Here is a 143,026-nt window from a genome sequence, read left to right as displayed (position 1 = left end):
GGCAGGCCGGGGGGCAGGAGGCACCATAAGAGCCATCCCACACAGAGCACGTACCACTTTCACCCCAACTTCTTGCAGCTGGAATGTCGTTGGCTCCCCTTAACAACCCTATACGGTTATAGCCCCATTTTACAGATTAGCAAACTGAGACTCACAAAGGCTGCGGGGCCTATGTAAAATCTCACCCAGAGGAAACGCCACAGCCTTCAGAGCCCACACTGTCAGCTCCGCTTCCCAGCACAGCCTTGCTCCTGGCACAGAGAATTTTCAGACGTGGGGTGAACCTCACCCCACTCCCGCCAGCAGGCAGATGCTCCGTTCCCTTTCAGCATCTCCAAGCCCAGCAGACCGAGTCATCTCGCACACCTGGCCCAGAGGTGAGAGGCTCCCGGTCCCGTCACCATGCAGAGGAAAGCGACTCTTCCTCGCCCCCTTGTGGCCAGGTGAGGCATACACTCAGAAAAATTGGTGGTGGTCCTCAGGGACCGAGGAAAGAGGGGGTGCTGCATTGCAGGGAGCTCTCCCTTCTCCTACCGGCATCGGGGTTGGGGGTGGTGAATGGTTTTGTCCAAGCGACCCTGTTTCCAGAACCCTGGGGCTCCTTACCTAAGTGTGCACTTCCAACCAAAGGAAAATTACCTGTCCTTCAAGAACTCCCATCTGGAAGTTCTCAGGGCCTTTCCTCGCCTAAGAGCTCTTTACTCGCTTATTTACTTATTGCCCATATTTGATTAAAACGTATTATGTTCTCAGGAGCCTCCCTTCCCCCGGAGGTCACTTCCCACAGGCTCGATTTAATTAGCGCGCGCGGACGGGAGGAGGACAGGTGGGAGACAAGAGGTCTCCTTTATCCCGTCTGAGCCCAAATAAAATCGTATTAACATTTCACCTTCTGTTCTCGTGTAAGAAGACGCTGCGGTGCATTGTATCAAAAGTTATTGAAATCACGAGGAGAGAAAGAAAGGAAAGCAGGAGGTGGCTGTGGCAGTGAATTTGGATCCCTGCCCCCCCTCTTCCTAACAGGAGAGAGAGAGAAAGAAGAGGAGGAGGAGAGAAGAGAGGAGGGAGGGAGAGAGAGGGAAGGGGGGGTGCTGTTCCCTAGCCTTGTTGTAAAGTCAAATCAAGGGAAGACAACCATTTTGTACAAAAGCATGTGAGTATCTTAAAACCACCTCTTGTTCCAGAAGGATCCCGGAAAGGTAAGCTCCATGAGAGCACAGACCTAAGCTGCTTTTAATCAGCCTCTCCCCGGCCCCCGGACAAAAGCCTGGCGCACGGCAGCAACCGCCGATATTTGTCACACACCCTCGTGAATAACGTGCCTGCCGGACGGCTGGACCCCCCCCCAGAGTCTGGTGTGAACCTCGCTCTGGACCCCGAGTCAGTCCCCGCTCCTCCCAAGCCTGGCCAGCTCCGCCGCAGGTAGAAGGAGAATTCTCGTCCGGCGTCCCCGGCAGGGAAGCCGTGAGGATAACACGGAGGCGAGGAGGCCCAGTGGCAAGTCCAAGCGGCACACGGCATCTGCCACCACATTATCACCACTGCCTCCCACGCCTCCCGAGTCAAAACCCTCCTGCCATCATGGATGGAAAATCCAAAGAGGGAGAGAAATGAGGTGAGAATCACAACTGCAGAGCAACGGAGCGGGACAAGCCGAACACTGAACAGGAGCCAGAGGGTCTGGTGTCCGGAGGGGAGGCGGCGGCCGGGCCACGAGCTGGCCCATCGCCAACGCTCCGACAGGGCCACGCGCGGCCATAAACAGAGTGCGGGCCGCGTGGAGGCCCGCACAGAGGGTAAAGGTCACCAGCTGTGCGCGGCTGCGGGGGAGGCCTGATTAAAGACCTGTCACATAACCCTTCCCGCAGACCGAGGGCTCGTCTGCAAAGAGCTGGTCAGCCAGCAGGGCCCACCCACCCCCAGCCCCGTGCCCACTCCCTTTGCTCACGCGGGTGCTCTCCCGACAGTGGAACTTGTCATGAGGTGCCTTCTGCCCGGAAGACAGAGGGAGGTGTCCTCCTCGGGTGGCGTGTGACAGAACCCACTGGCTGAGGGGGCTGAGTGCACCCAGCCTCCCAGGCTGGCCCTTCCCCAGCCTCGCAGGCAAACCCAGGCGGCTTCCCCAGCCTCTACGAATGAGGACAATTTGCTCTTGCGCAGCAGCCTCAGCCATTACCGTTCAGGGAAAATGAGGAAGAGCGGCCCCGCCCCCCGCCCCCCCCACGGGCACTGGGGGTGGGGTGCGGCGCCCGCCCCCCAGACGCCCCACCTCAGCAGACCCGCCTGTCCCATAGCTCACTCACGCTGCGGCAGCTCCCACATGCCGGCCCCTTCCCCGCTCTGGGCCTCAGTTTGTCATCTTCATCACTCACATCCTAACAGTCAGAGAAGCTGGCCAAGAGCTGCCTCGCTTTGGGGGGCTTTTCCTAAAGGGGACCTGATAATCCAGTGGGAGGGAGGCCTCCGGGCCCTGGACCGTGAACATGGTGGGGGGGGGGGTCATAGGGGAGTCTGAGGCCGCACCGGACACTCCCACGCAAGACTCATCCGACCTTGAGTGGGCACTTGCTGCGTGCCAGGCCCCACTCTGGACATCGGGGGCTCGTCAGGGAGAAGGCAGCAAGACCCCCGCCCGGTGGCACCAGAGGCTGGGCGCGGAGGGAGGGGAGGCAGGAGACCAACAATGGCCGTGAGAAACAGATAGATTATGTACTTTGTCACAAGGTGACAATGCTCCGGGGGAGGCGTGTGGGGCTAAGGACACACAGGAGGGCTGGCGGCCGGCCACTGAGTGGCTGGGACGACGAGAAGCGGCCGCCCGGCCGTGGGTGGAGAGGGGAAGGTCCGGGCAGGGCCCGTTTTCCCGAGTGCATCCCCTGGAGGAGCGGCGTGCGAGCCCACAGCGGTGCTATGTTACCGCTCTCCCCCTCCCTGTCCTTCCCCTTATAACGCCCGTCGCTGATGAGCCCAACCTTGGACAGAGTCCCTTCCTGAGCTGTGCCCCTGACAGGGTCCTCGGCTGTTTCTCTCATCCTAGAGTTTTAAGCTCCGTGAGCCACACTCAATATTTGTAGACGGAATGAAGAAACTGTCCAAAGCTGTACAAACGGAGGGATTGCTTTGTCTGTCTACATCGAATGGAAATTCCACCTTCCACCGTTTAGGAGGATTTCACAGAGCCTCTCACCTGGATCGCATGTTAAATAAAAAGACCAGTCCCCAGGCACGGCAGGCAGCCTCACGCAGCGCTTCCCGAGTAATGAACTTCCCCGGCATTATTGCCGCATTAAATCGTGTTAATCAAATGGGAAGTGGTAAGTGGGCCCTCCACCCCCTGTAATCCTTCCTGAGCTGTACACGCTCCGTGGGAAAATGAAGAGGCCGACGCAAATCAGGGTCCGGGATGGCTGGAAGAATAGCAGCGGTTTAGATCTGTGTTAATTTTGCATGTACAACACAGCCTCCTTGTTCTCTTTATTTAAAAGAGACGGAAGCATGACAATACCATGCTGTCTGAGGAGCGACAGTCAGACGCTGGACATGGTGCTCAGGCTCTCGGAGGCAGGGGCACGGAAAGGCCGCGCCACAGCGGTGCTGCGCCCTCCACCTGCGGCACAAAGCCCGTTGGCCAAACCTCCCACCATGGATGGATGCGTCGTTCTGGGCGTGAGTGGTGGCTGGGGGCATGGCCTTCCCCTGCACAGAGTAGCTGTCGGCTCAGGTGAAGAGAGAGACACACTGACTGAGACCCCAGCTCTGAGGATGCCCTGAGGCTGGCAGGAGAGTGGAAATCAACCAGCTGGACCCTGGCAGGGCAGCTCAGTTGGTTAGAGCGTCATCCAGATGCACCAAGGTTGCGGGTTTGATCCCCAGTCAGGGCACAGACAAGAATCAACCAATGAGTGGAACAACAAATCGATCTTTCTCTCTCTCTCTCTAAAAAAAAAAAAAAAAAAAATCAGTATATGAAGGAAATGAACCAGATGCACCTTCTACAAAGAAGAGACCGCTGCTGGCACGAAGGGAGGCCCGAGACACTGTGGGGGTGGGGGGTGCATGAGGGCATGAGTGGGTGTTATGCAAGGGGGTTGAGCCCCAGGGTCCACACTGTCCTTCCACACTGAGCCTTGGCCTGTGGTGGACGTGGACAGCCAGCTTCTGAAACCAATTTCTGGGCTCCAGAGAAGCATCCCCAAACATAAGTGTCCTCCAAGGACATCCAATGTCAACTTCCATGGTCAGTTCCAAGTGGACAGACGTCCTTCAGCACAAATCTAGAGAAGGTAAAAATTCCATGTGTCTCTCCCTACCCCCTTAACCCAAAAGGGGGCCGGGGAAGCTGCCAGGCCTCCCCCATCAGCAGGGACCACCGATTTGGGGGTGGGAAGAAGAGGCAGGAAGGAAGCAAGCCGAACAGGTGAGGCAGGTCCGCATCAGGTAGAGCTCACCTTGATTCCGGCGGCATGCGCGTCCCTCGAAAGCGGAATGCTTGGAATGGAGAGAGAGCACAGTTGTCAGCCAGGACAGACCCACAACAGATCCTCCCACTGAGCTGTCACTGCCTGCCAGGCTGGGGGTGCATGGCACCTTCAAGGCCCACATAGTGTATTTCACAGGGAGGTGACACCTGGAGAGGCGGGAACTTGCCTGAGTTCACACTGTGCCAGACCCAGATCACTGGTTCCCCCCAAACCCATTCCATTCCACCCACGCCTGCTGAGAGTTTCTGGGTGCATCGTACAGTATTTGTGTTGTTTGATATAAAGCTAGAGAGAGGCAAAGCACAAGCGGCCCAGTTGTCCAATGTTTTTTAAAATGCAGTGACATTTTTCAGACTGTTAGTTGCTATGGCAGACTGCGCCCTTTTGGTATTTGGGGAATGTAAGAACCAGCCAGAATGCAAGGCCACGGTGGCATTTCACGCCGCGCTGAAAAGCTAGATACTCTGATCAGGGGCCCGGATGCTCCAGAGTCATTATCTCTGGTCAGCAGGGCAGTCGGGGGAAGGGCTCTGGGCTGGGAGCAAGACACCCTGTCCCCAGACACACCTCAGCCATCAACTCACTGTGGGCCCTTAGGAGTCACATTTGCCTTTTGGAAAAGTAAGGTGACTTGTACTCTTGTATGCAGGGATCAGAAATGACAGAAAACACCCCTCAAATAAGACTCGCTCCACAGATGTGGGGGAGAATCAGGGTATCGGCTGAAAAAGATCTGGAGTGAGTCACGAGGAAGGAAGGGGGTGGGGAATGCTCATCCCCTGAAGGCAGTGAGGAGAGCAAGAAGGTACCTCCCCTGAGAAGAGAGGGGCCAGTCCTGGCCAGGCGGCTCCGCATGTTGGACCATCATCCTGTAGGCCAAATGTTGCAGGTTCAATCCCCAGTCAGGGCACAAACCTAGGCTGTGGATTCGGTCCCTAGCAGGGGCACATATGGAAGGTATCCAACCGATGTCTCTCTCTCTCTCCTTCCCTCTCTCCCCTCTCTGCCTTCCTCTCTCTCAAGCCCTTGGGTGAGGATTAAAAAATAAATACACAGAGAGAACCCAGGTTTTGCATCTGCCTGTATGTCCATATGCATATATATTACATGTGCATTATACATGGTACGTGAATTACAGTAATGAGGTCGGCAAATATTCTTTCTCCTAGTTATTTATTTATTTACATATTTCCGAGCTTTTGTGACGCATGCAGTACTGCTGCAGGCCCTGAAGAAACAGCATAAACAAGAGAGGCCAAGTTCATCACGCCGCTGAGGTTACGTTGCCCGGGCGGGGGCGGGGCAGGGGGTGGGGGGTGAACAGACAACAAGGGGCTCCGTTATGTATCATTAGCTCCGCTGCAGGACACTCCACATGCTTCCTCACGACGAGGTACTGCGTTTTCAATAGTATTTATTTTAGGGGGAGAGAGAAGCCCCGCCCTGCGGTCCCGCTTGTCCACGCACCATTGCCTGTGACTGGTACGTGCCCTGACCGGGGACCAAACCTGCAGCCCTGCCGGATCAGGACGGCGCTCTGACCGGCTGAGCGACTCCGCCAGGGCTCTCAGGACAGGTTTGGATGGCTGGATGGCACTGTGGTGTGGGTTACCATAATGTAGCCAGCTCGTCTGGTGTTTAGGTCTTTTCAAATGTGGAGGATTGCAGAACTTACGAGTGCCTGCATGAACATGTCCTTAGAGCCTAAGCAGAGAAGGGGGAGTGTTGCCTCTAGGTCTGTGAGCACAGCTAAGGCTTTTGTTTGCAGTTATCAGGATACCCCCCCCCAAAAAAAACAGCCCCAGTTCCTGCCTCCAGCTGTAGGGCGTGAAGCTCAAAACCTAAACATCTTGGGATTAAACCAGAAATCAACAAAGATATTCTGAAAAAGATCCTCCAACACTTGGAAATTAAACAACACACTCCTAAATAATCTGTGGGCAAAAGGAAGTCTCAGGGTAACTGGAAAGTGTTTTGAATGAACAAGTGAACAAAAAATAAAATACAACACATCCAATTTATGGGATGTGGCTAAAGAAGTGCTTGGAGAGACATTTACTCCATTAAATGCTTTTGTTTTTAAAAAGAAAGGTCTCATTTTAATAAGCTAGTTTTCTGCCTTTAAAAACCTGAAGAAGAGGAAAATAAACCCAAAGCAAGTAGAAGAAAAAGGGACGGTAATCACAAGAGTGGGGATCGATGAAATTAAAAACAGAAAAATAGAGAAATCAATGAAAACAGAAGTTGGTTCTTTGAAAAATCAATAAAATTGACAAACCTATAACCAGACTCTCAAAGGAATAGAAAAGACACAAATTGCCATCATTAAGAATAAAAGAGAGAATATCAATACAGACTACACAGACATTAAAAGTTTAATGGGGGAAAATGTTTAATGAGGGAATTATGTCCATGAACCGTTCTTATATGCATCGATTTGACAGCTCAGAGGAAATGGCTTAATTCCTTGAAAGCCACACACTACTAAACTCACCCAAGAAAAAATAGATACCCTAAATAGTCCTATCTATAAGAAATTGAATTTATAGTTTAAAACCTTCTGGAAAGATAATTATACGTCCAGATAGTTTCCCAGTGAACTCTACCAAACATTTAAAGAAGATTCTACACAAATTCTTCCAGAGAATAGAAGGGGAGAAAGCACTTTCCAACTTATTTTATCAGGCCAAAGCTACCTTGGTACCAAAATCTGGAAAGGCAAACACAAGAAAATTACTAATCAATTTCCTTCATGAATACAGACACAAAACTGCTCATCAGATATTAACAACTTGAGTTCAGCAACACGTAAAAAAGAATAATTCCTCACAACCAGTGCCACGTATCCCAGGAGCACCAAGCTAGTTCAACAATTGAAAATCAGTCATTGCCATCTGCCATATTAACACATTAAAGAAGAAAGAATCACGTGGCTATATCAATTGATGCAAAAAAAGGCATTTGTAGGAGCCCAATACCCACCTAGGATAAAAACTCTCAGCAGACTAGGACGAGAAGTAATCTTCCCTAGCCTGATGAGGGCATCACCAAGTGAAAAGAAAAAAGAAAAAGTGTACACCTAACATAAGTTTAGTGAAGAGAAATGCATGCTTTCTTCCTAAGACTGAGAACAAGGGGACGATGCTCATTCACCCACCTAACTCCTGCTCCACGTCACACGGGAGCTTCTGTCCCACGCAATAAGACCAGAAACAAAAAAGGCACAGAGATTGGAGAGGAAGAAATCCAGCCGTCGCTATTTCCAGATAGCCTGACTGTCTGCGTAGAAAATCCCAGAGGAGTCTACGAAAAACAAAAACCAGAACTAACAAAATCGTGAGCATCAAGGACAACACATTTAAAAAATCCACTGTAAATCTGTACTCCAGAAAGGAGTCATTGGAAACTACAATATTTTTTTAAATAACACACAATAGCTCCAAAAACAGGAAGGAGCGGTGGCTCTAACGCTAACAAAGATGCGAGCAGGCTGTGCATTTTTGCTGAAAGGACGCAACCCTGGTGAACAAGATCGAAGAGGAGCTAAATGATTAGAGGGAAACACGGTGCTTGTGGAACGGAAAACTCAGCATAGTTAACAAGCGGCTCATTCTCTCCCAGGCTGATCTGGACGGTTACTGCAATTCCACTCTAAATCCCAGGAGGGGTTTTTGTAGCTACAGACATGTTACTTCTAAACTTTGCACAGGAAAGCAAAGGCGCTGGAGGAGCCCAAACCATTTTTTAAAAAGGACAGCGTGGGAGAAGTTACACGACCCAAGTTAAGACTTATTATAGAGCGACAGTCCTCAGAATGGCCCTGGTTGGCCAGAGCACGGGCGCAGGGCAGGGGGGCGGGGGGGGGGGGGAGCCCAGAGGCAGGCCCACGCAAACGGCCCGTTGGTTTTGACAAAGAGGCAAAGGCGGGTCAATGGAGAAAGGGTGCCCCTCGCAACACACGGCGTGGGGCCGTTTATGTCCGCGCCCAGGAAGGGCGGAAGGGGCCTGGGCACAGACCTCACGCCTCAGGCAACGATGATCTCACAACGGGCCACAGAGACAGCGTGAAATATGAAACTTTGAAAAGGACACACAGGAGAAGAAGGAATCCATGGTGGGCAGAACCCCACCGCCGCACCCCATAAAGCGGGGATCAAACAGGTCATTGTCCATGACGAGTCAGTAACATAACAGAGGGTAGGCTGCATGAGGGCACACGTTTTATAAAACTAATTCTTTTATTGTATGTTACTTTTTCCACCACCATTTATCCCCCCGATACGCTCTTCTGCCTCCCCCCAGCCCCTCCCCCCTGCAATCACCACACCGCTGCCTGTGTTCATGATAATGAATCCACTCTTAAATGACAGCTGACATACTCTAGTATATTCATTTCAGGCGTCCCACATAGTGACTGGACGCTTATGTACTTGAAGGGGTCCCCCCACTCAGTCTGTAGCCCCCGGCCCCCAGTGCTATGCCAAGGTGACCGACAGCGTTCTCTGGGCTGCACGTCACGCCCCTGAGGTTCGGTCTGTGACTGGCAGTCTGTCCTCCCGGGGCCCCTTCACCGCGTCCACACTTCTGCTGCTCACTGCTGAGGTCCCAGCACTCATGCCAGCACGCGGCAGGCAAGCAATCAGCGTTTGTTGAAGAAGCGTCCACAGTGGGCCTGCACTCGGGCCTGAGGGTAGAGCTGTAACGAGACAGACGAACAAGCGCCCACTGCCCAGAGGCCTCTGGGACCCACAAACAATCAGCCTCAGGAGCTTCCTCCTTACGGCCACCCTCAGGAGCAGCAGGCGGGGCTCTGAGACCCCAAAGGCAAACCAGCGCTGGTCTGCCCTTTCTCACGGCCATCTGCTCCCGGCAGGATGTTCCTCGGGAAAATATGAAGTTAAATCAAAGATGTTGCCAGATGCTCACAGCAGAAGCAGTATCTTGGGAGAAGATTCCCCAGGCCCTTCGCTGCGTGAACTGGGACTGGGAGGTTGAGGACGTCAGGAAAAGACCAGTACAAAACCTGGGTGTCCTAGACGCGGTCTCACAGAGGGATTGAGGACCCGAGGGAGAGGCCACAACGTCACAACTGGGAGCACTGACCCCGTGCAGCGCCTCTGTTTCCTTCTCCTCGCCGTGAGGGGCCCCCAGTGCCGGCCTCAGGGCTGTGGTGAGGACCGAACCACTTGACACATATGAAATTAAGTTCCCAGTGGGTAGGACATGCCTGGCACATGGCTTCTGTGCTGGCATCATCACCACCATCAGCATCCATCGCTATGACCGTCACCATCACCAATAACATCCGTGGGGACTTTGGAATAAACCAGAAAGGAGGTTGAAGATCTATGGGGATAAAGAGGAGAGAGCTTAAATGGGGAAATCCAGAGAGGCTTTCTGGAAGAGGTGGCATTTGAGCTGGACCTGGAGAATCTGTAGGCGTGGTGGGCAGGATGTTCTCAGAGCTTCAAGACCTAGAGCTGGAGTCATTCCTGCTGCTCTAACTCTCAGGTTTAGCAACAACCACCCTGTCAAAGGAGGTGACCAGCCACCCAAAAACATGGGGTGCCTTCTGCAACAGCACCCGGGGGTGGCCTGGAATCTATGCAGAGAATCTACTCACTCTACATCTGCCAAGAAGATGCCCTTGTTCTGATTCTGCCCAGCCTGAGAACCACGGGGACTATTCAGGACTCTGGAGGCAGAAACACTATCAAGACAGTTGCTTCTCTCTGAAACAATTGGTATTTTCATATCTTTGATACGCACTCTAATACTCAGATCAATAGGCCGACGGAGATTCACCCGCTGCAAGTTTAATAAGAAGAGTTTAAAGAAAGGGTTTGGGAAGCCAGCGCCATCACCTGCGGGTGTCTCAGGCTGGGGGGGTGTGGGTGACGTCAGCTGGCTCTTTCTCCCCTCTTGTAATGAAATCGAGAAGCTGACCATGGCATTGATTATAATCACAGAGAAACGGGAGCTTCGGGCTGTTTGCGGCTCCCCCTCGCCCCTCCTGCCCTTCCCCCAATCAATACAACAAGTTTGATCTCCTCTGATGAAAACCCAACTTTCTGGCTGTTTTTGCAATTTAGGCTTCCTCACGCCTGGCCTGGCTTTGCAGGCACGTGGGCGTCCTGGTCAGAGGCAGGACTTCCCGAAGAGCAAAGCCAAGGCCTGTTCCAGAAGGTGGGTAGGGGACTGATGCCAACCAAATCCGTGAAAGAGAGAATCCTGACAAGGTCAGGAAGGCCAGGGAGGTCGGGAAGCTCTTGTCAAGCCCTTCCCTTGCCCGTTGGCCATGTCTTCTCCTTCACGGGGCTGTGATTCCCCTGGGAACAAGGTCAAGCTCAGTTTGCCCAAGCAAGAGCCCCTGGCTCCTTTAGGATTAGGAAGGGCGGCCCCAAGTCCCCACAGCCGTGTTTTGACCAGAGCAAGCACCTTGTAGACTCGATCTATTCAGTAAGCGTCCCAAGCACTGTTCTCGGCCCTGGGGCATGGAGCAGCGAGCAAACCGACCAGTGCCACAGGCAGCCCTCACTCCACGGTGCTTCAGGGGTTCCCCTGCACAGATGCGGACGTTTTCTACGCAAGGAACGCAAGACCCTCCGCCACCGGCAGAAAAATTACAACGCGCTTCATAGCAACGCTCACGGCACTGCGGTTCTGGAGCAGAACGCGCCGTATCGCTGGGGTGTGCGCCGTATTCTAGTGGAGGGAATCGCAAACACACATAAGCGCACAAGTAAATAAGATCATGTTGCTAGTGAAAGTGCTACAAGGAACATCTTGAAAGGGCTGCTAGAGGCGGGAATAGCATTCCTGGGGGGGAGTGGGTGTCATTTGCGCTGAGGTCTGAGTGAACAGAAGGAGCCAGCCACGTCATGGGGAGACCTGGGGAGAAAGCTTTTCCGGGGGAGGAAATGGGAGGTGCAAAGGCCCTGGGGTGGAAGCAAGCTTGGTTGGAAAACAGAGAAGAATTTCTGAGCGTGGTGAGGAAGGGGAGCGTCGTATGGAATAAGGAATTAGTCCCGATAAAGCTCGTACAGAAACTCGTGGGCTTTCGCAGTAAGAAGGGGCGATTTATGTTTAGGAGGGACCAGCCACATGGCTAAGGGGCTTTGCGGGGCGGGCGGCATGGGGGCGAGGAAGCAGAGAAAGCCATCAGGGGACCACGGCTGGGGTCTAGGCGAGGGGTGGCCCAGGCCTGAGCCAGGCTGGCGGCAGGCGGAGAGCGAGAAGACAGAGGAAGCGGGATGTGTCGTGGCGTCAGCGGGGACTGGCGGATGGATTCCATGCGGGCGCGGCGGCAGGGAGGGGTCCACGACGACTCCGGCCTCCACGTGAGCAGCTGGTTGGCTGGATGCGTGAGACCCAATCAAGACAGGAGAGGAAGCAGGAGCCCGCAGTGTCCCGCGTCCGAGTGGGGGGGGGGGGGTCGGGGGGCAGTTGGACAGAGGCGCTAAGAGCTTCGGTGCAGGGAGGTGAAGGCCCCGGCCCCGCCTTCCCACCGTCCACCTCTGAGCTCCGCTCCTCCAGGTGGTCCTCGCTCACCTACTCAGCGTCACTCCCTGACGTCTGCTGTGCTCCGGCCCATGTGCTCGGGGCGACAGTCACAGCGACATGAGTGATGGGCGAGGCATGACTGCCATCCAGCACAGCACGGTCAGCCCGGATCCTCGGTGGAGAACGGGACCTTCTAGATTTGGGGTTTCCCGCTGAGTGGCCTCCGGGGAACACCAATGCCCTACTCATATATCCCAGGAATTCCGCAACGGGTATCCCGAGAGCTCATTTAGGAAGGAGTCTTAGTGTAGCTTTACTGAAATCTGCTCCGAGTGTTTGCCTGGACCAGACTTGACTACCTCCAGTGACCCAGAGCTCACCCTCTGTGCTCCTGGAAGAGCCCTGGTGAGGCTTGGGACCTGGGCGTCTCAGGGGTGACAGGCGTGGGGTCAGGTTGCCCAGATTGTCAGTGCAGTGCCAATCTTGGGACCGTGAGTAGCCGGAGGGCCTTCTGGGTGCTGTGGAGGGGCTGCAGAGGGGATCAGAGTGCCTCAGGGACACATGCATGGCATCCCTTTTCACTGTGCCCAGCCCCCATTAGACCCTGGGGCCTAGGGCCCCAGCTGCAGTGTTTCTGGAAGAAGAAACAGGATGCGCAGCTTTACAGCCGAGATCGGTTCGCTCGTGTGCCCGGGTGCCTGCAGAGACGGGTCTGACTTAAGACTTATTACCCTCCTGAGACCCACAGCCACACACAACACCGCCACGCCTCCTCCACGGACGTTCTTCCCTGGTCAGAAAGAGAACGCCCCCCCCCCCTCCCCCCCCGATGCAGAGCAGAAAGCCAGTCCTCAGGACCTCGGAGGGGTGCCCACGGCACCTCCACCGCCCACAGACGCTGCTCCCCAGCCTCTACACCCCCGATCCCCCCTGCTGTCACGACTCAGCCCCCCCTGTGTGGCCAAGCTTTAATGTGGGCTAATCTCCGCTCCTGGCTCAGGTGCATGTGGAGGTGATAAATCAAAACCATGACACAAGCTGTCGGTAATGGAACAGGAGAGACTGTCTGTCTAATCAAGTTTATTAGCAGCGAGTCACAGGGAGTCTCTGGCAGCTTCCCCTCCTCTTTTCCTGGGCGCTCCCTCTAGTCTCCATGAAGTTGCCAGCGAAGCAGATGAGGTGGGAGCGGGGGCAGCTCCGCGTGGCACCCAGTGGACACCCACAGACCCTGCCGGGGTGGGGCCGACAAGGCTGGAGACCAAGGCCTGGCTTTCTCAGGTCTTCTCCCCTGTGGTTGGGGAAACAGTGTTGTTGAGAGACTGGTCTCTGACCTTGAGAATCCTGGAGCTGGACGGCAGGGAAAGACCCCTGCGAAGCCCTTTGCTTTGGGGCGGGGAAGACCTTTGACCTTTGACAAAGCCTCCCCGGACCGGATGGGGAGCACCTGTGAGAGAGGATGGTGGCCTTGCTACCTGGTGGCTTTGCAGCTCCTGGGTGTGGTGGAGGTCAGGCTCCTTGCCCTGGGGACTCAGACGTGTGTCCTCAGGATCATCTTCCCCTTTTGCCTCAGTAGCGTGAGTAGGTCTCTTTCCTGCAACTACAGCAGGCCGTCTGTCTGTCTGTCTCGCTCTCTTTTTTACAGTTTACGAAATTTTTTATTCAGCTTACAAAGGCCTTTGTCTCATTTATTCCTTCCAACGACTCAAAGAAGCAGGCCAGACAAATTGTGCCAATGCCCACTTTATGGAGAAGGAATTGACTCAGGAGAGGTTGACTTGCCCGAGATGCCATTGGCGGTTGAGCGGGGCTGATCCCGGGACGTGGCTTTCCCACTGCACCACGGGTCTCCCGCCATTAGTTTAACAAACAGCTCCGTGAACGCCCAGCACGTCCGCCCGTGCCAGGTACTCCTACCCACCCGCCTGCTCTCCTGAGAGAAGCCTGCTCTCAGCCACAGCCAACATGATAAAGAGAGTGTATTAAAGCGCAATATTTTGCAACAAGTACATCCTGAGCAAATCTCCAGTCTGGGTTTCCTCGGAGCCACGGAGCCATGCATACAGCCGCCTGGTGGGCTCACCATGTGGGGTCCTGCAGGCCCCTCAGCTCCACAGCAATCCCACTGTGAACATTCAAACAGGGACGTAAAGCCAAAGCCCCCAATCCCATTCCCATCCCCAGCCCTCTCCTTAGAGGTCAATGCCATTATCAGCTGGTTGGCATGCTGCCAGGCTTTTCAGGTGCATCTGCACACACACAGACACACAAACACACGAAGACCTAGGCTGATACAGATATACAGGGGTGTGTATGTGTTTTCTTAAATGTTATCTACATAGAATATGACAACTCCCTTCCGTTCCCATGCAGATTGCCTTGGTCATCTCTCCAAGAGCAGAATATTAGCCTCAGCTTTTTTTTTTTTTTTAACTCTTAAGTAGTTTTATTTAAGGGTTCTTCTTTTTTTCTTTCAGATTTTCTGCAAAATAAAATATTTTTTAAAAAGAGAAGAGATTTTCTGTTGTTTGTTCTACTAAGGTGCACATGTGGACCAGACTGCTTGCATTTGCGGCGCACGCTAAATGTGACTGACTGTGTGCTTTTTCCCACAGACACTCTGCAAGGCAGGGGTCACCCAAGTCTGGTCAAAGGACTGGACCGGTGCTTCAGTGCAAATTCCAGCCCCAGAGCCACAGTCTTTTTGACGGCCGTGTAGTATTCCACAGACTGGCCATTCCTTGTTGCAGAACATCTGGACTGTATCCCCCTTTTATTCTTTCAATGACAAACAGCGCGGCAGGCTCTTTGGGACAGGTGCCAGGGTGCCTCGGGGCAGGCGCAGGGCCAGACTCGCTCCCACCCCTCTCGCCCGTCACCCAGCCAGAGAAACCCACGCGTCCTCCTGCTCCCTTCCGGCCAGCTCCGCCGTGGGAATGTCTGCCTGGCCAAGAGCAGCTGCAGTCCCTCCCCCAACACTGAAATCCTCATCCCTCCAGCCCTGGTCTTGGGCTGAAGGCCAAGCGACCTCCTGTGCTTCCTCTGTTTACCGGCTCTCTATCATCATGATGCTGAGAGCCACCCACTCAGGCACACAGAGCAAACAAACACAGAAGCCGCAGCCGCTCTGAGCCACAGGCCCGATTTTACTTCCTAATTAACAGTCATTCACAGCCCCTCAGAGGACGGGCTTGTCATCGCCTCTGGATTTGTGGGCAAACAAGTCAGCCTGGGCCTCAGGGGCTAGGTCTTGGGGGTAGGCGGTGGGGGGGACTTGGGAAGGGCCCCCTCTCTGCCGAACTCTGTCTGTTGCACAGTTAATGGACAGCCAAGGCCAAGGCCAAGGCCAGTGGACCAGGCCTGGAAGCCCCTCCCTCTGCAGCTTCACAGCTCCATCTTTGCGCTCACCGGGGATGTGGCCCCACAATGACTCTGTCAATGCAGAGCCCATGACTGTCACCTCTTCGCGGCAGTTAGACCAGGACCAGGGCCTGCCCCCTCCAGAGCCTCCTTCTGTCAGGCTGGGTAAAGAGCGCGGGGTCCCCTGTGTCACGGTGCTGGCTGCTTTCCTCCCCGTCCCAGCGCCGCTGGTCACCAGCTCGGCATTCACAAGTCCCTCCCCCTGCGGGGCCTTTGTCTCTTCAGCTGTGAGAGGACATGGGCGAGCCCCTGGCTGGCTGCCAGGACACTGCAGGCCAGCTGCTGTCTCCACGGGCACACAGGGTGTCCCCCTCCCTGGCCGAGGGTACGCGTCCCCTGGGACGTCAGTGACAGGCTGGTGGGGGCTTCCTTCCGCCTGGGCCTGAAGAGGACACGTGAATCCAGCAAGGTCCGCAGTGGAAGGAATACAGACCCCCTGACAGACCCCCGTAGGGACCCGAAGTTGCTCAGCTGGTATATCCGCTGGTTTGGACACAGAACTAGGTCCTCAGACTCCAAGTCAGGTGTCATTTTCCTCCCCCACACGGTCTCATTCTTCACGTCTGTCTGCAGGTCCCCTACCTGCACTCAGGCACCCGGGGCCCCACGTCATTACCTTTTGCCACCCCCCAAATGTGCTGCTTTCAGCTGCCCCCCACACCAGATCCTCCCCTCCCCACCCCTCCCGCAAACTCATCTGCCCCGCTAAGGGGCTCATGCGGGTGCACTCCTGCGTGCTGATGGCTAAAGTGTGCCCCAGCCCCCTTACCCACACAGGGAGTCACATTTTTCCAAACCCTTTCTCATCCTGCCCAGAAATGGCCAGGCTTGGGCACCCGTCAAAGAGATGGGCTGAGGTAAGTTGAGGCAGGAGGCTGCGCCGAGCCTGGGGCCAGAAGGGACCACGAGAATGCTGTGGTCCAAGGGGGCACAAGCCGGAGCTCCCGCCCAGTGCCTGAGCCCAAATCCGTGCTCTTTGGGGTGAGGGAGCCATGAAGGGAGACCTGCCATGGAAACACCAGAGGGGCGCCAGGAAGACCCTCAGAGCCGGTGGACGGCACAGCGGAGTGGGATGGATAGAACAGACAGACCTTCAGAGCCGCCCGTGGCGCGGAGCTGCGGCTGGGCTGCGCGGCCTCTTCCTCCGCTCCTGCCCCGGGGGACTGCCCATCACCGTGATCCTGGCCACGCCAATTAGTCCCTCTCTCTCCTGAGAACCACCGTGATCAGAGCGAACAGGACAGGCAGAGCTGGCTGCGGGCTCCTCCCGCCCACGATGAACGTGCCCTGTCGCCGTGTCCGCCGGGACTGACCTAGTTCCGTCTCCTCCATGCTTGGTGGTCAGCTCTTCCTAGGAGCCACCCCCACCCGGGGATAGACTTCTTTTTTTAAAAAATGTAGATTAGCCAGCATGATTTCTGCCCCTGGCAACCCGATGGCCCCAAATAATACAACGTCAAAGGCCAGAGGGTTGACCGCTGTGGCTTGCTGTGTGGCCAGCGGGGGCCTAGTGTGTAGGAGAACTGGGTTTGTGGGCCAGGGGTGGTGACACCCGTGTCTCGCCCCAGGCGTTGCTCATCCACTTGAGTCTGGGGGGAGGGGGCGGGGGACGGCGCTGAGAGCTCCCTCCTGGACACGCGTCTCTGGTCTCAAAGCCTCACACGCATCCCAGGCCCGCGGGGCCCTGGCCCCCTTCAAAGGGGCTGGGGGTGCTCCGGGGCAGCACTGGGGAAACGCCAGCACTTGTACCACAGCGAGACCATTAGAGGCCTTCCGTCTGCCTCCCCCCAAGACTGACAGCGGGAGCAGGACACACCGGCTGGGGTAAGAAGCTCCTTGACAGGTTCCTCGGGGAAATTCTCTCGCTGGCTCCTGCTTCGTCAAGTAAAATTCTCCCACACCTTTGTCAGACAGCCATTTTAAAGAGCACCGCCGCTCCATTTCCCACTCCGAACAGCTCTGAAGTCCCACTGGAGAGGGAGACCAAGACAGACAGACAGATGGACAGGGAGGGACATGCAGGCGGCGGGGGAAGAGAATGGGGGTTGGAGTCACATTGGGTTGCCTGTGATGATGGGCTGGACAGGAATGGACAGAGAAGTGACTCCGCTGGACACGGAGCAGCTGCCAGTTCAACTGATGAACTGAGTCATTAGAAGCTCCCTAACTCCCCGAGATGCGCTCCCTTGGGATTTTTGGCCTCCAGGGCCACAAACGTGGGCTGGCCCCTCCCGGAGGTGATACAGGATTCATGCTAGGACACAGGACAGGGCAGGGAAAGCCGGCCAGCCCCACTCCAGGACTTAAGACAGACAGTGTGGGTAGAGGCAACTCAGGACCTGGACCTCACGTCCCGCCTCGCCGGGCTGCCGCTGTTCCCATGGCCGTCGCCTCTTGTCTCCCCTTTGCTTTCTGTCCCTTCCACCTTCCACTCCTTTCTCTCCGTGGCCCTTTGCCTCAGACCCAACCTCCTGGCCCTGGCTCCTCAGTCCCGCTAGCTCAAGTTCAAAGTTCTCAGAAGGGAGGGTGCGATGGATGTAGCCCACAGCCACGCGGCATAGGGGGCCCTGGTGGGAAGACCTGGCATCCCAAACTTTGCTCTGGGGACCGGCCTGCCCGGGGAGCAGTGGCCCAGCGGGTCCCCACAGCTGCAGCTGGGGCAGCAGTGTCACGTGGCACAGAGCAGGCGGGCTCCCTGGAATGGCCCTCGGGAGGGGCCGAGGTGGGCTGCTGGGACTCCACCTGCCTGTCACTGAGGCAGAGGCTTCCAAAGGTCCAGCCAGGGGGCATCTCTCAGGGACACCAGGGGCCAGAGGGCCGGGTGCGCAGCAGCAACTAGTGAGCATTTAACAAAAGAGGTCTCAAGACACAAAAGAGCAGTGATCTTAGAGGTGAGACCGAGAGCACCCATCAGGCAAACTCTCTCCCTGTAATCCGTGCGCACGTGAACCCTGCGGATAGGACGAGGGGAGCTCAGGCAGGGGTCCCTGTTCTGCGCAGGGACACAGTGAGGAGAGTCTGTGCCCAGGCCTCGGGTCCTCAGACTCTGGGTCCTTGTCTCTGTGAAGGGAGAATGCAAGGACAGACCCCAGAGGGTGGCAGGAAGAGCAGGGAGGTCACCCTTGGGGGGGGTCCTGCTCGGCTCCTGGCCCATGACGACGGCTCCATGTGATTTGCGTTTATAGTTTTTTTACTGAGTTTATCGGGGTGACATTGGCCAATAACAATCATATAGGTTTCAGGGGTGCAGTTCTACGATCCGTCGTCTGTATGTTGTACTGTGTGCCCCCCACTCCGGTGCTTTGCCTTTTTAAAGTAAGTGTGACCTGCAATAAAATGACTTTTACCTAAGCCTTAGATTTTATCGGTGGTGGTTATTACTGTCACAGCCCGGCCCAGCAGCAGTGGTCTGGGCAGAGTGCAGGGTGGCTCAGAAAGTGACAGCTGAGAACACAAGCCTCCGTTCTCTGGCCCCTCTCCCCATCTGTTTGCCCCGGCAAAACACCCCCGGCGGCCCCCACTTCCGTTCGGGGCGTATGGAAGAGTTTATAACCAGAGTCACTCCAAGAATTATTAATCCTGTTTCAACTGTTGCCGCCTGACGCTCTCCCTCCCAAGTAGCCTCAAGCCAAGTTGGCTGACCTCCGGGCTGGGACTTTTCCACTGCGGTGACAGCAGCAAGCTCCTCGGAGGAGCGGCCTCCAGCTCTGGGGGCAGGGGGGGCACCATGTGGGGAACCGGGGCCCCTCCTCGCTTGTGCCCCGACTTGGTGACCGGCACCGATGGGCGCTGGGCGGTAGGGACAGTGGGGGGCGGGGGGCAGGAATACTGTCACAAAGCTATCTGCTCCTGGTGGTGAAGGAGCTTTGCAGGAGGCACATTGGCATGGCAGACATGACCTTCCTGGTGGCGTCTGGGTCCCTCCTTTAGTGAAGGCAACCTCAGACTCTTGCTGAGCACCCTAGCCCTCTGCAGAGACAGACACCTTCCTCAAGACGCTCTCTCTCTCTGAAGCCTGGTCCCTTTCTCTTCTCTCTCTTTTTCCTTGAGTCAGTCTCTCCCCCTCTTTCCCTGGCCCTTCACGTCCTCTGGTTCTAAGTGAGTTGACTGGTCTGCAGCCCTCACAGAGTCCTTGAATCCCAGAGCAGGACCCCTTCCTTGTGCGCAAGGGAAGTCCGGAGGCCAGAGTGAGGGAGGAACGTGCCAGGGTCACGCAGGAGACAGGGAAGGAGAGTGGGGTCTCCAGGGAGGGCCTCGATCCCAGGCCTGTTCCCTGCAGGAGAGGGCCCGGCTGAATCCCACCCAGCCCTACCGCTGCCCAGGAAAGAGGTCTGTGGTCAGTTCTGACGGGGAGCAAGGACCGAGCACGGATGAGCACGTCTGCCCGGTGCAGCACTTCTCAGAGCCTTTGCTGTGTTATCACGCGTAACCCGACTCCGGGTCTGGGGTGGGGAGCGCGCTAAGATATACAGGATTTTCCAGGCTTATTTGACCTTTCATTTTCGTGACCATCTTGCAGACTAACATGCAGCCGAACATATTGGCACACACCGCCCCCCATGACGCTGCCCCATGCCCCGGCCCAAGAACGACCCTCCTTCCCAACCATCTGCCCAGGAGAGAAGCCGCACCTCCCACATCAAGGGACCGGCCTGTGTTTCTGGAATCGTGGGCCTTTAAAGACAGAGCTGCAGCATTAAATAAACTCAGACTAACAAAGTGCTTTTCTCGCCCTTATGTGGGTTCTGGAACTCGGCTTTGAATGAAAAATTTCAGGTTGGAAGGGGCGAGGAAAGCAAGGTTTGCCCTGCTCCCCAGACTCTCTTCCACACTTCAGCTCAGAGCCAATTAAACAGGTGGCCCTTAGACGGAGGAGTCCTGGGATGAGAAGCGGGGAGCAACTAACAGGTCCAGGGCTGAGCCGGCCGAGCGCGGTAACCAAACGCAGTGAGGACGTGGCCGCTTCGGAACAAAGCTTCCTTGCGGCGATTACTTTCATGAAGTCTCTGCCCAGCCACCCCCTCCCTTCTTTTAATCTGGAGCTACTGAGAATCAGTATTTTTCTCACCTTTATATTATGAGACACAAGTTAATTAAAATCAATCCCGCGCCAGTCTCAGCGCGGCCCGGCTTCGGCTGCAACTCTATCAACAGTGTGTTTCAAGAGCCGTGCACGAAGGTGGTCACTCAGAGACCCTGACAATCGCATTCATTTGGGGAGGGTTAGCTGAGCCCCGTGCTCAACGACACGGGGCCGGCAGAGCGGCGGGGCAGCAGGTAGCCAGATGCGTGGGGCGGGAACGCCCAGAACTCGCACAAGCCCAGAACGGCTGTCCCCGCAGCAGGTGTCTGCAACGGCAACCCTGGGAGGCACAGACACCTGGAAGGTCTTTCTAAATCCTGAAGGAGGGCGGAGGGGCTGTGTGCATAGCAGTCATTTGAGAGGAATTTTGCAGGACTCCGATTCGTGGGTGGGGGACGGCTGGGATGTAGCTCATGGAATTAGAACGCCTAGTTCATTAGTTGTGATGCCCTCTCTCCATTCACTGAGCAGTCTGGGAGGAGCAGACATCCTCATTCCCTCTCCCTCTCTCTCCCCAGTCCCTTCCCCCGTCTCTCACAACAACACGCAAACACACACACACACGGTTCATGGATATGCACGTATCTTTCCTAGGACTATAGAGATTAGGCGCACGCATATACGTAGGTAAATCTTTTTTGAAAAATGGGAAAATAGATGAAGACTTCGCCTAAGGATGAAATTTTACTTCATATAGAAAAAAATAGAAGGATGTGTGCGGATTGAGGAAGGGCGGTATGTCTGCTTCTCTGGTCAGAGCCTCACAGCCCCTCTGTTCCCCGACTCACTCAGACCCATTTCTCAAAGCGCCTTGCTTTTTCGCGCCGAGCTCACAGATGCCTGATTGGGAGGCCAGAGGTCAGGGTGCAGGCCAAAAGTGCGTGAGGCCCATCTTAGACGTGTCATCTGGCCCATGGTAGACGCCGGAGCTAATACTAACATGGGCTTCTGGCCAGAGCACGCTCTCAGTTGGGGTTGCCAGGGAGGTGCTACCCCAGCCGTGCCGACAGGAACCCCGCTCAGAGACCTGGAAGCGGCGTGCCGCTCAGGACTGCCCCACCCCAAAGCCCAGGCTCTTGGTCGCTGTGCGCCCCAGCACCCCTCTGGGCAGAGGCTCTGGCGCCCACTGGCAAAGAATGAGCCTGCCCCGCCCAGGCTCTAGGAGCCTCAGAGACACCCTGGGGACCGTCCGATTGAAGAACTGCAATCTGTGGGTCTGGCGCCCAGCCCGGCAGGACGAGATCCTCAGTCACTGTGACGTGGGCTTCAGCACCTTGGCAGGGACGCTTCTAAGCCCACACAGCGGAGCCCTCGCTGGGCCCTACCGCCTCCTCCCAAAGGAGGAAGACTGACCAGCCTTCCAGCAGGCGAGCGCGGTGGGCCCTCGGCCGGTGACAGCGGCCACACCGGCCATCCCTCAGAAAGCCTGGCTCTTCTTCCCACCAGACAGACCTTCGGTTTTCTCAGCAAATTCCACGTCTTTCTACGACGGCCTGTGCTTTTCAGGGAGAGGGGAGAACCGTCTTCACCAAGGCTGCCCAGCTCCCCAGGGACAGAGGCGCACGGACGTCCCGTCTGGCTGAGAGCAAGTGAGAAGTCGTTCTATAGCACCTGTCCTCCCGGTCACTTACTGCGTCAGATGATTTAATGTTGCGTTTCAGCCGACATTCGATTTTGCTCGAAGATTTATAGTAGAGCTACAAAAGGATGAGTCACAGTGCCTCCCTTGCCCCAGTGAGATGGCACCCGGATGCCACACAGAGCCCTGCCCCCGCCCGTGTCACTGGCAGACATTGCTCTACAATCCCGATGCTCGGTCCCAGCGGTCCCAGATATGGATTTCAGAGCCTCTGGGTAGCGCCCCAGGCCCCGGGAGCTGGCCCAAGCTGTTTCTGCCAAAGAAGGACAAGAAGCTGAGGAGACAGACATGGCATCAGGTGACTGGCAGGAAAAAAATGCAGACAGAGCGAGAGGAGGGCGCTTAGGCGAGTGGGCGGATCCGGGAGACCGGGGCGGGGAACGGGCGTGAGACCAGCGAGGGCGGGTGATGCGCCCCGACGCTGGGATCCGAGCAGCACCGATGGGGCGGCGTCGGGGCGGTCCAGGAGCCCGAGACAGCCCGGGGCGCTCGGAGGCCGCACACAGCCCCTGCTTCGCCCTGAACTTCACGGCTGTTAAGTGACGACAGGGATCGTTACGGACAGATGTCCACACACACAGCGGCTGCGCAGGGGACCGTTGTTAACCCACCTGGCAGACACAGAAGCGGCGGCGGTGAGGCCCAAACAACGTGCAGGCGAAGTGGTTACGATGGGGGTGCGTCGGGATCCCACGCTCAGCAGCGTTCCCCCAGCACCCCTACCTCCGCGAGGTCCTGTGGGCGTCGGGGCCCGGGACGGTAGGGCGCCCCCGGGGGCGAGGCGAGGAGTTGCTATCTGAGGACGTGTCGCCCGCTCGTTCATCCGCTCGGTCCCTCAGTCACTCCCCCACGAACGCTTCTCGTGTCCCTCTGTGGCAGGCACTGTGCAGGCACCGGAGGGGCAGGCAGTTGAGGGCCCTGCACGCACCTAGATGTACGTCCCTTTCCCTGAAATTGAAGGACTGCGCGGGAGCGGGGATGCCTTAGACCCAGCCCTCCCGCTGCAGCTGGGAAGTGGGGTCGGGATGCGGGACGAGGCGGACAGCGGCCAGCCCAGGCTCGCCCTGCACAGCTCTGAGCTGCGGGGACTCGGCTCCGCCCACCGACGCCCAGCTCTTCCCTGGCAGCTGAGCTGCCCTAGGTTGGGGGCGGCAATCCCGTCATCACCTCTCCGGCCAGATGGGTTCCTCTGCTCCCCAGCGATTCTGATGTGCAGCCGAGACTGACAACCACTGGGATACGGGAGGGCCCAACAGGTGCATTGATCTGAGGTCCAAAGACAGGACGGCCCTGCCGCTCTGCACCTCGGTCCCCAGCTCTAACACGGGGAGTGGGGTCTGTGGTGTCCCTGGTGGGGCCCCGCTGAGGGCCGGGGCTACGGCGGTTCTGCACCCCACCCCGCCTTAGAAGGCCTTGCTAAGCGCTGGGACGCTGCCCAGGCTCCACCCCTTGGTGCCAAGCAAGGACCCAGGAGCAGAAGTGGCACCAGCAGACCGCCCGAGGAGCCGGGGGCAGGAGTCCTTGGGTTTATTTCAGAAACTATTTTCAGGACCTGGTTCAAAAGCTTCAGACAGTTGTTAAATTCATGAGCAGTTCACACTGGCTCGGTGGGCATTAGGGTCTTCTGCTGATGTTAGAAAAGATGGAATTGCTTCGGCTCGGTTCATAAATCCATGAGGAGAAAATAAGCTCTGATTTGGTTTGGATGCCGCTTGGACTTTTCCAGGTGAATGGACTGAGTTCAAGGCTTCCCAGGTTCAAACTCCTAAGTCCAGCCTTAATGAGAAACATCACCTGGATGGTCTCCAGTGTGGTGCGGGGCGGGGTTGGGGGAGGGGGGCCGCAGCAGCCGGGAACCCGGACTCGTTGGGGGTGGGGGCACACGTTGTGGAAGGGGAGGAAGATTCCGTGAAGGAAAACTCACGTTCCCTGGGGGTCTCCCCTTTACTCCGCACACAGAGCACTCTACCCCTGACACTTCTGGTCACCAGATGTTGGGGGGGGTCCCACAAAGCGATTCATGGTGACACCCACTGAATGCCCTGCAATTAACTCAATTCTGGCATAAGCAGAGTTCATACAGATCCCAGAGGTTAAGGGTTCAGTTCCACAAGACTGCCCCCCACTTCAGATGCCACTGGTGAGTAGCAGGTCCCCAGATCACTCACGACTTCTGTCTGGCTTGGCTACACTTGGGGGTGCCCTTGACCTCCTCCCCATGGGATTCAATGATTTGCTAGCACCACTCAGAGGATTCAGGGCAGCCCTTCCATTCCCCAGTTTATTATGTAATAAAGGACAGAAGAATGGCCAGGTGACAAGGTACACAGGGAGAGGTCTGGGGGCACCCCGTGGAACTGGGGGGCACCACCCTCCCACATGTAGATGGCTCACCAATCCCAAAGCTCCCCGAATCCCATCCTAGTGGGATTTTGTTTGAGGCTCCGTCACGTGGCCGTGACTGACCATCAGTTTCATTTCCGGCCCGGCCCTCTCTTCTCTCTGGAGACTTGGGGTGCCAGGGGGCAGGGATGAGAGTGCCAAGCTTCTAATCACGGCTTGGCTCTTCTGGTGACCAGTTCCCACCCAGGAGCCACCAAGAGTCACCTCATTAGAGGAAAAGACTTTGCTGTCAGGAAATTATAAGGGTTTCAGGAACTCTGTGTCGGGGACTGGAGGCAGCGACCCGTGGATCTATTTCTCGTTATTTCACAGGTTTGCTGAGAAGAGCCACCCCAAATCCTGCTCACGTGTGCTTGCTCACAGACACACCCAAGCGGCAGGTCAGTGGAGACGGTCACAAACCAGGGCCTAGCAGCACCCAGGTGCCAACCAGGGGAAGGGGCGGCCTGAGGCTGATTTGGACAGGTGACAAAGGGTGGGAGGCTGACCTTCAGTGCAGGAAGGTGACTTCCGACTTCTCCTGGAGGGGAGACGAGGGTACCAGGGAAGGGGAGGATGAGCCGGCACTCCCTCCCGGGCAGGAATAAGCTGGAGTAAAATTAATAGCCTTTGCTCACTCACTGCCTTTGTGAGGATTCCTGAGGGCCTCGTGGAAGGCGGCACGCCTGCAGGGGGTGCAGCCCCTGGAAAACGCACGCCCTGCTTGGGCCCCATCCTCACTGCCATGGGCGTCCATTCGGGCCCCTGGATCTGACCTGGTCACAGAAAGATGCTGCCCAGTCACATCCCCTGGAGTTGCCCCTTCCCCGAGCTCCTGCATCTCATCATGCTGGGTCTGTCCTTCAAGACACCTGCTTAGTTATCTTCTTCAATTATTTGTAGTTTTAGCCACAGTTGGTCATCTAGATGTGGACGTAAGAAAACAGGGACCTTGCTGGCTTATTTGCTGCGTGCCAAAGACAAAACAGGGCCCTATCCATCAGAGGTGCCCATGTGACCCTGGACACGTTATCCCTCAGGTGCCATCTCTGTCAAAGTGAAATAGCCATTGTTTCTACCTCGCCAAGATGGTGTGGCTATTAAGTGAGGTGATGAATGAAAACTGCTCAGAACAGTGCCTGGCAGTGGAATGTTTAAAAAACGTTACCCACTGTACACCCCACGGAGGGTAAAAACTCAAGTGCCCACCCAGCCACGGAGATTCCTGAGGTCACCTGCAAGGCTGAACTGCCCGTGATTCACAAACGAAGGGAGGGATAGGACTGAGAAATAAAAATAGCAATCCTCCACGCCAGGAAGGTCATTCTTTCTAAAGCACAGTGCTAGAGAGCTCTGTCTGTTTACAGAAGCACAAACGTTCTCCCTGGTGGCTAGCCACGCTCTGCCTGGGTTTGCTCCCCATCCCAGCCACCCCTCTTTAAGTCTGTCCTTGGAGAGTCCAGAAGAAAGGTCTGCTATCAGCACGGGCTTGCGCGTCCGCGAGGCTGGGGTGTGGACGGCGCTGGCCTCTCCCAACCGGACTTCCTGCAAACGACTCGATTTCTCTGTTTCTCAGTCTCCTCATCAATGAGATGGGGATGATAATTCCTACCTGACATCGTCGTAAGGAATGAGAAAAATAATGCAAATAAGAGCCCTTCAAGAATTTAAAGCTGTGCCCCAATACCAGGCCTTCCTGGTTTCGTTCCTTGGCCAGCCTGGCATCCAGATCCCTCCCAAGTTTAGAGGACTTGTGTTGATCTTTGGTTGCCTGCCTAGCATGCGTTCCCCCTTCCTTGTACAATGGCACCTGCTTTGCTGGAGGGGGGGACCACCTTTACATTGGACTCTCTCATGGGACTATCAATCACAGTGCCCTGGTCTCTGCCTACCAGGCTGAGCCAATCAGATGCTCTCCCCTCAAGCTTCCATCCAGAGGCGGACAATGATTGGTGCTCACTGACCTTGACTGGAGAAAGATGGTCCAGCTTTCCAGCCACCTGCATCCCTCCATCCTCTCTTCTTGCAGCTGGAGCTCAGCCTTCCAAAGAAAATGTGAGCCACTAATAAATTCCTCTTCTGCTTGGTAGACAGTCTTTCCCCATTGCCCGTAACCAGGGAATACTAACAGCACCGTGCAGATGAAAAGTTGGGGTTCGGGGAGGTGTTGTGGGTGTTCCTCGGGCAAGCTTAGGATGGATTCTTGGGGTCTGGTGAGACGGGACGTCTTGGAAGCAAAGCCTGGAGGAGAGCAACTCGGGCGAAGTCCTCGGGAAGGGGAGGACCGCGTGCTGGCCTGTGTCCTTGGAAGCCTCTGGAGGTGGCGGGATTTTAGGCAGATCTGTCCAGGCTGGTTGCGGGGACCCGCCTGCCCGCTACAGCTCCACACCTAGAACGGAGGGCACCCGGAAAGGTTTCTCCGACTGGCACCGCTCCCAGACTTGGAGGGGAAAGGGAGGAGTGCTAAAATTTGTTTCTTCAGAATGTTCTGGAACGCATCCAGGGGCACCCATAAAAGAAAGTTGGCAGGCCCCTCAGCCGTGAGGCGATCCGTTTCTCTGAACGGCAGTTGTAATTCCTAACCGGACGTCTCTCTGCAAAACCCATGACACCAAAGACTGAATTATTAAGTAAGTAAAACCATAAATGAGGGCCATCGCGGCGCTAACGACTTCACTGAACAGCTTTCTGTTGTGTGGGAGCTCTCCCGCAGCTCCCCAGCGGTCCTGGATCCCTGCGGAAACTTCCAGAACGGTCTCTTCACCCAACGAAGAAAGGGGGCCCCCTGCTCTTCAGATCTTGCTCTTGGCGGGCTGGGTTCTCTACCACATGGGACGGCTCAATCACACACCTTTCTGTCCCCCAGGATGGGCTCCACGTGACGGCAGCCCCGCCCCCTCCTGTCCTTGAGCTGTCACTCAGTGTCCCTGCGTCAGCGGCCACGTCCCTGATCTCCTTTGACAGCAGCGTGTCCCTGTGCTGCTTACATCGCCCCCAAATCTGATTTTGATTTCTAGCTGGTTTGATTGATTTTTTGTTTTTGGAAAGTTCAGCAGTTTTCTTCTATTGCCTTTATATTTAAGCCTGAACTCTAGACACCGGTGGGAGGGATGGAGACTTTAAAACAACTCGCGTGTGGCCCGTTCTGACTGCGTGTCGTTTATTTAGCAAATAGCCCCTGAGCGAGGCTCTGTGCCCGGTGCTCTGCCGGTTGGAGGGCTTTCTGTTTTGGGTGAAATTGCCACCGTCCTGCCCTCGGTGACCTCACGCACCCCCTTGAGAAGGTGACAGGTGGCACACACGTCCTTCAGCCGTCCCTCCCCTTCTGCTTCTTGGCCAGAATGTGGCTGGGACACGGGGAGAACCAGAGGTCCTTCAAGACCAAGGGCAACCTTGGCGATAAAAGCCACGCAGCCAAGGGTGGCGGGCAGGGGCGAAAGGGTGAAGAAGCCCGGGCCCCGACGAAGGAGCCGCTGCCACACCAGCCCGGGACTGCCACGTGCAGGCTCCTTCCGCCTGAGTGAGACCCTGGCGCCTGCCCTGTTTATGACTGTCCCTTCTGGCCCCCCTGTTCCTCCGAGCGCTTCTGCACGCCTCAGAAAGCCCCACTTCGGATGCCAAGCCGGCTGCAACGGGAATGACCCAGCGCCTTGCAGTCTGCCTGTGTGCCGGGGGCGCAGCCCCTGGCGCAGGGACCCCACGGAGCCCCGGGGCCCGCAGGCCGTCGGCACCTACAGAGCGCAGCGGCGGAGCCAGGGCCCTGCTCCCCGGGAGAAAGGAAACGAGGCGCCAGCCCGGACGGGGAGACAGAGGCGCATCCCAACCCGCACGTTCTTTCGCGGGGCTGGCTGCTGTTTCATAATATTTTCAAATGCTAATTAGGTGTAAGTCTTGCTGCCTCCCGCATAAAAATAGGCTTGTCCGGCTCACAGCTACCGACCAATTAATCCAGACAGACAGGAGGCTGAGGATGTAGGAGGAGATGTGTCAGACCCTAGGAACGCGGTGCCATGGCAACCAGGACGCACCAAGGGGCCCCTCCCTCGCCGGCCCGCCCAGCCCCACACGACCAACGGCGCAGCAATTAGCCGCTGGTGGCCTTTATCAAGCTCTGGAGCTCTGAAGGCAGCTGGGAGGGCGGTTTCCGGGCGACGGCAGGGCCCCGACGTCTCGCCATGGAAACGCCAAATGCGAAGGCTGGGAGCTCCCTGTCTTTCTGAGAGCCCCTGCCTTGTGTGCCCCGCCCCACATCAAACGTCCCCGCAGTCCTTCCCACCCAACTCTGGGGCAAGGACACACAGAACCCTGGAACCCCAGGCTTGGGGGAAGGACATCCCATTTCTATGAGTGTCCCAGAGCTGCCGTGACCAAGGACCACAGGCTGGACGGCTTACACAGCAGAAACACATGGTCTCCGGTTCTGGAGGCTGGAAGTCCAAGGTCAAGGAGTAAACAGGGCCGATTCCTTCTGAGGCTTCCAGACAGGACCTGCCCCAGGCCCCTGTCCTCAGAGTGCAGACGGCCGCCTTCTCCTCGCGTCTGCGTGGGGTCTTCCTTCTGAGTCTGTCTGTCTGCACATTTCCCCTCTGTATAGACCCCAGTTCCGTTGCATTAGGACCCACCCTAGTGACCTCATTTTAACTGCATAAGGACCCTATCTTCAAATCGGGTGACATTCTGAGGTGCTAGCGGTTAGGACTTGAACTTATAAATTGGGGGTGGGCACAGTTACCCCCCTGACAAGACTAAGCAGGACCCTCCTGTCATCTGGCCCAGAAGGATGTCCCTCACAACGGCCTGGCAGGATCCTCACTCTCCCTCTACCTGCACGCCTCCCCTCCCCTCGCCCTCTTCGCTCTGCTTAGCCCAGCCCTGGCCACCCTTTAGAGCCAGCGCAGGTCTCTCCTCCTCCAGGAAGCCTTCCTTAACTGCTCCAGCCCATGGACTGCTGGTTGGAAAGTAACTTCAGACCAACACGTTCACATTATCATGGGGAAGCTATGGTCCCCAAAAGGAACATGGCTTATTGGTGGTCACACGGCAGGTCCCTTGTCAGCCAAGGACAGAAATCAAGTCAACGGGCTCCGGAGTGCCGTCTGGGGTCTGAGGGAATGAAGCTGTGAGCACGTGACGTTTGCGTGCTGTGCCATCCTTCCTGTCTCTTACTGACCCCTGAACGCACCGCCCCGCCGTCCCCACCGTTCACCCGCGCTGATCCTCCCGACGCTGGCGAGCGCGTGGGGACGCGGAGCCTTGCGGGTTTCCTGGCGCGTCTGAGTCCCGTTCCTCCCTCATGCTCACAAACAACAGGCATGCTCAGTGCCTGTCCATTTCAGGTGCTCCTCCCGCTTGGCTTCTCTTTCATCCTGATGGACCCGGACCAAGTGCAGGGGGGGACATTTATCGCAAATGTTCCCTTTAAAAACTTGGGGGCCCACCAGACCCCATCTTTGGGGAGCACGCATCTACCCAGGCCTCTGGGAATCACAACTGCAGCAAACTCATGGGGTGCCCTTCCGGGCAAAGAACTGCCTCACCCAGGGTTAGGCCCTGTCCCACGGCCAGTGGCTGGCTGGTGAAGGGACACGAAGGCCACCCCTCTGGCCCTGCAGGACCACCCCCACTCCAGAGCTCCCTATCAGATCAGCCTCCCTCCCTGCCCACTCCTGCTCCCCTCAATCCCCAGTCAGGGCGTGTTCAGGAGACACCAATGGATGTTTCTCTCACATCAATGTCCTCTCTCCCTCCCTCCCTCCCCACCTCCCTTCCTCTCTCTAAAAAATCAACGAATATGTCCTCAGGTGAGGATAAAAAACAAAAGAACTAAACTTGCTGAGTGCACCTGCACTGCTTCGTTACATCACCCTAAAAGAAAGACGTGTTTATTTATTCTGCTTATTTTTTCGATGGAGAGGTGCGGCCCCTTGCCGTGGTTTCCCTCACTCATAAGTAAGCAGCGGGGGACGGGATTCTGCCCCGGGGCTTCCTGATCGGCAGCCCAGCTCTTAACCACCCCACTTGTCACCGGGTGACTGTCCCGTGTGCCCCTCATCTTTCCTAGGTGGTTATAAGCTCCCTGAAGACACACATTAGACCTGAGTCACCAGGCAGACAGCAGATGCTCAATAAATGCTGGCCAGACGACTGATTGGTTGGTTGCTTTGGAGAAAGGCTTTCTGAACATTCAGTGCCAAGGTCAGGTGTCATGCAACCTGAGGGCCAGTCTCAGGACAGAGAGTCTCACTGAGCATTCCCGCTCCCCCACCTGATATGTGCCTGCCCACCTGGGAAGGTGAGGGTGGTGACATGCAGCTCCTGCCAGGATCACAGGTGTGACAGAGGCGTGTGTGTGTATGTGTGTGTGTGTGTGTGCCCACGCGCGCAGGGTGAGACCCAGCCCCCCATGAAGTAGCTTCTGTCCCTCTCCCGAGCCTCCCGAGTTTGCTCTCCAGTGTCTGTTTTCTCCCGGCAGGTCTGGCCAGACCAGATGTTTGCGGAATGTTCTAGCAAGGGAGCCGGCTGCGGCGGGCTCTGCGGGAACTCTGAGGCCCACGTCAGCTCCACTGCCAGAGCTGACTCCCGCGGCCCTCAGCTGCGTAGGAGCCATCTGATCTAACAGTGAGTTTTAATCTCCCCTTAAGCCACTTACTGACTATTTCAGGCAAGCCTCAACTCTGTAACTAGACCAAGTCCCTCTGGGAGGTGAGCAGAGACCTCAGTCTTCTCTCCTGGGTGGCCAGCACCCCACACCGCACGGGACACAGACAGGAGGCTCACCAACAGCTGATGACTGAGGACAGGGTCTGATTCCTGCATCCCTGGGGCAGCTCCGGGGACACAGCCCTGGCCACACCCCCTGGTCCCGCCTCTGGGACGGGCACGGGGTGGAGAGGGGAAAGGAAGGAGTCCTGGAGAAAGGCTGCTCCCCAGAAGCATTTGCCTTTAGTGGTGCATTTTTAACGATTTTTGAGGTACTGAGCTGGCGTGGCTGTTGGAAAGAATGCAACACAAACATATCAGAGGAAGCAGCTACGTCACTTTGCCACCTAACATCCCTCCGAGCGTCCCCTGACAGCAGCGGACGGCGTGAGTTCCTCTCTCCAGCCTTTGGCAGGTGGTATTTCTCCCTGCTCTCCCTCCCCCACGGCACACCGCTCCTCCCTGCTCCTGCATCACCCCAGGACCTTTGCACGTGCTTTGCTGGCACACAGCTCTGTCTCCACAGCTTGCATAGCTTGGTGAAGCTTCATTTACATGCAGTAACACATCATTTACATGCAGTAACACATAGCCATGGGCCCTGTGAGTGTCAGTAAATGAGACGCCCCCCTCCATTCCAGATGCAGAGCATTCCCATCACTGGAAAACTCCTTGAATAAGAAATTTGCAGGACTAATACTTTCTGATTTCAAACTTACTATAAACCGATAGTAATCTGAACAGTGTGGTATGGGCACACAGAGAGACACACAGACCAACAGAATACACTAAAGAGCCCGGGAATTAAAGCCTTGCAAAGGATAAAATGAGGCTTCCGTGCAGCTGAACTTTCCGTATTCCTGATGCTCTAAACAAGGTCTCTCTTGACATGAAGAATTGTTATCCATTCATTCATTAGATAAACCTTCTCTGCCCACCCACAATGTGCTGGCTTTGCCCAAGGCACTTTGGGAATCCAGGGTGAATAAGAAAAGAGGTAGATTGATACAGCAGAATGCTGTGTTGCAATTTTTATTGCATATTTATAGATGAGAGAGTACTATATACACATACATGAAAAGATCTGCAGTTTTGAGAAATGTAAAAGCAGAACAGCATGGCTTGCACCGTATCATCTGTGTTAGAGAGGAAGCCAGAAGGTGAAGGAGGAGGAAGGAGGGAGACAAATATACTCATTTTTGCACCAACTTTCTCTAGAATTCCTGAGAGGTTGAAATGATGGTCTCCTCTGAGCCGGGGGTCAGGGTGGGGAATGAAAATCTCCTGATTCAGGAGGCTTTTCATCATAGACCCCGCGGATACCATTTTTTAACTGTCTTTATGTGTTCCCTACCTCTCCTTCCAAAGATAAAACCATCTGGAAAGAAACACAAACGAGGAACCTCAAGATCAGGTAGGAGAAACAGATGGGTCCTCATGCCGTTAGGGAACAATATAGTCACAGCAAAGATAAAATCGCCACTTAGCTCTTTGGTTCTTGAAGAGGGGCACGGCCTTGGGTTTGGAAGTTGAGACAAACCTATTGGAGGGAGAGGAATTTTGCTTGGCATTATGAGCTGTCAAACACCACCATCCCTGCCTCCCCCCACCCCCCGGAGACTCCAGAGAGGTTCCCCAGGGCTAGTGTGGCCTTGTTGGGGCCGTGGGAGGCTAACGCCAGCCACTCCCAGCAGAAGGGGTGTACCCCCTATTCCCCAAGGGAGCTTGGTTAGCAGCGCAAATATCAGGCTGGTGGCTGAGCCAGCCCGCTGGGCACCGTGAAAGTGAACGTTGGCAGAAATGGCTTCTTATTCAGCATCACGCCCTCCTGCCGGTCCCCGGTCTCCCGCGACGGACAAAGCTGGGTAAGACCTCCTGGCTCTGGTTCTCGGGGTTGTTTTTCAGTGTTTTGTTTCTGTCTGGTGAGATGAAATTTCTAAATCCCGACCTGGCAGGAACCCCTCCTCCCCTCCCCACCCCCTTCCTGAGCAACCTCTCAGAACAGAATGAGTGTTCTTTTAAAAGAAACAAGGTGCTTGCTGACATCTCTTTAGAGAGCTCCATCAAAATCCTGCACTTGCCCAGTGTCCTTTCCTTGGCCACCGGTAACCAAGGAAACGAGATACTATGGTAACACGGGAGGAGAGGAAGAAGCGTCCGGAGCTGTCCTCGCGGGCGCGCTCACCCGCTCTCCCCTCTCCTGGAATCGAGGCAGCTACCAGGGCCGAGAGACCACCGGTTCTTAGCTTCCAGGCCCCGCATGGGCGGTGCCGACCCCAGAGCGCCCGGTCCCTGGCGGGAGAGGAGTGGCCCAGGGCGCTGCCCTCTCTCCTGCCCAGGAGCCCAGCGGCTCCTCTGCCAGACGCAGAGGACACAGAGATGTGTGTTCACACGACCGACAGGACACGCAGAGCCTGAACATGCTGCGGCGGTGACGCGTGACAGTGCTGGCGCGAGTCTGCACGGCCTTCCGCGTGCTGAGTCCACGTCGGGTCCTGCCCTGCCTTCCTGCCTTCCTGCCCCCGACCTCCTGCCGCCGGCTCAGCCCCTAGCCCCACGTCTGTGCCTCTGCTCCCCGGCGCCCTCCTCCTGGGTGTCTCCGTCACCGCCCCTGCCCCGGAGGCCTGCCTCCCTGCCTGCCTCTCTGCATCTCTCCCCCACTGTCCCGACTGACGGTCGGAGGGGCTCAAACACAGAGTCCCGGGTTCCGGTGCCCCTCAGGCTCTGGCCCCTGCCCGCTCTGCGGGTCACTGTCATTCACTCAAGGTGACCTCTCTGGGGACAGGCGTGACATCAGCACAGGCGACCTCGGGGCGAGAGGACAGAGGCCGCTGCTCAGAGGAGGTCACAGTGGTGAAACCATAGTGTTGTAACAACCCCAGGGTGGCACCCGGGGGCCGTGGGAACCCTGCCTTTGTCCCCAGTCTTTTGTTTGTGGAATCTCCTCCTACAACCTTAAGCATTCTCGTGAGAGATTTAGAGTATGTCTTTTTTTTACACTTTTCCTTGAGTTTATTGGGGTGACATTGGTTAATACAATCACATAGATTTCAGGTGTACAAGTCTACAGTCCGTCACGTGTATGCTGTGCTGTGTGATCCCCACCCCAAGCCAGGTCTCCGTCCATCACCATTTATCCCCCTTCACCCCCTCCCCCTCCCCCGCCCCCTTCCGGCTGGTCATCACCACACTGCCGTCCGGTCTGTGAGGGGTCTTCGACGGGATGAAGCAGAATACATGCTTCTGACTCTTACCGGAAATCCTCATCAGCAGAAGCCCCCGCTCTCATTTTTCAGCGCTGATTTCCTCCGAGCGATCACACGTTCAAAATAGTTTGAATGTGGACCCCCTCCCCATATAAGAGCCTATGTTACCTGTAAATCACAGGCATGTGCTGCTACATTAATCGTTTGTGCATGATGAAATGGACACAAAAACTAGAATTTAAACGGAAGCGACGGTGTAACTTCTCTCTCCCATCACCCCGGTGCACCTCAGCTTACCCTCTGCTCCATCCCTGGGAATGACCGAGGGCCTTGCTTTGCCCCTGGCCGGCTTGCAGGGGCGTCGCCCTGAGCTGTGCTTCACCTTTCCAGGGTCCTCTCTGTGTACATGGCTGTCCCTGAGTCCAGATTCCCATTTTTATAAGGACGCAGTCATACTAAGGCCCGTCCTCATGACCCCGATGAACTGGATGATCTTAACCGGATCATCCTATTTCCAAATAAGGTCGGTGTCGCGGACTGAGCTGTGCACCCTCCACCCCAGGAGGTTCTGATGTCACCGCACTTATCCCTGCGGGACGCTATTTGGATGGGGGGCCTTTACAGAGGTGATCAAGGTTCAGTGAGGTCACAAGGGCAGGGCCTTCATCCGAGAGGACCAGGGTCCTTGGAAGGACAGGAGGAGACACCAGGAGTATGCGCGCACAGAGAAAAGGTCACATGCAGACCCCGGGAGAAGGCGGCCCCTGCAAGCCGAGGAGAGAGGCTGTAGGAGGAACCTGCCCTGCCAACACCTTGATCTTGGACGTCCAGCCCCCAGAGTCGTGAGGAGAAATTTCTGTTGTTCAACCATCCCAGTCTGCTGTGTTTTGTGATATCAGCCCTGGCGGACTAATACAGTCACATTTGCAGGTACCGAGAATTAAAACATCCACATCTTTGCGTGGGGTGGGGGGGTCACAATTCACCCATGACAGGGGGTCTAACAAGCCAGGCTGTTAGACCGAGGTGTGGTCAGGAGGCTTGTCCAGGGTGGGCAGGCTGGGGCAACCGGGAGCCGCAGGAAGAAGCCCCCCTGAGCAGGCTGCCTCCTGCCCATGCGCACAGGTCGCCCCTCCGTGGGGATGACCTCGCCAGACCACGGGTCTCCTCCTGGGCGCAGGCTCTGGGCGGCCGCTCCTTCTGGAAGTGTCTCCACTCACCGAAGCAGTTTCACTTTGTCTTCTATCCTGAGGCTCCCAAGACACTTCGTAGCTGCTCTTTCGAGAAGAAACGGCTGCCCTGGAACTTCTGCCGGGCCTGCGATGGAGGCAGCGACGCGGCCAGGCTGCTCCTGGAAACGCAAGGACAGACCCTGCCGATGCCTGATTGAAAGGAAGCCAGATCGGGGTGTCTGTTTTCTAAACAAGAATTGAATGTTTGTCACTTTTGCTATTTAATTATGACCCAAGAGGTTTGCTAACATTGCGCATTCTGTCTGCGGCGCCTGTTTAATTCTGATATTAAAGAGACATGGTCGCCATGCAGTTACCAAGTAACAAGTGTTTAAACCTCCATAAATAACATTTTTTAATAATAAGGTTCTGCAATGCATAGATCTCATCTCCTGGTTCATCCTCGAAGAAAAACATTTTAATTATCTATTGACATGTCCTGCGCACAGAGCAGACGTCTTTCTAAAAGATAAATGGGTTTATAGGCAGGGCGGGTTAATTAAAAGGCAGTGGAGTATTGCAAGCGTATTTACCGGGGATACTCACTGGCGGAGGGGGTGGTCCTCACCCAGTTGTCAGAACTCTGTGAACGTATTATTGTTTAATAAGCACTTGGCACGTCATTAGAGCGAGAGGTGAGAGCCTAACCCTACACCAAGTGCCCATTTCAGGTGTCTCTCTCTCTCCTAGACGGCTTGTGCCCCTTGACGTGGGTTTTCCAGGTCAGACCACACCAGGGACCCGATGGGCACCGGCTGGCCAGAAGCTTCCCAGGGCCACATGCCTGCTGTGACTTCAGGCACAGAGAGGGAATGTTCAGGTCCAGCTCCGGAGGGAAGGCCAAGTCTGAGAAAGGTCTGTAAGGTGAGGATTCATCGTGGCCTTCAAGGGTCTTCACTTACCTGCTTCTCTAGGTGGATCGCTCCCCACCCCACTTGCCTCTAAAACCTAGTGTGTGCCCTGCCCCGCCCCCAGCCTTATTTCCCCGCCAGAGGCATGCATGTTCCAGAGAACAGCTCTTCTATCCACTCAATCCCACCAGAAGGGGGAACAATAGCCCCCAGCCAACAGAACCAGCAAGAAATAAGCCCTTGTTGATTCAGTGACAAGCGTTGGGGGCGTGTTTGTCACTCCAGCTGAACTTAGCCTCTCCTGAGGGAGGGAGACAGAGCTAGATGAAGAAATCCAGAAAACCGCCAGGATCCCAGGAGCCCCGCAGAAGTTCATCCGGCCAGAATTCAGCCCAGAGGCCAGAGAGCCCAGCCAGAGACCACCAATCACCTCTCGCCTTGGCTTAGAGTCCACGAGGTGTTTTCCCCACCCCCGTTTCCTTGGGTGCCTACAACAGAGGGATTGCAACTGCTCCCATTTTTATTGACGAGAAAACTGAGGTTTGCAGGGACTTGCCCAAGGCAGCAGCTGGAAAGGTGGGGGTGGAAGCCTGGCTTGGCTGCTTTGGTATTTCCCGCCGTCACGGGTTGGCGCCGTCCATAGCCCAAGTCCCCGAGCCTAGTGTCACATGACACGTCCAGAGTGTCTTGTGAGCTGAGCACAAAGACTCTTTGGAGAGCGGCCGTGAGCGTTTGGGATCGCACTTCTTCTCCAAAGCAGCCAGACAGAGGGCGGGGGGCCAGGGAAGCATCTTGCTCTTCCGTCCTGGCTTCCTGCCCGGCCCGGAAAACAGAATAACTAAGGCCTCCCAGGTGGTGCTTTGGCTTCAGTGAAAACAGCAATTCAAAGCCTCTCTGGCAAACAATGTGGACAGCGTGTCACTGCTCTGATGTGTCCTCCAGACCTTGATCCGTTCAGCCGAGGGGGGACTCTGCCGCCCGCCTTCGTCGGGATGGATTAGATAGTGCCCTGCTGGCGGCAAGATGGGAGCCCATGCTTCAGCTCCACGGACTCACGGACTCCGGGGGTCACGACGTGAGCAGCATCCAGGGCCGGCCCAGCTGCGTGTCCCCCGTCACTGACAGCCACCCGCGCGACCTGCGTGGGCTGGGGGCACTTCACAGCACGCGCGTGTCCATTTTCACCCCATTGTTTAGCCAAATAAAGCCGAGATGTTGCTGCTCCCCACTGGAGAAGTCAGTCGGCTCCAGTCATTTCTTAGTGCTGACAGATAATTCAGAGATATTGGGTATTGCACCACCTGGGGACTGGCCTTCGCCACCACAGCCATGCGTTACTGCTCAGCAACCAGGGGCCGTGCGGAGGCCCCGGGCCCCCTCACGCCTTTACGATCAGGCTCCAGCGTCTCGGAAAATATTGCTTGAATTTATTTATATAATCACGTTAGGAAGGCGGTGAGCAATGGTGAAGGCAGCGTCCTTCAATTCCCCCCCCCCCCACCCCCGCTAACCCTTTGTCTGAGGTCCTGCTCGAAGGACTGGCTACTAACGCAACGACATGCTCCCTGGTAAAGGGGGATCCAGGCAGAATCCGACCCCTTCACTCTCCGCGCTTTTCCCTCGGATCTGCCTCGTCCTGAAACTGAGCGCGGACGCACACCAATGAGCCGCCGATCTTAGGGTGACCCACGCGGAGGAACAGGCGGCCTCCCGCCGCCCTGAAGGAAGGCGCTGCCTCCCATTCGGAGGGTCCCACCAGCCCTGCAGAAACCTCTGGGTGAAAGCCAACGCTCTGGACGAGGCTGGTTCGAATACCAACGGGACACAAGCCAGCCCCGCATCTGGACAGCGTGTCTGTGCTTCACCTTGGCATCGCCCCCACCAAAGGCTCCCGCAGACACCCCGACATTCGTGGGCCCCCAGTATCATGGCCTCTCTCTCCCGTTCTCCACGGAGCGAGTGTGAAAATAAGTAAAACGGCGCTGCACACACGGGGGCTATTCTTCTTGGGGTGAGTCAGGAGACACGGCATTGAACTCGGAGAGAAGGGCTACAATCCTAGCCCGCTGACCGGTTCGGAAACAAACGAGATTATTAAAATCACCTGGACACAATTGATTAGATTTAAAATTTTACGTCCACCTACAGGCTAACAGCACAGCCTTAACTATGGTTACGGAGCACCACAGAAGTGTTACTCAATTCACAATATAAAAGTAACGACACGGGGCACCTGAATGGGTGGAGCGGGTCGTGAGGGAGTGGAGAGGCCAATAACATGGCCTATGATGAATGAGATAAGAAACGGGGGTCTCAGAATGTGGCCACCGTCACAGAGATGAGCGGTGAGTCGGGGGGAGACGTAATCTAGTTACACCCGGAGAAGAGAGGGTGGGAAGCGAGAGCCGGGGAAGGAACCAAATCTGTTACCACGGGAGGAAGTCGGAAGACAGTGCGTACAGCTGCTCAGTTGAAAAACAGCTGTGTCGTTCCATCATAGAGGCAGATGGGAGAAACGGCCAGAAGCACTAACAGAAACGATTTACGTGGTCGCTTCTATGTGTTCTATGGTGTCAGAGATCCAGGGAGTGACTAACTTTGGGGTGCAGATAGCGGCTTCTGGGGTGCTGGTCAGGCTCCATTTCTTGATCTGGATGCTGGTTATAAAAAGTTCCGCAGCCCCTAAAGGTGAAACTCTGGGTGATACATGTAATATCCTGGGCGATGGCTATTAGTGGATTTGGGGACATGCTTTATAAACGGCAATGCTCCCCACAATTTGGGTAGTGAGCTCACCATCACTGGAGTCACTCAAGGCAAGGGGATCGAGAAGAAACTCTGTGCAGGTGACCATGGGGACAGTGTGGTCACTGCTGAGAGAGCCGCTCTGGGACACTTTCTGGAGGCCGCACACAGTTTGGTGTGAGACACCTGCATTATAAAAAATTCCTTTCTTACCTTTCAAAAACCTCTGTGGTACAGAAAGAACATTCAAAAGGCCAAGCATTGCAATGACAATGCTTAGAGAGTGGGACAAGAGCAGAACTTGAAGGAGGAGGGTCAAAGGAAGGAAGCCCCTGTTCTCCACGTCGATGTTGAAGATGAGCAGCCGGTGGAATGACCCTGGGGGGGAGGGTGTGCCCAGTGGACCGAGCCACATGCAGATGCCCCCACCCCTGAGGGCCTCCCTTTGCTACCGCAATAATCCACCACTGCCCGCCAAGCAGGGGCCGTGTGACATTCCCAGGGCTGGGAGCTTGGGATCTCTTCTGCACCGGCAAACGGTGGCCCCTGGGCCACATCTGCCGCACTGCCTGCTTTTACACGTCCTACACACTAAGGATGACTTGACATTTACAAATGGTTGAAAAACACAAAGAGAAAAATAAAACATGCCGTGACACCTGAAACTTAAATTTCAGTGTAATAAATAAAATTTCACTGGAACACAGCAAGGCTCATCATTTCCATACTGACTGCGGCTGCTTTCGCCCCGACAGCAGAGCTGAGTGCTTCCAACACAAAGCCTAGAATGTTGACCGCGCAGCTCTTCACAGGAAACGCTTGCCAAGCACTGCTCTGCTCCACGGCCGTTATAAATAGCGTGCGTCCATCCGGAGCTGTTAGCTCCCAAGTGCTTGCCTCCCTCTGCCATTGGTTCCCATTTCACATGTCAGAAAAGGGATTTGGAATCACAGGGTTGGAATGAGAGGATGAATCACCATAGACTGTAAACAGGTGCTCACTTACAGAGTCTGCCTCCTCTCAAGCCCCGGTTTTAAATCTGCACAATCTGGAGTCCAGAGAGTGCGCCCCCAGATGGTCTCGATCTGCCAGCCCTGGTGGCCAGGGCACTGTACCCCAGGGCCCTGCAGGACTGGGCTGTAAGGACCAGAAAGAGGGTTCCTGGCAGACTACCACCCTCAGGCACTGTGCTGACAGTGGGCTGAAATACACCCCAGGCTCCCTGTGAAAAAGGCCTCTTTTCTTATTCTGGAGTTTCAGCATGAGAGACAGGCTTCAGGTTTCCCATACATGGAGAGGCTGCGGAGGGCCCCCCAGAAAATGCGAGCAGGGAGACGCCACCCTTGCATACCCCCATGGCCTTACTTAAGCTCAATGTGCTTCCCAGAAAAGAGCTTCTAAACTCATCTGGTGCCCCGATATTTGCAGCTGTCACCCAGGGAACACCTCCAGGTCTCCCAGTCTGGACACCAGCAGAGTTTACAACTATGGCCCCTCAGGATGGTATAAATGTGGGTACTTTAGAAGCTCCTGCCTAAGGGTCTGGCTTCCAGTTGGCCTAGAAGTACATGCTCACTGAGCTTTCTCCTCTGCAAACACAGACAAGTCGTGGGACACCCTTGACAATGGGGACCTATTAAAAATTAATCAGGCTGTTTAGACAATCGCAAAGGTTTGAGAGATGATCAAGAGCTAGGGCGAGGATCGTCAACTATACAAGGACACTGTTTCAAGACTGAGAGAGGTAGCTATATCACCTAAGACATAGACAGAAACGCAGAAAGCCAAGCAAAAAGATGAAACAAAGAAATATGTCCCAAGTGAAAAAACAAGACAAAATCTCAGAAAAAGACCTTAAAGACACAGAGATAAGTAATCTACCTGATAAACAATTCAAAACAATCCAAAATAATGGTCATAAAGGTGCTCACCAAACTTGGGAGAAGAATGAATGAGCACAGTTAGAACTTCAACCAAGAGATAGGAAATATAAGAAGGTACCAAATGGAAGTCCCAGAGCTGACGAATACAGTCCCCAAAATGAAAAACACACTAGGAGGTTTAACAGCAGTCTAGATGAAGCAGAAGAACAGACCAGCAAGCTGGAAGACAAGGCATTGGCACTCACACAAATAGAATAGCAAAAAAGAAAAAATAATTTTAAAAAGTGAAGCTGGCATAAAAGACCTATGGAACAGCAGCAATCAGAATAACATTCACATTATAGAGATCCCAGAAGGAGAAGAAAAAAGAAAGAGCTTAGAAATCTTACAGGAAGAAATGAAGAAACTTTTGCAATCTGGGTTGAGGAAACCCCCAGAGAGTTCCAGATAAGGTGGACGCAAGACACATTACAACCAGAATGTCCAAAGTTAAAGATCTAGAGAGAATCTTAGAAGCAGCGAGAGAAAAACAACTTGCCACGTCCAAGAGAAACCCCATAGGTTACCCTCAGCTTTTTCGGGAGAAACTTTGTAGGCCGCAAGGGAGTGGCATGGTGTCATTCCAGTGCTGGAAGGAAAAACTTCCCACTGAGAATCCTCTGCCCAGCACTGTTATCATGCAGAATCGAAGGAGGAAAACAAGGTTTCTGGACAAGCAACAGCTAGAGAAGTTTATCACCCCTAATCCAGTCTGACAAGAAATATTAAAGGGACTTCTCTAAACTTAAAAGAGATGGCACTTATTAATAACAGGAAAATATATGGCAGTAAAAACCTTACTAGTAAAGGTAATAGATTGTAAAAGTAATGATTAGTCACTTATAAAGCTAGTATGAAAGTTAAAAGACAGAAGTAGTAAAATTAATGAAAACTACGATAATAGTTAAGGGGGACATCAAATAAAAAGATGTAAAACGTGACATCAAAAACATAAAACATGGGGAGAGTGAAAATGTAAAATGTTGGCATGTGCTCAGATGTAAGCCCCCGTGAAGTTAAAATACGACTGTTACATACACAGGACATCAGAGGTGAGCCCACTGCACCACGAAGCAGAAACTTAAGAGTAAATACACAAGAGAAAATAAGAAAGCAATCTCAATATAACACCAACCCAAGTCACTCAGCCACAAGGGAAAGAATAAGACAAGAAAAGGAACGGAGAGAAACTACAGAAACAGCCAGAGGACAATTAATAAAATGGCAAGACATACATACTTAGGAATAGTTACTTTAAATGTAAATGGACTAAATTCTTCAATCAAAAGACACAGAGCAGCTGAATGGATAAGAAAAATAAGGCACCAGGTGCTGCCCGCAGGAGGCTCGCTTCAGAAGGACACAGACTGAAAGCAAAGGGATGGAATATATTTTAGGCAAATAGAAGCCAAAAACACAGATGTAACTGTACTCACATCAGGCAAAATGGACTTCAAAACACTGTGATATAAGGCAAAGGAGGGCATTACCTAATAGTGAAGGGGTCAATCCAGCAAGATATTACATTTATAAATATATGCACCCCCAACACAGGAGCACCAAAATGGAGGGGGTGGGCAAAAGTAGGTTTATAGTTGTGAGTACATAAAACACAGAGTTTATTCTTGTATTATTTATTAATCATTGTATTATTTTCCATATGAACAACTGTAAACCTACTTTTGCCAGCCGCCTGTATCTAAAGCAAATACAAACAGACCTAAAGGGGGAAATTGACAGCAATGCAGTAATTGTAGGGGCTTTAACATCCCACTTTCATCAATGAACAGAGCATCCAAGCGTAAAATTGATAATTTGAAAACATTGGCTTTAAACACACATTAGAGCAGACGGACTCAATAGATACACACGTAACAGACAACGTTCCATCCAGAAAAGGCAGAGTATACACCTTCTCAGGTGCACATGGGACATTCTCCAGGACAGGTCACACGACAGACCAAAACCAAGTCTCAATAAATCCACTATTGAAATTTTATGAAGCATCTTTTTCTGACCATGTTGGTATGAAACTAGAAATGAATCACAAGAAAATTGGGGGTGGGGGGGCAGGAACAAACATGTGGAGAGTAAACGTGCTACCAGACAACCACGGGGTCACTAAAGAAATCAAAGGAGAAATCAAAAATGGAAACGGAAACCCAACATTCCGGAATCCATGGATACAGCAGAAGTGGTTCTAAGGGGGAAGTTCGTAGCCATGCAAACCTACCTCTAGAAACAAGAAGCATCTCAAGTAAACGATCTCCACGTCCCACTTCAAGAATCAGAAAAAGAATAACCAGCAGGGCACAAATGAGTAAAAAAATGGAATAATAAAGATGAGAGCAGAAGTCAATGTGACGGAGGCTAAAAGGACAGGAGGAGGCAGCAGTGAAACTAAGTGCTGGTTCTGTGACAGGATAAACAAAACTGACAGCCAGATCACCCAGAAGAAGGGGGGCTCAGAGAGGGAGCCCCGCGCCCCTCCTCAGTGTGCAGTGCGTCCTCAGGCCGCTGTGAGCCTCCTGCTGAGCGGGGGGCTGAGGAGAGGAGCTCAGGGGCCAGAGCCCCAGGACGGGAGCCTGGATCCACTCCGCGGATGAGACAAAGTGGGCCTCTCTGAACTCATCAAAGTGTCCGTTGACTGAATTCGCTGAGGTTTTGCAGAGAGGAAATCATAATTCACCCCTAATGGTCCCACTATCTCTGAAACAAGTGGGCTTTCCCTCCGACACGCCCGGCCTTCTCTGCTGCGGCAGGAGAACGCCTCGTTCTGATTTCGAGCAGGAAGACAGCTCAGGAGAACAGCCCCCAGCCTGGGTCACCGCGTCACTGGGTCACCAGGTAACCGGCGGCCTCCGGGGCCAAGGCAGGCGTACAGCTCATGGCTGACCGAGTCCTCAGTTACTGGATAAATCGCTTTATTGCTTGTTTGACAAGTTGAATTTTGGTGAGTTGACTGTTGCTAGCTTCCAAACAGAGCTCAAATCTGCAGCTGGAGTTTGGACCTCACTCATTTCAGGGGTTCTCCGTGGCAAACTGAAGCCAGGGGGCCGGCCCAAGCCCTTGGAGAGGCCCCGGTCCTTCAGCGGGGGCCGGGCAGCCTGCCCCCCAGCGCAGCTCACACTGTGTCTGCACCTCGCCTCCCAGGGCCCCGGCGCTTCTCACCGCGGCCTGGTGGTTGTCTCGGAGACCATGCGCCCCAGGGAGAACAGAGGGGCTTCCAGCCTCCCAGGGCGTCCTTGGGGACGAAGGAAGTCTCTTCCCAACGGTGGGCCGTGTTACCCAAACAGCAGCCTTTCTTGTTGCACAAGGAACTGCATGCGCCCGATACTTTCATCTTAAGGCAGCTGTTTGAGGACAGGTAGACCCCTCTGTCACCCACACGCCCCCCCCCCCCCCCCACGAGGAGCACTGTGCAGTAAGTGAGGGGCTCTGACCTGCAACACCTCGGCCCCTGCCCGCTGACATCTCCTGGCACCCCATACTCCATCATCTGTCTGATCACCCGTGAGTCCCCGAGTTGTGAAGTCCCCCAACCTGGAGTCCATCCCAACCTCGTATGCCATGTCAGTCTCCCCTGAGTTAATGATGTCACTTTCTTAAGCCCCAGGTTCTGCACCTGTGAGTCTGTGAAATAGTTTTTCCTTTATTCTTATTGTTGACATCATCACAGATGTACTTGGCTCAGAGAGGAGTGGCAGGTCACTGAGCTGGTGTACGTTAAAGCCATCGGGACCGTGCTGAGCCCAGAGAGGTAGGCACCATGCGGTTCCCATGTCCTTGGGGCAGGGAGGACCCTGCTGTGGGTGCACAGGGTCGCCCCGCTGAAGGCAGTGCTGGGGTCCTCCAGCCCGTCCATGAGCCGGAGGGGCCAGCGGGCTGGCTGTTGGTTGGGCCGATCCAACCTCCGGCAAGGGAGCAGAAACGGAGAAGATAAAAAAAACCCAGCATCGATTTTTCCAGCACATGAAACCCGCGGCGTTATTTCCAGATCCACCTTTTCTGAAATTAAATTAACTTCAGCCCAGTTTGTCTGTTTGCCGAAAGCCGCCTCCGTCCGCCCTTGGGCCTCGCGGCGAGGGCTGTGGGGGTGTCTTCCCCGGCCGTCGGCGCTGTGCTGGAGGGAGCGGGGGCTTTGATGACGTCCTGGAATTTTAAGAGCTTTGCAAGCCAGTGAGGCGTCAGTTTGCAAGAGCATTTTTCATGACCATGAGGTGGCCGTCTGAACACCGGCAGGCCGCGGGGAGCATCCCCCCGAGCTGCAGGGCTGGGCACTCTTATTGGGAACCCCAGTCCCCGAGGTGGGAGAACTGACCGCCTGCCTCACAGAGACATGTGAAAAACCAGAAGCAATCTCGCCTTTTACTTCAATGATGAGATTTCTTTCCTTCAAAAACAATAAATGTGCAGTTATTTCAGGTGAGAAAACGTAATCTGGAGACCGCAGCAAGGAGAGGTGCTCTCCAAGCCCGGACTTGCCCAGGTGAGGGGCTCATAAAGCCCCCAGAAGGGCTGGGGGGGGCAGACAGGAGCAATAAGTGACCTGTCTGTCATCTTAACGCTCCAGCCAATCAGAGGGGCTTGGGGGAGGTCGCCCGCGGTTACGGGGCTGGGGTGGAGGGGCAGTTAATAAACACCCAATCCATACCCCTGGTTCACTGTGAGGAAGCCTCAGTAATTACCTCCACATGCCCGGGGCCTCAATTTTCCCCTAAGATCAGGACCAGGGTTTCAAGGCAGAGCTGAAGGTGGCAAAGGGACCAGTGATTTATTGAAAGTCATGGGGTTCGGTCCTTGGTTTGGCGCGATGTGCAGAGTATCCTCCAAAGCGCTAACACCGAAATTCAAGTCTTTCAAAATCGGGTTCCCACCTGTTCCTCCAACCCTGAGCTGAGTGCCCCCCACGTGCCAAGCCCTCCTGAATCTTTCTGAGATGGAACGTTTCGCACACACCGCAGTGCCCAGCCTCCAGCACCCGGCACTGTAGTTACCTGGGCAAGTGTCTGTGGCCAGGACCTCCCACGGTGCCTGGACCCAAGGGGAAGGGCCCAGTGCACATGCCAACCGGCTGCAGGAAGAAACGCCACCCAAGGAAACCCCTCCAGGAGGTACGGAAAATGGTTGGGCAGACACTGCGGCTGGAGCTCATTAAGCAGTGGCTTATGGTTGGAAGGATTCGGGAAAAATATAAAGGACGGCGGAAGTCATTCACAGCATGGCCATGCAACGGGCTGGCAGGCCGCCATGAGCAGCGACATAGCAGATGCATATTTATTGCTTTGAAAAGATGGTGGTGGTGTGTGGCTGAGTGGGAAAAAGCGGGTCACAAAAGTGTTCGTGGCGTGATCCCACTTTACTGGGGAGAAAACATTTGTGCCCCCCCCCCCACACACACACACACGACGTGGGGTTACATCAGGAGAGGAGGGGCACCAGACCAGAGCAGCCACCTGAAGTATCAGGTTTCAGAAGAACATTGACAAGCTGATCTTCACCCAGAGGAGGGGAGCCAATGGGACAGCGACCCCAAACCCTGCCGTGTGAATAAGAAAGGAAAGAATGGAGCTTTTTCCTAATTGGAATAAAAGGAGGCCAACTTGGGCTGAAGGGGATCGGGCCAATGCTGTCACCACAGAGCGAGCGACACACCCGTAAGGGCCAGAAGGAAGGAGCACAAGCTTCGGGGAAGGGATGCAGGAAAGCGTCATAAACAAGGTGCCGTTTGAACTTGGCTCTAAACTCTACATCCGAAGGCACTGTTCCCCAACCTTCAGCTCCCCGCTGACCAAATTCATGTTTTTGCATGTCCTTGTACCGCCTGTATGATGATTTACTTAATGTTTTTCTTTTAAGTTGTCTTGCATTTAAATAAATTTGTTTCAAAAGGAGCTTGGATGGGCGTCAGGGATGTGGGGCAGTGGACCTTCGCCAGGCCTCATGCAGATGGGGGGCAGCTCACGTGGGGGCACAGAGGGCACGGGGCCACGCCCACGCATGTGCACACCCGCACGCAGGGCGGGTGCTGGCGAGGCCGGGCCTTTCCCATCGAGCGGCCTCCACGCCACAGTGGCAGGCGGAGAGCCCCGGAGAGACCGCGCGGTTTCTGGCGCCTTTCAGTGTTTCGGAACATTGCTTCTGCAGCTCTTTATGGAAGCCAGTACATCGCGGTTTAACTGCTGCTATGGATTGGGCAGGGCTGTCCACACGGGGTTCGGCCGGCTCCCCGAGTGTCCGTGATGGGCGGCGTTGGAGACGCGGTGTGGTCGCCCTCGCGCTCGCCGCCCCGTGCACAGCCCGGCCGCCTGCACCCCCGCCCCCCCTCCGTCTCAGGGCGCCTCTGTCGAAAGACAGACGGAGGCTCCTGCAGGATGCGCTTCTTCTCTCATTAACAGTGATCAGTAAACCCTGTGGTGTTCATTAAAATGTTTCTGTGCTGCTCAGCAACGCCATTTGTTTCCTTTGAAAGCCAGCTCGCGCCCTGCGAGGTCAAAGAAATATGTAACAATTATGAAGAAGGTGATCTCCGCCGTCCCTTCCTGCCGGCCGTGCGTCCTGGGGCGCGCGAGCAGCGGTGATTTATCTGCGCAGACCCACGAGCCTCATTAGAATACTGACGGGGGTGGTGCTCAGCTCCGGCAGGGCCGCGCCAACGCGTGACTGCAGAAGGAGCCACAACGCGACAGCCCTCCTCGCGGAGGAGCCGGTGACTTCTGACCCTACCTGGGCTTGCTTTTATGACTTTCATATCCTTGAAGTTATTTAAAAGAAGATGAGATATGACAGGTGCTTGGGTTGGCAAAAGCAGTAAGGTGATTGCATTCCGGGCTGCCAGTGGGAGCCCACTCCCCCTCCCGCCCCACCCCGACGTTGTCAGCACATTTGAAAGTGTTCAGCCCGCTGCTGTCCTCCGCACTTCTGCCCTGACCTGCAGAGCACGCTTGGCGTGGAGGCGGGCGGAGCCGGACGTTTGCTCCCCCCTGGCCAGCCTCCCTTTCAGGGATGTCTCCATCCCCCCGTCTCCGTATGCAGAGCTCAGACAAGCCTAACTCCCCGCCAGCTCTCAGACCAGCCACAGGCATGAGGCCAAGTCTAACCCATCAGAGCACAGCACCTGGCCTGAGCAATTGCTTCAGGGACAGTCATGTGACTCGCTCTGGGCCAATGAGAGCCTTCCCTGGGGCTTTTGACGGAATTATGAGAAAGAGGTTCCCTCCCTGCCCTGGGGTTATCATCAGGCATGAGGGGAGCCTGGAGACTCCCTGCGTTGGAAGGAGCCTCCATCATAGAAGAATCTACATAGCAGCTTAGGGCAGAGGTGGAAACAAAACTCTGAAGGTGCTATTTGACAGCTGGATGCAGCCTTTCCTGAACTACTCTTGGAATTTTTAGTTAAACAGAGGCAATAAGCTTCTTTGGCATAAGCCACATAGACTTGGGTCTCTGACAAAATCAAAAGATGCCAACTAGTCCTGGCGGGAGTGGCTCAGTTGGTTGGAGCGCCGTACTGCACATCACAAGGTTGCCGGTTTGATTCCCGATCAGGGCACATACCGTTGTTATAATGCTGGTAGAAGAGCTTGAGCCAGGATACAGTTTCCTGACATCCAATCTGTACCCTTCCAACCACACCCGTGTCAAGCACGGACCACAGTTGACCCACAAAATGATTTTAATTGTTAGGTATTTTAATAATTTTTAAAGTTACGAAGTTACGGCGAGTGAGTGCTGTTTTCTGTTTATGGATAGGACAGCGGCAGAATCAAAGACGTGGCTGCAGGTGACATCTAGCCTCAGCCTGACCCCTCAGAAGGTCCCGGAGTGTGACTGACGCCCCAGAGTTGCACCATCTCAAGGCAAGGTGACCAGGCTGTTGTGTCATGTGCCCGTCACTGCCTGCAGACCCTCAGGGTTCTCTGGGTAAGGTGGGTCCCACCAGTCCTGGCCAGTTCCCCAGAAAGGGTGCAGCTGTGAGCCCCCGGCAACCCAAACATGCAGAGCAGGTGTTTTAGAGCTGGTTCGGTGATGGGGACTGGGCAGGGCACCGACGGCACCCTCTACAAAGGGCCTGGTGCATTTCCTCGGCGGGAAGCCTGAGGCGGGGCCACAGGCCCGGGCAGTTATAGACAAAGCGCTCCAGACCCTGGCTGCAGAGGCCAGCGGACCCCCGCCTCACCTGTTGGTGGGCTGCGGGGGACACTGGGCTCTCTGCCCAGTTGGAGTGGAGGGAGGGAGGTGCCCATCTTGGACCATCACATGTGTTAAGGGTCCCTTCACAACCCCATGCACACACATCACTGCACCCTCAGTACCCCCCCGTGACGTGGGCAGGACAGAAACGCCTCCCCACTGTGGTGGTCGGCGGGGCGTGGGAGCTTTGCTCCCTTTCACGGGGAGGCCCCCTGTGGAAGCAGAGGGAAGTGACAGGGTATGTGCTGAGGACTGCCTGAGGATCAGAAACGGAAAATGCACAGAGAATTAGAGGTGTATGGTGGCCTTTAAAAGCATTAGAATTAATTGTTCATCTATTAAAATAGAGCCAACAGCTCTAAACGCAAACGACTCTCCCAGAGTCTGTTTCACAAGGACACGGACCTCAGGCGGGAGGTGAAGCCACTTCTTCCAAATTAAAATGCCTTGAGTCAAAGCAATATTGGCGCATTAAAAAATATCTGGGTGGAACGATCAAACAAATGGGAACATATATCCTGATCACACTCCAATGACTTAAAGCACATTTAGTCGTGTGTTATTAAATGCGGGGACATTGGTGACAAGCCTTTATGTGGCAATTTGCTCCTTTTCTTCCAGTCTCTTATGACACATGCGTTTTTCATGCAATTATAACCAGGCTACTCCATATACGCCATTCTTGTCCTGCCATGTTTGCTCAGTATATTATCTATGTTGAGTCTTCGGAAACATTTTTAATGGTGGGATAATAACCTACTGTTAGCAGACTGTTTCCCCAATGGCGTCCATTTGGCCTGATTTGGGATTTTGAATTATGAATTACGCTATAAAGGGATATAGCCCCTTCCATATTTAGAATCCCTTCCTTCGGCGAGACGTCCAGAAGTAGAACGGTTGTCTGTAAGCCCATCAAAGCACATTTAAAACTGTTTGTACAGCGGCTGGACTCTGGCTGTAAAATCAGGAGAGCTGAGTTAGTCCTTTCCTTCTTCTTGGCTGTGTGACGTTGGACAATGCACACAGCCTCTCTGGGCCCCGGGAGCCCCACGTGGAAAGTGTGGAGGCAGCGAGAAGGAGCGAGAGTTCTGTGAGGCAGTTCCGCGCCTGGACCCTGCTTCTGAGCGTGACCTTCGTGGGGAGAGACAGGAGCTGGGCCCCGAGTCCCGCCCGCCGGCAGGCGAGAGGAAGGGATTGCCGCTCAGAGACGGGCTGTAGTGAATCTTCCTCTCTGCTCTGAAGTCACCGGAAGGTTTATGGTTGGATTAATACTGTTATGAATTGAGTTAAACAAGGCTTTCCTTCCCCCAGGACTTCAAATAGCGGAAATCAGATGAACCTGTAATTCTCTTCCACCTGCAGCAACTTTATTAAATCTGTCTTAGAATAAAGAGCAGAGCTGAGCTGAGGGGGCTGGGGGCTGAGGCCAGGGGGGGGGGGGCCGTGCACTGGCAGGAGCTTCTGGGGTCCAGAGCAGAACGCCGGAAGCAACCGGGGCGGCGGGGGTTTACACCTGCCTAGTAAACAACTTTTTAAAATGACAACATTCAGATGAAATTAAAGACTCCTTTGTCGAGCTCCCTAACCCAAACCCCATTATTCGTGGAAGTCATCACGGGCCTGGGCTGGAGAGCAAGTGACTTGATCCCTGGAATTCTGAGGCTTTGAAGCTACTAATTGAATGTGTAGTTCCCAGCATGTTCTACCCTTTACCAGAATTCGAGTATAGAGAGATGATGGGTGGTGGGTGGACAGACTGCTGCAGATACTTTCCCTCAGAAAATATGCAACATTATTTTATACCAATTTCTTGACATAAATGCGATCCTACTCTACACATTATGTAGCCATTCGTCATGGTTCTTATTAACATACAAAGATCTCAGGTCAGTCCTTGTAACCGCTTGGTGGTATTCCATCATGTGAATACACCACATCTTATTTAGCTGTTAGCTGCTTCTTGGACACGGAGGTTGTCTGCTGCCCCTTCCTAATAACTGCCACAGTGCGATGGCACTCTGGAGTCTGTGCACACGTGCAGTGCCTCTCTGCAGTGAGTGTGCAAAAGCATCCTGGAGCCTGTGCCCATGTGCACACAGTGGTGCCTCTCTGCAGTGTGTGTGGAGCAGTGAAGTCCTGGGGACCCCAACTCTGGGGGCGGGGTGCACAGGAGCAAATCAAACAGCCAGCCTCCTGCCTGTGCTCAGGGAGAGGAGGGGACTCCATTCTGCAGATGGAGTCCGGAGCCATAAGGTGATTGGCCTGAATTTGTAGGGTCCGGGAGAGGTGAAGGGCAGACAAATCAGAATATGGCGCAGCCAGAGAGGGTCAGTGGAAGAATTAGGAAGGATCCGACCTGCTAGCTGGGCAGGGCCACGGGCACGGGTCTCTCTTCTCCCGAGGGCTCCTGGCCTCAGCAGCCTCTGTGTTGTCTAGACACACCGACACCCTGCCAGCAGGGGCTTCGACAAGCCCTCACTAATTGCTATCATCTGAGTGACGTGATTCATACCCCTTTGCCCTGCGTAATGAGCTAATAAATTACCCATGAGTGATCATGTCTCAGGAGGCAGCGGGAAGGAGAGGCGCCGTCCGCGCACACACCCTAATTTTCCTCCGGGACGATCGCTAAATTATGACTCCCTTTGAAACCGCGAGCAATTTTTTCCCTTTATCATTACGAGGCTCTCCTTGGCTTTGACAAATCAAGACTTCTGAAATCGCCCCAAATGCCTCTGTATCGGGGAAGAGCTCTATCTGTTACGACGCATATCGGGTGTGCGACGCGACCTTCAACAGCCCGTCCGTAGGAAAAAGACAAGAAAATGTCAGGTGCTCCCAGAAGCAGCCCCGCCACAGGGGTGCCGGCAGTTCCTGTCCCAAAGATACACTGTCCTTCAGCCTCAGAGTCCGGGAGTGTCTCACTGAGACCTGAGGCATGTCCTCCTAAAAGACCCCCAATGGACAGCGTCCTTGTTGGTCCCCCAGATCTGTCTCTTGCTTTAAACAGCGTCCACGTGGGACAGACCCAAGGACCCCCCCTCATTCCAGCCTCGGACCACCTTCCGGCCTCTCTTCCAGTCGGAACCACCGCGGTCATCCTCAGCCTCCGAGACCAGCCAACCCCACACCTTGACCTTAACTTCTTATTGCCAAGCAGCCATGAGCTCCCAGATTCGTCAGAATTATCCCGCCAAAGTGGAGCCCCGTCAACAGCCTGGTCACCCTGCACCTGCGGGCCTCCCACACCTACCTCTCTCTGGGCTTCTGTCTCCACAGTGACAATGTGGCTCTGAAGGGCACGGGCCACTTTGTTCATGAGTTGGGCTACTTCTTCCGTGACTTGGCCAAGGAGAAGTGCGAGAGGGCCCGGCGGCTCTTAAAGATGCAAAACGAGCATGGCAGCCGTGCCCTCTTCCAGGACAGGGAGAAGTCTCCCCAAGACGAGTGGGGTGACACTCAGGACACATGGAAGCCGATGTGGTCCTGGAGAAAACCTGACCCAGGCCCTTTTAGACCTGCAGGCCCCGGTTCTGCCCCTACACACACTCTCATCACTGTGATTTCCTGGAGAGCTACTTCCCGAATGAGCAGGTGAAGCTCACCAAGAAGATGGGTGACCACCTGGCTCACCTCCGTGGGCGGGCCCTTCCAGATCATTCGAATAGTTTCCGTGGAGGAATGTTCAAACTTAATGCAAAATTTGAGGCAGATTCCTTGCTCCGCTCTCTCAGTCATTTTGAATGCGACAGCCACACAGTGCGCATGCCCATGCAACAGCATCTACCATCCCCGCTGACTAGTACAGTGAGGTCACCATTGTTCACACACGCGCATTCCAGTCCCCTCTCCCTGGCTGCCAGGTTACATCGATGTCACACAAACCATTCTCATTATATTAGCAATGGCTGGAATTTTTCTGGACAGACCTTGTATCTTGTGCAAATATTTTCTTCTCAATAAATACTAAATCATCCTAAAACGGGTTAAGATGGTAAATTATATGTTATGCTTATTTTGTCACAATTAAGCTTTTTTGTTTTGTTTTGTTTAAGCCAAAAGGGAGATTTAATGGCTCATGGAGTGAAGAAGAATTATCTTAGGGGAGAGAATTAGGGAACGGCTTGTGTAAAACACCAACTGCTAGGAAATTACTTGGTTGTTAGAAGAATACAGACAAGCAGAGACACAGACTGCCACCCTGTCTGTCAGGCAGTCCCAAGGGGGACAAGGTCATGAGTCTCCAGAAGGCTGAGCTAGGCCCTTGGCTTTGCCATTCATCTTTGAACTTGGGCACACCCCCTGGACTCTGTGCCTCAGCTTCTCCAAATGGGTCCTGTCGGGGTGGAAAAATTCATTGAATTTTAATCATTAACCTTGTATGATCCCATCTCTAAGTTTTCTCTTCCTGTCTCCTTTTTATTTTTTCTTTACTTCTTTTGCTTTGGTAAAGTCGTGCATAAAAATAAAATAAAACCCCATGCACTTTCCATATGGCGCCCTTCCTGGAGGCCGGCCAGCTCCCCAGCTCCCCAGGGCTGGCGCGATGCATATGCATCGGCCGAGGAGGCTGTCCAGCCCCCCGCAGTGCAATCACAGCCTGTCACCGGACGCGCCCGTGCCAGCCGGCCTCGGCACCACCTTCCCTTCCCGCCAGCTCCCAAATCTCCACTGCATTGTCAGACTTCAGAATGAGCGGCACCCGTGACAACTCCGCAAGCCCAGCGCGCCCACCGCGGGCCATGGAGCCGTGGCCGGGAGAGCAGGGCGTGGCCGCAGCTTCACGGGAGGCCTCCGGCTCAGGCCCCGCGTTGTCACCAAAAGATGTTCCACATCAGGTCTCATCGATGCACAGATGACTCCAACAAGACCCTCATCCTCCAACTGGAACCTGGGTCCCTTTGCCAGATCCCACCTCCTGGCGTGCCCAGCGAATTAAGTTCTTAAAAGGAAATCCTGTAATTACCCTGTGAGTAGCAAATGACATTGTAGGACAGGGTCACCTGTGGTAGAGCAGTGACAACCGAGCTAAGTCCGGGGATTATGAGTGACGGACGTGTAGCTCCCGTCCAGATCGTAACTGGGATAAGGTTTCCTGTTGTAGCAAAAGCTCTGAAGTCTTATTTCACCATAAATGTTCTGACATTTTGCATTAGCCAAAATTATTCAGTCATGTATTTTACGGGAGCAGAACAATAAAGTATGGTGTTGTATTGGCTTTAGGGTTAACTTGTTCAAAGAAAACATTTAAAATATACAATTCCGTTGCCCTATTTTGGCATTCCTTAATTTTTTTTAAGGTAGAGGAAGAATCAATATATAGAAATTGCCCAGGTTTCTAAGAGCTTACTGAGTGTAAGGTGCTGTCAGGGAATCAGGGATGAATCGCACATGATCCTACCCTTGAGCTCACGAGGTTAAGAGGGAGACAAAATGTACATAGTAACAAAGGCTCAAGGAAAAAAATCAGTGCTGTGCAGCAGGGTGGGGGGAGAGATACTGGAGGCCTGCTTGGAGGAGGTGGCACTTCAGTTGAGCCCTGAAGGAGGAAACTAAACTTAGTATTTAGGGGCTGAAAGAACCTGTGGAGGCGACTTATTCTAACACCCTCTGTTTGCATAAGCTGAGGCACAGAAAAAGGGAAGATGTCTCTAAGTAACATATTAACATCAAGTTTATAACTAATTAGACATGAGGAGTGGGAAGTGAAGGGCAGGGCAGCCAAGCAGGGAAGAAAGGAGATGGCTCCAGGTAGAAGAAATGGCAGAAGCAAAAGCTGACGAGTTCAACTGTGTGCAGTGTCCCTTTAGCGGGCATCAGCCTTACTCCCCTTCCTGGACCCCACTCTGAATCCTTGGTTCCCCAAGGCTCTGACCCAAGGCCAGGGTTGAACACATGACCCGGTTCTGGCCAATCAGCTTGTCGCCTTCTCTGAGCCCCAGTGATTGGCTCGGGGATGGGCGTGTACCCCAGGTTGCCGGAGCAACCGAGAAAGGGGTATAAATCAGGCTGCTGGCGGCCCTCCTTGGGACCAGATTCTTGAGAAGCGCAAACCCAGAAGAGAGATCTGAGAGGAGCAGAGAGACCAAGCACTGAGGCTAGTGTTGGAACCCCAAGTTCTGCTGTCTGAACCCACAGTTGCTTCTCAGTTGCAGAGGCCAATCCATTGTCTTTTGGCTCAGATCAGCTTGGCTTGCGTTTCTGTCATTTTCTTTGGGGAAACCGAGACCCACTCTGCAATCCCCCATCCCACGCCCAGTCCCCCTACACCGGTCCGTCTCCTAGAAGCCCGCTTGAGCCCTGCCTACCGCCTCTGGCACTGGAACCTTCCCGAAGGAAGCAGGAATTTTCCAGAAGCTGCGCTGCCCCTCGGTGTTGCCATTTGTCAAGCAAATGAAGCCCGGCCCGCTGAGCGATGTCCCCGCGCCACCCCACCGACCGTAGATCAAACCCACTGAGTCCATGGATACCCACTCCAGCACCCTCCAGCCCCTCTGCCTGCCTCTGTGAACCCCGGGGCCCCCTTGAGCCTTCATCCCGGGCAGACCAAATGAACCCCACAGATTAGTCACCGGTCCGCCCTCCTCTGTCCTCCCTGATCAGACAGGCGGCTGGGTGCAGACAAGCACCTCCAGGGCAAGCTCATATTTAAAACTTCCTTTCATATATTTTTAATAAAACAACCGATACAAATTCAAAACCAACTTCATAAATCAAACATTATTCAATGTTGGCGGCTTCAAGGTTCCCTGGCGCGGCGGGGCTGGGAGCGCGCGGCTCTCCACGGCGCGGGGGGTGGGGGGTGGGGAGGAGGGCTGTGCACTGGGAGCTTGAGGTTCCGTGAAAGTTTTATTGGATTTCATAGCCCCTTAAGGGGAAACCCTTAAATGTCTTTGCAATTATAAGTCTAATAACACTTTCAGCCCTTGGACACAGTCTTGCCTTGACTTGACAGAGATAAGGAACTGGAAGTTGCTCCGTCAATACCAAGCTATTAATCTCTGTCACCTCGCTGTCACCACGGCTCAGGAAAACAATGTCGTTTCCTGACCTAGGTGAAGGCACGGAGTGGTTGTATGCGGCGCGCCAGCATTCATCAGCCGCGCCTGTCGCCCCTCACTCCCTGGAAGAACTCCCAGGTCTTCATCGCACCTGTGTCGACACCCTTCCCATACCCGCAGTGTCTCTCAGTCCCAGCTCATTAGGATTATTTAGCACTTATTCAAGTGTAAAAAGCCTTTAAGAATAAAGTCTTTCCAGCCCAGAGGAGCCCTGGCAGATGAATCACTGGAGGTTGCTGGGGCGACCTGCCCAAGGACAAGCTGGACGGTACTGAGCAGTGTTTGTTTACATATTCAAATAAAGGTTAAGGTCTAGCCCGGCTCTGCACAAGGTTGATGGGGCGGTGCTCTCCCCCCTCCCTCAGTGCATCCTCCTCCTCGACCTTGAAAGAAACCCAAGGAATTATGTAAAAGAAAAGCCAACAAACATCCTGATGAGAAACCAGGAAGAATCAGGAGGTCTCCAGCAGGCACCTGCCTGCAGCAGGGATGGGTGGGGGGAGGATGCGCCCGCTTTTGCCCAGGTGGGACCTGGCCTCTAGAGCACAGGGTCAGGGTGAGGCCATGCTGGCAGGCAAACCCCCCCCCCCCGTAAAGCTCAGGGTGCCGTCAAGGCCTAGGAAGCACCTGCCAGGCTTCAGAAGGTCTGGGCCTGGCTTCGGGCAGGACCCAGGGTGGGGAATTCACTGCAGTCCTTGCCCCTCCTGGAAAGGCCTCGGGGTGCAGGGGGAGGGGACCAGGCAGAGCTCCGGCCCCTGAGCCTGTACAGATGCACCTCTGCTCCAGAGATTATGGAGACTGTGTCCACATCCTGGACCGCGGTAGTTCAGCCCCTCCTGGATCACTGCCCTGACTGTGCTCTGAAGATGCCCTGGCTTTGGTGCAGGGTTGGTGCAAGGAGCAGCTGTGGGACAGGCTTCTGCCTTCGGAAGCACCCTGTCCTGGTGAAGAGGATCTCGAATAGACAATAATTCAAAAAACAAAAAAGAGAAAACCCTCTGCCTCCCCTGAGAAAACCCTGAGGACTTTCCCTTTTTCCTGGGGGCTCCAGGAAGCTCAGACTCAAATTACATCCTAAAGCTGGCATATTTGCATTGAACTTTGGTCTTGATGTCTTTCTCCTGCTTATATGATGGCATCTCACATGTCCTTGCCTATAGGTCACTTTACATCCCTTTTTCATGGGGCTAGGGTTTCAACGAATACGTATCTACCCAGGAACGCATGCACGGAGCCCAGGGCTGGCATGTGGCAGGCCCAGATGGGGCCCCAGCTCTGCGTCTGACTCCCCTGGGGTCCGGGTGAGGACTAGCCGGGCCTCGGCTTCCGCACATACCAAGTGCAAGGCTGAGATGAAGCCAACTCTGACTCACTCCCCTCCTGTCCCCGGTCCCTGCGATGCCCACAGCTGAGTGGGGCACAGGGGTTAAGAGCAGGAACTCAGGAGCCAGACTTCTCCGGGGCACCCGACGACAAGCTGGTCCCAGTTCACCTGCGGCTCTCAGGGTTTGAGCACCACAGGTCCCCTGGGCCAGACAGCCCCTCGGTCCAGGCACCGCGGGATGGCTGGCCAGGCTGCCAGCTTGCTGCTTTCCAGCTATGTCACCTCGGGCGAGTGACTTGTGCCAACTGTGCCTTGGTTTCCTCCATCTTTAAAATGGGATGGTGAACAGAGCTGCCCCTGAGCGGTCAGAAGTGGGGAGTGCGCTCACACCCGTGAAGTGCTTAGCACAGCCCTAGCGCATCAAACGCACAAGGAGGGCGCCAGCGGCCGTCCACTTCCTGCTCACGTCGGGGACATTTCGCAAAATACTTACCTACAAAAATAATCCCCGACGTCCGTGGGAGCAAGAGGGGTTGTCTGAGAGGAGAAAATCTTTGCGCTGGTCTGGGGTGAAGCGGAGAGAGGCATGGCTCCCGGGGACAGTTGGGGCATATGTGACTCAGCAAAGCCACTCCTTGGGGACAGGTGATAGAACCCACCCGCCTGGCACAGGTTGGTCAGCCAGCTGTCATGACGGGAGGCTCAGGTGTGCCCTGGTCGCTGCCAGAGATTTGGGCCAGATCCCCACTTCCAGAAAATGCCACAGAAGAGGACAAAGCGTAGAAGTCACTGGCCATTCCTGGTGACAACTGGACCTGGTTCTGCTGGGGGGTTGGGCAGTAAAGAGGGGAGCCCGGGGTTTTCTGAGGACCTGCAGTCTCTCTGCAGGGCTCCGGCTCTGCTCCTGGGGCAGGGCTGGAGCTGGGTCCCTGGGGCCACCCAGCGCCTTCCTTCCACAACCCCCCACCCCCGCCCTGGCCAGCCCAGCTGCCCGGACAGTGCTGATTGGATGCCTGACTCAAGACTCGTCCCTGTAGCACATCGGTCCTTACAAAGCTGGCACTTCGCATCCAGCGGGGGCTGAGCTGCCCTCTGCCCTTCAGGCCCTTCCTCTGCTGGGCACACAGGACTCACACGCACGGGGCCACAGACCCCACACCCAGGCCTTCTTCAGCCTGCAGTGGGCCCACTTCTGCCTCTCCTCCCGGAAGAATCTAAGGAGATTGGATCGGTCCACAGTGTCCTCTGTGTCTTGGAGTTACCTAACGTCACCGGAAAAGACTAATTCAGGGAGAGGGGCTTCCACAGGGAGATTATGAGCCAAACTTCATGACCTAGCTCCCTGCTGGTGTGACGCATTATCATGGGAAGATGGCAGGAGAAAGGGACACCTTTGAGGGGCCAATAGGAGTGAGCTTCCCACTGTAGCTCCACCCCCACCATGACCTTTGCCTCCTGTCCTGGGAGCTCAAGGCACAGTGCAAACACTGAAGATACAGAACCTGCTAGCTCTCTGCCTCCAAAATATACTACAGTCATCTGGCCAAGGAGAGCCAGAGACTCCCCAGGCAGGGCAGGAGACTCACCTGTCACCTAAGTCACCAGGCCCCTGGAGGGGGGGACAACGGGGCCTGTGTGAAGTCGGGCAGAGGGCTGCAGGAGGCCCACACGTGTCTCTATTCTGCAACAGATCCACCTCGAAAGCAAGTACAGACCTCACTCGTAAAGCCACGGCAGCACCCCGCCTTCATGCAGAGATCAGCTTTCCCAAGAAACTCCTCCACGGACAGCTTCATTTCTCTCACAAGCCCTGGGTCGTGGCTACTGCCCACGTGCCATGCCGTAGTTCTGAAATACGAGGACCAGTTTGAGAACAGTACCTGTCTGAAGTCACGTGGGTACACACGCGGCGGGCCTGTGGATTCCAAATTAACAGAGGGGGTTACCCCCTGAAAGGAAACAGTGCTTCTAAACAACACTGCGAGGCAGCAGCGTTCCTTGCAGATTCATGACACGCCCAGTGCACAGCTGAGCGGGCCACACACCTCATGCCATTTATTCGTCCCTGCGATCCTGCAGCGGACACAGGGGGCCACCCCACTTTACAGATGTGGAAACTGAGAAGTTTGGCCATTTGCCCGTAGACCCCCAGCAAGGAAGCAGAGAAGATAAAGATTTGGTCCAATTTGTGCTTATAATGTGGGTTTATTCGCCACATTACGGGGTCCTAATCTTTTCAAGTTTGAATGAGGGGATTGCAAACTCGATAGAAAATGTCAAAGAAGAAATTAGCTTCGATAATAACTTCTAAATGTCTCGGCCGAGCCGCTCTCCGAAGACTCCCGTGATTAAGGACGTGGTCCAGGGTCTCCTCGGGCAGCAGGAAATTGCCTTTGTCTCCAGAAATGTTTTCTCTCCCTCCTGATCACCGGAGTGAGACCTGGGTTACAGGCCTGGTGGGAGAGACTCCCCGGTGGGCTTGAGACGGGAGAGGGTGAGGAGTCTGTGACAAGGTCTCGTGTCTGCCCCCGTCACAGCCGCCCCCAGACGGCAGCCCGTCCTTCCAGCTGCAGCGGTGGGTGGACTACGGGGCCGCCCAGCCATAAATCAGCCCTCCAACCTGCTCCCCAACAACAATGCATCTCTTCTGAGCAGCCTGAGGAAAAATGGCTCCATCTGCTCACCGCTAGGTAATAAATAAAACAGAATTGGAGCAAAATAGATGGAAAGCAATTTTTGGAAGATGAATTTCTGGAACAATTGGCCACCATTTGTGCGCCTCTCCTGGCGCAGGAAATGGCTGCCTGAGACTCTGCCGGCTTGATGACCGGAAGAGGTGCTAATAGGGGAGGAGAGAGAGAGAGAGAGAGAGAGAGAGAGAGAGGACTTTCCAGAGAGGGGCAGGTCAGAAAAGGGTTCCTGCAAAGGGCTTCCCATTACTGACTCCTCCCCCTTCTTCTTTTTGACCTTTTCCTTATCTTCTCCACTGCCATGTTCATCATCATCACCTCCATCACCACCATCAGCACCACTACCACCATCACACCACCACCACCACCATCACCACCATCATCACCACCATCACCACCATCACCATCATCAACACCATCACCACCATCATCACCACCATCAACACCACCATCAACACCATCACCACCCTCACCACCATCACCATCACCACCATCACCACCACCATCACCACCATCATACCACCACCACCACCATCACCATCATCAACACCATCACCACCATCACCATCATCACCATCACCACCATCACCATCACCACCATCATCACCACCATCACCACCATCACCATCATCACCACCATCACCACCACCACCACCACCATCACCACCATCACCATCATCACCATTACCATCACCACCATCACCACCACCACCATCACCACCATCACCATCACCATCACCACCATCACCATCATCACCATCACCATCACCACCACCATCATCACCATCATCAACACCATCACCACCATCACCATCATCACCATCACCACCATCACCATCACCACCATCATCACCACCATCACCACCATCACCACCATCACCATCACCACCATCAACACCATCACCATCATCACCATCACCATCACCACCATCACCATCATCACCATCACCATCACCACCATCACCACCATCACCATCACCACCATCACCACCACCATCACCACCATCACCACCACCATCACCACCATCACCATCACCACCATCACCATCACCACCACCACCACCACCACCACCACCACCACCACCATCATCATCGTCATCATCGTCACCATATGGTTAACTGGTTTATTGCCTCACTGGGGCCCTACGCTGTGTCGGCACGGTGCTGAACGGAGTGTGTCTTTGTGTGCATTACCTCCCTTCAGGTCTCTCTGAGGTCCCCCGACCACACTACGCAGGACTGCGAAACCCCTCCCATGGCGTTCTCTTTGCCTCCTCCCTTGTTTTCTCTTTCTCCATAGCTCTTGTCACCTTCTAACATTTTCAAGCACTTACTCATTCTGCTTAAAGTCCTATCATGCCTTCCCCACCTAGAATAGGTGCCCTTAAGGGCATCTCTTTGTATGTTGACCCCCCACAACTGTCTTCCGGAAGGGCAGTGCCACTTGCTTCCTCCCCAGCACCGTAGGAGAGCTCCCATGCCCACATCATCGGCAGCCCCAGGCTGGGCTTTTCCGGTCGGCCATCCAAACAGGTGTGGAGCGGGTGGCCCAAAGGGGAGGAAACTCCAAGGCAAGGACACCGCTGAGGAGGGCGATGTCGTGATGTAGGTAAGAGACACAGCAGCATAGACCGGGCAACGGCAATAAGGCCCGAGTGTAAAGCGGAGGAAGAATCAGTAGGACTTGGGGTTTAGGAAAGGAGTCTAGGGGGACTCATCAAGACCCCAGAGTCCCACGGAGAGAGGAAGCTGGAATCCACTGGGAAGAGCCGGGTGGGCGAGTGAGGAGTGGGCAGCCTGCCTTTGCCGTGAAGCTCTGTGCAGGTAACGGCCGCCCTGACTCCGGAAAATTTACGTCTTGCTCTGGGCTGGGGACCTACCTACACGCCAACAGCCCACATTCCGGGAGTGACCTGCGCAGGCTGTGAACACGGATGCACACGGCGGGCTCGTGACGCAGACGAAGGGCCCAGGAGCGGGGCCGTGGGGGAAGGGAACAGGAACCCTTGCCAGACATGGGAATGCTGCCTCCTCCCTGGGTGCGAAGGAACTGTGGTCTGGATGATTCAGTGCAGGGCGTTTTCTGCTGAGTCGTTGTTCTTAGAACACTGGGAAAGGTAACCAGCCTGGAAGCCTCAGATAAAATATGTGAATTCCAGGGAACAGGGATGCTAATTAGAAGCTGCCACTTTGACAGGCTATTCCAGGCTTGTGTTGAAAGTGGGCTTGGCTGGGCTGGGTGCCAGGGCTCCGGCAGGCCCCGGAAAAAAGGGACCCCAGTGTATCCCAGCCAGCCCACGCCCAGGTCCTCAGTTCCGTGCAGAACAGGCCCCCACCATGGGGAAGGGGTTCCCGTGGAATTCTGCAGTAAGTTCCCTTCCTCGCATCTCGGTAGCACCCACCCTTCCCTGTGCTGCGTAAATACTGTACCTTCTGCAGAGTTTACAGAATTGAGAGCAGTGACCTTGAATTCAAGGCCAACTCTCCCCCTTGCCAACTGTGTGACTGGGCTAGATACTCTACTTCTATGGCTGTTACGTAGCTTTAAAAGGAAGGGGGGTAAATAATAATAATGCCCTTCAGAAGTGTCATCTGGCAAAATTCTTACAATAAAAATAAATGAGAAAAAGCTGTAGACACTCTGGCCACTTCCCCAGAAGCATTGTGATGCCTGCCATGGACTCAGCTTGTGCCAAGTGCGGAAACGAGCCCGGAACACAGCCTTTTCTGACTTGGAGTTTGAAATGGCCGAGACCGGAGCGTGCCTGGTGCCCACGGCGGGACTCCAGGAACTAAAGACCATCCCGGCAAAGGTCAATTGGTTAAATTTATTAGCCACTCGAAGAGGTATTTCCATGTGGCAGTTAAGTTTGCAAATATTGTCCAACCTGAGAGCACGTATTTCTCCAAATGGGTCTGTTCTTTTTCATGTAATCATCCATTCGGGGTGTTTCAGTGGCTTCATTAGCCCTGCATGTCAATTAATCTCTGCATATTGAAATTGCAAACCCAGCCTTGTTTCTGAGATAAATCAAATTACTGGAGCCCAGCAAAGGTCCTTGGTTTTGAGAGCCACCGAAAGCCAGCAGGTTCCTTCGGGCACCCGCGCAAGGGAGCTTGGGGAGGGCTGGAGGTGTCCTAGCCAGGCTAATTCTATTTACCCACAGAGAGGACTCCGCGTCAAGTTTATCTCTGCTCTTAGTCAAAGCTGCCTGTTGATGATTAAATTCTCTGAGCCATGTGGGTCTCCTGCCATGGTCTAGATACTCCTGAGGAATAAAAGATGTGTCTCCCCGTCCCCAGGCAGAGGTGAGGGCTGGCAGGGGAAACCCATTCCCTGTTTCATTAAGAGGGATGGGAGGTCAAACAAAGGGCAAGTACGTGACCAGTTCTGACTCCTCAACCCAAGGAAAATTCCGACTCCTCCAGGAAGCCTCCTCTGACTGCACGCAGCTGCAGTGACCTATCCTTTCTCCACTCCCCCCCCCCCGTGGCCACACCCTAGCTCTCACCAGTGACACACTACGGTGTGGGCTCATGGAACCAAACAGATGGGTCCAAATACTGACTGTGTTGGCTTCGGACAAGTCAAGGACTCTCCTCGCATGAAAAATGGTGGTAATACCATCCCACCTCCTCACACAGCCCCGGTGAGGCACAAAGGAGAGGAGCAGTATAAAAACTCGGGGTGATGGGCCTAGAAGTGTGGGTTATTTTCTCACATTTTTCAAAAGTAGAGACGGGGTTGTTGCGTCCCTCGTGGGCTCCCCATGCCCGGCACAACTCTGAACAAATTCCAAACCCTGTTCTGAGAGCCTCTGAGCATGCTTTTCCCTTTGCCTTGAATGTGCTTCTCCCAGATTTTCGTCTGGCTGGTCCTTAACTTCAAGGGCAGGTCCCCGCCCTCAATGGGAGGTCCCCGCCCTCAAGGGGAGGTCCTCAGAGAGGCCTTTCCTGGCCCCCCTGCTGTAGAGGGACTCCCTCTGTGTCTCTGCTGGAACGCTCCAGTTGATAGGATCCTGGGTAAAACATCACCCCAAAGCTTAGTGGCTAAAACAACGCTAGCGATGATACAGCTTCTGTGGGTCACAGACGGCCGTGCTTCGCGGGGTCCCCTCGTTCAGAGCGTCTCACAGCTGAAATCAGGGTGAGGACTGAGGCCGCTCTCCCCTGGAGGCTCAGCTGCAGGAGGGGCCACCTCCAGGCTCACCCACAAGATTGCAGCAGGACTCGGGTCCTTGCTGGCTGCAGGCTGCCCTCGTGGGTCCCCTGTCGTGTGACCTCTCGCAGCGCTCTGTGACGTGGCGGGTGGCTTCCATCAGAGTTAGGGCTCAGAGAGAGACAGAGATCGGGGACAAGCGTAACAGAGGTCACGGTTCCTTTATAATCTTCGAGGTGACACCCCAGTACTTTTCATTCTTTAGAGGGAAGTCACTAGGACCAGGCCACACGGGCGGGGGGAGCGTTGCAGCCCCTGACTGCCTGGTGGCAGGATCATCGGGGGCCATTTAGAGGCCGCCTGTCAGGGTCGCCTCCGTGACACTTTCCCAACGGATTCCCTTCATTCACCCGTCTACAGAGGGACACTTTCTGCCAGACGGTCAGCTCCGTGAGGACAGGCACACGTGCCCAGGGCGGGGCTGCCGGTAGGAACTGAACCAACAGCCAACAGACAAGTGAACCAAACGCCTCGCGGTGCTGTGGGCGGCGGAGGCGGGGCCGCGGACAGTCCCCGCAGCGGCAGGCCTGGCAGCTGAGCGGGGACAGGTCCCACGGGCCACGTCGCCGCCGCTCTGCATCTTTAAACCTCACAAGGGGCCGTGGCACTTGCCTTGAAAAGTGACCGGGACATTCCCCAGTGTCTGCAGGAGGATTTGGTTTGCCTTCTGGGTCCCTGTCCTAATTTCCAATATCGTCCCCAGTCATCCCTCTGCGTTGGGGGCACAGCAGGGGCGGCCGGACAGACAGAGGGAGGAGGCACAAGAATCCCCCGACAGGGTCCGGCCTGTTACTGGCTGGGGCCCTGAGAGCTCACTGCCCGCTGCCCGCTGCCCCGTTTAATGAATCGTTTGCCGAGGAGCCCGGCCAGCGGGAGCTTTGACCTTGGTGACAGAGTGATCTGTCTTCATGGGAGCACACTGTCATAAGCACATGTCTCAATTGTGCATGGGCAGGTGCTGGGCGGTGAGAGAAGAGAGCCTTGGACGTGGCTAAGCAGGAAAAATGTGTGGTCCCGTCAGGGGCACAGAGGCAGCTAAAATTAGCCGGCGCGACCCTGGGGAGCAGGGCTGGAAACGAGGCACCTCCCTCCTGCAGCGGAGAGTCCGCAGCAAGGCCGGCGGCACAGTCGCTGCTTCCTGGGGGAGCTATGAGGCCCCTCGCCCCCCATCTTCCATGGCTGGGGTCTCCACCTGTCACCAGGACAGTGGGACAGGCATGTTTGGAGACACTGTCTCTGGCGTCTAGGTCCCTCGCAGCAAAAACCGCATACTGGCCCCTGCTTTGTCCTGGAGGTCAAGCGGCCGGCACCCCAGGGGACAGGGTCGGGGATAAAGCGGGCGGTCTCACCGTCCCCTCTCGGAGGACCCAGCTGGGCTGTCCTCCTCTCTCTGTGCTGACAGCTCCGGGGGAGATTTGGGGATGCTGCCGCAGCAGCCAGCTCACGAATCGGGAGGAACGGCATTGGCTGGAGCCCGGAGTGTCTTATTCAAGAAAAGAAAGGACAGGATGAAGAGCTCAGAGCCCCTACCGGGTCCCCCGTTTTGAGTGACACAGGATAGGAGTATTATGGGATAGCGGAGCCAGGCTATTTTGGGATGAATTGGACAAGCAGATAATGTTCGTGGGGAGAAAATAAAAGCCAGAGGAGCCCTGAGGAGCTGACCACGGGCAACTGGTAGACATTTGCCAGGGAGGGGGATGGCTGGAGAAGGGCTTCCGAGGGGACAGGCCATCGTGGCTGACAGCCGGAGGCAAACACAGTCCTTTGCTGTCAGAACACTGTGTGATCCCCTCCCGTGAGCTGGCGGGGGGCACCCGGGAAGGAGGCAGGGGTCCAAGGTCTCCATCATCCTGATGCAGGGTCAGGGTTGGTCTCTCTGGAGGCAGAGGCTGGCCCAGATGGTCTCCGAGGAGATCCCTCCAGGAGCTGTGGGTTCTCTCCCCAGCTTTTGGGGCGGCCGTCGTCCCCTGGTCTCTGCGCACCCAGCTGTTTGCTGGAGCCATGGCCCGGGCGCTGAGTGTTGGGAGCCAAAGATCCAGTCCTGAGTCTTTAGTGGTGACGTTCTGTGTATCTGTGGTCGTGTATTTTGCATATATATTTTTATCTCCATATTCCAGGAGGTGGGAGCAGAGACTGGAACCCACAAGCCTGGTCTCAGGTCACACCAACTGCTCAGCCTGACCGCAGCCAGGGACCCGATGCAGCTCCAACCAGCTCCTCAAAGGAATCCCCAGCAAGGGGCCCACGTACGGGAGCCTGAGGGACAGGGAGTCTGGGGACAAAGGAATAAGGACTTGTTTAGAGGATGCAAAGCAGAATTAAGGACATCTTTGAACTCAGTGTGAATGAACACCAAGCATAACGCAAACTCTGGACCCAATAGCCGACAATTACCGAGTATTACTGAGTATTACTGAGTAATACACGGGGCAAAGACCCCAGCACTGGCCCACAGCAGCCTTTCAGAGGTGCATGCCTGTTCCAGCCACATCTGCCCCCAGGTTAACCTTAGCCCCTCCGAGGGTGAATCTTATGTGTCAGCTTGACCTGGATATGAGACTCCCAGACAGTCGGTTCAACATCATTCTAGATGTGTCTGTGGGAGTGTTTGCAGGTGGGATTAGCATTTGAATTGGTGGATTGAGGGAAGCAGATTGCACGCAGCCTCCCCGCCTCCATGTGGACTGGCCTCCTCCAATCTGTTTGGGGCCTGAAGAGGACAAAGAGGGGCAGGAAGAGCGGCTTCAGCCTCTGCCTGCCTGCTGGGGTCCCAGCCTCCTGCACTTGGCCTGGGACTGACATGTCAGCTCCCCTGGTTCCCAGGCCTTCAGGCTTGGATACCGGCTTCCCGAACCTGAAGCTTTCAGGGAGCAGACCAGCTGGTCCTGGGAGCTTCAGCCTCCATAATCATGTGAGCCAATTCCTTACCCTCTCTCATATATGTTACATAAATGTATGCCGTGTATATATGAGTATACCAGTGTACATCATATAGAAATAGTAGTGTGTGTATACCAATACACTCCCCAACCCAAAACACTGATCCAGGCCCCTCGACTGCAGTCTGAGAAATGCGTTGACTCTTTGGGTAGGGAACTCCTATAAGGGCTTAACATCAGAGTAATCAAAGATCTGTGAACAGTGGTTAACAAGCTTTTACCATTGCAAAAGGAAGTAACGCTTTGAAGACAACCACAAGTATCATGGATTCCACTTCCATTTATGGCAAAACCCGCCCCGTTCTTCTGCCTCCCTGTGGACATGGGGGACCGGTGCGTGCTGGTTAACCAGTCTTACAAGGTTGTATACGACACCGATGTTCAGAGAACTGGGGAAACATAAAACAAACAGACCCTCAGGCTTCACCACCGGGCGAGTGTTCCTCTGTGGGTTTGCACAGCCAGGCCTCCTGGTGGTTTAGGAGGACCCACACCTCTACACTTTTTAAGTGATATCCCTAACTTTTAAACATGGCCAACCAAACCTGATACTCTCAATCAGGAAAGAGGTGGCCGGGTCCCACTGATGCCATGCAAGGTGGCTGAGTGCCCGTTGCTGCCCAGTGGCAAACATCTGCTCTGCTTGATCCAGGGTCCTGGAGCTCCCGGGTGACTGGTGGTGCTTCTCGTTTCTGGTTGTCTGGATTCTGGGTGTGTTTTTCGTTTTTTTTTGTTTTTGTTTTTGCTTTTACATTAAAGGGTCGTCCAGAGAGAGTAAAGGGACAGAAGAGAAGGACTAAAACGACAAGGACCACAGCAACACCCCAGGTGGGGTCCCTTCTCTTCTGAAAGCGCTCAGACGCATCTCGTGGTGTCTGGGGCGCTATTAAAGGGCACAGCGCCCAGCGGGAAGATTCAGCGACAGGCGGATGGAGGCAGAGGAGCAGGGAGCACCGCGAGGGTTTCCCACACTGGGACAGGACTGCCTGCCCTCCCAGGGCCCCCCAAAGCCCCCCTTTGAAAGGACAGCTCCTTGTTTTGCAAGGGCTGCTTGCTCTTCCACTGGCCGAGCAGGAACAGTTGCTGACCCGCTGATAAAAAGGTCCTCGGGTGACCCGAATCTATGTACTACACAGCGATCGATAGCGCTGGAGTGAGCCCCCTCCCCTAAACGTGTAACTCAGTCAGCATTGTGAAGCTGGGGGCAGGGTGGCGGCCCCGACAGCCTGCTGTGAGCAGCAGAAAACGTGGGTGATTTCATTAGCTGAGATAGCGTTGTCATATTTCTGCTGAACCGAAGGCTAACAAATGAGTGTGAATCATTCAGCACCATGGCCAGCGCAGCCCAGCCTCAGGCTCCGCAGGGTTTGACTCTGAGAGCGGCCTGGACCCCAGAGGTCATGAGGAGCCCCAGAAGCAAGTGCGGTGCCATTCCCCAAGGTCTGTCAAATCCAGTCCCCAAAGGCGGAGGAATCCTGGCTGAGCAGAGACGGTCCACCCCCAGACCAGCCCGCGGCCAGGCCTCCTGGGCATGTCTGGGAGTGAAGGCAATGGGGGGCTCCCAGCTCCCAGCTTGCTTCTTTCTTCTGGTAACATTTCCCTGAGAGGCAGCCATGAGTTTTCCTTTGAGCCAAGGGGCCGGTTGGGTAAAAGTCAGACAGAACTTTCCTTCCTCTCCGCTGACACTGGCCAAACAAAGCCCATGTGGGGCCTGGGGCCCGTGAGTTCTGGTCTGTGACCCCGCGGCTGGGTAAGAGGAAGGGGAGGGAGGGATCGGCTCGGGGTCCTCCAGCTTGCAGCCCTTTTCAGGACACGTGTGCCTCACCCCCCACGTCCCCGCGTGTATTCATTGCTGGTTTATTTCCCCATTCAGCGCTGACTCGGTCCAGCCCCAGGCACCAGGGACACAGATGACCCGGCCAAGACTCTGCCCTCCCAGGTCCCTCAGTTTGACTTGAGGAGCTCAGATGGCAGGGTCACAGGCCATCTGCCTAGCACCCCACGGTCACCAAGGAGACACCCTATCAGGCGTCAGACCAGGGCACCCTTCCTTCTGACCTTGAACTGTCGCCCGGAAACCTCAGATGTCTAATCCCTGATTCCTGAGGGACAAGCTGAAGCAGATGCCACCATCCAAACGTCGGCCTGTTAACCCCCTTTCAGGCAGTTTGAAGATGGCCTTGGCATTCTGATTAGCCAGACGACCCCCTTCCCTCCTCCTATGGGCGCAGGACTGGGTGACTCTGCCCGGCTCACGCGCTGCCCTCTGGGCCCAGGCCCCTGACGCCCACAGACTCGCAGTTAAAACTGTCATGTGGCCTCAGTGTGGCAGGGACAAACCTGAGCCCAGACCAGGAGGCCCCCAGGCTGGGTCATTGTGTCTCAGGAGTTTCTAAGCTTCCTGGGACCCGGACTGTCCTGTGAGGGCCATAGGCATTTAGAAAATGAACAACCTCACTCCCTCATTCACTCCCTCCCTCTCCCGAACAGCCCTCAACAAGCACCTGCCCGGGGCCCCCTGTGTTCTACGCCCAGAAATGGACGAAACACAGACTCGGCCCTGAGCACCCACTCATCCTGGGGAGAGACGGCCGCCGCCACCACTCTTTCGGGGGCAGGCGAGACTGGGCTCATACACAGCCTGGGGACTGCGGTTCGCGCTGCCGGTCTTCTCCTCCTTGGGGCGGGCCCTGGGGTCTGGCCTCGGTCTCCAAGTTTGCCTTCTAGCTCCACTGTGGAGCCTCAGACCGTCTCGGATTCCTCTTCAGTGCCTCAGTCTCCCCACCATCCCTGCAGAAACAGTGAGGTCCAGAAAGGAGAGATGACCCACTGGAGTGACAGGGATACGTGGCAGAGCTGGGCTGGGGTCCCTTCGGTCCTTTACAGCAGCCGTGATGAGACTTTGGGCAAAAGGAGGACAAAGGGGCAGTTTTGGGGTCTGGGCGCTGCCCTGGTGGGGGGGCCCTGGTGAGCACACTGGGAGCAGGCCAGGACACCAGTGGGGGGCTCCCCTGTGTCCCGATTTGTAGACAGGTAGGGACAGAGAGGACAGAGCCAATCCCTATGGCTTTTCTCCATTTGTCCCTGTGCCACGGCTTTGTCACTAAGTCACAAACTGAATCCCCACAGTGGAAAGATGGGTGCCACGCCTGCATTTTCCAATGACCCAGTCACCAAAGCACCCATCCTCTCCCTCTACTGCCGAGAGGACACCCACCTCTAGCTCCCAACGCCTCTGCTGCCAATGCTGAGCCGCCCCTGGGTCTGCTTCTAAAATCCCAGGCCCAGACCTGTGGGAATTAACCTTGTCACTTATACTTTGGACGCCGTGACTCCCTGCATTTTCAAGGCCACAGCGTTCTCTCCGGGGAGGTTAGGTAAGGGACACTGACTCAGTTAAAAGACCCCAGGTGGAGACAATATCGGTGTCCAAGACCAGTGTAACAAGGCTTAAAACAGACACCATGAGAAGGTGTGGGCTCCTTCGGCTCATGTCTGAGGACCTGGCAAAGCTCAGATGCAGGCCGCCTTCAACTTCAGTGACAGATCCGATCTGTTTGCATTGGAAATTGGCTAAGGTGCGGACGCCCCAGAAATGGCATACGGACTCCCCAGAAATGACATACGGACACCCCAGAAATGGCATACGGACTCCCCAGAAATGGCATACGGACAACCCAGAAATGGCATACAGACACCCCAGAAATGGCACACGGACACCCCAGAAATGGCATACAGACACCCCAGAAATGGCACACGGACACCCCAGAAATGGCACACGGACACCCCAGAAACGGCGCGCTGAAGCTGAGAAGACACTGAACCTGTCTAAACACACAGACCGCCCCCCGCGCACTGAGCTCACCCCACACACACACCCCCCCCCCCAAGCCAGACCCTTCAGAGACCGGGACATGCCGCTCACGGAGCCAGGAGCTCATTTCGCTCCCTTACATAGATGGCAACTTTGAAGGGCCCCGCAAGTTTACAGCTTGTATGTAATTAAAATTGCATGTATGTAACCAAACTTGGTGTCATTAGGAAAAAGTGTAAAGTTGGGGTCTTGCGGGGTCCTTTAGAAGTCGGGGCCCAGGGCGCGCACCCAGTGCGCCCGCCGTGAAATCTGCCTCCACCCCTCTCCCCCACTGGGGATGCTACCTGTCACGGTGGGTCACGTTACTGCCATCACAGATTGTGTGACAGGAAGGCCAGCTCTTGCCACGGCCAGAGAGGAGGTGGAAAGGCCTGCAAGGGAGGACCCTGGGGAGAGCAGTGCATCCTCTCTGCAGGAGGCACTGGGAGTGTGGGCAGCGGGCGCATCCAGGACCCTGGCACAGAGTTTGCCACAGACTGACCCAACGGAGCCAGCTGAGTAAGAAAAGGGACGATAAATGGGAGCACACGGCCTCGGGAGAACACAGCCAGCCCGTCGGAAGACTGTAGCTGAGCGATGGCTCCTTTGCAGGGCCAGCAGGGCACCCCGCACTTGGCTTCTTGATGGTAATTATTGCCTGTGATTCATGCAGCGCTTGTTCCACTCGGCGCCTTCGCTGGGCTCTGTGGTAACCAACCGGCAGGCGCGGCCTCCTTCAGCCTTCCCAGAACACTCGAGGGAGGTATTATTTACCTCCTGGCTGCACGGATCCACCGCACGAATCCACCTCGCTTACAAGTGAATGTGGGAAATGATGGAAGATCAGAGCTGGACCTTGCTGGTCAGCCCAGGATCCCACCTTGACCATGACTCCACGACACTTGGGAACTCTTAGGAGGAATGGCTTCTCATGGCCTCCGGTGCCCAGAGCCCTGCGCTGCCGATCCTGTGACTTCCCCCAGTGTTCTTGCGCTTGGTTTACCCATTCAGTTAAATACACTGACTGAGCTCCTGTCCTGTGCCTGGCACGGTAATGGAAACTGATAGAAGGTTCTAGAACTGCTGGTCTCCCCCCAAGAGGTCATCCTTGGCATATGAAACAAAAATACAGCAGAGAGACTGGCTGTCTGTCTTACGGTCACTCCCTGCCCCCCACATTCGTAGCTCAGGATCCCTAAAACACATTGGCACGATTTCACCCAGCAGGAACACCGAGCACATGATAAGACCAACCTCCAGGTCTCAGCCAGGGCCGGGGTCAGGGCTGCCTCTGAACACAGCCGGGCGACGCTCCTGTGGCCAGTCTCCTCGGTGGCCAGACTTGGTGGCCAGACTCCACAGCTGGCTTTCAGAACAATTCCAATTCCCAGTGCCACACGCCTGCACACAATGCCAGCCTGAAATGTCCCTTGGTGTCCTCCTCTGCTCATTTTTGGTCCCAAGCCCCTCCCGGGCCACCCGTCCACCTTCCCGCTCCCCCGGCTGGCATCCTCTCCCGCCCCCCCCCCCTTTGGAATGGAAGGGCAGGGAGGGAAGGCTTCTCCCTCGCGGGGCAGAGGAAGAAAAGCGCCATCTCTCTGGCAGGGACCAGGTCTCCTACACAGAGAGATAGGGGAACTGAGATGGCACAAGGCGGCCAGCGGCCTTCTCTGCGGGCTTCTCTCTGATTCCTGGGGAAGCAGGTCCTCCTGGTGGGAAGGTCAAGCCCCTTGCTTTCCGCTGAGCCAGAGGCATAGTCTGTGTCTCCCCACAGAGGCCCTCACACCTCGCTCCGGGAGAGGAAGACACTGCCCCCAATGCAGTACATGCTTCTTCTATCGACGTCCAGCTGTCTCTACCCCCTTGGCCTTTAAAGCTCAAACAATCGAAGCACCCTGTGCCTGAACCCTGCGGCGGTCAGGCGTGCCGCGTCCTCACAGCCTGCCGTGACCCCCTAGGAGCTGCGTGAACCTGGGTGAGCTCCTAAATCCTTCCCGGCATCACTTCCCTGCCTGCGGAATGGGAATAATGACAGTGACCTCTTTCAAGTTCAGGTAGGTACACATCTCTTTGGAGGCATGGTCCATGGAGACATGAAATTGGTGGTGCTCCCCCCTGGGTGCTCACTGGAATCACCCAGGGAACTTTGAAAAATACGGGTGTCTGAGTCCCAACACAGACCCACGCAACTGGCAACCCTGGGGGTGGGGGCCTGGGCATCAGGATTTCTTAAGACTCCCTGGGTGATTCTAAACTGCAGCTAGAAAGACAGCCACTTCACCAGACAAATGGGAGCTATTACGGACTTCGCTGTTGCTGTTTTTAACCTATATGGTCCGGATGCCAATCCAAAGGTCTGAGGCTTCTAAAAAGAAAGATGCCCTCGCCTCTGAACATGTTTGGGAGCATCCGTGGCCCTCGGCCCCGCCCCCGCCACCTTCAGAGGGAACGAAAGGGACATCCGTAGCCCATGGCACTGTGTCTTGGGTAAAAGGCACTAATCAACCATTTCAGGGATAACGGGCAAACTGGTTCTTCATGAGAGAGCAGTCATCTGAATTAAGCACCGGGAGGTAGCAGTGAGAGGGGCCCGGGGCTCGGGGCTCCAGGCCGGAGCCACATCCTACATAAGTGAACCAAGCAGCAGACTCCTGCCCGCGTGACCCTGCGTCGTGGCTCCTCGTCTGAGCAGAGGGTGAAGGAGGCCAGGGAGGGGCGCCCCTTGGGCCAACGTGGATTCCAACGCCACCGCTGTTTGACCAGAAGTAATGGGAGCATAAGCCTTGGCACCCAAACACGCCCACGCAGACAAAGACTGGGTGAACCCCGGGAAACAAAACAGGCTCACGTTCCCTTCATTCTCAGGCCGGAATGGGCTGATTTTTTGTGACCTCCCTGCCGGGCGGCGGGGTTTACAACCTCCGTGTCTTCAAAGGCAATTGTTGAAAAGAGGGAGGAAAAATGAAAACGGAACAATGGTCTTTCTGGTGTCCCCTTACCTCTAGATGATAGAGCTCTCATTATTTCATTAGCTGGTCTTATTCCCTCGATAGGGACACGGTTCGTGAGCATTTGATTTAAGCTGCAATTAAAAGCTCCAATCACACAAGTACATTTTCAGAAGATAATTGGGAGCATCGTGCCAGCGCGTTGGCCCGTTAACAGCTCTGGTTGTGGCTGGTAAACGGAAAGCGAGCGCAAGTAACTAATCCCTCCGAAGCCGCATCGGGGAGAGAAGAAAGGGGTGTTCGCCATTGATCAAGGACGCTGCCCGCCGCCCTGACCTGGGACCTGGCCTTTGCTCAGGACCACGGATCCGTCGCTCATCTCCAAGACAATGACGCGGCGGGGAGGGAGGGGCAGGGCATCCCCACTGCTTTGCGTACATTAGGATGAAGAGCTCCGAGGGAGCGGCTATTGGCTCGATTTCCTCCTCCTTTGCTCTTCTTCTTCCTCCCTTCCTTCCTTCCTTATTTTTCTTCTTTCTTTCTTTCTCTTTCTTTCTTTCTTTCTTTCTTTCTTTCTTTCTTTCTTTCTTTCTTTCTTTCTTTCTTTTCTTTTTTCCTTCCTTCCTGTCTTTTGCAGTGAAGCCGACCCCCAAAACGAGTAGCACAACCTTTCTGTTTTCTTCTTTCTCCCCCCACACCCCACCTCTTATGTGAGCATGTCGTAGAGGCTTGAGCGAAAGGATGCCTTGTCATTATTTCTTCTAGAGGGATGGCAGAGCTATGCACGTAGGGAAGAGGTTCCCTCTGCACGTTACGAGTTGCCCGTCACTGGGGAGGCAGGCTGGGTGGTACCTTGCACAGCAGAGAAATGCCAAGCGTTGGATGAAGGACTGTAATATATCAAAGGAGGGTGGCTGATCTTTGCTATTCTTCTAGCTAACTGCACCCCGGTCTTCCTTTGGGAAAGCTCCCCCCACCCCCAGCCTATAGAGACCAGGCAGTCACTCCTACTAGTGTTTACACTGCGCACTCGCCTCCCTCGGGAAGCGCCGTCCTGTCGTAGCCGCGTGCTTGGCTTCAGCCAGAAGAACGTTGGTCGTGACGCGCCACCTCTGAGCAGAAGCGTCAAAGTGCTTGCACGGATCCGCTCGACTTCCTGCTCTTCCTTCTGCCTCAGAAATGGTCTTATACCCACAGGCACCGTCCCTGCCGCCTGGGAGAGCAGACACGGCGTGGGGACCCAGCAGAGCTCAGCAGGGCCGCGCCGTGCCAACACGGAACAGGAGAGGGAAAGTGCAGGTCCCCACCTGGGCTGTTGCAGACGAAGAGGCTCCGCTACCCATGGGGATGCAGCCGGAATCAGGGAGATAGAGTTGGTCTGCCTTTCTTGGCCCCACAAAACTAGAAAGTAGCCCTGCCGGGTGCGGCTCAGTAGATTGAGTGCCAGCCTGTGAACCAAAGGGTCGCTGGTTCGATTCCCAGTCAGGGCACAGGCCTGGGTTGTGGGCCAGGCCTCCAGTTGGGAGCATGTGAGAGGCAACCACACAGTGATGCTTCTCTCCACCTCTCTCTCCATCCCTTCCCCTCTCACTAAAAAAATTAATTAAAATAAATTTTTTAAAAAACTAAAAAATAAGGCCACGCTGCGTGGGAAAGCCAGCCTGGGGTGGAGAAGCCGGGCCCGGCGGCCTCCCTTGAGCTTGGTCTCGGCCACACTGCACGCCGGCCCTCCTCCGCTGTCTCCAAGGTGAGCCAGAGCCATCTCCGCTCTGCACTGGGCTTTCTGCCATCGCACCCGAAAGAATTCTCACCGCAACAGATTCCAGGAAGGTCTGAGAGAACCTTCTCTGTGCGCCCCCCAAGAGACAGTGGGCTCAGCTGTCAGGGGCAGGGCTCTGCCTCGTGGGTACCTACTGAGCCACAATCTCAAGGATGGACCCCAGAGGACTGGGCCGGTGCAAAGGCTTCCCAAAATCCCAAGGGCAGCTGGACATGTCCCCGGGGGCCACGGAGCTGCAGACAGGAGCCTCGTCCTCCTCCCACATCATCCATCATCACGGCCACCCCCGACTGCCAGGATAAGACGCGGCTGGGCTTGTATTTCCAAACACATCAATGACAATTGGATTTAGATGAATAATTTCCTCACCGATAGCCATTTCTTCCTGCAATAAGTCAGAAACTAAATAATACAAACTGACTAAAATATCGTTGCGGAATCAATAAAACATCCTCAACGGATAATTACAGCATTAATGCACTTATTCTCCGCCAGTGCATCAATCATAGTTAATGGGGGTAAGTTGAAGTGATTTTAATTAAAGGCATTCAGGTCCTGTTGCCCTGAGTCACAGAATGCTGAAGCGAAGGGCTTTGAGAGCCAGGGAGCCCGGGGTCCCACCTCCGGGGCTTGCTGAAACCCCCGGACTGTTTGAGGTGCTTCTGGGACCCCTGCGGGAAGTGGGGGGGGGGGCTGAATGTCAAAGCCCCCGGGGGGATTTCCAGTCTCATATCAAACAGAACGTCTCTGAAGAGAATGTATTTGTTTAGCGGTTCAGGCTGCAAGACGAACAAGAAGTGGAGAAAGAAGAGAGCAAACAAAATAGAGGAAGGAGAGGATGCATTTCAAAGCCCCTGGTCTAACCCCACCTCCTCATTTCTCCATTGGGGAAGCTGAGGCTGGAAAAGTGGGGGCGATCTGCCCGTTGTCACATGTGCGCTTGGTGACAGAGCTGGTACTGAAACCCAGACAATGTGACTCCCAAGCTAACATGTCCCGTTGCATCAGCTTCACACATTTCAGATTTTGGAAACAAGGAAGTTACTTCATGGGGGCAAGAACTGAGGACAGTCTGCCCCCCACATGCCATCAGCAAGGACTCATGCCATGCTCGTCCCTGGTCCGAGTCCGTGCCCAACAATTCCCGGTGGCTTCAGCCAATAGAGCACAGCAGAAGTGTCACTGTGCCAGCTCCGAGCCTCAATCTGGGACCTGCCATTGCCAACAGAGCAAGCCAGGGCTAGCCTGCCGGAGGACAAACAGCCGCACGGTCCCAGCTGAGGTTCATCCTGGACCAGCCCGCCCCCAGCTGACCCACCAGCTGACCACGGGTGCGTGGGAGGCCCAGCTGACCTCAGCCAAGCCCGGCTCCGTGGAACTGCCAAAGGACCTACAGACCCAAGAGAAATACTAAGTGGCGGTTGTTTGAAGCTGTTCCGGGGTCGGCTGCGACTCAGGGACAGACAACGACTACGCCACCTTGGCCTTTCCTTTCTCTCCACCACAGGTGGTTTCCTCGCCTGAGTATCTTGTTAAAGCTAATCCGTAAATGACTCTGGATTCCTTGGTATGTATCAAGGCAGGTTCAGAAGGGACTCGAGTTTCCAGGATGTAAAGTGAAGGGAGTTCCTCGAGTCCTAACTCTGCCAGTAATCTTCCACGGGTCTCCTTCCATCTCTGGGACTTGAGACCCTCAATTTAAAAATGAGAGGTTTGCTCCTGAGCAATGGCAACTCCAGTTTCTTGGGGACAGCTGCCCAGCTTGCAGAGTGGAAGAGTTCTGGGGCTCAGCAGGGAAGACGGCTACTGTGGCTTAGGGACCGTTGTCCTGCTCAAGGAGGGGAAGGGGCAGGGAGCGGAGCTGGGGGAGCAGCTCACGCACCCCACAGGGGTCATGGCCAGCCCAGGTCCTCCCCGAGGACACTTCCGCACTGCAGGCCTCCCACGCTCCCTGCTTAGTGGGGTTCATCCTACCAGAACCATCAAGTTCGGAAGACCTCTGGCCACCCAGCACAGCTCTGTCTTTATTTCCTGCCCTCGGCCCTCCAGCCCTGCAGCTCCTTTATGCTGTAGACACAAGGATGGGACACCAGGGACAGAGACCTGTGTCGCAGTGCCAGGACAGTGGACAGGGCACAGGCACTGGACAGCTTTCATTCACTGTGACTCACCACACACAGCTGGCCTGGTAGAGTTGTCTTTAGAACTTAAGGTATAATGCTATGCACACACACACACACACACACACACACACACAATCCTAATGGCTGTGCGTTCAAATTTGGGGGGCTCACCTGTACTGTCCTTATCAGAAACTTACTCTCAAGAAGGCCTCTCTTCTGGGAAGCATGGAGCATTCACATTAATGAAGTCATAGGAAGATCCCTGGGGTGGGGTGGGGGTCTGCTCCAGAACTGACGTCCTCACTGCAGCTCGGACCACCCTTGGCCCACCCCCCCCCACCCACCTGTCTAGCTGGAAGGTGAATTTCCACTTGAACCAAACCCAAGGAGCCCTGGCTGTCCTCTTCAGAGGACAGAGCCGGAGGAGGTTAAAAATAGTCCTTCGCATATGGAAATCACTTCACAGCTTGCAAATTGCTTTCACCACTTTAATTTCATTTGATCCTCAAAACAGACCTATGATGAGAAAGCCGAGGTCCAGACAGGTTAGGTGACAAGTCTCCGGGCGGCAGGAAGCAGGAGGAAGAGGCAGCCCAGGACAAAGGTCTGTCTTCTCATTCTGATGCTGACCTCTCTGCCCAGCGCCAGCTCCTGCGCTTGCCCGCCGCCACCCACGGCGGCCTCACGACCCCGTCAACATGGCCATGCCACCTCCCACCCCGCTTCCTAGTGGGTGACATGGGCAAGTTACTTAGCTTCTCCTAATAGCGACACCCACCTCGTGAGGTTTCTGTAAGGAATCGGTGAAGCAAGACATCTGTGGATAAAATAGTGAACGTGAAGGGAATCCTAGGTGTGGGGATCGTTTCGAGGGTTATCAGCTGGGAGGGGGGAGGGGGAGAAATGGGGAAATGGTGCAGGGACTAAGAAGCATAATCGGTTGGTACAAAATAGACGGGGGGTGTTAAGAATAATATAGGAAAGGGTGAAGCCAAAGAACTTACATGCACGACCCATGGACATGAACTAAGGGGGGTACTGCTAGAGGAAAGGGGGGTACCAGGTGGAGAGGGGAAAAGGGAAAAACTGGGACAACTGTAATAGCATAATCAATAAAATATACTTAAAAACTAAATTTAACCCCCCCCAAAGTAACACAGTTCCCGATGTGCTGTGCCGTCCACAAATAGCCGTCGCAGGAGTAAGCGCACAGTAGCACCCGCAATGGGAGCAGTAATGCCGGGAGGTGACGCCAAATGAGCGGGGCGCCCCTGGTCCCGCAGGAGGGACAAGCATGCTTCCTGGCGTCTGGCCGCTCTCTAAGGGTCCTTCCGGTCAGTCAAGGGGGAACCAGAGCACACGCCCGCAAACGTCCCCACGCCTGCAAACTTCCCCATGCCCGCAAACGTCCCCACGCCCCAGAAAACGTCCCCACACCCCCGCAAACGTCCCCACGCGCCGTTCATCAGCCCAACAAGCGCGCCACCGCAGCGCCGGGTCTATCGGGTGGAGAGCGCAGCAAATACAACGCGGGAGGAGGACGGGGTCGTCCAGAATCAGGTGTGTGATTAGTCATGCTAATGGCATTTATTATGCTACAAGTAGAACTAATTTGCAATAATTTAATCATCAACAAACAACTGTGCAGGAAGGAGAAGCCAGGCTGTCGGGTTTTCAGATACGGGCTCTTGACTAACGGGTCCAGCGTGACCCTGAACTTGCGTAATTCTGCAAGATTGATGACCAACAGTGCAGAGCAACCCTAGAGTTTACCAAGGACCTGCACACCCGGAGTCTCAGACTCCTGGACAGCCTCCCACAGTGACATCCTGTTGAGCTCCATTTACGATGCCACCAGAGCTGGAGGGGAGCAGGGCCACTAGACAGGACAGACACGCCAGGCTTCCGATGCCGGAGCTTGTGCCCGTCTTTCCAAGCCAGAGGCGCGCATTCCGGCGTGTGCACAGCAGCGCCTGTGAGGCCTCATGAAGAAATAAACATGAGAGATACCAGGGCCCGGCATATTTTTATTACGATGTAGTAATTCAGGGCTGAAAGACGGGAGTCATTCACAAACATGCTCCGAGTAGAAAACCACATGTTTCAGGAGGAAAGGAGGGAGGGTGTGGGTTGGAATCTTCTCCACGTGTGTTTGAAACTTGACTCCATCCTCTCACCAGCCCTGGAACCTGGGTCAGGTGACCCAGTCCCTCTGGGCCTCAGTTTCCCCGTCGGCAAATGGAGATTAACATATCTACGCAGCGAGAAACTGTCCCTGATGAGAACGTGAGAGAATGGAAATGAGGTGTGGGAGGGGAAACTACAGGAGAAAAAGTCCTTAAGCCGCAAGGACAGGATAAATCGATGTCGGTCCCCCCGGGACCTCGGACCGGAGCCACCTGGAGCAGGGATTCAAGGACGAAGGCTGAGCTTTGCTACCGAGGGCCGTTCTTCTCCCGGGAAAGGAATTATTATAAGTTTGTAAAATTGTAATGCTTAAAAGACAAAAAAATAAAATATAAAACAACCTGCTCAGCTTCTCCTGACAAAACACCGGCCACAGAGCACCCAAGGGTGCTCTTAACACCCAATTAGGCAGCAGCTGCCCTGCCACAGACTGCCCTGGGCAGACTCCTCCCCGACGCCCAGCACAGCGAAGAGGGTGCCATGCTGTTTTCTTTGTGCTATTTGAGAAAAACAAGAGTCACGTAAAAGGCACTGTCCTTTGCCAGGGAGTCCCAGGCAAAGTCGGTCGGCGCTCCCCTCGTAGCTGAGGCAAACACATTAAAGAGACTCCAAATCTCTGGTTCCGTGGGGCTCCCAAAAGGCCCTTTGATGTCTCCCAACCTTGACTCAACTGCCTGAGGCTCCTGCTAACCCGGGCCCTGGATTGTCCCACCCTGGCTGCTAACCCAGACCCTCGCGTTGGTAACAGTTGCGAGTCACCCAGAAGCGGTGACGTGGCAAAGGCTCATGGCCAGAAGACCGGGACAGCCATGGATGCTCCAATATTAGCCTGGGGGGGCTTTTCAAGCCAAGCAGTTCTCACCCCTCAACTCAGTTCTCGGGCACCCATCCCCTGGTAGGACCAGCGCCCTGCCCGGAGGAGGGGCTCTTGAGAACATCAGTCCAAACAACCCAGGAGCCCGTGACTCAGCTCACCAGCTCCCTCACGTCTCAGGTCACACAGAGCCTCGTTACCAGATCTTAGGTGCTCTCCGTTGGCTCTGGAGGAAAAAAAAACCTGGCTTCAGCCAGTCTTGGGAATGCTCCAGCTGTCAAAGCAGGAAGTTAATGAGCTGGTGATGGAGAGGAAAATGCCCCCTCTTTTTAAACTTCGGCTTTGTCCTCGCTGCCTAATTGTACCCAGCTGTTCTGCTCCTTGCGACCTGATTTCAACTCTCCGAGGAGAGGCCCCAACTGCCTGGCCACACAGGGCAGGTGGAGGGAAGGCCAGTTAATGGTCACGTTAGGTCCCAAACTCAATGCAGAGAAACCCATGTCACTTGGTTCTGTGGCCCACAGATGCTGGCCCGCACCCCAAAAGTCCCACACCCAAAGCATATATGCTACATCTGGCTTGGAGATGCACATTGTAGTTTAAAATAATACCAACTGTGTGATTCTGAGTAGTTAAAAACATTTACTTCAGAAGATTTCACCTAAAAAAAGACCTAGATTTCTGGTTTCTTACCAAATCTAACCACAATAGGCCTATGTTCCAGGTGCTACAAATCAGCTAGAACTGAGCTCAGCACACCACACTCCCCACCACTCCCTATTGCCCTTGACACTTGGGCTCTCTGTGCTTGTCACCCCTGATGACTGTTTCTTGAGCTGGATTTTGGCTTTTTCATCTATACAATGACAGCGTTAGAAGAGGCTCCGTGGGGGTCACGAAGCAGAGCTGATCCCCTGAATCCACAGAGGGCTGAGTGCAGAAAGGCCAGGGGGCAGGAAGGCAGGCTGTTCCCGTTGGAGGCACCTGGGGTGACAGCCATCTTCCAAGTCCCTCCATCACTGCCCACTGATCCCCTCACCATCCACCAGCGCCAGCCTGGGGAGTCGGAGGCACAAATGCCTCGCCACCCTCAGAGGGGCTGTGGCTTCCTCAGGCTCCACCCTCTCTACCAAGGGGGCCACCCCTTCAACACCTGCCAGGGCCACATTGAGTAAAGGAGGAGCAAGAAGAAATCTGGCTCAATAGGGAAGGGGCTCGGGGATGAGCCGGTGGGTGCTTGTCGGGGATCGTTAGGGCAAGAATCCCCAGTCGGGATGGGGGACACTCCTGTCCCCCTCTCATTGCACACACACCATCCATTTTGCCCACTGTGCTCAGCCAACCCACAGAGGGGCCCGACGCTGTGATATTACCAAGGTGGGTTTGTTCTGAAGCCGCTGCCTCTTTGTCCTTGCGCCAACAGCAGCAGAAGGGATACTAATTAGAGGGTGAATTATTAGCTTCCCATGGTGCACTGCAGGGGCATTAAAAATGAGGGGGCTTTGCCGCCTGCCTTTTAGGTGGTTTGTCTTGGTTTAATATATTCGTGTTTCTAGGTAAGCAGCAGGGGACAGTTTTTATGATTATAATTGTTGCATAATTACTGGCCTAAGGTTGCCTATTGTTAAATAAAAATGCTGAGGCACTAATGTTTTATTGAACAGTACAAGGAGATAAAATTGTAATATCTTTTCCTAAGCAATCGAAGCCGCTCATCTGCAACCTAGTGACAGTCCTTAGCTGTGTGACAGAAGAGCCCAGCTCTACCCGGGCTGGGCATCAAATGTGAAATATTTGCTTGGGGAGGAGAAAACGGAGCAGAGAAAGGAGAGGGAGGCCGTGAAGCTCCCGGGCCCTCCCTGGCAGTCTCTGCACGGCACAGGGGCAGGTTAAGACCTGGGTTCACGCCCGGGTACAGGCATGCCCACAGCAGGAAGGTGGGCCCTCAGCCGGCTGGCTCTGGGCAGCCGAAGCCTCCAACGGCCTCTCCCACTGGGGCAAGAGAAAAAGGGAGACTGAGGCAGAGATACTGAGGGCTGCAGACACCACCTGGGGGCCAATGGGGTCCATCATTTCTCCTTTGGCAACTCTTTAAAATACATGAAAATATCTGAACACAGCCCTGGTTGGTGTGGCTCAGTAGATTGAGTGCCAGCCTGCAAACCCAAGGGTCGCTGGTTCTATTCCCAGTCAGGGCACAGGCCTGGGTTGTGGGCCAGGCTCCCGGTACGGGGAGCACGAGAGGAACCACACATTGATGTTTCTCTCCCTCTCTTTCTCCCTCCCTTCCCCTCTCTTTAAAAATAAATAAAATATTTTTTAAGTAAAAAAACATCTGAAAACATTTATTTGCAAAGACATTCGCGCCCGTGGCTTCAGAGGATGTGGCACATAGATGCAATGGAACACCACTCAGTCATAAGAAAAGGTGAAATGCCACCATCCGCGACAACACGGATGGATCTGGAGAATATCATGCTAAATGAAATAAGACAGAAAAAGTCAAGAACCATGTAATGTCCTCTTAGGTGAGATATAAGACTGAAACTAAGGCACAAACACTTTATGGGGGTAACCAGAAGGAAGGGGGCAGGAGGCAGTAAAGGGGACAGGGGTCCAATATGCAGTAACGGAAGACTTGACCTTGGGTGGTGGGCACACAGTGCAACATACAGACGACCTATCCTAGCATGTACACTAGAAACTTACATAACTTTTTAATCAATGTCACCCCTATAAAGTTAATTTTAAAAAAGAAAAATATTAAAAAGAAAGCAAAAGAACCCACAGAATGCGAAAAATGTTTAAAAATCATTTATCTGAGGAGGAATTTATATCTCGACTATATGAAGAACTATCACAACTTAATAAAAAGACAACCCAATTAAAAATGGGCAAAGAATCTGAACAGACCTCTCTACAAAGACAATACGCAAGTGGACAACAAGCGCATGGAGGATGCTCCACATCAGCAGCGACCAGAGAAACGCAAATTAAAACTCCAGTGAGCTCACACTCCACACCCACAAGAATACCCATCATAAGAAAGAGAGAAAATGACAGGTGTCGGTGAGGATGCCGAGAAATTGGTGCCCCTTCTTCCCTGTGGGCGGGAATGTAAAATGGTGCCGTTGCTTTGGGAAACAGTCTGGCAGCTCTCCAAAAGGCTAAACATAAAGTTACCACAGGACCCAGCAATTCCGCTCCTAGGTATTGACCCAAGGGAAGCGAAGACATGTCCGCACCGGCCCTTGTCCACCAAGGGCCAGGGCAGTGTTATTTTTAATAGCCAAATGTGAAAACAATCCAAATGTTCATTCACTAATGAACAAACGATAACACGTGGTCTATTCATACAATGGGAAATTGCTTGGCAATAAAAAGGAATAAAATATTAACATATGCTGCAGTGTAGATAAATTTTGAAAACACGATGCTAAGTCAAAAGAGCGAGGCAGGAAAAAAGCCACCTGGTGTGTGATTCCATGTATATGAAATATCTAGGCGAGGCGAGTCCGCAGGGACAGAAGCTAGATTAGGAGCTGCTTGCCGCTGTGGGAACAGGAAGAAAACGGGCAATGACCGCTACGGGGTGTAAGTTTTCTTTCTGGGGAGATGAAAATGTGCTAAAATCAACCGTGGTGACGGGCGCACTCTGTGAGAATACCAAAAGCCACTGAACTGCGTGCCGTACGTGGGCGGGTGGTGTAGTCTATGAGTTAGATCTCAGCAAAGCTGTTATTGTAAAAAAATGTATTAGGTACCCCTCAGATACAAACCCCCTTATTTTATAGGTAGAGAAGCCAGTGAGGGCGCAGAGCACCTGGCGGATGTGGCTGGTACTCAAACCGAAGCCCCTGAAGACCCGCCCCCTTTGGGATGGGAACATGCAGTGAGCGTTTCCCACACCCGCACCGGGCCCACCTCACACCCAGGATCTGTATGCATCTGAGCAGGTGCCTCTTGCTCTGCCCACAGGTCCTATTCCGCCTCCCAGATCTGAAACCCAGGCTCCTCTTTAGCTGTAGGGCATGAGCCACAAGCGAGAAACAAGCGAGGTCAAGTCCCTGTCCTATAACCACGCTCCAGACACGGCTTCCTGGAAGGGAAGGACAGGGCTGAGTTGTCCCTGCAGCCCCTGCGCGGACCCTGAGCCCGGCCCAGAGTGCACACTGAAAACCATCATCACGTGAAGGTCAAAGCAAAGGCTACAGAAATGTCTCACTTGGCAATGAAACCATCTCTGTGTGGCCTTTCCCCTCCTTTCCCACAGACTGATCGTCCCCAGGCCCAGGCTGAGGCTGGGAGGCGAGTCAATGAGCAGCTGGACAGACGTGGCAGGGAGCGAGGCCAGGAGGCAGGACGGTCCCTACGCAGCTTCCAGCTCGAGGCTGAGGGGGCCTGTGTCCTTCCTCTGAGCAGTCTGGCTCAGCAGCCATATGGCGGCGACTTCCCCACCCCTCAGCCCAGGCAGGCTGTGAACAGGCACCGTCAAGTAGGGTCCTCATCGGCCCGGCCCCAGGGCCCAAAGCTTCGTTATTCCAGCAAATGACAACTTTTTAATTTCCAGCCTTTGGGTCCCTGGTGACAGAGGTGGAGACAGGAGTGAGAATGGCATATGGAACCTGCAAAATCAGAGAGACCTGGGCAGAGAGCAACCTTGAGAGGTCATCTCTCCTCTGCCTGACCAGATTCTTTCCTTTGTCCAGGCCCAGCCCAGGCCCACCTCTTTCAGGAAGCCTTCCTGGACTACCCAGTCCTCAGGTTCTCTCTCTGCCCTCCAAACACCTCCAATGACTAGTACCACTCCCAAGATATCCAGGTGAAGCACTCATCCTTAGAAGCAGACACTGGTGGGACTTGGAGCCAGACAAATACATTTGAGTCTTGGCTTTGATTCTCACAGTGAGTGGGTGACCTTGGAAAGATCACTTATTGCCTCCCTGACCCTCAGTTCCTTAAAACGGGGGCAAATCCCTTCCCTGACTACTCCCAGAGCTGCTGAAACGGCTAAACGAGGCAAACATCCTTAGTAAAGCTGATATACAAGAAGAGGAAGAGGACGGCAGGCTACTTTCCCACCCCTCAGTCTTTCTTCCGTGATGGAGTTAGCTCCTGAGAGCAGGCGCTCTCTCCTGGCCTCCCAGGAAGTTCTGGGGCTCCTTAGAGAGGCGCATTCTTGTCTCCTAGCAACAAGCCCAGGACTCACCCCACAGAAGGTGCTCAGTGAGAGCTGTAAGCGCGGGCCCCAGGGCCGTGACTCAGGCCTTGACCCCAGAGTCCACAAGAATCTGAGACTGATCTGTGTCTAGGTACAAAGATACTGACATCTGAGGGAATTTTAAGTGAGTGGCCGCTTCGGCTTGTTCTCTTTTGCTCCATTTGCGGGGAATGGGTATTTGGGGGCAGTGCTCTGGAAGCAAAGATGCTAGGTGGGGGGAGTGGGGGAAGGCAGGGTGGGCCCCTGGGTTCAAGGGGAAGCTTGGCTGCCCTGAACTCTGTGTCCACCCTGGGAAGGTGGGTCCCTGGGGCTGGGCTGTGGGCTGGGAGGGGAGGGGGCATCGTGCCTGGTGAAAAGCCTAGCTTGACAGGGGCCTTGGCTGGGCACTCAGGAGCCGCTTCCAGCAGCAGACGCAAGAAAGGGCCAAAGTAACTGTTGAAAGTACACTCCTGGCACTTTTCCCGGCGGGCCTCGGAACCAGCTGCTGGTCCCTGGGATCCTGGCCACGGTCCCCCTCGTCCAGCCAGAGCGGGCCGCTGCCCTGACCAGCAGGCAGTTGGAGGCCAGGCGGGGAGCATTGGGCCAGCCCCTGTGAAGCCCACCTGACTCCCTGGCTCACGACAAGACCCAGGTGTGGGAGAACATCTGGAGGGTGCTTGCCAGCCAGGCAGCCAGGGTCTCAGGCCCGTCCCCCCTTGTCGGTCCAAGGGGGACACTACCTGCCTTCTCTGAGTGGTGGGGAAGCCTCCAGGCAGACTTTGCGACAGGGGTGTACTGTCTCTTCCCGGGGGAGCAGGGAAGTGAGTCCCGTTCCGAAAGCAAAGTCACCAGCTTCTATGCCGTGGATGAGAGGGCGCAGGTTCGAGAGGACGGTGCTTCCAACCTCTCACTCTGGACTTGGGCTTCCGGACCCCAGCCTTGTCCGGCGCTCCAGGTCACGACCACAACGGCCAGCAGGCCCTGGGCTAGGGGGAAGCTGTTGGCGTGGCTCTAAGTGACCCACCAGAGTCCCTCGCACTGCTGAGACTGTTCTGTTACCACTTGGCCCCTGTGCTAAACAGCTCAGTCCCCACAATAACCTGGAGAGGCGGGCAGGACCCAGCACATTGTACCCACTTCACTGGGGAGGAGACTGAGGTCCAGATAGCCCACGCCTGCCCCCAGCGCGCGGGTCACCCGGCTCTGGTTACAATTCTCTAGAGGAAATGTGGCGTATACAACAAACACCGCTAGGAACCTGTTCATCTTGGGATGAAATCCCAGCTCAGCCATTTTCTGCACTGCCACCCCTGGGCCCATCACAGACCCTTCCTGCCCCGCCCCTGCAGAGGGGGACCCTACTGCCCATGTCATCGGGCTGCCTGAGAGGATTAAAGGGGAAGGACAGTTACGGAGCCGCGTCGCACGTTCTTGGCACACGCGGCAGGTGCTGACTCAGCGTTGGTCCCGTTGGATGTGAACACTGATCACGTCCCCACTGAACATGAGGCGACATGCGTGAGTCGGGGACGGGGCTAGAGAGCACACTGGTATCCGCATGTCTTCGCTGTTTCTTTCTGGAATTATTTCGTCCCTTTTAAATGGAAGAGCACGTACGATATAAGACAGGGTGTGAGAACAATTTAAAGTGAGAGGAGGAACGGGCGGCAGGGCAGGGAGCGTTCCCGAGCGCGGAACCTCACTGTGCGGGCCCCGGCAGCCGGCTGCGTCCCGAGGACTGACCAGTCCCGGGCAGCGGGCAGGCCTGTCTGCAAAGCCTCCCTGCCCAGCTGCAAGGACGCTTACGTAAGCCACACCAGGTCACAGAGTGAGCAGTGAGTTTGCAAAAGGCAGACCTCCTGCTGAGGAATGTCTCTCGTTACAGAGGTCGCCGGGGACTCTGGCTGGCTGTCCCCAGGGCACTGGCTGAGTGAGCCAGCGCCACTCGGCCCACGGACCTCAGCCCCCCACGCGCCTCCCCCCTCTGCCCACACCTGGACTCCCACACAGGCTGTTCCCTGGGGCCCTGGGTCTCTAATTACCATGGCATTTAGGAGTTTCCGGGGGTGGGGGGTCTCCCTCTTCGCCCCTTTTCCCCCTCCCCTCCTCTCTTATCATCTCTTGCCTCACTAATGATGACATTTTCACCAAATGGCAATGACAAGAGAAATTAGTTCACAGCCTTTGGCAACTGGATATTGAGCATTCGGATTAAACTTTCGAAAGGGAAATATCTGAGCAAGCGAGGAAGTGATTGGTGTTTGGGAAAGACTTCGGGGTGGGACCGTCAGCAGAAGCCGCAGACCCCCCGGGGGGGGGGCGGGAGGACACATGGGGAGCTCAGAGAACCGGGCAGCCCGCACACGCAGGCGCCCTCCGTGGACACGCGGGCAAGGCAGAGAGTTCATGTCCACACTCGACTGCAGCCGAAAACTGCCAAGGAGCTCCGGGCCTTAATGAGCCCATCAAGCTGGGACGCTCTGACTGTATCTCTGCAGCTAATTGGCCACCGCATTTGTCTCCCATCAGTTCCCCTCTGGCGTCCCCACTCGCCACCCCCTCTTCCCAATCACCGAAAATTATGAAGAAGGTCTGGCATGCAGCAGGGCGCGACGCTTCCCCCGTCATGTGCCCCTGGCACTTCTCTCATTGCGTTTGAAGTCAGGAAATTAGACCTAATGAAGGACTGTCCCTGCATGTGAACCATACAGACGGGTGCCCGTGTGACAGAGCTAACGCCCATGGGGACAGGCGCGCACTGCCTCGCTGTCCCTGGCATTCCCGTACACAGGTCTGACAACAGCCCAGAATAACTGCTCGCCGAGCCCCGGAGCCGCCACATTGCTGTACGCTGCCCAAGGCTCCTGCCGGAGGGGGACCGTGTGCGACCTGCCCGCCCCTTCCGGCAGCCCGTGTCCTGCCTGGAGTCGGGCTGTACACACAGCCGCCCTGCAAGGCCTGCTTATTCTAGGTCCCTTTTGTCCCCCAAGGCCTTCCCACCTGACTTCCCTTGGTAACGCGTACAAGGAGCGCTGGATTCTCAGGCTGGCTCTGCCTCCTTCCAGCGTCCTGGTCTCTAGGCCTCAGTTTCCCCATCTGTAAAGGGGGATGATTGGCCTTGGGCCTCTGAAACCTTTCCCAGAAGCCCCGTTTAGGCTAAAAGGACAATTCCATCTGGCTTAAGCACCGTCTCAAGTCCCCAGCAAGATACGAACAACTGAGACCTCTCCCCCGCCCCAGCTCTGGGCCTTCCACGTTAGGTCCGTTCTCAGCCTGCCTTTCGTTTCATGGTGGCAGAAGGGCTGCCAAGAGCCCAAAGCCTTCACCATCCCAACAGAGAGGCACGTAGCAGAGTCTTCCATGACAATCCAAAACGAAGGTCTGAAACTCCATCTCAACAAAAAGACTTGGTTACATGACCATCACGCAGGGAATCTGCAGCTCTGCTTGGCCAGCGAGTTCCAGAACCACACCTACCCAAGCTTCCTGGGCTGAGGGCTGAGGATCGGTGATTCTTCAAAGGAAATTCCGGAGGGGTGGGGCTTCCTGAAAATAAGGGACAGCTCCCAAGGCCCCCGAGCCATCAGAAGAGGCCAAGTGAGGCTGTTTTGTTAGAGTTCAGGTGTATTGAACTAAATGAGTAAGGGCCAAAAGATACTTACAAAAATAATGAGGTGTTCTCATTGTATACGTCTAACACACCCACAAAGAAACCACAGCTGACCCTCGAACAACACAGGGATTGAGGCACCAGCACCCCATTCTGCAGTGGAATGGGGTATTGACTGGAAAGTTCACATGCACTCGCACACACAAACACATGTGCACACAAAGTCGCTTTTCTTCCCTCTTCTCCATCTTTCCTCCCTGCCCCTCTTCCTCTCTCCCTCCCTTCCCCCGCCCCCCTCCTGCCCTCTAGTCTCCCTCCACAGCCCTCCCTCTGCCTCCCCAACATGGGTGTGCACAGGCTTTACCTCTTATTCCCAGTTTTACTGGACCTTTCTATGTTTAGATATGTTGAGATACACAGGTACTTAGGCACCTGCAGTATTCACAGCTCTCCAGGTGTGGGGACTAGAGCAACAGGCTCTACCCTACAGCCTGGTGCGCACTAGGCTAGGCCGTCTAGGTCTCTGTAAGTGCGCTCTGTGATGCTGGCGCAACCACGAAATCATCGGACCGCGCGTGACTGTCCTTGACCCTGAGAAGTTGACCGAGAACAAGGCCGATTGCTCTCAGGCTGGGAGAGCCGCGGCCACCGTCCCCAAGAGTAGGAGAGAGGCAGCTTTAGCCCCGTGCTTGAAGGTTTTGAAGGGGACAGGTGAGGATTTGCACATTCTGGATTCCTGGCTGGCAGAGACCCGCATTCTAACAGACCCCCGCGGAAGGTAACAATGCCTGGAGCTGGTGTGGCGTCTCAGGGGGGAGCGTGAGTCCCCGTTGCGGGACCAGCCTGTGCACTCGAGACCTCTTCCTTTGTATGAGCTCGAGAAGAAAGAAAAATGCAGGGGAGGGAACAGACTGCCTCATGGGTGATTTGTCAAAGGTTTTGAGGGTCTGAACCAAACAGCTCTGTCCTCTCCTTCAGCTTCTCGGCACTTCTCTGGCTGCCTGTGGTGTGCAGCTGATTTCCTCTGACAAAGACTCATCCGGCGTGAACTCAAATGAAAATATTGACAGTCAGCCGAGGGGGTAATTAGAGGGCCCGAGTTTAACGCCACTGACATAATCCTGCTCCCGTTGGAAGGGTTGAGAAGGTCTTCCCACCCTCCAGTAAGCAATTACCCAGCGCCGGCCCCGCTCCTCTGCCTGGGAGGCTGGCTACAGCCTGGGAAGCAATCAGAGGGGCTGAAAATGAGATGGGGGAGGGGTGGCGGGGTGAGGCCCAGAAATGGTGTATCTGCAGGACAGGAGAGAGTCTGGGAAGGCAGGGAGGGGAGAGGCCTCGGGGAGCCCTAGAGGGACTGGGCAGGGGCAGGCGGAGCAGGGAGAATGGGGAGACGGGGGAGAGAAGCGCAGAGGGGAGGGAAGACCAGGGCCCATGAGCTGCGGGGCAGAGAAGGATGGAGAGGAGGGGAGAGGGGCCGCGCGGGCGGCGCGGTCGGAGTCTGAGCGGCATCGACCGGGTGCCAGCTCCGCAGATCGGATTGGTCGCAGGCGGGGCCCTTAGGGCGGGGCCGCCATCGATCCTGCCGCCCTGTCGCTCCGAGTGGGGACCGCGGCGGTTCCTGGCCGCGCTCCCGGCCGCGGGCGACGCCCGGATAAGTGGAAGCAATTGGGCCGGGCGGCTCCGAGGCACACATGCCCCGCGCGGGTGCCGCGGCCCCGGCTCGGCGCAATTAGGGCTGAGTGTCTAAATCGGCCAAGTTCACCGCAGAGCATGTCCGGCGCCGTGTTTACCGCCGAGACGTGCCCGGCCCCTCCCCGCAGCCCGCCCCGCCGGGCGCTGTGCCACCGGGAGGCTGGGGCGCGGGGCGCTGGGCCGGGCGCGGGCAGCTGCGCACCCCAGACCCGGCCCTCCGGCGCTGGGCGCTCCCCTGCCCAGGGCAGCAGAGAGCGGAGACCTCAACGCCGCCCCCACCCGGGACAGCGTCCGCCCTTCCTGGGCCCGAGGACCTGCAGTTGTTCCCCTACCGGCTCTGCGACGCTGGGTGGGCGCTGGGCCCTCCGAGGCCGGCCCCTCTCTGCGCCACGGGGACAGGGGCACTGCTGCCCATAGGTTGGGGCTGGATGGGATCTGGTAGGCAGGGTTTACATATATGTGGGATCTGGTCCGTAGGTCATTGGGATTGTGTTCCCCCGAAGGCAGCAGCCAGGTATGGGAAGGCGACCGCTGTGTGTCCACTAACACGCAGGCAGTCCAACAGTTAGGAGCAGGAACTGACAAATACGCAGTAAATAATGAAGAAATGGGCATCACTAAGAACAATGATAGAACACGGCTCTCGTTTGCAGGGCAGGTCTCCGCGTGGGCCCGGGCCAGGCACCCGGCATTGATCACCCGCCTGGGAGACAGATACCGTCACCCTGATCTCTCAGTGGCAGAAACTGAATGTCAGGTGGTTAGGGCTTTGTCCCAGGTCCCCAGCTAATAAGTAGGGAACCAGAGACTTGAACCCAGCCCCCCACCCTGTCTCTACCACTCAAAGCTGTGTCTACAGAGGACCCAGCTAAAAATGAATAGTCTCGCCAATCAAGAGCCATGGCTAATGGATGATTATGTATGTATTTTACCAAAATCAGTCTTGTGCCTGCCTCGTCTTCTTTGCTTCGCTCAACAGTGATGTACTGGGCAGAGCCAGGGGATGAGGGCGGTGTAAAGGGTGCCAGCCTGCGGCAGGGTCAGGCCACCGTGCCAGGCACCAAGGCGCAGAGGAGGCTCCTATGCAGGAGCTTCTAGGACAGTGAGTCAGAGGTCAGAGGGGTTAACAGGGTGAAAGGCGGAGCCACACTTGGGGTGGAGCCGCCATAAGGGGAAGCTGAGGAGTGAGATCCGGCCCAAGGGAGGTCGGAAGAGCTCTGCGGGGGCCCTGTAGACACACACGGGGCCCTGGGGGTGGCTCTTGGGCTCACTCGTGTGACTGCAACATCTTTTAACAAGACCAGGCACTGTACAGGATGTGCGATTTCATCATTCACCCCTCCCCAAGCATTTCTCATGTTTCCCTTAAGCCTCAGAGCCACCCCCCAGGTAGTTCCCATGCCCCCCAGTTTACAGAGGAGGGAGTGGAGACCCGGAGAGTGTAAGTCAGCAGGGAGCCGGGGTCCGCGTAAGTCTGCGTAACTTCAGACTGTGTTCTCTCTGCTCATCGCACTGCCACCCAGCCTCACTGCTCCAGCAGGGCTTTCTGGAAAGTTCTGGTGGAGCATCGGAGGGAGGGCCCAGGCAGGCTGGCCAGCAGTGCGTGGGAAAGTGGCTGCCCACAAGGTGGGTCCTGACCCACTGCAATGGTCATCCCCACAGAAGGCTCGGAGAGCAGCCCACCATTGGACCACAGGACACGGATCGCTCTGCTCTGACACGTAGACATGTTCCTAATGATAAAGGCCCCCCCAATACCAACTAGGACAGGTGTGCAAATGTCTGGTTCATCCAGTTTGGATCAGGGGGTTTTACTCCCCCATATTTTACCACTTGCCTTGTCCCAGAATGCTTGTGAGTCTTTCATTCTTCCCTTTGGGAACTACAGGATCACCTAGCCAGCATGGAATTATGTTTCTACCCTTTCTGTCCCTTTAACATAACTAACGGTTACTGCACGCCAGCTCTCTGTCACTCATTGCTGTCATTCAACAGTCTGGTGGAGCAGGGGGTAATGTATTCTCAGAAAAGGAGCTAAGTTTTCTCTCATGTATCAACCCCTTATTCAGCCAAAGAATATTCACTGGGCATTTTCCTGCACACCGGGAAATATTCTAGACACCGTTCTACTCCCTTGGTGTAAGGTAGTAGACATAGTAGATGTTTATTGTTATTTAGTTCCACCTAAAATGCCTCCCCAAGCGTATAAGCTTGATGAAGAAAAATGGAACAAGACCTTAAAAAATGGAAGCGTGCTCATGGGTTGGAAGACTCAACTGGTGAGTTATTGTTAAAATGCCAGTTCTCCTCAGATCCATCCACAGAGTCGATACAGTCCCAACTAAAATGCCAGGTGGTGTTTCTGTAGAAATTAACAGGCCGAGTCTAAAATTTACTTGGAAAAGCAAAGCATCGAAAGTAACCAAAACAATCCTGGAAAAGCAGAACGGAGTTGGAAGATGAGCACCACATGATTTTCAGACTTACTATAAAGCTACCGTAATCAAGACAGTGTGGTACTGGCATTAGGACAGGGCTGCAGATCCGTGGGACAGAACAGGGGTCCAGAGATAGACCCTCTTCATCCATAGAGTTAGTTGGCAAAAGGTGCCAAGAAAACTCAATAGAGGGAAGAAATCGTCTTTACAAAAATAGTGTGGCCCAGCCACATGCAAACACAGGAACTCAATGCATACCTGCCCCCTATTTGAAAAACCCTTCAAGCATCCTGGTTCACTTGGTTTTTTATTCCAGCTCTGCCTCATCCAGACCCCAGACTGCATCCCCTGCCCCTGACATTGACTAAAGCCTCCGTTACTCAAACCCTCATTCGCACCGCAACGCACCCGGGTCAGCCATGCCACACACTGCCACGCTCCTCCCTCTTCTTTGTGCCGCGTTTATATTTCTGGCACCTGGTGACTTTCCTTACTTTCCTACGGAATCAACCACACGTTATGGCTTTGCCGTTACTGTTTCTGAGGATATATACAGCTGGGGGTTACTCCAGTAATCCGAGTTTGCCATTGGCTGAAAGCAGCTCCTTGGAAGCTTTGAAGCAGGGGAGAAATATAATTTGACTTATGTTTTCAAAGATCATTGTGATCAACCAGCAGGTCCTGACCAGAGTACTAGATTAAGAATAATAAGCCATGACCCTGGCTGGTGTGGCTCAGTGGATTAGGCGTCATCCTATACACGGAAAGGTTGTTGGTTCAATCCCCAGTCAGGGCACATACCTAGGTTACAGGTTCAATCCCTGGTCAGGAAGCCTAAGAGAGGCAACCAACCAATGTTTCTCTTTCTCTCTCTCTCTCTCTCCCCACCCCCCACCCAGAAGTAATGAAAAAATATACTTGGGTGAGGATAACAAAAAAGAGGAGGAGGAGGGAAAGAAGAAGAAGAAGAAGGCATGTCTGAGCTCAGTGGGAAGGAGTCCTGATTCCTTAGAAGCGTCACCCAGAGCCCAGGACGCAGGGTCACCAGGCACACCATGTGTATCTCCTGACCCTGCTTGGCCTCTCATTCTTCACTCAGGTAAACTGAGGCACAGAGAAATTTAGTGACTCACCCAGAGCCTCTCAGCTGGGAGGTGTGCTTCGTCCTTTTGTTCTACAGATGGTTTTCTTCATTTTGAGTCCCTTATTGAAGATGTCGTGATGGAGAGAGGCTACAGTCAGATTCTACAACAGTCAATCCCAAACATAGGCACCAGAGACTTGGCTCAGTGCTGACAACAGAAAAATGGGTGAGAAGTGGGCCCTGGCCTTGGGGGGCTCACACTCTGGTCAGCTTTAAATGACTAAAGTGTGGGACGAAGGCTGCAGCCGCTGAACATACATGGAAACACAGGGCAGCAGGAGCTGAACCCAGTGGGGAGGTCCGGAAGGTGGGTGCAATCTACACAAAAGTCCATTCGGGTTGGGTTGGTTGCACACCTTGTCCAGAGTCAGATAAGAAAATGTCCTTTTTTTAACGCCATCGCATTCCTCCGTGTCATTCTATAAATATTTGCTTAAATGTCTGCTGAGCTCTCTCTCCTCACATCAGGCTCCTCACAGCCAAGGCCACGGGGGAAGGATGACTGGGGGAAAGCCAGTCCCAGGGGGGTGGGGGTGGGGGACAGGGGACAGGAACACCTCTCCCGAGGCCCTAGGCAGCAGGTCCTGACAGAGGAAAGTAGACAAGGCTGGGAAACGTGGCTGGCGGCCACATGAGACCCCCAGGGGACCAGTGGCACAGCTTCCTGCCCTCCAAAACCTAATTTTAGGAAAAACCCCTATTGTATTAGGGTCCTCCAGAGAGACAGACAAAATAGGAGATGACAGAAAGAGAGAGAGAGAGAGAGAGCACATGCCAATAAGCTATAGATTGATATAGATCGATATAGGTCCATATCTAAGACACATAAGGTTTACGTAATAGCACAAATTAAAAATGTAATTTAATTTTAAAATGAATACATAAATATCAAACAAATAAGATACATAAGATTTATACCTACTGCTCTGACGGGTTATATTCTCAGGCGGATGGGTGTACGTGATATCTAGTTAAAGAGACTGGTCATCAGGACCCGGCTGGTGAGACTGAGGAGGCCGACGAACCCCACAATCTGTGGCCGGCTCGCTGGAGCCCCAGGAGAGCTGACAAAGCTCCGGGGGTCTGTCTGAACCTGAAGACAGAAGAAGCCCAGTGTCCCCCATTGAGAGACAGCCAGGCAAAGAGAGCGCCAGGGCTCCCTTCATGCACCATTTTGCTCTCCTCGGGCCTCCGAGGGCTTGGAGGAGCACCCCCACACACAGACACACCGGGGAGGGCCATCTGCTTGACTCAGTCTACCGATTCCAACGCTACTCTCAGTCAGAAATGGCCTCACGGACCGGCCAGAAATAATGTCTAACCCAACACCTGGCGCCCTGTGGCCCAGTCAAGTTGACACACAAAATTCGCCATCATTTAATATATCTCCGTGCGAATGTGAATTTGAACACATAACGCTCTCCGACATAAATCTGTGATAAATAACGTATTTTACGTACCCGTTTTTATCGCAGGAAAAGAACGGATGTTTTCAGGAGGGAAAAGGGTAAGGGCTGCTTCGTGTCAATGTGCTCCCGGTTCTACCTGGGCCATCCCCCCACACCTGACACCCAGAACAGGCAACACATGCTCATGCGCTGGGAGACGTTCTGGGTGCTTCTTGTGCCCTTTGCCAGGACCTCTCCACCCCACCCCTGTCTGCAGTCACACTGTGGAGGTCATCAAGGTGCAGGTGCAGTCCCATCACTGTGCCCCCTGGGCCCTGAGCTGAGCGGGTTTCAGTTCCTGCTTGGGGCACCACTCAGACCTGCTCTGTGCGCACCCCCATGGGCCCATCTTTGATCAGGGGCACCTGCAGCCAATGGGCAGGCCCTTCCCCCTTCGGTCCTTTGGGCAGATGGGTGTCAGGTGCGCTCCATAAACCTGCCCGGAAAGTCCCAGCCAAATCAAGCACCAGTGGCCCATGTTGGGAGCCAAGTCCGTCATCCGCCCTTGGGTTGGCTTCCCCGCCTGTTCATGCCCCTGCGCTGTACTCCTGGGGTCACGCTCCTAAAGAGGCTGCCTTAAAAGGCAAGTCTTTGTCTGGCTCTGATTTCTGGGGAAGTCATTCTAAGACTGTTGGATTCTGTTATGTTATTTTATTCTGCTCTTAGAAACCCTACTAATGAGCCCAAAGTTGCCATTGTATTCCGTGACTAATCTAAAAATTCAACAGGCGTCCCAAAATGTCACCCCGACTTCTTTCAAGATGGAGACACTCCAAATGAGCTGGTCGCAGAATCAGCACTGACCCCAGAGTTAAGCCCCCGCTGCTCTGTGGAAACAGAGGAAGACTCCTTCAGTCTGTTTGCAGGTCTAGGTTCTCAAGTTTTCTGACTGCAGATCTGTCTGGCAGCAAGACCGCCTGAGTCATTAGTGTTTTCTTTTTTTATTCTGAACGCTGAGATGTCAGCCCGGGGATACCATTTATCAGGACTGCCCACAGTCAGCGCGAACAGAATCCCCCACACGCCTCCTCAGAGACCGCACTCAGCCGACTGCCTTCTGGGGGGCAGATGCCTAATATGCAATGATACCATCTTGGGATATTCAAAGACATTTCTGGAGAACAGTCAACAATTCCCCCAAATGGGCTGTTTCTTCCCCCCAGAGCTGGATTTCTAAGTCGGGGGAGCGTCCCAGGGCTTTTAAGCCCGTGGCCGTGAATTCTGCCCCCCAGGCTGAGGGCTGAAGCCCAGCAGGCTCAGGCTACGTGGGGCCGGGAGGCTGCCGGGGTGGGCGCACCGTCACCGTCCGCTCGATGGATCACGGCTCCACGTCTGCGAGTCACTCTGCTTGATGCTTGTAGAGGAGACGGGGCTGCCCAACAGGGCTCGCTAGTGTCAGAGGAGTCCCTGACGTGTTCCTGGGCCCCGGGAGTGGGGGGAGGAGGCTCTCTTTGGGCCACAACTTGGATACGGAACGCGATGCGGGAGGCGCTTCTACAGCACAGTGACCACACGCGATGACAGCCACAAACAGGTGAGATCATGTCTGTAAATCCCCCGAGGTGTTCAGAGAGCAGAAAGCCCGCCCGCCAGTCCGCGGAGGATCCGTGGGGCAAAGTCGCTTCCCTCCGACCTAGGCTCCCCCCCGAGAGCCGCCCACAGAACCAGCGCAGGCCACCGGCGGGCTGTTCTGGCCGGGAAATAACCGCTTCTCGCCTGACCCGGTTGGCTAGGGTGAGGCTCCATGTACTTCAGGGGCCACTGGGAGCAGCGACGTGACCCTCGGCGGGTCAGTCGCCATTTCTGGGGCTCAGAGTATCCACCTGTCTCTCCCCCTTCATCTGCCAGCCCCACTCTCCTGCTCTGACCGAGTTCGGAGCAAGCTCTTCCATGGAGGTAGCAGGCGACTGACTGCCTGAGACACCGTGTCTCCAGGTGACCCCTCAGCGTCCCCTATCATTGTCACACGTGCCCTGGGACAGCTCCTCACGGGGTCACTTAGGTCGTGCCTCCAGACCTGACTCAGCTGCAGGATTTCACTAGAACAGGTAAGCCGGTCACAGACCCAGCCCAGACCAGGAGGAAGCGTCTGTCCCTCTGAATCATGGGGGCCGAGGTGGGTCGGGGACGTCTGTGGAGGGAATACAAGGTGAACACTGGGGAGGGAAGAGAGACGGATGTCCTAAGTGAGACTTCCAGCCCTATGATCCTGTGGCGCCGAAGCCAGACCAAATGTAGCTAAAAAAAGACCAGGTAGCCATGGGGTGGGGGGAGGTGAGGGGCTGGAGGGACTGAGCAAAAAGGAAAAAGGACTCAGGAACACGGACAACAGTGTGGTGACTGCTGGGGGGTGGGGAGGGGGTAAGCGGACTTAATGTTAATGGAAAAAATACATACAATGGAAAAAAAGACCCGGGCAGGCTGGCTCCAGGGCGGCCATGAGCTACGTGTGAAATCCTAAAATGGTAGAAATAGCAGAAGCCTCGGAGAACTCCTCACCCCAGCCCCTGGGTCCCCAGGAGGCCACCCAGGGCCACAACAGCAGAGCTGAGCCAGACTCTGCCTGGTCTTCTGACCCCAGGGCCACAAGGGTGCCCAAGGCCAAGGGTGGGCGCATGCACCCTGCCTCTCTAACCTCCCTGGGAGCAGATCTTTTAAAATCCTCTTTAAAATTGTAGAAGAGCGCTGGCTGGTGTGGCTCAGTGGATTGAGCACCAGCCTGTGGACCAAAGGGTCGCTGGTTTGATTCCTGGTCAGGGCACAAGCCCGGGTTGCAGACCGGGTCTTCAATTTGGGGGCATCCGAGAGGCATCCGATCAATGTTTCTCTCCCTCTCTTTCTCCCTCCCTTCCCTTCTCTCTAAAAATAAATAAATAAAATCTTTATTTTAAAAAAACTGTGAGAGAATCAATATCCTGTGATATCGTCCTACAGTTTTGCAAAATGTTTCTCATTGGGAATAACTGGATAAAGGGAATGCGGGATCTCTCTGTATTATTTCTTATAACTTCATGCGACCCTACAATTCTCAATAAAAACTTCTATTAAAGAACTGAGAGGTCCCAGCCAGTGCGGCTCAGTGGGCTGGACATCATCCCACAAACCTGAAGATCTTGGGTTCGAGTCCTAGTCAGGGCACAAGCCTGGGTTGTGGGCTCGGTCCCCAGTCAGGAGGGTGTGCGAGAGGCTGCCAATGGATGTTTCCTTCACACATCAGAGAGTCTTTCCCTCCCTTTCTCCCCACCTTCCCCTCTTCTCCCCCCCCTTTTTTTTCTAACTGTGAAAGGATTGTCCAAATGGCATGAAATTATAAATCTAGTCAAGACTGTGCGGCACGTTTGACTCATCAAACCACTGAACCAAAGAGACAAACACGACAGAATTAGAGGAAAAGCACTAAAAATGCATGTGTGTGCGTGTGAGCATCACTCAAAACATAGTACGCATCGCCCGAGAAGAGCCTGGATGTGGGACAGGAGCTCTCGGCTGTAGGGGGTGTTGAAGCCCTGGGTCTGTCCCGCTCTAGGACTGGGGGCGGGCAGAGGTGGCTGGGAACGGGGACCAAGTGCGTCCTGTTAGGGCTGAACTGGGCCTCTCTTGTCCATGACGGGCCAGAATTCTACACCCACGATGCCGACAAGCACGTGCCGATGGGGCAGCTGGAGAAGCAGGGGGAGCCCCCAGCCACTGGGCGGCAGTGCCGTCTACATCACCCAGGCAGGGTGGCAGGGGACCGTGGCCGGTGTCCCAGCCGGCTGCAGACTGTTGACCTGAAGAGATGAGCGTGGAGCAGGAGGGCAAGCAAGCCCCCCCACCCCCATACACACACGCACACACTGCACTTCTTTCCTCTCCCCTCCTTTCCTTTGTCCTTGGCCCTGGTGTCTGCTCTTCACAGCACAGAAGGGATGCAGTCCGCCCAGGACAGCGGCACTCCTGCCCCGAGGGATGAAACACGCTGTCAGGTTGCTCTGTCACGGCCTCAGCCGCCGCCATACCTGCTCCTCTGAGAAATCCATGAGGAAAAGTGTGTTAAAAGGTCTTTGGAACTTGCGAGCTGCTATTTTTCTCTAGAGGTGAATGGCCATGGCCCTCCTGCCCCCGTGTGCTCGCAGGCTGGGGGTACTGATCATGGAACCAGCCCCCAAAGCCCTTGGACTCAGGGCCCCCTTGGGTGTGTCATCTCAAAGAAAGTATCTCATTCGTACTGTGTGTCTCCGGTTCCTCTGACCACAAGGCACCCGTCTAAAGAGCAAACGCTGTTTTTTCTTCATCCAAGAGCATGAGAAGCATGAGAACAGAGAGGTTAAGAACTTTCCCTGAGGTCACACAGCCAGGGGGAGTCCAAGCTGGGGTTTCGGCCCAGAGTCCCTGCCCAGCCTGCTTTCCCCTCCACCTCCTGTGGATGCTTGGAATATTAATTATGGAAGAGAAAGTTGCCATTCACTTTCCTTAAGTTCCAGGGAAAGTCAAGGAAATATCAATTTTTTGTTACAACAGTTAGAGCGTACTTTGGTTTCACACCACTTAGATAAGTGGTAAATATGTTTACAGAAATGTCATGGATGATGAATTGGAAGTGCACTGGGACATGTCATCTCCCCCCTTCACTTCTCAGGTGCGGGAGCTGAAGCAGAGCGAGGAGAAGGGGTCCATCTAGTCAGCGGCCCAGCCTGGGGCTCAGCCAGAGCACCCAGCACCCGGCTGGCAGGGTGGGTCACTTACCCGATCGGACCTCCACACGGCCCCACGCAGTGGACCCCCTTCATTCCACCCCTACCTGTGACCAGGACATAGGGGCGGAGAGAGGCCAAGTGACCCGCTCAAGGTCACATGGTGGGGAAGGAGCAGGAGCTGGGGTGGAGGCCAGGTCGCGCTCACCTCGAAGGTCGCTCCCAAGGTCACGCTATGCCATCCCTGCCCCCCACCCAGCCGTGGCAAGGCTGCAGAAGTGTTTTGCATGAGACAGACTCTGTTTGGCACCCTGGTTCCACCACTTCCTACCCAGAGAGCACTTAGCTGCTCCTTTGGAATTCAGTTTCTCTGTCCGTGACACGGGCGTCATGCGGCACCTGCCTCGCAGCATTATTGTAAGGCCTGAGATAGCCTGTGTAAGTCACCAGCCCCGGACTTGGCCCCCGTCGATGAGCTCTGTTCTCCTGTCTACTGATTACATGTGTGCGCGTGTATGTGTGTGTGCGCCCTGCATGTGGTCACCAGCCTCCAAAATGGCCCCCGTGATCTCTACCTCCTGCTAGTCACATCCTGTGTAAATTCCTCCCAAATGTACCCGTCAGTCTGTGTGACCAATAGAATTCAGCAGAAGGGTTACTGTTTCCAAGGACAGGGGACCCCATCTTGGTCTACCTATCCATCTGCTTACCTAGACAGGTATCTTTCTATCTACCTACCTACCTATCTACCACTTATCTACCTACTGTCACCTACCTACCTATCCACCTATCTATCTGCCTACCTAGCTATCGTTTATCTATCTATCACCTACCTACCTATCTACCTGGTCACCTGGGGACTCCAGCAGCCATGGCACGAATGGCTCTGTGGACAGAAGTACAAGGCACGGAACTGAGGCCTCTGGCCAACAGCTGGCAGGAAACGGAGGCCACCCAACAAGGACATGCCTGAGAGAGGCACGGGCTCCTCCAGCCCCAGCCAACAGGGTGACCACGACCATCTGAGAGGCCCTGACCCAGAGCCACCCAAACGAGCCGTTCCCTCCCGATCCTCAGCCCTCAGAAGGCGTGTGAAATAGTCGACATGTGCTGACTTCAGAAAACTGCTCAGTGGGGAGTTCTTTGTGACGCAGGAACGGACGGCGAGGGTGCCCTCACCTGATTGGGGTGGGGTGGCGATAGTTTCGGAGCCTCGGTGGGCCCAGGGTCGCTGCGGGCCAGGCCGGGCCTCCACAGACACCCTTTACCGCTTGATTACGGTCTGGCCCACTTCAGCCTCCAGGCGCATCTTCCCCCCGGCCTGCCTCACTGGGTCTGCATTTAGAAGCAGCTTTTAATCGTCTAGAAACAGAATCCCGTTCCAAGCCATCAAGCAACGAAAATAAAGGTGTTTGTCGTGGGGAGAAATAAAAGCGTTTTCTTCATTTACATGTCAGCCATGGAGAACAACATGGAAAAAGCACTTGGAGAGCTTTCTTGAACTTGGGCTTCTGTTTTGATTTTAAGTGCAAATAAGCATCCAACTCAAACGCTGGGGTCATAGAGAAACATAATTAGAATGTGGGATGTCTTACATAAATCTCTTCCTTTCTGTTGTTTCCTTAAGGCTGATGGGATCACCCATCTGCTTCAAATATAATTGAGTGGGGAAGTGAGAAGTGGAAAAAAAAATATGAAGTCTGAAAATTTCAGTACAAACCAGAGGCCTGGGGGTAGCTGCTGATACTGACCTTGAACCGGGGATCTTTGTGAAGCCAAAGACGGTTGTATATTAGCCAGAAAACTGTGTCATCAGCTTCCAGCCTATGTTAGTCATGAGGGACATTCACAGAGACCCTGGTCCTCCTCCTTGGGGGCACAGGACAGGCTCTCAATCAATCCTCTCTCCCCTTTAAAGTTATGGAGGGCCATGTGACTGGCTCTAGCTAATAAAATGCGAGCAGAGTGGACATGAGCCACTTTCAAGTGGAAACTTTCAGAGCTGGAGCTACAGAGGTGGCGGAAGCCTCTGCTGCCACACGCCACGGCCGGCCGGGCTCTCTGAGCCCTGATGAACTGAGCATCCCAGCTCGCCCTGGATGTATCATGGGAATGACATTTGTTTTTGTTAAATGAAGCTCCTGAAATTCGGTGGGAGTGAGGGCTTGAGGGAGTGTTTGTTACACAGCAGAATCCAGCCTACCTGACTGATACATGGACTTAGAAACTAAGTCCGTGACTTGTTAAACCTTCATTCATTCCATAGAGATTTACCAAGCCCTAACTCAGTACCAGATGCCTTCCTAGATCCTTGAGGCAACTCCTAGGACAGTAATAGGCAGCCAACATTTGTTCAATAAATAATGTTGAATCAATGAAAAATCATAACTGTGATTATTATGAGCATAAGACTTGGTATATAGTATGTGCTCAGTCAAGGAAAGATGCACTGAATTCCTTCAACAACACTGGGAGGTGGATACTACCCCTGTATTTATTTTCACATGTAAGATACAGGGTTTAAAGAGATTAAGTCACTCACCATAAATTATATGACCAGTAAGTTGCAAACCTCACCACTCAGCCTAGGCTATCTCTGAGTCCAGCTTGTGCTCCTAAGCATTGTGTTATGCTGTTGCTACCCAAGAGAGTGGATAAATGAGAATAAAGATGAAGCGTGTGTCTCTGAGGTTTTACAATATAGGGGGGACCCTGATGTGCACACACAGCTCCAGGTCACCTGAGCCTGGCGGAACTGGGAAGGCTTTACAGAGAAAGTGACTTGTGAGCTGGGTATTGGGAGAGGAGGCATTCAGACAAGCTAACAGGCCGGGGAGGGCGTTCTGGCAAAAAGAATGATGGACGTGGTGGCCAGGACCATCATGTCACAGGAGTGAGAAATCCTTTGTCATGCTCCACACCCTGTCGCCTGTCCAAGAAAGTCCATGATTGTGACAAAGGAGCCCAGAGTAGGCAACCATCCAGTCTACGATTGATCATTCGATCGATTGTTTTTTAAGTTTCTCTGCCAAGCCTGGCCCTGGGCTGGCCCTGAGGTGATGGCCGTGAGCAGTTGGACCTCACGGGCCCGAGCCCAGGCTCCTGAGGCCAGTCTGTCTCAAGGGGAGGCCGCACGGGTCGGCCAAGGCTCGAGAAGGAAGCCCAGCCAGATGGGTGACTTCGGAGGAATTTCGAACAAGTGGCCCAATTCCAGCCCCTTCTCGGCCTACCATGTCAAGTTGCTGACCTAGACGTTGGAATGTCCGAGAGAAGCTTGGTCAGAGATGCTTTATCCAAAGCCGTCCTCACGTCCCTAGTCTTCGCTGGCCTCTGGGGGCTTTTGTCCCAATCACACTAGCATGGGGAATTTTATAAAAATCCTGGCAGCCTAGCACAGGAGCCATGGGGCTTGACAGCTGGGTGTCGGAGGCCGGAGAGAGGACCAGGTTTCCCGGAAGCCCGCGTCTGCTGGGCTCTGCTTCGGAGGCCGCTAAATTCCTGCTGGAGTGAGGCAGAAGGAGCCCCCAAATCCCCTCCGCTCAGGGTGTGTAAGGCAGGATTAGACGCGCCACGCACAACCTGCCCTACCGTCATCACTCTCTCTCTTCCGGAGCTGAGCTGGATCAGGTGTGCTCCGCCCGGCTGCGGACGGCTGCGCCGGGGGGCTTTAAGCCTGCATCCGCAGCACCGAACGCTCAGCGCTGCAGCCCTCACCCAGGCGGGGCTCAGCCCCCAGAAACAGACTGGTGTGCCAAACATCAGTTCGTCCAGCGCTAACTTACAAAATAACCAATATTCCAAAAGGCTGATGGACCGTAAGAAAATTCCACACAATTAGGATTTTTCTTTTCTGGATCCCCCTTCCTTTCATTCTGTCCCTGCCCTTCAAATATGTGCCTTAAAATTTGTATCTCAATGATCAGTCAGCCAACTGGACATTCGGTGAACGGTCCTTCAGCGGCGGTTTGCTGATATTTCCAAGCTGAGCGACAATAGTCCCTCACCTGGTGGATTCAAGGGCCTCTGAGGGGCCCCTCCCTCCCCTAGATGGAGTCTGAGAGTACCTGGCCGGAGTCTCCATGCCCTTGATCCACCTAGCCAGGGGTCTTTGTGCACGAACACGGGACAGTTGGGACCGTCCCTCACATCAAGGCAACCCTCCTCCCCCAAGCGGCAAGAAGGCTTTGGTGTTGAAAACTTGCCCGCCCTTTGCGTACTTCGATGGGGGCACTTCCTCTGACCTCGTGGGAAAGTCATTATGGAAGAGCCAGCTCTTGGCAGGTGCGTGTGTTACAAAGGACACGCTTTACCATCTTGTGTAAATCCGTTATTGCCATAAAGGGGAAATTGCAGTCACAAATTGCATACTTATTACCACAGAGTCTGACAGGCGAGGCAACGCTGACACCATGTAACGGGGAGCCTGCGAGGCAGAGCGTCACTCGTGGGGCGTAGCAGATAATCATTTTTCAATTCACGATAATACAATCTCGCTGATCTTCTGACATCGCAGAATCCTACATCAAAGCCGGAAGGATTCGTAAGGCCTGTATCCAAGCCCTCCTTTTACAGATGAGAAGGCTGAGGCTTGCGAGGGCGTGACATCTGCCCCAGGTCACTCGGAGAGAGCCTGGCAGAGCCACTGTCTTGACATAGCCCACCGTGGGGGGCTCTGCAGCCCTGCCCACTTTCCTTACTGAGTAGGTAAAGGCAGGAGGTCTCCTTGAGTTCACCCAAAACAGGATCCAGGGGAGCCAAGCAGGAGACACCCGGCCGCTGCTATCCAGAAGCCCAGATTTGAGCACGGTTGAGATGCCAAGCTTAAGCCTTGCCTCTGTGACCTTGGGCAAGTCATTGATCTCACTGAGTTTCAGTTTCTTCGTCTGGATGGCGAAGCTGATCTCATCTCTGAGACATTCTGGGCGCGATAACTACATGACGCGTTTGGCCTGTCAGAGGCATGTCCCTGCCACTTTCTAGCAGGCTCTAGAAAAAGGCCAACATTGCCAACAGACGATGAGCGCCATCCCTGTTTGGGGCCACATCCTCCAGCCACTGCCCCTGATGTGTCTCCCCAGAACTGGTGCACATCTGCCCTTCCTGAGCACCCACGTGGACTTAGTCACCCTGTTCCCCAGCTTAGAGTTACTTCCATCTCAAGGAGTTCTGATTCTGGAATTCAGAACGCCAAGACAATGCAGTGGCTCACGCACACACCTCTGAGATGCCGCCACCTTTGAGCCCATCCCTCAGAATGGGCACCGCCTGGAGGGCTGGGAGGTTTTGGTCCTTCACTCCACAGATACTCACAGAGAGCCTCCCCTCAGCCAGACTCTGAACTACACACTGCGATGCTGTAAGTGTACAAGGGACAGAATGGACACCCTCCTGCTTTGATAGACTGAGACATGCAATTCAGAGCAGGAAAGTAGACGTCCAGTTAAGATGGAGGCATAGGCAGGCATGCATCACCTCCTCTCACAACCACAGAACAAATTAAAACTAGGTCTCAAGACAAATAACACCCAGAACCATCAGAAAATCGAAGTATGTATGGAAGTCCGGCAACCAAGGATTTAAAGAAACCACATTAATCCAGACGGTAGGAGGGGCGGAGTCACAAAGATGGGTGGAGAGGTGCAGAGGTGCGGTATGCTGTGGAGAGGTGGGGACAGATGGATGGTCCCACATTCACACATGGCAGATAAAAATTGGGAGGGATACCTGGGGAGCAAGTGATCCAGGCCCCGGCCAGACCACACAGCGCAGAGTTCCAGTGCCAGGGAGATAAACCTCATAACTTCTGGCTGTAAAAGCCAGTGGTGGTTGGGGCAGCCGAAGAAACTACTGGGTAATCAGGAGACTCTGTTTAAAGGCCTGAGTGGACTTAGAACATCCACAGACCCACTCCCTCTGGGATTCACCACCAGGGCAACAGCTAGAGAGGCACCAGTTACATACAGGAAGTGGGTGAAGTGACTAGAAATGGAACGAGTGCCAGGCAAACCTCCAGAAGCCAGACAGTGACATTGTTCCCTCTCTGAGTCCTCCCCCCACAGAGCCACAAAGCGGTGAAGCAGATTGCCCCGCCTGGCAATTACCTAAGGCTCCCCCCCACATAATTTCCTGGTGCCTTTCCTACAACAGGCCATGGTATTAAGACAGGGAGTCAAAGCAGCTCTACCTAATACACAGGAACAAACGCAGGGAGGCTACCAAATTGAGGGGACAAAGAAATATGGCCCAAATGAAAGAAGAGAAAGAAAAAAAAAACACAGAAAAAGAAATAAACAAAATGGAGATAGCAAACCTATCAGATGCAGAGTTCGAAACACTGGTGATTAGGATGCTCAGAGAACTCACTGAGTATGGCAACCACATAAAGGAAGAAATGAGGGTCACACTAAGTGAAACAAAGAAAAATCTATGGGGAGCCAACAATGAAGGAAAGGAAACTGATATTCAAATCAACGATTTGGAATATAGGGAAGAAATAAACATTCACCCAGAACAGAAATAAGAAACAAGATTTTTTCTTTAATGATGATAGTATAAGGGCCCTCTGGGACATCTCCAAATGTACCAACATCCAAATCATAGGGGTGCCAGTAGGAGAAGAAGAAGAGCAAGATATTGAAAGCTTATGTGAAAAAATTAGGAAAGAAAACTAATTTGGCAAAAGAAATAGACAGACAAGTCCAGGAAGCACAGAGAGTCCCAAACAAGTTGAACTCAAAGAGGACCACACCAAGACACCTCATAATTAAAATGCCAAAGGTGAAAGATAAAGAGAAAATCTTAAAAGCAGCAAGAGAAAATCAGAGAGTTACCTACAAACGAGTCCCTATAAGACTATCAGCTGATTTCTCAAAAGAAACTTTGCAGGCAAGAAGGGACGGGCAAGAAGTATTCAAGGTGATGAAAAGCAAGGACCTACAACCAAGATTACTCTACCCAGCAAAGCTATCATTTGGAATGGAAGGGCAGATAAAGTGCTTCCCAGACAAGGTAAAGCTAAAGGAGTTCATCATCACCAAGCCATTATTATATGAAATGTCAAAGGAACTTATTTAAGAAAAAGAAAATCAAAACTATGAACATTAAAATGACAACAAACTCACAACTATCAACAACTGAATCTAAAAACTAAAAACAAAATCCAACTAAGCAAACCAGAATAGGAGCAGAATCATAGGTGTGGGGGTCATTTGGAGGGTTATCAGCTGGGAGGGGGGAGGGGGAGAAATGGGGAAATGGTGCAGGGACTACGAAGCATAATCGGTTGGTACAAAATAGACAGGGGGAAGTTAAGAATAACATAGGAAAGGGTGAAGCCAAAGAACTTATATGCACGACCCATGGATATGAACAAAGCGGGAGGATTGCTGGAAGGAAGGAGTATACCAGGTAGAGGGGGACAAAGAGGGAAAAATTGGGACAACTGTAATAGCATCAACAATAAAACATAATTATAAAATACTTTTTAAATTTATTTTTAGAGAGAGGGGAAGGGAAGGAGAAAGAGATGGAGAGAAACATCACTGTGTGGTTGCCTCTCACACGCCCCCAACTGGGGACCTGGCCCACAGCCCAGGCCTGTGCCCCGACTGGGAATCAAACCAGTGACCCTTTGGTTTGTAGGCTCGCGCTCAATCTGCTGGGCCACACCAGCCAGGGCAATAAAACATATTTTTTAAAAAAGAGTAGAAAAGTAGAAAAGAAAACCGAGAGAGTTACAGACACGAGGAAGGAAACATAAGCAGCTAATACAGTGGCCGGGGCGGTGGCGTGTGGTCAGGGTGGCGCCTTCAGGAGCAGGCACAGACATGGCTGTTACACAAGGCCAGCATCTGCTTGGATCAACCACTGATCACACCGCCCCTGTTGTTAGAAATGAGTGACCCCACCACTGGCCTCGGAGACTCAAGGACGGCGTCTTTGGGGGTTTAGTATCGAGCAGGATCTGAACAAGGAGAAGCTGGCCACAAGCAGCTGCATAGAAGGGAAACACGCTGTGGGGGACAGGACCACCCCGTGCAGCAGCGCGACGGCAGGAAGAGGCTGGCGGGACTAAGAGAGAAGCAGAAAGAAGGCCATCGGTCACCACTCAGGCCAGCGAGGGGGGCGGGAGTCACACATGGCCTGTGGGGTTCTTCTAACTGTGGTCAGGAACATAGCAGGCTTGTAAGCGGGGAGGAGGGTGGGTAGGTTGGACTTTCACTTTTAAAAGACTACCCTGGGCTGTGGTAGTTCGTCGTCCCTGAGGGCAGCCGGGAGGCAGGACGTTCGAAAGACGAGGGAGCCCTCACAGCACTATGATGGAAGCCAGTGGGCCTAAGCAGCTGTTCATAGGAGGTCTCGGTACGTGGACCAAAGAAAAGACACTTGAAGAACTCTTTGGGAAATTTGGTCCCATCAGAGAAGTTCTTTTGATAAAGAATGGAGAAACAAAGAAGTCCAGAGGCTTTGGTTTTATTACCTTTCACAGACGTGAAGATGCTATGGATGCTGAAAAACAGATGAATGGAAAATGTTTGGAGGGGAGAACAATTACAGTAGAGCAAGCCAACGACAAACCATCAAGTGAAAGTGGTGGTAGATGGAGGGTCTCACTTCCTTCAAGACACAGAGGACGTGAAAGAAGCCTGAGAAGTGGAGGAGACAGAAGTGGAGGAGCAAGAAGGCATCCCTCTGGTAGAGCACAGTTGGGTAGTGTTTTAAACTACAAGGGTGAAGCCATCAGAGTGAAAAAGAAACTGGTATGCCGTGGGAGAGACAATTATGGACGTGCTCCATGCAAAGACCCAATATCTTCCCAGAGACGTTACTGTATGTCCCGAAGAGCTGATGCTTGCCCTACTAATGACAGTGATAGTGGTGACTATGGCGTTGGTTGTGACAGGGATTGTTATAAATATCGACGTGGAGGCTCACACAGAGATTCATATGGGAATTATGATGATGGTGGATATGCTCACAACCTCAAGATGGGTTCTTCCAGAGAGCCCTTTCTGTTTAAACGGAGTGCGTCAGCAAGAAGTGGAGACCCTCCTCCTAAAAGATTTGCCTCTGCTGCTCCCAGGCAGAACACTCCTGGGCTGAGAAGAAGAGAACCAGTATGCCGGGGGCGAGAAAATTATGGACGTGCTCCATGCAAAGGTCCAATATCTTCCCAGAGACGTTACTGTATGTTCCGAAGAGCTGATGCTTGCCCTACTAATGACAGTGATTGTGATGGCTATGGTGGTGGTCATGACAGAGATTGTTATGATTATCAATGGGGAGGCTCACACAGAGATTCACATGAGTATTATGGTAGCTCATGTGGAGCACCACCAGCACGAGGGCCCTCTATGACTTACAGTGGAAGCAGCTGCCGCTATGACCGCTGTAGCACTACGCGAGGTGATTATGAGTGAGACAGTGAAACTTACTCGAACATTCCAGGTGACGGCCATTCAAGTGGTCATGAGCATGATCGCAGAAGAAACTGAGGGTTTTCGCCATCTGATCAAAGGGATACACTCTGCCATCGAGAATTGTGTGGTAGCTCAAAAACAAGCTTCTGCTGAGGGAGGTCATGGGGGAGCTGATCTGCAAGAGGACATTAACAGAGATTTTAAAAGAGAACACTTGCTGATGGTTTCTTTTGCTCAACAGAAACTCTTTAGTTTGATGTAGTCCCATTTGTTTATTTTTTCCTTTATTTCTCTTGCCTTAGGAGATGTGTCTGAAAATATTGTTATGTGGGATGTCTGAAATTTTCCTGCCTATGTTTTTCTCTAGGGCTTTTATGGTGTCACGGCTTACATTAAGTCTTTGATCCACCTTGAGTTCATTCTCATGTGTGGTGTAAGTTGGTGGTCTAGTTTCAGTTTTTGCACGTCCTTGTCCAGTTCTCTGAGCACCATTTGTTGAAGAGGCTCTACTCACTCCATTTTATGTTCCTTCCTCCTTTATTAAATATTGGTTGACCACAAAAAAAAAAAGACTACCCTGGCTGCTGTGGTGGAGAGGCGGCCGCTCCCGGGTGGCTGGACCCATGCCTCCCACACTGCTGGGTTTGAATAGCCTCCCACCAAACTGAAGAATGAATGTGCCAGGGCCTTCTCAGGGGCTGAATGAGGCCATTCCTGATCTGAGCTTACCTTTTTTCAGATGCCCTTTCTGTGGCCACTACTGAGCAAAAGGGAGGCATCCTCACAGACGTGAGCATCTGGCGGTGCCAGAGCTGTTTCAAGCCGCCCAGCTCAGACAGTGGCCCCTGGAGTGGACGCAGGGCCTCCCGCACCAGGGAGCCCCCCTGAGCACCTCGCACCACTTCTGGACAAAAATGGGCACCTCGTATCTTTCTCGCTCACCAATCTTCATGCATAGAAGCCATGCCGAGGAGCGCCCTCTGCTAAAATGGGGAAATGAGACTGTCCTTCAAGAACAGTCCTGCGGGGGATTGCGGTTAGCACCTTGGACTTTGCGACCAGGGTTTCGTATGTGATTTTCTCCTTTTGCGGCTTGGACTGTCGCTAGTCAAAGGTGTTTGCCTTTCATTGTGTCTCTGAAGTAACTCTTCTTCTCTCCCAGCCGCCTCCCATCTCTCCTCCATAGCCATGCAGTCCAGAGGGAATGCCGCAGCTGGGGGGACGGGGGGGGGGGGCGGGGGGGGCATGCTGGGAGTCCCCACTGAGGTCCTCAGACAGAGCTACCGCCACCCGTGATGACATTGTTGGATGCCCAACCAGCAGGCCTTCCCCTCTCCTCCTTCCTAACAGAGCCCAGGTTTTCCACACGTGCGCACGCAGCCCAGTGCTTCCCAGGAAAACAGCCCCGCCTCCGGCTCCAGGGTGATCCCAAACCCCTGCGAGGAGCAGCAAGAACAAGAGCTGAAAGAATCCTTTTCCTCCATCTCCCGAAAGAACTTCCAGAAGCCCCCTCTCTTGTCCTCGGATGTCATTATGTGTGGCCCCTCTGCACCTAATCAAGTGGGATGTTGCCCCATGGAGGAGACAGAGCCAAGAGAATCGCAGGGAAGCAGCGACAGGACAACAGAATTCGGTCAGCTGGGGGTGCCATCTTGCCCTTGAACTTCCACTTCTGTGAGCCAATAATCACCCTTGTGGTTTAAGCCTAAAGAGAGCCAGGTTTTCCTCTTCTTGCACCCAAAACCTTTCTAACTAATTCAGCGTCCAACACCAGCATTAAAAGCTGTGTTAGGAAAATATAACACCAGCATTAAGGAAAACATAACAGCACCCTAAAATGAGGTAATCTCTCAGAAACAGTCTTAATGGCAGGAATTTTTTTTAAATAACTTCAGCGCTCCAAAGCATCAGAGTTTACCTGGACTTTAAAGCAATCGGGTCATCATCTCCTCCCGCACGGAACACACGGGCTCCATGAAAGAGCCTCATGCCATTCAGCCAGCGGCGTCATTACCTTCGTCATTGTCGTCAACACCTTCGTCCCTGCCCGTGTGAAGCCTTCCTCCTGCTCCAGGTGCAGCGCCAGCCTTTTGCACGGATTCTGTCATTGCACCGTCCCCCTCCCCAGCCCTGCAACGGAGCCTCTACTGTTATAAATAAGCTGCCTAACACCACGCACTTTGGGGGAAAGTAATGAAACTAGGGTTAGAACTCAATCCATCCCATTTCAGAACCAATATTCTTTCTAAAATAGTTTATTTATTTATTTTTAGAGAGCGGGGACGGGACGGCAAAAGAGAGGGAGAAAAACGTCAATGCACAAGAGAACTATAGATCGGTTGCCCTTCCAAAGCCCCCACCCCGGGCCCTGGTCAGGGATCAAACCAGTGACCTTTTGGTTTGCAGGACGATGCCCAACCCACTGAGCCACACCAGTCAGGGCACGAAAGCAATATTCTTTTTTTTTTTTTTTTTTTTTTAGACCGAGAGAAGGAGGAAGAGAGAGAGAGAGAGAGATTGATTTTTGTTGTTCCATTTATTTATGCATGCATTGCTTGACTCCAAGCAATGGATTGAGCGTCGGCCTGCGAGCTAAGTGTCGCTGGTTCGATCTTCCAGTCAGGGCACATCAGAGAAGGAAAACTCTGACTCCAAAAAACCTCCGCTGCCTTGCGGCATACCTCTTCAGGGGAAATGCTAAGGGAGTAAACCCCGACAGAAAATCCGGAGCCGGAGTCCCTAAGGCGGTTTGACGTTGTAGTCAACACCGGCAACTCCTGCGGCGCACCTGAAGCCAAGCTGTATTGACTCCGTCTTTCCCTTGGACCCTTCAGCTGCGAAGAGAGGGGGGGTCTGCTGCATGGGCAACAGCAGACCCTCCATATCACCCCGCCCAGGCTCTGTAGCTTCAGCTTCACTGGAGAGGACACTCCAGCGTCATCGCAAGATGTCGATTCAACACGGGAGGAGACAGATACCGTGTCACTCCCGAGTCGGACTGCACAACCATTCTCGGCGGTGCAGATAGACTCTTAAGAAGCTACACCATCGTCTCTCGAGACGGACGGCTGCCGCCGCCGCCGCTTGACTCCTGTCCGCAACTGGGGATCGAACCCACAACCCAGTGCATCGGGATGATGCTCCAGTCAACTGAGCTGCCCAGCCAGGACCGGAACCAGTGTTCTTAACCATGGGGTCCTACTGCCTTTCCATAAGAAAGTGTTGGTTTAGGAGCCCAGGCTAAGCTAAGAGCTACAACGCCTGCCTTCCCAGGAAGTGGGGAGGGTTCTGCTGGAAGGTGATCCTGGGTCCTTCAGCCTGAGCATCCTTTACATTTCAACAAAAATTTCAGACCATCTGGGGATGCACAGATGGAATCAATGTGCCTGACCTCGAGCTTATTAATGTCTGTTGGAGGTAAAAGACCCATCCATGTCAGCTGAACAGGCAGAAGATGGAAGACTTATCTGTTTATTTTGATAAATGTAAATGAATTCTATTACTTGTCAAAATGTTATCAAGACCCCAATGAAATGAGCCCCCCCTTTTTTTTCCTTTTCAGGGTGAAGAGAGCGAAGGAGGAGAGAAATGAATGCTCAAGACAGATTGCTTTGATTTGAAATGAAAACAAACAACTTTAGAAAAAAAAAGGGGCTTTCATTATTTGGGAGACCTTGGCATTCTTGCAGATACATTCATGAATTAATCATTAAAATCCTGAAATGTGGAATAAATCATGTAGTTTCAATGCCAGCACACAATAAAGGGGCCTCAAATGGTTATTAAGACACAGCACTCTAAGCTGCTGCCTAGAATGACTTTTCTCCAGGAATAAAGCGGCTGCTGTGTGTGTGTGTGTGTGTGTGCGTGCGCGCGCGCGCGCGGCAGCCCCAGGGTCCCAAGCTGGAACCGTGCAAGCCGGCTCCAGCCGTGTGTCACCACGTATTAACGCTGTTTAATATCTGCTAATGGAGTGGCTCTGTCTGCCGTCGACAGCGAGATCAAAAGAGGGCCGCGCAGCTTTTAAATTATTAGCACTAATTAGGGAAATCAAAGAGGAGGAGGGCAAAGAGACCAGAGAACGCATCACAAGGAAGCAAGAGGATCACTCCCTACCTCGCACTGTCAACATCGAGGCAGCACACGGCCAATTAGTGCCCGAGACCCTTCCGGAGTGGCGCGAGGATGGGCAGGCCTGCCCCGGCAGAAGCGGGATGGCTTCATTACATGACTCCCTAATTAAAATGTAAAGGTCGCTGCGTAGCGCATAATTAAATAAAGTGGCAGGCGGTAGGAGCCAGCTACCCAGGAGCTTCCAGGCCCGGCGTTATTTAAGCCTACGGGGTGGCCTCCTTCCTCCGCGGCGCAGCCGCAGGGCGGGCCCGGAGCTGTCCGCGGTGCTGACCAGCTTCCACGGGGCTTCTCTCCCGCCGGCTCGCCACCCCATCACCAGTCCCGAGAATCGCTCCGATTTTCTTCATAACCCATATTCACACTCATTGCTCAGAAAAAAAGATGAGGAGGTGGAAAGTAGAAAAACGGGCCTAATTAACTGCCAGCCACTGCAACCTCAGTAGAAAGTCACAGCGGCTGCGGTTGTCTCCTGTTGATGTAACCTTTCTCCCGCTTTTTTTACCTGCCAAGAAGAAACGCTATTTCCTTAAGAGCTTGATTGGCAGCTAATCTCGGGTTTGACACACAACCCGAGGCTGCTGAGCACAGTGCCTTATCTATGCAGAATATTCGCAGGTGTGAGAGGGTGATAGGGTGGGGGACCCGACGGGGACCAGTCCCAGACCAGGAACGAAGCGCCTTTGCCTATCAGAGGTCGGCTGCGATGCGTTCTTGGGAAACTCATGCTAAAAGAGTCTTATCTGTTCAGACTTTCAGGAGTGACCTTCTTATTTTTTATTTTTTATCCACTCTTCCTTCCCTGTCTCCTGTTTTCTCTCTCCTCTTTATTCTCTCATTTTTCTTTCTTGTCTTCTCTCCCATGCTTCTGCTTCCTCTTCTCTGGCGTTATTTCTCCCTTTTTCATGCCCCATCTCTCGCTAGCATATTACCACCATAACCACCACAAATGCAATGCTCTTGTTCGCTCACTCTTTGTGTTTTCTCCATAGATTCCTTGGTTTGGCTCATGTTTGTTAGGAGGGTCTGAAGTGCCATCGGCTCTGCCAGCAACCTTGAACAAAGGCTGGAGCGATGTTGGAAAGGAGACTTAGACCCTCAGGAGCCATGACACAAGGCAGGCATAAGAGTTAGTGTGGACCTGGATGCAGAAACAAACAGACCCGTGTAATAAATTTTATTTTTCCTAGATAAAATTGAAATTTGCAGTCTATTTCATTTTGGATACATCAGCATCACAGTCCACATAACCAGCCAAGGTAGGTCCACGTCAGGGGGTGGGCTCCTCCACTCCCAGTCATTCAAAGACAAAGGAAGAGCGGCTCTGACATCTTTGATAGATGGCTTCTTAGACAGCGGGAAGGGAACCGAGAGTGTGGATGGGAGGTTTGGGGGGGCGGCCCTGGAAGTGCTACACCCCACCTTCCCTCGTGCTCCACTGGCCAGGGTTCAGTCACATGGCTATGTATAACTGACCACGTGTAAGGAATGGTGGGAAATGCCTTAAAGCATGTGCCATGAAGAGGAGGAAGTTGACATTGGTGAGCATTTAGACGTTCCTGACAAACGAGAGATGGGACAGGTGGTGAGGAGTCATGGGCAGAGAAGGTAAGGCTGAACCAAGAGCTGTGTCTCCGTAACAGCAAAGAAGCAAGTCTTGCCACAGAAGTTGTCCTGGGGGAGGGTGGTAGACAGAGTTAAATAGCCAGAGGGCCACTTCTGATCAATCGGGATGCTCTGAAGAACTCAGTTTTGGGATCAGGCAGATAACAGAATTAAATACAGGTCCACCTCATTCTTTCTTTTTTCCAATATGTATTTTTAACTAATATTGTATTTATTGGTTTGAGAGGAGGAAAGAGAGAGAGAAACATCCATTTGTTGTTCTGTTTATCTATGCATTTATTGGTTGAATCTTGCATATGCCCTGACCGGGAATCAAACCCACAACCTTGGTGTACCAGGACGACACTCTAACCAACTGAGCTCCCTGGTCGGAAGGATCCACCTCTTTCTAAGCATGTGACATTGAACTAGGTATCTCAATGAGTCTCAGTTCCATCATCTGTAAAATGAGAGAAGAGTGACAGTTACTTTATACGATGCCCCAGAAGGTTACACCATATAAAAGATGCCAAATTCATACACGGCGCCTGGCATGTGGCACATCCTCGGTAGCGGTGACTGTCGAGACTGTCACCAGGCTCGCCAGCACTGCCGTATCATTGCTCTCACAGTTTCTCCTACCTGTCAGGGGCACCCCTGCTTATTTCCTGCTCAGTCCAAGTCCCGCCTTCTCCATGAAGCTTTTCCCTTTCACCTAGTTCCCAAGGACTTGCTTAAAGTCCCTGCTGCCCAACTGAATGATTTATCCAGGGTTTCCCAGTACGGATGTAAGCCGCACGGGGTTTGGGGAGTTACTTATCTTGTTCCTGTGATGTACCCCTGAGCCCAGCACAGGGTCTGGCACGTAGCAGGTGCTCACCGTTACTATTCTTGAGCCAGTGAGTGTGAGACACACTTGTGTCACAGAGGCTGAGGGGTGGCTTTTTTAGACACAGAATCATATTGCCTGGAGGTTATTCTCTCATTTTCCATGTCAGTTAGTCTTGTCTTCCTGATGAAATTGAATTCGCAGGTAGTCAGGATGATCTTTTTAAAATGTAAATTGGATCCTTTTATTCCTCTGTGTGACCCTCTCCAATGACTTCTCCTCACCCTTAAGATAAAACCCGAACTTCTCCCTGCAGCCTGTAAGGCCCTTCCAGACAGGGCCCTGTCCTCTCTCCTTTCTGACTCCACTTCCCTCTCCATCAGCACCCTCGATTCCCACAGGCCTTCTTTCTGGTCCTTGGATACACCCAGATGGTTCCTGTCTGACAGGCGCTGAGCTAATAACACACACACACACACACACACACACACACACACACACACACACACAGAGTTCCTGAGGTGCTGTCCCGAAGGACACCCTCAGAGCTGGGTCCTCCACCACGTGGGACCAGCCCACACATGCCCTTGCAGAGCGGCCTTCCCTGGAAGCAGCCTCTCTGGTCATTCCCCTTCCCTCAGTCCCTCGCTGTCTGGGCTAAACTGCCTGGGAAACAGACTTGACTGCAGACCTGTCTACAGAAAGCTCATAGGGGCCGCCCTTGGGACCAGCCCTGGTAGGGGGCGAAGGAAACAGGACTGAGCAGAGGAAGCAGCTGAGCTGAGATACATTCACAACAAGCCCTTGACGGAGCCCGGGGACCCCTCCAGAGCTTCGGACATTGACAGTGCCAGTCCCCTGGACGCAGGTGACCCCTGGGAAGGAGACAGGCCTCAGGAAAGGCCGCTGTCTTGGGAAGGGCAGTGTCCAGAGAGTGATGCGGCTGAGCACCATCAGCCACCAGCACTCCCTCCCACCTGGCGGGAAGACGCGTGGCTGCGTCCCAACAGGGCTGCCCTTCGCCCCCCCAACCCTGGAGTCACCTCCCACCTGGGACTAGCATGCTGCTCCTCACGGCTCACCTGGTGAGGGGTCCAAGCCACAGCCACCACGCCCTTCCCAGCCATGGCCGCTGCAGTCACCCGTTTACTGACAAGATTGGACAAGAAATGCTCCCATGGGTCACCTGGGTGACAAGCGCAGTCCACGGGTCACCTGGGTGACAAGTGCAGTCTTCCTGCCCCCATTGTCCAACTGCAGCCGTCCTCCTACTGATGACCTGCATCAGCTGCCCGGAGCCTGCAGTGGCAGCCAGATTTGAGATGCATGTGGCTTTTGCTGTGGCCCCTGCTGGCAGCTGGCAGCGGCTGCCCTCTGGGAAGCAGGACATCTGAGCCCACAGAGCCCAGCGGTGCTGAAGGGGGAGACCCAGGTAGGACACCACACACCCCATACAATGTGTCATACAACACCCCGCTTTGTCCTCTCACCTAGCACATGGGTCGCGCTCTCCAGTGACCCGTGCTTTATCTGGTGTGTGTCTGTCTGTGGTCCCAGAAGCACTTGCTCAAGGCCATACTCCAGCGCCCGCCTCACCGTGAGAGAATGGCTGATGGAATGATTAAGGCAGGCGGCATCCTCGTCAGGTCCTCAAGGGTGGGCCCCGTTCCCTGCTGTCCTCGGAGCACCAGGCAGTGACGCCAGGCACTCTTGATGGGCCAGCCCATCCCCTGCCGTGGGGTCTCAGAGTCGCCTACGACGCTCCTGAACGTGAGATGCCCCTAATCCCATCACAGGCTATTTTTAGAACGTTTCTTGCTCTCCGGCTTCTCAGGGCGCTGAGCGGAGCCTGGCTGCCTGGGGCTCGCAGCCGCCCTAAAGAAAACCAATCTTCCTCTCCCTGGAAAACCCTGGGAGGGGGCCTCTCTACCAGCCTCCAGGGTGACAGCCACCCAGGCTGTGTTAGCAGAGAGCTGTGTGGTTCCACTTTTCAGTTTTCTGGCCAGAGGCACCCGTGGACGTGATTACCGGGGAAGGCACCGGCCCAGCGTCACTCCTGCCTCCCACAGACACACACGCACGGGCTTCTCCCCCACCTTGGACAGCCCCGGCCCCATTCATTAGATGACGTTCAGGCCCTCGGGACATTTTCCTGGCGCAGACTCCAAGGGGCAGCCTCCAGCCAATCTGACTGAGCTGGAGACTGGCTGCGGGCGGCTTAAAAATCTTCTATTCGGGACTGAACACGCTCATGTAGTTTGACTGTCGGAGAGGGAATTTGTTTCTTCCTTAAGGGGAAAGAGCGCGAGGAAGAGCGGGTGCGGAGAGAGGTTTCCTCCCTGAGACTCCATCAGCACGGAGGGCAGACCACTGATGCTGTCCCACGGAGGTTTCCAAGGGCCTGCGTGGGGCCCGGAAAGACCACGACGAACGTCGGTTGTGACCCACAGGTTACTGCACCGTGTACCTCAGCTTCCTTACCCACGAAACACGCACCATAATGGTCCCCAATTCACACATTGGTGTGAGGGGTGCGCGAGCGCATGCGTGGGGGCTCAGTGGCACACCTGGCACATTTGATCGTCATTAAAAGGTCAGGTAGGGTCACACCCTAAGGAGCACTGGTGAGTTTCTTCAGATTTCTGTCAAGGAGGTAGTCACGGGAAATGGGCCGGCGTTACGGCATGCGCGATTTCACTCAGCTATCCGAAAAGGCAAGTGTTTAACAAATTTAAATAATCAAATGGTATTATAGGGGGTTGTGGAACTTCATATCCTGGACTTTCACTAAACGTGGAGAGGCCCCCGGGACATCCGTGCACGGGGGCAGGGGTTAGGAGAGATGGCATTCTGGGCCCTCCAAGGGCACCGTTGGCTATGAGACCTGGACATCTGGACCTCCAATTGGCATCAGAAGAAGGACAGCCAGGCTGGCTGTTCTGAGACGGGAGAGCCTTGGCCGTGGAAGGACGGGAGTGCTTTGACCCACTGTCCCCACTCATCAGAAAGGCAAGAGTTGATAGAGAGGGCATGTGCCTGGCCAGAAACCAGGGTCATCCCAGGACACCAAGGATGACGCTAAAGAAAGCCCCATGAAATCCATGAACCTGCCACACACTCTTCAGCATGAGGGTGGTCCGATCAAGGGCACCAACCCAGGACCCCCCCAGGAACCTGATGCAGGCCAGTCATTCGGGGGACAGACTTCCGCACTTGGGGCTCTACTTCCCCAGACCCTGCTGGACCCACATTCTCTCCCAACAGCCATGTTTATTGTTCAAAGGGGAGGGGATAGCGCCCCACGGACAGAAGAACCCAAAGGCCGCTACGTCCAGCTAGAAGATTAAAATACACCAACACCAACTGTTTCCCTCTCGTGAAGAGCAAGCTGCTAACTGGACCACTCTGGGGGTGAGAAGTCTCAGGCCGAATTATAGTTCAGACACACACGAGAGACATGTCACGTTCACATGTCTAGAGCCTCAAACTGGAAAAGAAGAAAAACAAACCAGAAAAAAAAAAAAAGGATGGAAAGGCAAGTATTCACATCCCAAAGTGGTATCGAGGCGAGACCCCGAAATCGGGTCAAACCCTGGTTCCATTCCTCTTCCGTCTGTCCTCTCGTCTTTTTCTGCTTAATCTCTCATCGCTGCTCTTTCTGCATTCAGCCACTGATACCTGGTCTTCGGGTATCCGGATCCAGTCTGGGGACCCCTCCTCTTCCTCGTCGTTGCGATCAGAGAGAAGAGGAAGCGGTTAAGAGGGTGCCGACCCTGGGTGGGCTTTCCATCGGCAGTGACTGTCAGTTCATCCGAAGCGGTTCTTTAGGTTTAGGTTTAGATTGCAATGCACTGAACGATGATTTCGCCATCCAGACGGACAGCCCCAAGATGACCATCGAAAGAACCTGACAGCCCGCCGGTGCAGATCCTGCAGGTCCGCGCTCCCTCCTGTTGGGTGTAGAACTCAGCGTTCGCCTCTATTCCAGGCCTGATGCAGAAATGCCTCAGGTTTATTCACCAACAAGACACTAATGTGCATTTGAAGGGAAACTACCCTCACTGGGACCCAGCTGTGGTCGTAAACTATGACAGAAAAACAAAATCACTTAGTAAAATAATTTTTTTTTTTTTTGCTTTTCAGCGAAGATGAGCGAGATAGTGAAGTTCATAAAATGAGGCTGCGCTGGTCTCTTCAACGCGTCGCTAAGACTGAGGGTCTGCCTGTCTCCATCCATCTTGGACTGAAGCGAGGTTCCCAGTCCTTGGAAAGGAGACCACAAATGATCGATTCCATCTTCGTGCCCAGAGTCCAAGGCTAAACGTGTTATTGCTGACTGCAGGCCGACCCTAACCTCAGGTTTAATGCCGTAAACGGAAAAGGACAAATGTTGGTAGGCCAGTGGAGGTACCTGCCGGATTCAGCCTCCCAAGAATTACGAAAGGGAAAGGTCGGCCCCTGCTGTTAGGAACGAGAACAGCAGCCTGCTCGGGCACCCGGTGCCACCGAGACACGATGTCATTCCGAGACCCGCACGGAGCAGGAGGAGCTCTGGGAGAAGCAGCCCACGGGGTTTTCTCACGAAGGACCGGAGCTGCATTTGTATTTGCCAAACAGAGACTGAGTGAGAACTGTCTTGGTCCTGGGTGTGAAGCCCTAAAGCCAGCTCTGTAGGAACATAGAGGCCCCCAACCCCCGCCTCCAGCTCTGTATGACTGCCAAGGCGGGGGGTAGACGGCGGGCAGTGCTGGTACCCCTTCCCCTCCCTTACAGATCAGCCAACCCCAGCTTGCTTTGTCCAGGCTGAACGCGGTGTGCAGAATCCGAAGGGAAGGTGCTGGGTGAGGCTACCGCTCCACCACCCAAGTGAGAGGAATCGGTCTCCACCTACGGAGTTTTTTGAACAGATAGGGATATTAGAGAGCAGCTGAGACCCAGAGGAGGCGGGTGAGCGGCTGGAGTTCCCCCAGCCAGTCAGGAGCGGCTTCCATAAGCCCCTCTACCTCGGCTGCTTAGCTGCATTATCTCGGTGGGCACCGCGAGGCGGCGGGAGGTCACACACGAGGGGCCTCTCTCTGCTCACCGTATCATCTTTCGCTCTGCAGGAGGACGCCCAGGCCGCTGGCACGCCTGCGAGGGCGGGAGATTCTCACCCAGCACTCTGAGACGCAAAGGGTAGGAGGTTGTAGCCCCAGTTTAGAGGTGCGGACACTGAGGCCGGCAGAGAAGTCGACACCCCTCCCCTCCTCCTAAGCAGCTCCCATCCTTGGGAGGTCAGCAAGCTGTCTCTGTAACGGGCCCGATCGTAAATATTTCAGGCTGTGCAGGCCACAGAGTTCCAACTGCCCCGCTCTGCCCACGTGGCGAGAGCAGCCACAGACAAACACACGGGGGTGGATGAATCCCAAGACAACTACGTACTTGAAAACCACAATGGGCCCAGTTTGGCCTGCAGGCCATGGTTTGCCGGTTCCCACTACGGGACGGGACTGCAGCCTCTGACACCGACACCCACACACACCGCCATCCCGGCGGCCTCGGAAAGCTCAGCCTTGAACCCTTGCACACGGCAGCAGCATCTCTCAGACCCAGAAGTGGTAATTAACCGCATTAAGAGACAAGACCCTGTTTCCTATCAACAACAGCCAGCAGAGACCTGCGGTGAGGAGGGTAAACTTTTCCCACACCTCCGCGCGCTGAGACCATCTTCACATTCCCGGGGGAGAGGAGCCCCACCCCCTCCGGCCGTGGGTCCCGCCACAGAACACGGACAACATCTCGATTCTGCCCATGGAATTGGTACGCCGCCTCGTCTCCCCTTGCAAGCGCTTTTCCCTGAAGAACCAGGCAGCAGCCTCCCCTGACAGCGTGCGAATAACCTGTCATCCTGGTAATGGTCTAACTGCATGGAAGTGTCTGTCATCATGAAAATTGGTCTCTTCCATTTCAATTTAATTTGTCAACATCCCAATCGGAGCCCAAATATAGCTTCCAACACCACTGCACACGGGCCAAATCGGGAAGAGAACTTCAAAATGAACCTCATCATCCTATGGCAAAATATTTACGATAAAAACGATCCTCTCTTCTGGAAGACGTCCCAGCTCCAGTAGGTTCCCCCCGCCCATTTACCTGCAGCTTTTTGTAACTAATTAAGGAACTCCGGAAAGTGCATTCGAAGGGCCTCGGCAAACAGATGCACACGCCATTAATTAAGCAAGCCAGACGGATCGCCCAGGCCGTAATTGGAAAATGTGCTTTTTTTCCCCCATGTTAAGGCGATCACAGTTATTTGCAAATGGTTTTTGATAGTTTCTCAAGAGAGAAAGTCTGCTAGCAGTGGGCTCTGGCTTCCTCTAGTACCGGGGGTGTGGGGGCAGATGTTTGGGAAAGGTTTGGGGGTATGAGGCAGCCACCAGCTTCACTAATTACTACCCAGCCCTTCCTTTCCCTCCAGAAGACCATGCTGATGAGAAAGGGAAGTTTAAGTGCTAAAAAGAGAAAGGAAACCTGCTAACACTGCTTAAAGGCACAAGAAGTCCCATGCGGTGACATCTTCAGAGCTTTCATTGGGGTGCGCAGAGGCAGCCACCACGGAGGGGTTCCCCGCTTAGCTGAACCCCCACCATCTGCAACCAGTGCTGGGAGCAGGAGGGAGGTGGAGAATCCATGGGAGGAGAGAAGAAGGAAGAGCATGGGGTCCCTCCCACACCTCGTCCTTGGGTTCCAAGCAATGTTCTAGGAGACCCTCGTCTTAAGGGAAATCCCCTTGGGATGGGGCTACCCTTCAGCATCCCAATCCCGGCTTTCAGGAGCCATGGCCCCAGTATTTAGGTTATTCAGCGACAAAAAGCCACCCTGCTACACCCTCCTCCATGCTGCGTGCGTGCGGGGCTGACACTGGCTTCCCATCAGCGCTGACGGCCACTCAGAAGGGAGACCAGAAGCTGGCGGGGCAAAGGACTCCCTCTTACCTGATTGGCTGTTTCCTGCTGGCATCCCTCCAGCGTTGGCCCTTCACCCCAGTGGCCACAGTGGGTCCCATTTCCCTCTTCTTCCAGCATCCTCACCGGGGCCGCACACCCATCCAGATAAACCAGCACCAGCTGGCCACACAGCCTTCTTCAGCCCCAGCGGGCCCCCGCCAGGAACCAGGTCCCAGCAGCCTCATCTTAACTCCGTGTCTCTGGCCCCGAGAGCACTCGATGCCTTCTGCGGTTACTACCCTCCGGTACCTCAGTGCTCCCTCTTTGCCTCTTGAGTTCCATTTAAAAGATGCGGTTTAGCCCTGGCTGATGTGGCTCAGTGGATTGAGCACCAGTTTGAACACCAAAGGGTTGCCGGTTCGATTCCCAGTCAGGGCGCCTGCCTGGGTTGCAGGCCAGGTCCCCAGTTGGGGGCGTATGAGAGGCAACTACACAGCGATGTTTCTCTCCCTCTCTTTCTGCCTCCCTTCCCTCTAAAGATAAATAAATAAAATCTTTAAAATAAAAATTAAAAAGACACAATTTAAGATGGAGAAAGCTAGTGAGATTTTGCACTGACTTGACTCTGATGGACCCAATATTTGATACCAGGCGCGATCTCAGGAAACGGATCCTCACAGGTGAGATTCCGGGGCTGGCTGGGTCACGTCCTTGGACTTGAAGGCGGTGCTGAAGTCCCTGAGAATGGGGTGTTTGCCATAGTTACCTGGGTGGGTGGTGACACCAGGCTTCATCAGATCATGACCTGTGATTGATGGGGATGGCGGGATAGCGAGCAGGCTGGAGCGGTTGCCTGGGGACCAAGTGTTGCTGCATGACTATTAGAAGAATGACAGTCACACCAACGGCCACATAGGGGTGGTTGCTTCCAACCGCACTGAGGAGATTAAGGAAGGAAATGACAGAGTCGGGGCTTTAAATACTCAGCTTGAGTCATGGCCAGAGAACCAGAGAGCTCTGATGGCTGCCCTAAAAGAAAGTCATTTTTTAAAAGATTTTATTTATTTATTTTTAGAGAGAAAGGGAGGGAGAAAGAGCAGGAGAGAAACATCCATTAGTTGCCTGTTCCATGAGCCCCGACTGGGGACCACACCTGCAACGCAGGCATATGCACAACGCAGGCATGTGCCCTGACTGGGAGTCGAACCGGCAACCCTTCGCTTTGCGGGATGACACCAAACCAACTGAGCCACACTGGTCAGGTAAGGAACTCTTATTTCTTGCAGCTGCAGGTCCCACCTGTGAACCCCGAGGGGAAAAGAGGCACCTCCTGAGAAGGGCTCCTGGCGGCTAACTGGGCTCACATGGAAAGCGCTCCAGCAGCCACTTCTGCACAGGGGCCTCTCCTGCAAACTGCAGTTAACGGGAAAGCCTGCGCTGAACCGGCTGCCCGTCTCCTATTGAACTGTCTGCCTGCACCATGTTTAGCCAAACAAAGGTTTCCTGGAGTCGGATTTCAACCAATAGGACTGAGACTTTCCCCATCCAGTCAGATCTGCCCAGCTCCAATCAATCAGAGTGGCTCTATTCCAACCAATCAGGATAGTGCCTTTTGGACCAATCAAACTGTGAGGATTTGGAGTCCTCATTTGCATGAGGTTGAGCCTATCATGGGCCAGGGGTGGGACTTCTGTCCATAAAAGCCAGCTCCCCGCTGACTAGGGGAAGCACACTTTCCCTCCCACCAAAGGTGGTTGTCAGTGTGTCTCCCTGGCTGACTTGAAACACGGAAGCTGTCTCACCGGAACAGCACAGAGCTCAGCAGTCCTGTCTAGTGAGGCCTGGCCCCAGGTGTACACCCCATGCTCTGTAGACTGTATAATTTTCTGTGTAGTGTTTATTACCTGCTCTCCCGTTCGACTGTAAGCCTCACAAGGACAGGAATTTGTGATTTTTTTTCACTGCATCCCAAGCCCACAGAATAGGCCTGTGATGGACATTAACAAATATCATGAATGAATGACTAAACCTCATCCGTTTCATGCAGACATTTTAAAAATTATTTTACTTATTTATTTTTAGAGAGGGGAGGGAGGGAGAAAGAGAGGGAGAGAAACATCCATGTGTGGTTGCCTCTCAAGTGCCCCCAACTGGGGACCTGGCTCACAACCCAGGCATGTGCCCCAATTGGGATTCGAACCTGCAACCCTTTGGTTTACAGGCCGGCACTCAATCCACTGAGCCTCACCAGCCAGGGCTGAAATGCAGACATTTTGACGTGACCCCCACTTTTGTTTCACCAAGTCCAGCGGTCGCCCTCTGCGTGTCGTCCTCAGGTCTGTGCAACCTCCTCGGCCCCAGTCACTGCCTGAGGGTGAGTCTCCATCACCTCTGTCTAGTTATCACACCTGCACCCTAACTACCTTTCGGCCCCCATCCACCCTGTGGACAAAGAACCCCCAGTGCCATGCTCTGCTTTAACCTCTCCATCATTGCCCTCTCACTGAAGTCCAAACTGTGAAATGGGCCGCGGGCCTCTGCACTCTGGCCCAACCCCTACCACGCCTCCTGAGCTGCTCATCCACTTCCACCGCGCTCCAGACCTACGGAACTGCTCCCTGGTGGCCAGAAAGCTCTGCTGCACACTTTTATATCTTCTACCCCTTCCGCTGAAAATGCTCTCCCCTGCCTCCTTCACCAGGCTTGCTCCAGCTTATCCTTGGGGACTTGTGTGCCACTTCCTCCAGGAAGTCTTCCCAAACTACTCCTTGGGCTGAGTGAGCTGCCCCTCCTCTGTGCTCGCAGATCACCCCATGCTTATCTCTGTCAGCTTTCTGACTTCACCATGAGACCATGTGTGCCTTGGATTTTGTCTTATCCTATAACCAGTGCCAGAAACCGCACCTACCCACAGTAGGCACTAAGTAAATAAGAAGAGAGGAGAGGCAGGAAGAAAGCCCCTGGGTCACAAAGGTGCAGCTGTCCCTGTATACACAGTAGGGTTGGTACATGGTGTGGTTGCACCTCCCCACCCACTTGAGATCACACACAGCCATGCGAGCTGCTGTGACCTATGAAATATGAGTGTCAGTCACCCACATGTCACCGCTGGGCGGAAGTGAAGGGCTGGCCTGTGGTCTCCAGGCTTTTTCGCTGCCTTCGGGGTCACAGAAGCACATGTTGAGATGGAGCCTCTGTCAGCCTGAGTCCTGAGTGGGTGTGCCGAGCAGAGGCCCGGCTGACCTGGAGTGGACCTGCAGAGTTGACAGGAAGGCTCCGCTGTCCTTTCAGGGGATGAGCTGCAAGGGTGCCTTGTTAACCCAGCATCCTCATGTCTGTTCTGACCCATGCCGCCGCTTCGAGGTGTCGGGAAAACTCACATGTTCTTAATCAATTACTCCCCGAGAAGACCAGCTAACACCTCACCATTCTCACTGCTGTAATTTTCAATCCAGTTTTACGTTTCCCGGGGCTTCCCTGGATTCGTGCAAAGATGCTGTGAGGGAAACAGCTCAGATAATATCATCCCGTCTCCTACAAGCTCAGAAAAATGACATGATGATCTTGTCTGAGACACGCTGGATAGGACAGAGGAGAGCTCAGCCCCGGACCCACGTCCCCGCCGCCTGGCCCAGTGCTCATGGCCTATCTCCAGTAAATAGCACCACAGAGGCCTAAAGACAGTCTAAAACTTGGGGCTGTGCCCCAGAAAGGGCTCCTTCTCTTGTGCAGAGGAAATATAGCAGCACCATTACAGCTGCGGGCTCGGTAGCCTCCCTGCCCGGGACACTGTCTGCTTCCCTCTCTCTGTCCCCTTGTCCGCGATGGAAGGACAGGAGCACCTACTTCCCACTCTTGTGGTGAGCTTTAAATAAACTCACCCACAGGGAGGGCTTGGCACTGCGTCTGGCGCACAACAAAGGCTCCGTAAGACCTAGCTCTTCCTCTCCTGTCATCACAGACAGAAGTCCTCTCCCTCCTTGTCCTTACCAGCTGCACTCTTGACGGTAATGCCAGGCTCACGCCACAGGGTGGCACTCTCGTCTCTGGCCACCTTTCCTTCCAGAGACACTGAAGCTTCATTTCTCAAAATGCCTAGTTGGGCCAGGATGGAAGGTGCACCCAGAAAAAGACGGTAAAGTCTGGGTGCTCCAAGGAAAAAAAGACACGTCCTCCCTGTCACATTGAAAGTGCAGAAACTGCCTCATTCATTCGCTGCTGCTGCCTCTTATAGCTGTGTCTCCAAGCCTGGGTGGTCCCCAAGCCGGGTGGTCCCCAAGCCGGGTGGTTGGAGGCCACTACCTGAGCGGGGCTTTCTCAGACTTGAATGCACATGCAGATCCCCTGGGGACCTCGCTACACTGCAGGCTCTGATGCAGCGGATCCGGGGGGACCCGGAAATCTGCATTCCGAGTGAGTTCTCCAGTGATGCCCAGGCTGCTGGTCCAGACACCACGTTTTGAGTACCGACCGCATAACGCACCGGCCGCTGCCTGGCGAGTGGGAGCGGCACAGGCTTCGAGTACCGTGAGTAAGCTCGTGGGAGCCCCACGCCACCAGTGCTCCCGCCCCTGTTCTGTGGACAAGAAACAAACCTGTCCCGAGCTTATCACGGCCGATGAGCAGCAGAGCCGGGAGCTACGTGGCACTCCTGCTGACCCGAACGTTATTGTTTTATGTTGAATTAAACACGACCCAGCCTTTCTCCCTCACTTCCCGGGGCAAAGAAGGAAGGGCCCTTGGGCAGCACAGCGGAGCGGTGAAGAGAGCGGGTTCTGGAGCCGGTGAGCCTGGAGTCAGGCTCGGCTCTGCCTGCCGCTGTGTGACTTTGATGGGTTGCTTGGCCTCTCTGTGCCTGTTTTCTTTATCTCAAAATGGGGACTAATGATGTCACCTGGTTCTGGGGGCTGTTACGAAGATTAAGTGAGGTGCTTGAATGCGTTGCTTAGCAGGCACCTGGCACATGGTAGGTGCTCAAGGGGTGCCGGTACCCAGGTTATGCTTCCAAGGCTGTGAGAACACTGGGCTTTAAGGGGATTAGCATTTGATGAGAGAGCGTGGGAGAAAGGGCTAATGGAAGGGCCATCAGAGCACAGCAAGAGACAGCCCCAGCACCCTCGACTGTAATTTACGTTCATTCATCTGTATGCATCCCCCCAAAATGTCCCTTCTTAAAATGAACGGAAAAACGATGCCAATGGTGCCCCCTCCAGGTGCCTAGCCCAAAGTTCACAGTTCACAATGACTACAATTGTTTTCACTTCACTGGGAGGAGGGCTAGACAAGGGAGTACCTTTTATGGCAGGGCAGCGGTTTGCAACTTTAGGAGGCCCAGAAGCACTGGGGGTGACTGTTAGAAATAAACTTGCCCAGAGCCACCCCAAAGCCGTGCACCCGAATCTACTAGGGTGGGACCAAGGCACTCACTCTCGTTTTAGCTGCACCGCCCTGGGTTTAGCTCAGAGAGACAAGCAAGGTAGAGAGGTCCTACCTTGGGCCTTGGGCTCCTGGGCCCCTGGACCGCACCTCCCCGCCCCCAGCTGCAAAACCTCAATGGACTTGGAGCGATGTGTTCACGGTTCCAGTAGGTGGCAGAGTCAGGGCGCCGGTGGCCGGCCCCAGGCAAACTCGCGCAGCGTCCTCACCGGACTGCGAGGAAAGGAAGCTGCGGGGGGGGGGGGGGGGTGGAGAGCAATTGCCCCCGCCCCCGTCCCCTGTCCCCCGTGCCCCGTGGCGGGGAGAGCGGGCGCTACTCTCCTGCACTGGCATTTAGCGCCACTGTCCTCCATTTAAAGCAGCCAAAAGAGAGCGCAGTGCCCCAAGTAAATTAACTCATCACATTCATGGAGCTTCTGCCGGGCCCCGCCGCTGCCACTCCACACCCAGCGGCGCGGCGGGGAGCACGCCCAGGCCCCCTCGGTCGCCTGGCGGTGCCCGTCGGAGAAAAGCTGGCTAAGGGCAGCTGTGGCTGCTCGCCCACTTTCCCTCGGGTCCCTCTGAGGTCCCTTGATCCGAGGGAGGCTGTCCTGCCCGTCACACGTCACCATTTACTCTGCATCCCTAGCCGGCCCGGGGCCCCCCGGGGGCTCGCTCTCCCGCGGGCGGGCGGGGGTGGGATCCCGCCGGCTCCGGGCCGCCCTGACGCGCTGGGGACAGCAGGTGGCGCCCCGAGCGCGGCGGCCGAGCCCCCAAGCGGCTGAGACTTTCCTAGAGAGCGCGCGGCGTGCGCCGCGCAGAGGGGCGCGAGGGGTGAGGGGCTGATGCGGGCGCGCGGGCACGGGAGCGGCTTCGCGCCACGCTCTGCCTGCCGGTCCCGGCTCCGGAGCCGCCGCGGACGGAGGAGGCCTCGGAGACCGTGTCTGCTGGGAAGGCCGGCGCCTCCTGGGCCGGAGGGGGGCCGCTCCCCCGGGCCCCTGCGGAGAAGGGCAGAGCCGGGACTCCCGTCCTGCCGGGCCTCCCGCCCCGAGAGCCACCCCTGGACCCACGGACGTGCCGCTGTGCGCGCCTCCCCGCCTGGGGGACTGCGTCCCGGGCGCCCCAGCCAAGGTATTTTCCACGGTGGCGTTTTTCACATCCGCCTTCGTGATTCTGCCCGTAGCTGCACGCCACTCGGGTTCTTACTCGGTTCGTGGTTTTCTTAACACCAATGCACTTTTGTTAAAAGGAAAGAGAAAGAGAGAAGGGAGGGGAAAGAACCCCCAAAATGGAGTCCTTTGCTCCCGGGACAGCAAACCGACCCTTACAGCGACTTCACCGTCTGCCTTAAACGATCTGACGGGTCCTGATCGGCGCTGGGGCGGTGATGCGTCCCCTCGAAACAAACCGAGCCGGCCCGATTGGTTGCGCTGCTGCTCCCGAGCCCCCCCCCCCCCTTCTGCCTAGAAAAACCTCCCGGTTGGGTCCACTCCCCGGAGCAGCGCCCCCACTGCCGGGTGGGGTACCGTCCGGTTCATGAACTGCTTCCCACGGTCGATGAGGTCTTCACATTTCCTCGATTCGGTTTTGTTTTTAACACTTTTTCAAGTTCAAAATAACGGGAGCCCCCCCCCCTTTTTTTAATAAAACTGGACTCTAAAAATAAATATATAACAATTACGATTTCTTTAAAGTTGGCTATTTTCCAAAGAACATCATATGCCATCTCATTGGTGGCATGTTTTCCACACTTTAGGAAAACCTGGGGCTCCAGGAAAGGGCAAGTTCTTCTCACCCTGGAAGCTGGAGGCAACGGGGAGACCTGGCTTCCCGAGCGCCCGCCCGCCCTGGAGCTCCTAGGAAAGCCCCCCAGCATCTCGCCCTCTTGCTGGGGGAGTCTCGATGCCCCTGCCGTCAGCTTATCGCCTGCTGGAGGCAGCCTACGTGGGCGGTGGCTCGGGAGCCAGGACGCAGGGAGGGACCCGGGATAGAGACCGAGGAGGTGAAGGGGCCCGTCTTCAGACACGGCCTCAGCGAGCCTGCTGTTGAAGACGTTTGCTCACGCTTAGGCTTGGTTCCCTCATCTCTGAAATGAGGAAGGAGGATTACTCCCCAGGCTGCAGCTCAGGGCTGTGGGGGAGAAGACGCCGCCTGGCCAACTCAGTCTTCCCGAGCGTGGCCCAGTCTTAGAACAGGAGGCCCAGGGTGCGCCCCGCCCCCAGAGAACAACCGGGAGGCAGTGGTCAAGCAGGAGAAAGTCCTTCTTGGCCGTGCCCTGCAATCCCGGACTGTGTGGACCGTGGGAGGTCACTTACAGCCTCTGGCCCTACAGATCTTTAGGTCAAGAAGACCCAGCGATTGCTCCTGGCCCCCAGGAAGTCCCCTTTCACCAGAACCCCAGTATCTTTCCCTTGAGCCCCCCTGGCTGCACACACTAGCCCCAGCAGGAGTTTGCAGAAGGGAAAGAAAAAATGTAGTTTAATATTGAATTGGCCAATACGGAGATGGAGAACTTATTCATGCTCTAAAAACACCTGACCCCCAATGGCGTAGGGGTTACAGATTATATCAGGCGAAGTCACAAGACACCTGTGGGTTTGGGGTTCGGGTTCGCGCCGGGAGCTGATTGCTTGGGGGTCAGATAAGGATAATGCATCATTTCTCAGGTCTTGAGGCCAGCTGTGAGGTCTCTTCTGGAGTCTCTCTATCAGGTCACATGGGAAAGTAGCGAGGGGGTCCGTCCACCTTAGGCTCAAGGGCTGAAACATAACTGAGGTCAAACGTTATCTTCAGAGGTTGGACCACGTGACCATGACTCAGACCCAGGCTCCTGCCACCTCGGGCTTGCTGATTACCCAGGGGAAAGGCTGGGAGAGGTATCGAGAGGGACAGAAACAATTGCTAGAGTAGGATTTAAAACTATATTTCAGCGATGTCCTAGGGACCCTTGTTTCACACCGAACGAGCCTGGTGCATGTCTGGGTGCAGGAGAGTGCAGGTTCACCCTTCTGGTCTGCGGAGACGCCTTCAGTGTTGCAGGCCTGCTGTGTCAGTCCTGGCTCTATCCCTCCCTAGGGATGGGGACTTCAGACAAGTTACTTAAGCTCCCTCGGTTTCCATTTCCTCCTTGTGAAAAGGGTGTGTCACCTGCTTCATAGAGTTGTTTGTGGGGCCAAATAAGATCGTTTATGTAGAGGTGGTGGGGGACTCAGTGTTGAAAAAGTTTAGTTTCAGGTGACAGCTCATACGCTTAGTAATCAATGTGTGTAAAAGGCTACTGTTTCAGCAACTAGAGGTGTGACCCACCTTGGCTCCAGGAGACCAAAGCAGTTCCACCCTCACGCCTCAGGACGGCAGGCCATCACGATGGTATCAGAGCCACTGCACTCCAGGGTGAAATGACCACCACCCAGGACACAGGGACCACCACCCAGGGCACAAGGACCCCCTCCCAGGACACAGGGACCACCGCCCAGGGCACAAGGACCCCCGTCCAGGACACAGGGACCACCACCCAGGGCACAAGGACCCCCGCCCAGGACACAGATGAAAGAATGCTGCAGCTTTTATCTAATTAACTTTTTCCCTGAATTCCAAACCCCGTTACCTACAGTTTTCTTCTCCATATAAAAAGGGTCCAGTGAAAATGGAATTTAAAACGGTCTGTTAGGGTACAAAACCCCACCATCTTCTCAGATCGCCGACCGTCTGAATGAAGCGCCATAAAGATTCAGTCCCTGTCTCTGCTTAGTGGGCCTGGTAGGGGACAGGCAGACGGACACCGGCTTTTCTGGTTTCAAGACCACAGGTGAGGAAGGGGATTGGGCAGAGTTGCGTGGCATAGAAGATATACTATATAAACATACATACATGTTCTATGTATGGTGCTTTTCCAAATACCCCGAGCGTGCTGAGCCCTAGGGAAGGAACTGGGCAACGCACCAGGCACTCACAACAGTAAGTGTTCTGGGCATTATTGATTTGCTGCCTCTGAAACCAGAAAAGCCTTTGTCCGTGCGGCCTGCCACCTGCCAGACCCACTAAGCAGAGACAGGGGTGGAATCTTTATGGGCGCTTTTTATTCAGACGGTCAGCAACGTGAGAAGACAGAGGGCTGGTACCCTAACAGGCCGTGTTAAATTCCATTTTCAACTGACCCTTTTTCTGAGGAGAAGAAAAGCATAGGCAAGGGGTTTGGAATTCAGGGGAAAAGTTAATCAGATAAAAGCTGCAGCATTCTTTCATCTGTGTGCTGGGCTGCGGTCACCCTGGAGCACAATGGCTCTGATACCATCGTGATGGCCTGCAGGCCTCTTGAGGGTGGAACTGCTTATGGTCTCCTGGAGCCAAGGTGGGTCATACCTCCAGTTGCTGAAACAATAGCTTTTTACAGACATTGATTACTAAGCTTATGAGCTGTCACCTAAAACTAAACTTTTTTCCAACACTTGAGTCCCCCGATCCGTCTCCGCATCTTCTGACTGCCCCTCAGCCCTCGATTGCCATTCCTTGAGGTGGTGGCAGCATTCGGTGGCAGCATGCCGCCTGCCTGATGGAGCCACGATCTGCCTTCTCCTCTTCCAGAAAAAAGCAGAGGCCACCATAGTCATCATTGCCCTTCTACCCTCACCAGAGTCCTTAGAACCACCGCCCATTCGAAGCACCCATGCCAAGTGTGGTGTCTGAAACTCCACGGGCTCAGACCAGAGGTCCCACAAAGCAGGCAGTTTCTGATTGGCCCTTGTATCATGCAGGCATCTACCCAACCAGGCCTCAGGCACAGCCGAGCGCCTGGAATCTCCAACACCACGCTCACCACTAACGGGAAGCTAGACAGCAAGGTTGCTGAAGCTCTTGCAGCTCTGATTTGGAGAATCTGTTTACCAAGGAGCAGCAATGTGTCCAGTCCAGTCCATTCCGACGTCCTTCCCCGGCCCACGAGGCCCCCGTGCTCTGGCCCCCACCCTCCTCTCCTCCTCACCTGCTCACCTGGCTCAGCCAGCTCTCAGCACATATGGGGCTCCTGGCTTCTCTGAAAACAGCAGCACTCTCTCTGCCTGGAAACTCCTCTCTAAAGCATCTCCCTCTCCAGTGTGGGCTCCTCAGAGAGGCCTTCCCTGTCCGGCCCATGCACCTGCAGAGAGCAAGTTTTTGTTTGCTCTGTCTTGCAGAAAGGGGCCTCCCCACCCCCACCCCCAGTAGGGGGGAGGAGAAGAGAAGGCCTGAGGATGTCTAGTTCATGAGTAAGCTCTCAGCGAGCTACATCCTCCATTCACCATTGCCCGTTATAAATTTCAGTATCTGTCAGGTTCCTATGTTGGTCTGTCAGTTGGTTATGAATTTAGATGTGTTTCTTTTTTCTATTTCTGCAAAACAAATCACCCCAAACCCAATAGCTTAAATTGACAATTTACTCTTTTGCCCGCGTCCGTGGGTTGACCAGATGGCTCTTTGGCTCCACAGGTTGTCAGCCAGAATGCTGGGCTGGCTGTAGATTCTGAAATAGCTTCCTTCACATGGATGGCGTCTGGTGCTGGCCACCGGTGGGGAGCTCATCTGGGGCTGTCAGCTGGGGGCGTGGGGCCCTTGGCTCTCCTCCCCATATTTGTTTGGGCTTCCTCTTAGCGTGGGAAGTAGGTTCCCAGTAGCACAGCTCCACGAGCAGATGTTCCGAGGGGAAGGGAGCAGAAGCTGACATTCTCAAGGACTGGTCTCTGAAGCCTTGGGTTCCATGGTGCACTCACTGCTCAAACACTTGGGAAGGCTTTCCACGGCGCTTGGGGTTAACACAACCTCTGTGGCTGGCTCTTCCTACCTGCGGGCGGTGGTCCCCTTCCTCGGCACACGGGGGCCACGAGCAGGCTGCCTGCTGGCCTGCGTTCTGTTCCTGGGATCCTTCAAGTTCAGTCCAGCCTCAGAGGAGCGGACGGGCTGGTGACATCTGGGATGCACGTGAATCAAGCATATCACACAAGCATTGGTGAAGCTGGCCCTAGCGCTGTGAGCGAGAGGGCCCCAGGGCCCCTCAAGCCTGTGACAAGGGGATTTGGCTCCTCAGACAGGCCAGCGCAGCGAGTGACGTGAACAAGCCACTCTGGAACTGGGATCGGAGGGGTGAGCAGGAGGGAACCGAGGGACAAGACAGCAGGAGGGAGGAACAGCAGTGCAAACACCCTGAGGCAGCCGAAGCGGGGCCTGGTGGAGGGAAGGGGGAGGAGGGGAAGAGTGAGTGGGAGCCAGCGAGCAAGGGACCACTGCAACCCAGGCTACGGAGCTTGGATTCTATTCTGAGCTTAAGGAGAAGCTCCTGGAGGGTCGTGAGCAAGAGACTGGCTGGTGGGATGTGCCATCTGAGAAGACTGCTCTGGCGGCAACATTGGTATTGTAACTAGTCTCTCCCAACTTTATAGCAGTTACAGCTGCTGAGATTGAGAGAGAGGCCCGAAGGAAGGTGGGGGAGACCCCACAGTTGTCAAAAGGAGAAAAGATGGCTGTGTGGACTAGGGTCAAGGGGGCTGAGGGAGGCTGAACAGTTTGTACTCATTAGAACTTGGGTGTGGCTGAAGCACAACTGTCCTTGTTTCTTCCTCTAAAGGCCTAGATGTCATTTACAAAGAATCCAGGAAGACACACCGACCTACAGACTGCTCGCGGAGGTTACCTCGAGTCTGTTTATCCAATTGGTGGTGTGTACTAAGCAACATTATGTGTGCAAGTCTGTTTTTGACAGCATCCCAAGGCAAGTAGAGCCCAGGCATCAGGTGTTTGGTCATGAGAACATACTATCTCCTCTTTTTTTTATTTTTTTTCAAGATTTTATTTATTCATTTTTAGAGAGAGGAAGGGAAGGAGAAAAAGAAGGAGAGAAACATCGATGTGTGAGAGATACATCAATTGCTTGCCTCTCGCAAACCCCCAACTGGGAACCTGGCCTGCAACCCAAGCAGGTGCCCTGACTGAGAATCGAACTGGCGACCTTTCGGTTTGCAGGCCGGCACTCAGTCCACTGAGCCACACCAGCCGGGGCTATACTATCTCCTCTTGCTTACTTTTGCAAAAGGGCAGAAATGGGGGCTGGCTGCATAAAAAGGCTTGTCATTATGGCATCACACGTCCCTGGATTCAAATGCTTATTCCTACTGCGTCACTTACCCATTCTGTGGAAGGTTCTAGAACCCCTCTCTGCTTCTATTTCCTTACCTTTAACAGTGGAGTGGTAACAGCAACCACTTTTTCTGCCCCTCCTGCTTTCATAACTGAGAAACAAGAGCAGGCGCCAGACAGGTAAAGATCAAACGTCAGCTTGGTGACTGACAGAACTAGACCAGAGGATGTGGCCGAGGTGAAAACGCTCCGGCTCCCCGCAGCCATTGGCCCAGTGGGAAACCACAGACAGCAGAGAAGACCACACCCTGCCCCGGGGTGGGTGGGGGTCCAGCCCCACAGGGAGCCTTCTCGGAAAGTCACCAAGTCACCAAGTCACCGGGGAGCCAGGTCACTAGTCTTTCTCCTGCCCGGGGACTCGATCAGCCGAGCACGCCGGATGGAAGCTCACCGTGCTGGAGAACAGAGTAGAAAACCCTCCTTCCCCCGTGAAAATACAGGAAGGGGAAGGAAGTGGCTCCCTCAACACCCACTCCTGGGGTTGTTCTGTAGAGAAGAAGCGGTCGAGTGTCCGGAGCGTACACTGTGGAGGTCTGGCGGCAGGACAGTGAGAAGCTAGGAACAGTCCTTGGTGAGTGGACTAGGGAAGCTGAGACAAAGAGGGGGACACAGGATCCGAGTGATTTACAGCCAGGTGCAGAGGGTCCCCGGGGTGGAGGCCCCAGTGCCCCAGCAGCGGCGAAACTGGGAAACCCAGGGCCCTGCCCCCAGGTAACCTCCGCTCCCCTGGCCTCTCCTCCCTGGAGATGACACCTGGGCCTCCGCTGGTTTCAGCTCCAGGCCCAGAAAAGCAGTCAAACCAGGTGGGCAACTCCGGGACCAGCTGCACTGACTACGCCTCAGCGGAGGCCATGACCCTGAAAGGGCTCACCTGGAGAGCTGGTGGAGATATTCCCACCTGCAAGGAAGGGATAAAAGCCTCAAGACCGAGGACCCAGGGCAGGCCTGCTCTCCCTCTGGGGGGCAGCCTGAGCCATTTCCCATTTTCCTTCCCCTTCTTCTCCCCCGACTTCTGTCTTCACAGGCACGTGTCTCCTAAAGTCTAAGGTGATGGGCAGCTGGCAGCTTGTCCCTGGGGCCCCTGTCTCTGACTTCCCAGGGAGCCCAGGCAGCCCGGCCTCGGCTCTCCTGCTGCTTTTCCTATGCTGAGCCTTTCTGGCAGCCCTCCGCAGTCTGTCTCCTCCCTGGAGGACAGACAGATACAACCCTGCTCATCCCCTTCTGTCTTGCGGATCTCTCATTCTTTCCTGCGTCCCGGAGAGGAACCCCGCTTCCAGCCGCAGCCTCCTTCCTCCCCGGCACCTGCTGTCCGGCTCTGCTAAGGCCGGCCAGTGCCGCACGGCCGGCCCACGGAGGGAAGTTGTGGTCGAGAAACGCATGAAGCAAGGGAGTTTCTTAAAAGGGGATTTCTCTGTTTCCCCTCTTTCCTTGTTCCCTCTACTCAGGAAATCTTGAGAGTTTCCTAAAGGGAAATGCTGACCAGATATGAACTGGCAAGTCTTCTAAGCAGAGGGGGGGGAAAGGCCAAAGCTGTATCCCTGTGACTACAGTACCCTGGTCCAGCCTTCTTCCTGGGTACGTGTAGGCCCTGCAGCCGTCCCTCTCTGTATCGGGGTTCACTTAGTGCAGCCTCACTGTATCGCGGGGTTTTTAGAAATATATTTAGTTACTTATTGCAGATCTTTCGCTCTATCGTGGGACTTTGCGGTACTGTATACGCATGTTGTTAAAGTGATATATGTTTAAGAGTGTAGAATATGTTTAAGAACATAAGTGGTGTTTATAAAAGTGGGAAAGGTTAATAAGGGACTGGGAACGGTTTATAAGTGTGGGAAGGGTTTATAAAGCCTTAAAATATATATAAATACTAAAATAAACGTAAGGTTCCTATTTTGCGGATTTTCACCCATCACGGGGGTGGGATGGGGGTCTAGAATATAATACCCGTGATAAGTGAGGGATCACTGTACTTTGTTGTTTTAGGGTGAGGTTTCTTTTTTTCTGGTGGGGGGGTGCTGTGTGCTTGTCAAGGCAGCCTCTCCTCACCCCTTAATAAGCAACTAAGAATCACCAGCAGGGAAGTCGCTGGAAACTAACAGGAACCGCCCTGGGGAGAGCCCCGTCAGATCGCGAAACAACAGCAATGCCATTAAGGTGAGGGCCACTCGAACACAGGCAGTAGCACCTGCGTTGACTCTGGGTGCAGTCTCTCAGCCAGGCCACGCCCCCCCTGAGCTGTCCCAGCCAATCTCAGGTCACCTACCTGACGGAGGAGGGCTGCTGCTTGTGTGCACCCCAAGGGAAAAGCCCAGGGGAGCAGGAAGTTGTGGGTCTTCAAGGCTGGTGCCTCTCTTCCTTGTGCTGAGTCATCTCGCAGTGGGGCACCGGGGATCACACCTGCCTGCTTGTCTGAGGCATCTGGAAAACCCCGGCAGCCAGGATCCCTGAGAGGTTTTACCTTGGGTAATCCCTCTACCATTTCCCCCTTGACATTTCCAACTGCAACACCCGTAAGGTCCCCTCTGGCTCCTCAGGGGAGAACCTTCACAGGTGGAGGGCACGCAGGTTCAGCGTGGTTGCATAACCCACACAAAGCTTCTCCCTGATAATGGAGCCTTAACTATATCACCACTTTAGCAACAATAATAGCTAATATTTAGTAATCACTCACCGCATCCAGGCGTTGCTGACTGAGTGTAAGCCCATCAGGAGGCTTCGGTTAGAAACGTGATCAAGATTTGTCCAAGGGTCTCATAGTTTGCAAACTGGAAACATAACTAGGCAACTCCCAGAGTGTGGCAAAGAAAAGAGAGAGGGGAAAGCTGGGGGTTCTTACCGTAAAAAAGAATATCCTTGAGAAAATTCAGTCCTGCACTTTAGCTCCTGGCCTGGTCTGAGGTGGTAATCCTCTACATGACCAGTGGTCTAAATACATGAACATTATACTCCTAGTCCTTCAGGGGTAATCAGGGGGTTATCTGGAGGTTTGATGGATAGCCAGGCACTGACACAGGAACGGAAAGTTCAGACACAAACGTTTTGGAGCTGGTTAAAACAAGAATAGAATTGTTTCTTCAACCTACTTGATCTTAGTAATTTAACTGCTTGACTAGAGTGGTTCTACTTTATTTTTTCACTCTGTTCCTCAGTACTCTGTTATTTTTCACAATAGGAAGTACTTCTGTTAACCACATTATTCAGATAGGGAATTAAGACCCAGAGAAGAAAAGTAAGTTCCCATGGTCCGTAATTATCTACTGTATCCAAACATTTAGCCCAGAGAAAGAAAACCAACCCTTGATCTTCCACAACCTGTTTTCATGGACTCAAAGAATGTTAAGATCTGGGAAAGACTTCAGAGATAATGAAGTACAGCCTTGATTTCACAGATAGAAAAACAGACCTGAAGAAGGGTTAGTTAGGGTGTGTTTGTCCCAGTCCCACAGTAAAATCACGGATGCGTCCCTAATCCCCCCTTTTTGTACCTCCTCGATAGCACATCCTCCTCCTTCCCTCCCAGAAGAAATGGCATTCTAGACTTTTTCTTAATCATGTGTTTGTTTTTCAGTTTTCCATACTTACTATTCCCATTTCTTTTCTTCCTGTTGCCATTGTCAGTGAAAAGAGAAACAAGGGAAAGATAAGAAAAGAGAAAACAAGAGAGAAAGAGGGCGGTGGGCAGGGGGGAGACAGGGAGAGAGAAAGGGGAGAGAGAGGGAGGGATGGAGGGACTGTTAATGCTGATGTGTTAGACCGCATCCTTGACCTTGGCTAAGAGGGAACTCAAGAGCCAAGAAGTCTGATGCAAGGAGTTGATTTAGAAATTCACAGCCCTGGCTGGTGTGGCTCAGTGGATTGAGTACCAGCCTGAGAATTGAAAGGTCGCCAGTTCGATTCCCAGGTGGGGCACATGCCTGGGTTGCGGGTCAGGTCCCCAGTTTGGGGTGCATGAGAAACAATCACACATTGGTGTTTCTCTCCCTTTCTCCCTCCCTCCCCCCTCTCTAAAAATAAATAAATATATATTTGGGTTTTTTTTAAGAAAAAAGAAAGTCACAGAGGTGGAAAAGTGAGCCAGCTGGGCTGTGTGGGGTCAGAAAACAAGTTGTAGAGGCAAAAGGAGGGCCCTTAGAGCTTAGGAGGAAGAAAGGAAAGGATGCGCGCCAAGGGAAAGAAGGGGGTTAAAAACACAGGCACAATCAAGAGAGAGAGAGAGAGAGAGAACTCTGTCCCTTGTCTCAAGAGTTTTTATCTGTTTTTTTAATTATATTTTCTTGATTATACTGTTACAGTTGTCCCAATTTTTTCCTCTTTGTTCCCCTCTGCCCGGTACCCCCCTTCCCTCCAGCAATCCCACCCCCCTTAGTTCATGTCCATGGGTTGTGCATGTAAGTTCTTTGGCTTCACCCTTTCCTATACTATTCTTAACTCCTCCCCCCCCTATTTTGTACCAACCAATTATGCTTCCTAGTCCCTGCACCGTTTCCCCATTTCTCCCCCTCCACCAGCTGATAACTCTCCCAATGATCCCATACCTATGATTCTGTTCCTATTTGGTTGTTTGCTTAGTTTATTTGTTTTTATTTTTTAGATTCAGTTGTTGATAGTTCTGAATTTGTTTTGATTTTAATGTTCATAGTTTTGATCTTCTTTTTCTTAAATAAGTCCCTTTGACATTTCATATAATTATGGCTGGGTGAGGATGAACTCCTTTAGCTTTACCTTGTCTGGGAAGCACTTCATCTGCCCTTCCATTCTAAATGATAGCTTTGATAGAGTAATCTTGGTTGTAGGTCCTTGCTTTTCAGCACTTTGAATACTTCTTGCCAGTCCCTTCTTGCCTGCAAAGTTTCTTTTGAGAAGTCAGCAGAAAGTCTTATAGGCACCCCTTTGTACGTAACTCCCTTCTTCTTTCTTGCTGCTTTTAAGATTTTAGCCTTTGGCATTTTAATTATGATGTGTCTTTGGGTCCAACTTGTTTGGGAGTCTCTGTGTTTCCTGGACCTGTATGTCTATTTCCTTCACCAAATTAGGAAAGTTTGCCTTCATTATTTTTTCAAATAAGTTTTCAATTTCTTGCTCTTCCTCTTCTCCTTCTGGCACCCCTATGATTCAGATGCTGGCATGTTTAAAATTGTCCCAGATGTTTCTAAGCCTCTCCTTGTTTTTTTCAATTCTCGTTTCTTCATTCTGCACTGGTTGACTATGTATTTCTTCCTTATGTTCCAAATCATTGATTTGAACCCCGGTTTCCTTCCCTTTATCATGGGTTTTGTGTGGATTTTCCTTTATTTCACTTAACTTAGTCTTCACTTCTTTGTTTATACATTTGCTGTACTCAAGCATATCTGTCAAGGCTGTGAGCATCTTTACCACCAGTGTTTTGAACTTTAAATCTGTTAGGTTGGCTTTTCCCTCATCTGTTAGGTTGGCTATCCCCTCGTTGCTTAGTTCTCCCACTGGAACCTTAATCTGCTCCCCTTTTTGGGCAATTTTTCTCTGCCTCCTCATCTTGACAGGCTCCTGTGTTTGTTTGCCTCTGTTTCTTAGATAGAACTGTCGCACCTGTTACATTGTAAGGGGCAGAGCCTTAGGGATTCGTCAGTACAGGGCGACCCATTTCACCACGTGTGGCACTGTATGTGGGGGAGGGGTCTGAGAGGTAATAATGCAACTTGCTCAGCACTCACCCTTTTACCGGGCACCTCTCCCACTTCCCGTGTGGGACTGGCACCCCTCTAGCTGTTGTCCTGGTTGTGGTTCCCAGAGTGGGTGGGTCTGTGGACATTCTAGTACCATGGGGCCCTCTCAACAAATGGACTCTTTTGAGAGACCGGCAGTTTCTTCCACTGCCCCAACCCTCCACTGGTTTTCAGTCAGAAGCAATGAGGCTTTGTTTTTCCTGGCGCTGGATCCTGGATCCATGAGCTGCGCAGTCTAGCCTAGAGCTGGGATCACTCCCCAGGTGCCTCTCCCGACTTTGATAATGTGTGACTGCGTTTTCCACCAACTGGCCCCAGCCACTGCCTTGCTGCCAC

At 54.2% G+C, this 143,026-nt stretch overlaps 1 pseudogene; it reads left to right on the top strand.

Moving 5' to 3' along the window:
* The first annotated feature begins 52,515 nt into the window (after window positions 1-52,515).
* LOC149993927 (ferritin light chain-like) lies at window positions 52,516-100,608 on the top strand (annotated as a pseudogene).
* Window positions 100,609-143,026: the final 42,418 nt, after the last annotated feature.

The sequence above is a fragment of the Furipterus horrens genome, unplaced genomic scaffold (genome assembly GCF_987537825.1).
Source record: "Furipterus horrens unplaced genomic scaffold, mFurHor1.1.pri manual_scaffold_13, whole genome shotgun sequence".
NCBI classification, from domain to species: domain Eukaryota; kingdom Metazoa; phylum Chordata; class Mammalia; order Chiroptera; family Furipteridae; genus Furipterus; species Furipterus horrens.
The sequence above is the reverse complement of the archived record's forward strand: the minus strand, read 5'-3'. Positions and strand labels throughout refer to the sequence as shown.